Genomic DNA, 144179 nt, shown 5'->3' on the forward strand with positions numbered 1-144179 from the left:
AATGATCTACACATACTATCACTGAAGTTTGCTTAGTTAGCTTCTAATATGCATCACAGTCTTGTCAAAAATAAAAAAAAGGATTAAAGGATTCAGCCTTGCATGTGAAATGGATTTTTACAAATAATAAACTACATCTTCTCCAGCTTTCCTTTGTTATAAAAGTCATTTAAAATTTGTATCAGCAAACCTTTTTTCTGATGTCAGACATTTGTTTACGTATTGATTTAACAACTAATGCTATTTACACTAGTACCAGCAAATGATTATACAGACACCAATTTGATATTTTTCCATTTTAAAGGTTTACCTTTAGTGAAAAAAAGTACCAGAGTACATTTGCCTCCTGTATGTATTTTATTATATCTTTATTTTTTGCTAATTTGCATTACGAGAGCATGGACCAGAAATAGTTAATATTTACATCTTTTGCAGCATTTAAAAGGCATTGGGAACATCCTGATACTAGAAGCTGGCCAATCTTAGTGTTTGCTAGGAAAAGCCAGTGTAGACAGTGGAGACATAAACTGGAAAGCAGAACAGAGACTCAGCAGCACAAAAATGTTTGTTTTTTTATTGTTTCCTTCTATCTTTCTGGAGCTCAGCAACCCTGAGCCAAAATACTGTATATGTTGTAGATGTGCTGAGCTTTTCATTTCAGTACCGGCAAACATGGCAACAAAGTATTATTTAATGTTAAAGGATGAAATGCAAAATGCTGGAAGCAAAGCTGCCAAAGAAAGGGAAAATTCCTGACTTGTGTTTAACAGTTTGTTATGCTTTCAAGATCTGGTCCACAGAGAGAAGTACATAGCAAGAAAAGGGGAAGCAGAGACAGAAGTGAAAATCACTCAGTCATCCGTGCAAAGGCTAGACGTTCATAGATAAGAGCTTGTGGACTTTTTTTCAGGAGAACAGCTTGTTTTGCTAGAGGATGTGAGAGAGATGTCAATGAGATCACTGAGGGAAATGGAAACATTAGCGCAGCACATAAAGGTCTGTTCAAGTATGACTCCCCTCCCCCCATGGAATAAGTACATCTCATGGATGGGCAATGCCCGTGCACATAACTCATTTATAACAGGACCTGTTCATGGGTTTGTACGAGGATAGCTGCCCTTCTGGGCCATTTGAAGCCAAACTAATTTCCCTCAAAGCTGAGCATCAAACCCTTTACCTTGTGTCTGTGAGGTAAACAACCTTACCATTCTGCCAACCCCCAACCCTGTCACATGGAATCTGGGCTTAGCAACTTACTAAAACATTGCATGTCTACCACTGTGGTACATAATGTCACTACAACTGTTTTCCCATTGTGTGGGTGAACACTCTATATTAAAACATCACACTATGTTGCCTGTACCTGAATACAGGCTTGCTGAAACTGTCAGAGGAGGTCAGGAATTGCATAAATGTTCACACAGGTGTATTGCAGAACAATTTTCCTATTTTTTATAGTTTCTAATGTACAGAATGAGGAACCGTATAGTTTAACAGTGCAGAAATCAAAAATAATAGTGTGCTTATGTAGTTTTAGTATGAAAACTGTCAGTGTTATCCCTAACAACCAGCAAAAAATAAGTAATAAAAAGAAACAGGGAAAACACCAGCACAGGATTCCCAAACACTTCCAAAGCCACAGCAGTCCACTCGATGTATATTGAAAAAACAAACTGGCTTTTATTCACATCCAAAACGCCATAAGATTTAGCACTTTCGTCTACTGCACTATAGACTTCATCAGAATAAATAAAAAAAAAAAACATTTACCACTGATATTTATACCATTTTCAAGCCAATGAGTTCATTAATTAACAGCAACTACTTCATTAGCTTAAAGCAACAGTAACAATCTGGCATGTGAGTTCCAGTTTAAATTTAAAAAACCTGCATATATAAAACACTAAAACTTATAAATAAATAATATGAATAACCATTGTTGTTCATAAAAAAAGTTAAAAATATTAAAAATATTGAGTATTAAAAACCTAATAGCAATGAACATGTTTTTATGCTGTAAACTTGTGTTCTTGTAATAAATACAATATAAGACGTTCTAATGACAAGATGAAGCTTAACCTATATACAATATATGCATAATAGTGTGACATATTTATAACAATGACACACTCATACTTATTGTTATATCTACTATTGTCTCAATTCCAGCAAAGGTGTAATATTAATGTTATCATTAATACCAGGGGCACAAGTTGCATTTAACAACTGCCATCTCACCTCTCTCTCTTTCAGAATAGCTTTTATATTCCCCCCTGGGCTGTGATATAACTATTTCCACAATTCCAAACCTGAAGGCAGCACAGGTAGGATTAGCTACTATATGTCTATATAGAGCACCATTTTTGTCCTTTCTTCTTATATTACAAAGATGTTCGTATATCCTGTTTTTAAGGTTTTCCCTATATAGATTGCAGCACAGGTGTTACACTTAGCTAAGTATATCACCTGCTTAGTATTACAGTTCCATTTCTTAAAATATATCTTTGTTTTATTAACATTCTCTAGAATAATATAGTTGTCTTCTATGATAGCAAAGCACTGGTTGCACCCATCACATGTCCTAGTACCTTCATTAGTTCTTCCTTTTGCTTGTATTATACCTCTATTATATTCAAATTTATTTTCAAGTTTGGGGCAGTTTTGTACATGAAGTTAGGCTTGTGCCCCAAGATTCTACAAACCTCAGTGTCACCTTTTAGGTGAGCCCAATTTCGTGCAACTATATATTTTTTTACTATTTCTGCTGTTGGATTATATTCTAATATTAATGCTCTACTATAACTATTATTTCCCTCTGTGTTTCTATTATTTACCAATACTGCTCCTAATAATGGTTTATATTTTTTGCCCCATTCTCTTATGACATATTGAGAAACATCATTAATCATAGAAAGAGGGTATCCTCTGTCCTTAAACATTTAGCCAATATTGACAATCTCACTTCTAATTTCCTCAAAGTCAGAGGTTATCCGAGCGGCTCTTATACACCACCCTTTCAGTATACTCTTTTTTGTTTCAAGGATCACAATTACTAAATTCTAAATAAGAATTACTAAAGGTGCTTTTCCTGTATATTCTAGATTTAAACCATCTGTCAGTGTGAGATATAAAAGTATCCAAGTAAGCTGTCCCTTGAATATTTAATTAAGTACTAGTATGATTCAGATATCCTACAAATTCCTCAATTTCTTCAATATTACCTCTCCATAGAACAAAAATATCGTCCAGGAAACATACACATCTAATAATCTTATCTGTGTACTGGCTCTTATTCATCCTCCCAGTCTAATAGAACCAAGTTAGCATATATGGGGCCACATGCTGCCCCCATAGCTACTCCCTTAGTCTGTTTATATAATTCTCCTTCAAAATATATAATATTGTTCTCCAAAACAATAGTCATAAATTCTACCAATAGCTTAATCCTATCCCATTCCAAGCCTGAATATTTTCTCATGCTGTTACTATAGCTTACTAACCCTCCATCTTTAGTAATGCATGAAAACAAGTGTACTACATCTATGATTAAAAAGATTAGATCCTTGTCCCGGATTTCAGCTTTCAGTCTGCTTAGAAAGTCCCATGAATCTTTGACCAGATGCTGGACTTTATCATAAACATGTTTTAAGGAACTCTCTATCACCACTCCAAATGGAAAGGTCTTAGCCTTGCTTCCTGATATAATGGGACAGAATGGGGGTTCTACTATGTTCTTATGTATTTTAGGAACCCCTACTATGGTAGCTAAAGTGGGGTACTCCACTCTCAAGAAGTTGTAGGTATCCTGTGATACTCGATCATCTAACATAAATTCTAAGTATAGATCAATACGTCTATGAGCCATATTTGCCTCATTAATAGATATAACCATATAGGTACCTGTGTATTAAGAATATCATATACTTTATTTACATATTCACTTTGATCATATAATACCACTCCGCCACCTTTATCAGGTTTCATAACTCGAACATTATGGTCATTACATATAGTTCTTAGCACTTCCCATTCTTTAATACTTAAATTAGTCCTAAATTTTCTGTTTTATTATTTCCTTGTAAGGTGTACAACTCTTCTCTAATGACCTTTTCAAAAGTGACCAAAGTGGGGTGCAATGGTGCATTAAATTTACTTGGTCTCCTCAAACTATTAGCCTGCTTACTAGTGCTGCTGTCCCTAAAAACCAGAACAGGGACAAGGACAAAGGGAAGTATACAGACAGCGAAAGATTAAATTAATATAGATGAAAACCAGATTACACATTCCTTAGATAATTTTCATATATATAATTATGAGTCTACTTTCATAGACCGACGCGCCACTTTACCGACACCCGGAAGACCGAGACAGAACGACCGAACAGGTAGGTTACCGAAAACGCGATATCCCGATGGCTGAGAGACCGACAACGGCAGCGTGTGAGCGCGATACGGTAAGTGTGCGAAAGTGACAGATGTAGTATTGGGGAGCGGACAGGTAAGTGTACGATACTGAGGGATTTTAGGATAGTGTGTGGAAATGTGAGTGTGCGGTGGTGTCGGACTAAGGGTTCCGGTGAGGTAAGTGTGTGGAAGTGACGTAGAGCTGTGTAGGGTAGTGTTAAGTGTGTTAGGGTTAGAATGCGGGTGGAGTGAGTGTGCGATAGTAATGGGCTGAATGTTTTAGGGTGTGTTAAGTGAGTTAGGGTTAGAGTGCAGGTAGGGTGAGTGTGCGATAGTGACGGTGTTGAGATTTAGGGGTGTGTTAAGTGAGTTAGGGTTAGGGTGCGGGTTGGGTAAGTGTGCGGTAGTGTCGGACGTTAGGGTTAGGGTTTAGGTTAAGGTTAGTGGATATGTTGTTGTGTGCAATGTGTATTTGGCGTTTTTTGTGTCGGTGTTTTGGTGTTCGGTATGTTGAGTTGTCGGTGTGGTGTGTTGTCGGTTGTTTGGGGTGGGGAAAATGTGTGTCGGTGATTCGTACGTTCGGTCTATGAAAGTAGACCCATAATTATACATCTTGGAATATTGACAAAGAACATATTAGGTTATTTTCCAAGGGTATGAAGTATGTCTACTACTAGGTTCAATTTGATTGACACACTTATAGAGCTGAAGTTATATATAAGGAAATTATACCTTGCCATCTATTTTAAGGAGCTATCTTTCTTGGGGAGATTAAATGCCTGGGGTGCAAAGATAACTGGCTCCTCCTGGAGACAATGGTTTTATAAAGTTGTGTGCATAACCATCTGGTGGTATTGCATACTTGCATCTACCAGCCATAAAAGGAAAATGCATCTTAGTTTAGCTATGTGAACAGTCCCAACCCCCACGTGCTATAGTTCTTGGCAAAAATTACATTGTTATCTCTTATTACAGTATCATAGGATCACAGGAAATACAAGGCAATTTGGGTCTTGCAACTGCTTATGTCTGCCGATACCCACCCTCAGACTGAGCCTCCTGTCCTGAGTTTATATAATATTCATTCAGTGGTCCATTTCCGATATGAAGGAAATTAATGTAACACACTGCTTAATTTGCAGTGAGAGTCTTCCACATGTGGGGAAGGTGCTGTGCAATGAGCCTGTCTCTTCACCTTGTTACCTGTCAGTGCACATTAGATGCCTTCTTCTAGTATTTGTGGGACTATTCAATTTGCGAAGATGCAAAAGGTCCTTGATCACTGGGTCCTTAATAGCTTAGAAGACGAGGCACAACTCTCCCTTCAGGAGTCTATAGGATCCTGAATTAAAGGAAAGTACCTCAAGTCTTTTCTGGTAGCTTAGTGGTTTTAAGCCAATGATATTCTTAGTTAAGAAACACTGTGGCCTTTCTAGTTTTTGATACATCGAGTGAAGTACATACCAAAGGGGAGGCATTGTACTCAATAACTGGCCTGATTAATGCTGAATATAATGGGGAATAACCCCTGGAAGATATCAGCTTGCTAGAGGGGCTTCCTAATTACTGTTGTTACGTGATGATAAAAGGAGAGGAAATTATCAACCCAATTATCAAGCCAAATGCCAAGGTCTCTTATCCGCATTGTCATTTTGGAGTGGGGAATTGCCTGTGTCATATGCTGGGAAGAGGGATGTTTTAGCAAATATTTAAGAATGTTGTTAGTACACCAGGCGTTTACAATTGTAAGTTCTTGTTGCAGGTGTTGGGTGTCAGAGGGTAAGTTGGCAATGATTCCTAATTTGCAGTCATCTGCAAACTTGGTTATCAGATGTCTTGATTTAGAGTACAGAGGTCAGCAAAGTAAATGTAATGCCAAACAAAAAGGGTCCCAGCTCAAGCCATACAGAATACCACTGGTTACCTACATATCTGCTACCCACACGGTAGGGGTACTGTCCCCTAGCCAGTTTGTTATCCATCTTACCACTTAGGGGGTTATTTGCAATACATTTAACTTACTAAATGTGCTAGCATGGGGTAGAGATCCAAGGCCTTGCCCAGGATGAGGTATACAGTGTGTATAGCATGGCCACTGTCAATAGCCTGAGTTAATCTTTCAAGGAAGGTAACCAGATTCTTTAGACATGATCTACTCCTAACAAAGCCAAAGTGCTGCATGAGTAGTCTGATAAGATTTTTAATGTCATTGTTAATCACGTCAGTTATAATTTGCTCCATGGCTTTGCATATGACACCCGTCCAGCTGATGGGTCTGTAATTCCCTAGGTCACTTGTGGGCCAGTGATGAAACAAGTGGCTAAACTCAGGTTAAATAGTTTAAGGAATGTCCTCCAGGGCTTGCTTGGTCCTGTTTATTAAACAGTCAGGTATATTATCAGACCCGATGGAGGAAGTACTTTTAGTCCTTGACAGCACCTTTAATTACATGATCTTTGGTGATGACTAGGTGGACTGAGGGCTTCAAAGATAAATGGGTTTGAATTACCATTTCTGTGGTGAAGCTGGCATTGCATTTATCAGTTAGTATGTTGGCAATGTCCAGCTGGACAGAGTAGATGGTGCCATCTTGAATAAGTTCTGAGTAATGTGTGTTATTTGTAAGTTTCTTAATACACCTCTAGAAATATTTGTAGTTGTACTTAACTTCAGAAACTAACTTCAGTTCAAGGGCTACCTAAATAGTTTTATTTCCTTTAATTGTTGTTGTTGTTGTCTTTCGGCTTTTCCCGGTTAGGGGTCACCACAGCGGAACTCCGGTCCGCTAATGATTGGCAGTAGATTTTCACAAATGCCGAGGTGCCAGCTCGACGTTAAACTTTCAGAGAAGGCACGCCCATTTACGCATGTCTTTTGAACTCCCACCAAACCACGGGGAGGACATGCAGACTCCACACAGAAGGCACTCCCCGCACTCCAGCCGAGACTCGAACGGGAGAACCTCTTGCTGTGAGGCAACAATGCTACCACTGCACCACTTTAATTGTAGAGTTTATTTATGTTGGCTGTGGACCACCAGGACAGTTTGCTTTTAAGGATCCTATTACATTCAGATTTAGTAAGTACTGTCAATTTTATACATTTATGTAAGTGGGTATATAACTCTTTTGTGCAACTTCCTGCTGAGGCAATGTCTGGGGTTATGTTGAAATAAATTAATCTTAAAACTTCAATATAGAAGTTAATGAGATTTGTGTGTGTGAAATTCCTTAATTCTGTTATATTAGTATCTTCCAGTTCAGAGGTCCTAGTAGTGAAGGTTGCTAGTTTATAATTCAACTTAACTGGAGAAAGAGATATCAGGGAGAAGGGTACACAAATAAGCTATATTGATAAGGAAGAGATCAGCAACATTATATCCCCTAGTGGGTTTACTAACAATCTGTTCCAGGGAGCTTTTGTTCAGGAAATCTAATTACTTTTGGGTGCAGAGCTTTTGTTCAGGAAATCTAACAACTTGTGGGTGTATCCTACCTTTAAATACAGGTGTTCCAGTTTATTGACCGGTAGTTAAAGCCTGCTAAAATAATTTAGTTTTTGTTTATAGAGAGTTCATCAATTACAGAGGCATGTCTTGTAACAGGCTATAAACTCGTAGATGGCATTTAGTTCTTGTTTACGTACTATTGGCTTAATACTTTGTCTCTTTATGCATCTACTATTTATAGATCCCCCTATGAGTAGTCAATGCACAACCTGCCAACAGCCAACTGGATGAGCCAAATTCATCAAACAATTCACTTATCTAAATTGCAGGTGACATAAACTAAAACATGTTTTGTTTTTTTTTTGTAGAGGGCATGCTTCCCGTGCATGAGGATTTCACCTCCGCCACATACCCACCTGCCTTGCTTGTATATCTTAACTCTATAGTCACACAACCATGGAGAAAAGAAAAAAAACATGGTAAAAGAGCTTAGTCAATCCAATATCACAATATAATAATGTGATATAAAATCATTTTAAAAAATACATTTTCAAGATGTTGAAAATCAGGATAGCATGATTCCTGGAGTTATATATTTCACTGAAAGGTAGAACTCACACTAATTTCTATAGGTTCATATGTTCATAGGTAAGTATTAGGCTAGCTGCTGCTGCGGACAGTTTAAGCCTAGCTAGTTTTCCTTTTTGTGCCTGAATTAACTTATCCCATTTGATTAGATATTGGCCTTACCCATCCCGTGGTCAACAACTATGTATTACCCCTAATGAGAGAAAATGGGACCATATGCTTTAGCATTTAGGAGCTGCATCTGTCCATTAGTAGTTCAGGTGGCAGTCCTGGAGTAAATTTCCTTCTTTCCCTATCCAGATATCTAAATTGTGCTTGCATATGGACAGTCCTGAAGTTTGCTCTCTGTGGATGGAGAGTCTGCTCCAGAGCAGTGGTATGCTCTTTGGGTTATATCTGTCCCTGCAAACCATTCTGTTGATGTTGCAGAAGAGGTTTAGATCCCTAGACCAAGTATTTCTGATGCCATTTGACTTGCTGTTGTGCAGTAAATCCATCAGTATTGGGTCAGAGGATGCCTTGTATTCCAGACAAAGGTCACATCTTAGAAGTTTATAGGATACCAAGTATAGTGCAGGGGTTTCAGTCAACCCATGTAGGACATGTTGTTTAGCCTTTTAGTAAGGTATCTTTCTGCAGGTTCAAGTTGTTGCAGGACAGAAACATGCTAAAGGGGGCATTATATTCAATGACTGGCCTAATGAGAGATTAGTAAAGGGGACAATGACCTTTCTTATTTGCAATGGTGATGGACAGGTTGACAGACGAGATCAGACAGGAGTCCCCGTGAACTATGATGTTTGCAGATGACATTGTGATCTGTAGTGAGAGTAGAGAACAGGTGGAGGAGACCCTGGAGAGATGGAGATATGCTCTAGAGAGAAGAGGAATGAAGGTCAGCAGGACTAAGACAAAATATATGTGTGTGAATGAGAGGGAGGATAGAGGAAAGGTGAGGATGCAAGGAGTAGAGGTGGCGAAGGTGGATGAGTTTAAATACTTGGGGTCAATAGTTCAGAGTAACGGTGAGTGTGGAAGAGAGGTGAAGAGAGTACAGGCAGGATGGAGTGGGTGGAGAAGAGTGTCAGGAGTGATTTGTGACAGACGAGTACCTGTAAGAATGAAAGGGAAGGTCTACAAGAGGGTAGTGAGACCAGCTATGTTATACGGGTTGGAAACCGTGGCATTGACAAAAAGGCAGGAGTTTGAGCTGGATGTGGCAGAATTAAAGATGTTAAGATTTGCACTGGGTGTGACGAGGGTGGACAGGATTAGGAGTAAGTATATTAGAGGGTCAGCCCAGGTTGGAAGGTTTGGAGACAAAGCCAGAGAGGCACGATTACGTTGGTTTGGACATGTGCTGAGGAGGGATGCTGAGTATATTGGGAAAAAGATGCTAAGGATGAAGCTACCAGGTAACAGGAAAAGAGGAAGGCCTAAGATAAGGTTTATGGATGTGGTGAGAGAGGACATGCAGGTGGTTGGTGTGACACAGCAAGATGCAGATGACAGGAAGAAATGGAAACAGGTGATCTGCTGTTGCGACCCCTAACGGGAACAGCCGAAAGAAGATGATGATGAGCAAAGGGGACAATGACATCATTAGATCTAAACACAATCCCCTTGTTTATAAGTTGTGCAGTATAGAAGGACTTTCTTACATCAATGGACATATGTTGGTCAAGGTTAGATCACTGTCCACATAAGCTGCCAAATCCCGAACAATTGCATCAACTCTTAGAGGCATATTGTTAATGTGCTGAGTAAATTTTTAGGTTGGGGATTTTTTTTAATAACTTTTATATCGTCAGCGTTTCTCTAAGTATGTGTGCAATAAATGGATTCCTGATCAAGAAAGAAAAATAAATATTTAACTAACGAAATGTTATAACATGGAATCATTTGCCTCTTCCCTTATTAAAGAATAGAAATTGTACACGTTTTAGAGTTCATGTTAAAATACTAAACAAATATGTCTCTGAGATATCTGTTTGATAAAAATGACCATTTGCAAATGTAAATGCAATGATATCAAAGTTGTAGATCAAAGGTTATCATGGATACATTATCTAGAAGGCATATGAAGCAGGAACATGTGTTTCAGCCAATTAATTTTTGTCTGACTGACAACAACATGTCTGACTGACAACACAATGACAACTTTGTCACAGAAAGCCAATTTCGACCAATGGGAGATGTTGCGCATTCCCCACTGTTGTGTGAGCGTGGAGTTGATAAATGTAAGTTAGGAGCCCTCCTGCAAAAAAAGCTTAAAGTCCTTCAGAGATTTTCTTTCCCTGTTTTGTCTAGCTGACAAATAGTGATCGATAAGTAATTATGAATTCTATTAAAAAATCTTATTTCCATTATGTAATGGGAAATATAATAATAGCCCATTGTATTCATAGGTTAAAAAATAGGTTAAAGAAGGCTGTTAGAACAGTGCTGACATTTGATAAGCATTTTAATTTGGTAGCAAAGTGTCGCATGCCCCACATGTAAGTGGGGTATTGACCAATATGTGTCATCAAAACCTGTACAGAAATATCTAGTAGGGTGGTTGTTACAACTGTTGCAAATGATGAGGTACATTCTTCATACCTCTCAGCTGTCACTAACTTTTAAGAAATGTGATTTTGTGTCACACTTTTACAATTTCTTGTAAACTGTCAAAAAAGTGAGCTGTACATTCATCAAATCATTGCAGAAATTATGGCTGCAGACTTCTTATTCTTCAGAAAATGTATATTAATACAAACCCTCAGTACTTGCGTATTATCGCAACCACATTCTGAATGTGTCATAATTCTTGCCATTATGGACAAACGAGTGTTTGTGTTTTGGCAGGGGTGGATAATGCAATGACCAGCTGTCTGTGACATTGGGTATCACCAGGGAACATTACTAAGACCCAAATTCCTCTTCCAGCAGGATGTCCGTCGACGACATTTTTTTAAAATGAAACCGTCGCCACAACCGTGCAAACAAAACACAGCAAAACCATGTAAACGGAGTATTTACTCCAAATCACAATTACAGAACTACCTCTGCATATGTACGCACAGTTGAAAATATGTACTTCGGGAATGACTACAACTGTGTTTCTGTCAGCCGTGTACCCAAAAGTCCAGCCAGAAAATACATAGACGTACTCCTTTCAAGCAATGACATTTTCTGAACGGCCTTCCCCAGAAATGTTGTAAAGGTTGAGGGTCCTGACACCAGCCAAAAAAAAGGGTAAAAGGTAACATCTGCAGACATGAAACTTTTAGCAGTAAACACACAAAACACGGGATGACACTCCCGGGGGCCAGCATGGTATGTACAGGATGGAAATGGAAAGCTGATGGAGTGAATTTCTTGGTTTTCTCAACCGAGTCCCAGAAGTAGCCAGTTCATTTTCTTCACATACCACTGGACTCGTCTCAACTCCGATTTCCAGAACAGTAAATATCGCATGCAGGTTACTAAACTGTCAGAAATCATGACATTAAGGACAGTAACTTGTTTGTCCATAATGTCAAGATTTATGTCAGATTTCTAACCTGGCTGCGAGACAATCAGAATGTGGTTGCTATAATACATAAGTACCAAACCCTCTTATTCTTTCAGCTAATTGAATATTGGCAATATAAGTGTTCCTGATTTGAGACCTTTGTTCAGAATTATTTTTGACTTTATCTTTGACTGCAGAGATAAAAGATTGAGAATTACAGTACCACAAATATACATTCCAAATGTCCGTGGGTGTTGTGAGACACAAGTCCAAATGTATCACAAGTCTGCATGTACAGTATTATCTGTTCAGTACACAACATAGAAAATGGTATTGCACTTATGAAATAGCATGCTTTTTTATACAATCATTTTATGAGCAGACTTATTTTATGTGTGCATTGAATCCATTATACTCAGTAGTGTTATCCTATCAGCTAGTGCACTTTTTTGATACTATTTTGCAAATATTGTTAATGTGTTCCACAGTTTCTGGTAGCAGAAATGTTTTCAATTTCATTAATACTAGCATATCTTGTTAATATTTCATCCTCCACATGGTTTCACAGAACTTACATGTAGTGACATCTGTACACTGTGTGTGTGTGTGTGTGTGTGTGTGTGTGTGTGTGTGTGTGTGTGTGTGTGTGTGTGTGCACGTGTGTGTGTGTGTGTGTGTGTGTGTGTGTGTGTGTGTGTGTGTGTGTGTGTGCGTGTGCGCGCATGTTTGTGTCTATGTCTGTATATATACTCATGGAACAACACATTAGAGAAGATATTCTCTGTTCTGTAGAATTCTGCAGTGAGAATTCCTGCCTTTGTAACTTAACACATTTGCTAACAGCAGAAAGTGGGGTCCCATATCTAAATATCAGCAATGCCTGAAATGCTTTGTGGAAGACAGATGCAATGCTCTTTTAGTTTAAAATTATATTTGTGAACTTCTCAGTTTATTTTAAAATAAATATTATTCGTCTAGATGAGCATAATTTGTTCTAGTGCCATGGACGACTATGCCCCCTACATACCCCTACATTATATTGTCATAGTTCACTCTCTGTGTTTACCCTTAGTAAATCATCCATTTTGAGATAAATCAGGAGTTATAGTAAATCAAATGTCAACTGAGAATACAATGATTTTCATCACTTTTAGAATATTTATCCAGAGCTGGGGTTAAAGATTGCTGGTTTATAAGGTTTCAAAGCCATTTTCCAGTATTAATCTGTTATTCTGTTTAGGACTCAACACAGCCAACGCTATCTTATCTGTTGTAACTATATCTATGTGTCACATTTGTTCATTGGGATGAAACACAAATAAGTCTCACAAACAAGGAAGAATTAAGTTTTCATTCTATATCTTCCATTTATGGAGTTAGAACATATATGGCATGGCAGCCTCCTTCAGCAGAACACTGCTTCAGTAATGATTTCATATACTTGTCATGGTGCGTTGTTTCTGGCAGTGAATTTGCTAGAAATGTGACTAATGCCTCAGTCAGTACCATATAATGATATGAGGTTGTGATGAAGGAAGCTGTAATGGTACTTTCCCATTGTAAGTTATACCATGATGTATACAATATACAGCAATAGCATCAGCTCTGTTTCCAAATGGTGGGATTCAGTTGATAAGTTAAAGGGATACCTAAATAAAGGTGAGCATCTTTTGATTATTTTTCTAAGATGTTGAACATGTAACATAATCAGTTAAAGTCACAGTCAACTTCTTAACAAAAGATGGAAATTGTAATTAATGATTCAAATGGTGGCATAGATGCATCATGATGTAGGATTTTACTTCAGGTGTAACTAAAAATATATTATCCATCTGCCTATTGCAAGCATCTCTCACTAAAAAGAAACATTTACAATAAAGAAACGTTATAGTGACCTTTTATTATTTTTTTATTTTGACATTTACCAAGGAAGACAAATCATGGATTTAATGTCAATTCATAATTACTTCCTGAGGAAGCAAAAAGCACAAAACAAAACTGTAAAATTTACATAACTGCAGGCAATGTGCAATGCTTCACAACAGTCAATGCAAAAAACACAACCGCGCATAGGCAAATACAACATCAAAAAAACACACAATTCAAAAATATTTTACACGTTCCTTTGCTCAATGGATGCATTCATATTTCTGCTGCTTCTTTGTGTCTAGGGATCACACTGATATTTCTTGTAAAAGATCATTTACATGGGTTAGAGGTCAAAAATGTTTCCGCTCTCTTAATAATGATTTGCCTTTGAAACAAAATAGCAAGTAAAATATTGTAAGAACTGTGCTAATGTAATAATATTTACTGACAGCTATAGGAAAATGAAGAAACACTGTACACAGAGAAAGTGCTCATAATATTTGTTTCCTCTGGTTATCTCTTTTCTTCTGGCTTGATTTTTATCAAGACAGTCTGAAAATATATTAGGAACTTCACCATGTTAATCTGTTTTAAAATGCCTCAGTAGCAATGACAAATGTGCAAAATAGTTTAAAAACCACATAGCTAAGAATGCACTAATAATGCTTTGAACCCTGTAGCACTTATACCTTCATGGGAAGAGGAGAGATCTCTGTTTATGACGGTCACATTCATACACACAGACGTATTATCACAAATGAACTTAATGGTAAACACTAACACAAAAACGAATAAGTAGAAATTCTAAAGATGTCATAACATTTTCATATTATTAGCAAGAACGTAGACACCTGTACTGCAGCACAGTAAACTATGACTGTTGCTTTCCAAATGGTGGCTTTAACTTCAGGAATTGTATAATGGACTACAAGGAAAGTAGATAAATTATATATGTTTACAAATTACTGGCCCTGATGTCATTCCAGTGTACAGAATACAAAGTACAGCACAATGTCTAACACCACAAATGCACTTGTCTAGTGTCCCATAGATATATTTGTTTTCTAGAAGCACTTTATTAAAATATTCTCACATTTCTTTGTTATTATTTTGTAACAAATATAGTCTGAAAAAAACTATTGCATGAAGTATTGACTTCTTTATAATCTTTTCCTGATTTACCAGTTCAGAACACTGGATAAACTGATCCAGGTGACTGAATTTATTTTAGTTAATGTATATTATTGCTCAAGTAAATAATTGCTAAATGTGGCCTTTTGCATTATTAAAGACAAAATCTGTGGTGAATACATCTATTTCTTTTATAACTCACAGTAAATTATGTTAGTGGAAAATGAGAATAAGTTGAGGGCCGTATAGATAAAAGTGATAGTAAAAAGTACAAAACATGGTTTTCTGTTGGAATATCAGGAAAATCAAAATTATGTAATTTTGCCACTCAATTACTTGTTAACAGATGAGGAAGAAGTGGTGGGGGTGGCAGATTTCATTTTCTTGGGTACAAAAATTGGATTTGTGTAAAGTCAGACAGGGTAATTTCAGCAAATGGAAAAGAAAATGAAAAACATATATATATATATATATATATATATATATATATATATATACCGACTCCAAGGCTGCACAACAGTGGAGAAAAAAAGCAAACATTTGTCAAAACTAGCTTCAACAAACAACTCAACAATTTTGTTTTTGTATGGTGCTAACCCCTCCCGTAACACCCCACACTCTCATATATATATATATATATATATATATATATATATATATATATATATATATATATATATATATATATATATATATATACCGACTCCGAGATTGCACAACAGTGGAGAAAAAAAGCAAACTCCACTGTCGGCGAAAACAATTTTGGCAAACACTCATGCTTTTTGCATTCACCGAAATTACATCTGATGATATGGCAGCTCCACAAAAATCTCTGCAGATGTTGATCTCAGCTACAAAATTAAAATACACTTATTTTTTGAAAGGAATGCTATAGCAAATCTGGGTAAGATTTTAAAAAGGCATCAAATTGTTGCAAAGTTTTGAACAGTCAAAATTAGGTACTTATGTATTATCGCAACCACATTCCGTCTAATGCAACGACATTCCGAGCAGGACAAGTGGCTCTTTTCCAAGCGATCAGTTCTGAGATCGTACTCGCCTTATTTTTCTGCTTGACAATTGGATGGACCACAAATTTGGAGAGGACAATGTTACCATCCATGTCACTAGCACATAATTTCAGGGTTTGATCGACGAGACGATCATAATTTTGTGTACTGCGCTGGGCTTTATGTGCGCCATGTAGTTGCACTGACCAGAAAATATCAACATTTCTGTCGGCTTTTAAAGACGCAAACAGTTACCGGACAGTGTCAGCAGGGCAGTAAACAGTGGGAGGTTTGCAGTGAAGTCAGTAAATAGCATTTTACAATGTCAGAGTTCATATCCTTCAGGAAACACATGCGAAAGCAACTCCTGTTACTGTCACAAGTTTGTACATGTTTTACAGCAGCTTAAGGAGTCCTTACCGGATGTAAGAATTATAAACCATTTTTTTTTTAATTTTTCTGGTGTCAGTTGCTGTTTACAGCATGCAGATTTTGTCTAATGTGGGACACAAACATAACTTTCCTATGGGGTGCTTAACATGTGCGGAATTCTAACAGTTAATTCGCCTAATGGTATTCTTTGTAGTTTCAATCAGAACTTATGTGGTTGCGATAATACGTAAGTACCCAAAATTATTATTTTCCTGGTAATAACATGGGCTTTGCACTTAAAAATTGATATTTTTGAACTGTGGCGTTGGAGAAAATTTTGAGAATTCCATGGACTGTAAGAAGTTAGAGTCAGTAAATTCTTAATGAGATAAACCTAGACTCTTCACAAGAAGGTATGATAGCAAAATTAAAACTCAGTTACTTTGGCCATATGAAGCAAAGACAGAATTCCTAAAGAAGATACTGATGCTGGAAAAGATTGAAGGTAAAAGAAGAAAAGGCAGCAAAGGCTAAGATGAAGTAATGGATATGAATTTGCAAAAAGTAAAAAAAACAGTTGTTAACAGATTGTCCTAATGTCTACGACTTGTTGAAGAGTTGGACTTAACTAAAAGACCAAACAATTAGAAGAAATGCAAACACAGTACTTTTGTTTTATTTTGTTGTTGTTGCCTAAAGCTGAACAACATGTATGGACTAAACTTTGTAAGTGTAAGAACTTGTTTTCTACATACTCTGACTTGACTGCTTAACATATTCTGAGTCTATAGTGGGTCATGCATTTTAGCCTCAAATATCATGCCAGTGCTAAAAATACCCCTTACTATCAACTTCCTCAATCTGTACTGGTATCGTTATAAACCACTGAGCTAAACATTGCTGAATGACATTTAGCCAAATAAAAATCTTTGAGAAACAAATCATTAAGAGGGGGTAACTGATTTATTTTACTCCAGGGCCTAGTGTGATCTAGAGGTATTATTATTATTATTATTATTATTATTATTATTATTATTGTGTGTGTGTGTGTGTGTGTGTGTGTGTGTGTGTGTGTGTGTGTGTGTGTGTGTGTGTGTGTGTGTGTGTGTGTGTGAGAGTGTGTGTGTGACTGTGTGTGTGTGTGTGTGTACTCAGCAGTGGTTCTTGACTTGTATGTGTTACTTGCCAAGATAGCCTCTGACCACCGCAGTCGTGAACTGGCTACAGCAAATACAGTACTTCATCTTTGAGATGTCACACCAAAACACCTCCCCAACATTCTGACCATCTACATGTGAGGTAGTTTTACATTTTTTTAAGGTTCCTACTTGTGCTTCTCATTCAAATATATGTGTGTGTATATATATATATATATATATATATATATATATATATATATATATATATATATTTAAAAATAAGGTATCTGAATTATACTCCTTATTTCATCCTTTTTTGTCAGATGTTTTGGTTCCCCCAATGATGGACAACTGCACCCAGGTCCTATCCTCATCCCCTGTATTTCCAAGACCCAGCGTAACCTCTCCTGTGCTACCCCTGAGCCATGTCCAGAGCCTGGGAGGATTAAGGCTCTTAGAACAGTATCACACTGCTGCAAGAGAGTGTTTTTCCTTAATTTTTGCAATGCTTACATGCACCCATCACATGTTAGGATCGGCAGATAGTAGACTCTGTGCATCTCGACTACACCTTTGCATACACCTCAGCCACAGCCCTGGCACACCAGCAGACAACACTTCATGCAAGTCCCTAGCCTCTGCCAGGGGATCTGCATGATGGTACATCCAATAGACATGCGCATCTTCCCTGGTTCTGTTGCATTATCTCTTTTCAGAGAAGTAACTTTATTTGCAACACTTTCCTCCATAAATATCTTTCTGAGCAGTTTCTCCTTTCATTTCTGCTGCTCTTTCATGTTTAGCTGACTTCTCCCTGAAATAATTGCTACTCAGAGAGTATCAAGATTCTGAAATTCTTCTGTACGTACAGATTATCTGTCTCATCATTCATATTCTCTGCAGGCTTTCTCAATTCAGCTAATAGATAGCACTACCTTTAGTACCTTCCATCAGCCATTTTCTCCATTCTAACCTACGCTGTATTTCTTTTTCTGTTTTTTTGCCTTAATTTTACTTAAAAAAGAACAAAATGTGCATGAGTAAAAGAGTGAAATGAAATGATAATAAGAAAGCAAATGTATTGGGGTCTGATGAGTAAACAGACAGCAGGATCATTTCCCAAAAAGAGGAAATGTAAACATATCAATAATCCATCCACCCACATGGCAACTGCTAGTTGAAAAATACATATGAGTAGGCACGGACATTTTCATTTCCAATCTTTCCTTACTTAAGTGTGTCAAGTCTGTTGTTATAATGCACTTATATTAGAAGGTGATCTCTCCTAGCTCTAAGATGACTACCCATCTGACATATCCCACACAACACTGCATGTACGCTCAACAGCAGAATGGAAACCCCTGCTGGGATGTGACATGTCACTGTTATTCAACCAGTGTCCCTCGCAGCTGCTGTGATTTAGACATACAGCTATGGGTTCTGCTCTCAGCTTCAGCAATGCTTTTTCTAGATTCAGTGACTTTCTTCATAAAGTTAGAGATGTTTAAGGATATGTACACCATTAAACATCTTCAGGTAAGCCAATTAAGCCTTTTCAAACACTCCTCATCACAAGATATATAAAATACCATTTTTTCTGATAAAAATAAGAAAGTGCTCCTCTTTTGGACCTTCTGTTGTGATTTATAGACTAGTGCCATAATTTTGAAGGGTCTAAGGCTGATAAGGATGGCAATCAGCCATCCATAGCTAATGTTTTCATTCTTCAGATCAAAATCTCATATGTCAAAACTCATAATGGGCCATTATGCATAGCAAACTTACAATGATATACTGATTACCGTATCAGAAACTGGTTCATTAATAAATGTAACAGTATTTACTATGATGGATTTGTTGTGTCCCCTTTTAGATGAGGCTCTGTTTTTTTGTTTTTTTTTTTTTCTTGCATTTCCAAAATGTTGTATATTAGTTTTTTTTCCCCCACAGTATCAGTAGTCTCCAAGGTCACTCTGTCAGACTGATAGCATGAAGCAACAGTCCAGAGTAAGTTGCTGCATAAGGCTGACTTCAAAAAGTGAATAACATGGAAGTACTGATTTCTAGAACCTTCTGAGTATTCTTCCACATGACACAGTTCCTACATTCCTTTAACCATTTAACATACCCTGATAATGAGCATTTTACACCTGAGAAATAGCATTCTGGAGTGATACCTGGATATGAATCCATATTGTGCTGTATTCGGAACACTATAACATTCCTTTGCTGTGCTCCTACTATTATAGCTTTCACTTTTTCTGAATCTGTAACAATATGAAGTGAGTTATGCACCTACAATATTGTGTCATGCATAGTAATAATGTACATGTTTCAATGATAAAAAAACTAGAAGACTCATTAGGAAAACAGCCAACCTTTCTCAACACTTAAATAGTGCACACATTGTTATAATGGGCTTTATTTTTGAAAAAAAATAACCACTTTTTAACAGGGATTACCTTCTGCATATGCCTTTTTGGTGAACCCATTACCACTTTGGAATTTATTTCATCGGCAAGACCATATGCATACATCTTTTTGGTGAACTCATTGCCAATACATTGTCCATCCAGTGGCACAAGTGAAAAAACTAAGTGTATTAAATATCCATCCTAGGCAAAACCAGAAACATTATCAACTGCATGGCCTGTGGCTATTACCAGTGGCCATCAACAGTTAGCACATAGCCTGGGAGAGTTATCAAGTTCAGAAATGGACCCTAACGACAGTTTCCTTTACTAGTCCTCGTTGTGTCGTTATGGATGCTACATTTGAATAACCCATTTAAGTGTGTTGTCACATATTTAGTCTAGAAACTTTAAAATGTAACTGTTTGTAATGTTCAAAACAAAGTAAGGAGTGGTCTGCATCCAGCCCTTTTTTGTTTCTCTTTTGTTTTTTTTTTTTATGTTTTTTTTTAAATTCAAGTTTGGTGTCCTGGTTTTTATCTCCCAGTTTCATTTTTTAGAAAAAGAGAGTAAAATGAATACAAATGACTGTAATTTTCAGTCTTTCTCTAGCACTAGCTCTCTAGGATGAACATGTCCCAATGTTCTTGACCATGGCAGCTGCCTCTGGAATCTGGCGGAAGAGGTTGCGTAGCGTCTCCAACTCTTGGGTCAACTGCTCAATTTTGTTGCGGAGCCTTTCATTCTCAGCCATGTATTCTAATGCCTTTTGCTGTGTCTCCAGATTTCGCCTCTTTGCTTTGTCTCGACTCTTCCTTACTGCAATGTTGTTTCGTTCTCTGCGCAGGCGGTATTCTATGCTATCTTTGTTCATTACCTTTTTAGATTTCGAGTGCTGCATAGAATTGGCAGAATCTTTTAAAAGGGGATTGCAAGAAGGACTCCCAGATGACAGCGGACCCTGAAAATGAATCAAAAAAATGTTTTGTTAGTTTATTCCTGCTGCACATACATACTGAATTACCCACCTTGATATACTATGCACCATTATTATTTTTCTAACATCACAGTCTGCCAAAAATAGCAAAAACTTTAACAGAAAATAATTAATTAATGACTTCAAAGCCTCACTATCATGACAGGCTAAGTGGCATCTTTTTGTCTTAGATAAAAAATCAGGCTGGTAAAGATGCCAGTCAACAAATTATTAAAAAAGTGAATCTGCCAGTATAAAAATTTTGTATGAAAAAAGGATTCTGTGAGGGCCTGGTGTATTTTAATATTAGATGTTACAGTTTATAATTATGCTGCATTATATTTTCATATGGTGGAGAGACCATGGACTACTTTCTCAGGAGGCAGAGTCATACATAAACATATTAATACTTATTTATTATTTAACATTTGTTAAGTGGGAAAGTCCGACTTGGAACAAAGCCAATTTTCAGAGGAGGCCCTGCGAGAAACAGTCCAGATGCATGTCTTTGTAACATGGGAGGAAACCAGAGCACCTGGAAGAAACCCACATGAAGACATGGAGGACATGCATGATGCACACTTCACACAGAAGGCACCCCAGCTGAGAACCGAAGTGGAGAACCACTTGCTGTGAGGCGATAATGCTACCGCTGCACCACTGCACCATCCAGTTTATTATTTAAAAATCTGCCATTTTATTATTTATGCACTTGAATTTATAAAACTCTAATGTCTGTAATCTGTGATTGTGAAAAGCTTTGCATTGTGGTTAACTACTAAACTGCTTCTCTTCCTCAGACTGTCTTTGTCATTCATCCCTTTGCCTTTTTTTTCTCTCTGTGATTCATATACAGGTCTTAAGATTGATCTGTGCCGTGAAAAATCATATCCTGAATAAATTGCTTGGCCTATTTGTACTCAAGTGGACTAGAAATGACCTAACATGTGCTTTTAATGAATCCAAGAGTTCAATATTATGGTCTTTCAGCATTTTGATCCTTGGATATGATGGCTTCTGAATTATGATTTTCCTGTGGAGGTCCAGTTCAGCTTATATTGTATTTTCAATCATTTTATTTTGTACTGTCAAAATAAACAAAGTTTATTAATCAGATAAATTTGTTTTATCATCTTTGTGGTTAAATATCAGTGATCTGCCTTCTTGATAAAACATGTGATTTCATCTACTATTGCCATTGTCAATTGTGTAAACTATTGAAGTACTTTTCCCATCCGTTGTTTTCCACAGATCCATAATGTTGAGTGTCCACCAAGCTAACTAGTATTGCTCTTGAGTAAACCTCCCTTCCTCCATATTGTCTCTTGATCATTTTCCCAGCCTTCCCATTGGCTTGGCATCCTCAAAGCACTCTGAGAGGGTCCTGAATTAATTGTGCTCCATCATTGTCAGATACAAGTTTATTTTATTGTTTTCTAATTCAGTTAACTGTATTAGAGTGTTACTGCTTCATTTTTGCATTATTTGTTGATTTTGCACTTTAAATTATTTAAACGTCCCTTATATTGTACTTTTTGTGGATTGTTGAGATCTGCACTTTTGAGAAACTTTCCGGGCAGAGTTGTTGTGTAATTTTCTACTTTGTATTTGTTGCTGGTACTTAATTGTTGTTGCATTTATACACTTTTGGCCCAGCAAGACTACCCTTTTACTCGGTTGCGTGGCATGAAACTAGTTTTCATAAGGATAAGCAGCACACCAGGTGCTTAGGGGTAAATACTCTGTTACTACTCATCAGTCCTGCAACAACTTACTGACCATCTAAATAGGGTCAGAAACTATGGACATTAACTTTCCTGCTATTTTTGCAGCCAGCTTGTTGGATATGGGTGTTCCGAGGCAATGCAGGCAATTGCCTTATCTTTACTGACAACTAGATTATTCATAAACACACTGATAATGTATGTGGGAGAGGTACTTATGCAATGTCACTGGAGGCAAAGCTCTTACTCACAAATACACACAATGCCAAGCAAGTTGTCAGAAATGCACAAATCACACCTACGTCACACAGTATGGATTAGACACACAGATCCACATATTCTGAGGCTCTTCAAAGGTAATCTTTCTAACCCCAGAGACTCCCAAGATATGGCAAATACACCTCACTCACCTACACTACTCCAAACCAACACATACCACAACAGATACAACCACACCATATGCAGACTCAGCTTCAAAGCATATGAGGCAAGTGACCACACGACCCAATGTTTTAGTCATAATAGACTCCACTATGAGACACACATATGCCCCACTCACCCGGCTGAATCAGGAGAAAGTCATGATCAGTTGTCCATCAGGGGCCAGGATCCTTACCAGATCACTCATACACTCAAGTGCCAGTATGATTCTATCATAGTCCATGTGGGTTCAAATGACCTGAGGCATACCTCACTGGACTATATGAAAAGAGACATTATGGAGCTCTCTGAATATGTGCCACAGACAGGTACATGCCTTGCACTGAGCAGCATTTTACATTCAACAAGGATGATGCCACAATATGAACAGAAGATTATCTTTAATGATCGGCTTAGCTTCCAAGTCGTTTGTCAGCATGGGACAATATGGTCGACCACATTGCTTTGCAAAGGATGGTCTGCACCTGTCCCCTTTAGGATTTTGAATATTGGCTAATATATTTCCTCACCACAGTACCTTCAAAACCAACCCAAAGGAATCTAATGGCATTACTGCTCAATGTCAGTAATTCCACTCCCTCCAAGCTCTTCTCACCCTGGAGAATGCAGACATATGTGCTGTTAGCGACACATGGTTTAAAACTGGGGAGAGAAATCCAGCAGTACAATGCTACAATGTCTTCCACACATTTAGGCCAGCTACTGCACAGACAGGGACTAAAAGTGGAGGTGTCTCAATCTACATCAATAACACCGTCACCTCAAGGCTGGTCAAACAGGACAATGAGCTTGAGCTTCTCCATGTCCAGATTACCATAGGCAAAGTCCCATACCATGCCATATCCTTGCTTGCTATAGGTCCCTCTCTATGACCCAAGAAACCCATAACTCATACTTAAACTTACTGGAGACATTCACATTTCAATGAAATACCATGTTCAAGGGTGACTTTAACTACCCCAATTCAAATTGGGAATCATACATGGCCCCAAACCTGCAGGCCCAAAGATTCCTGAATTTTATATAAACTAAAACCCTTGACCAGATAGTCCACATGCCCGGAGGAAACACACTGGACCTGGTCATCATTAACATGGGAGAATGATGTAGCCCCCTAGTGTAATGTCCTCTCCGGTAAAGTTAACCAAAAATCTGTCTCCTTTGAAATAAAAATAAAACCTGTGACCCCAGGTAATCCTGTAACATTTAGAAACTATTTGAAGGCAAACTTCGTATTATTAAGTGACAACCTGTCAAAATTTCAAGCCCCCCCCCCCAAACCCTGAGAATACAGTTGTCTCTGCATAATTGTCCAGAGATATTCTATACAATCAAGTTAACAAATGCATAGATAGCTGTACCTATGAGAAAAAAGCTCAGAATAAACTCAAAAAACAAGCCACGATTGTGGAAGTCAGACATCAACAGGCTGTGTAACAGAAGGATAAAGGACATAGTAAAAGTCAGGAAATACAATGCCCAGCAGAATAAAAACTCTCTCATCAATCTAAGGAAGTAACTCAATGTGTAGATCAGGTCTACCAAAGCCAATTTTGAGAAAATAGCCTCCCAGGCCAAGGACAACCACAAGGCATTTGTTAGTTATCTCTGTAACCTCAAAGGCTGCACACAACTCTGTGCAGGCTAATTGTGAATGAAACCACCTAGATGGAGCCAAAGATGTAGCAAATCTACTGGCAGACAAATTCAGTTCCAATCTTACCCTGCAAGTCAACCCTCAAGAAATACCATCAAACATAACCCTCTGACCCATCACTATGGAACAGGTCCTAACTGCACTCTCCATGGCCAAGAACACTGCATAAACAGGCACAGATAATATCCCAGGATACCTCCTAAATAGCATGAAACATAACCTATCAGGCCCACAGGAGTCACCATTTATCCCTAGCCACCAGTCATCCATCATGCATGCAAATGGAGAACTGCAACAGTCATTCATACAGACCCCAGAAACTATAAATTTATTAGTCTGACTAATCTGGAAAACTTCTGGAGCATTTCTCCCCGGGCCTCCACTGAAAACAGGATCTGTGGAACCTAGTTGGACTTTCCCGGTCAACAAATGTTAAATAAATAAATAATCTCATATGCAAAGCCATGGAAACATTTTTATGAAAGTGATTAATAATACATTGGAAATCTCCAGACACTGGATCCATCCCAGTTCTGTTTTGTCAAGGGAATATCATGCCTACTGAATCTGGTAGACTTCTTTGAGAAGTTTACCAGGGTAATGCATAACAGCAAAGTGATGCATACTGCCTACCTTGACCAAGACAAGGCATTTAACACAATACCTCACTTGTGCATTTTAAACAAACTCACAGTATTAGGCATAAACCCCTATGCTACAGACTAAACTGTCAGTTGGCTCTCTTATAGGACCCAGGAAGTTAAGATAGGGGAGTCTACCTCCTCAAACAGACCTGTCACTAGTGGAATCCTTTGGGGCTCAGTGCTGTGTCCTCTGCTTTTTGGCATCTACTTCTTGGAAGTCAAGACCAACATCAAGGGCCCCTGGTTACTCAAGGGTGCAGATGATTGCAGTAATAGCATCCCCCACAGCAATTATATTCTCCAGGAAGGGCTAATACAGACAAATAACTGATGTCACAGACGCAGTATAAAACTCAGTGCCAAGAAATAAATAATAGTACCCTTTGGGAAAGTGGCTACCCCAGGAAACTACCTCATTGATAACACAGTCCTAAGATTAGACACAGTAATTAGGCATTTGGGAACATATGTAGGCAATAATCTGTCTTTTGACCAAGATGTGTCTAAGTTAGTAAGGGAATCATTCTATGTTGCTCAATTTATAAGCAATGGTATGGTGTCTAGGTCCAAGGATATCATCATTCCACTGTACTCAGCCTTTCTCTGACCCATCACTGAGTACAATACCCACTTCTATATGTATTTGACCAGACATATTCAACAAATAGAATGTCCACAGAGGTTCATCACAAAAAGAATACAGGGAGTTAATATGACTTATGCAAATCACTTCAAAGCCCTATCCCTATACTCTCTCTCTTTCAAACTGCTAAGGGGTGATTTACGCCTGGCATACAAAGCATCCTGGGATCCAGCTCTGATGGACCACTTGCATATCCATAAAACAAACAGCATTAGAGCTATCCAATCAAAGGGCTTAGACCTTGCTTGTAACATAAGTTGGACATGTTGGAGGGACAGGTATGTGTCTCAGAGAATACCCCTTCTCTGGAACAGCCTCTCCATACCCTGTTCAAGTATAACCTAGACCTTGACCAGTGGATGAGAAATTGGAAATTCACCCCCAAGTCTGTCAGCTATGTCTCTAATGGATAGAGACAATCTGTAGATGTTTGACCATACATATCCTAGCTTAAACATGCCTCTAGAGCTCAAAACTTGTTGGATACATTTGGGATGCATTTTAATTTGTTAGGTGCTAACAAAAGATACAGAACATCAGGTGCCTCCCTTATATTTAATATGCAGAAATAAAATAAAAATTACATTTAGTATAATGATATTTTTCCTTAGAAATCCAGAATCTAGTCATTAGTATTTATTTCTTCATTTTTTTCTACAGTGATGCACTGGAAAGTGAAAAACATAGGTACTGAATAATGACTCGGTACATAAAAAAGTGTGTGATAGTGAAAATACTTTTGGAATAAAGCAGCTTATAGCAAGGCATTAGACCTCCTCATAATCTCATGATAAAAACAGACAATCTCTCTCCCGTGACAGAACATCAGGAAGTTTTGATTAAGAAAAAAATGAAAAAAAGAAAAAACATTCTCATCTAAAGGCACTACAAACAAATGTTACATTCTCAAGCGTTACCTATGACAACAGCCCACACAACAAACATGGAGAAGATTAGGGTAGGTGATGATTACCTTGGGTAGGGAACACTGAACAAAAGGAAGGAAGTGTTAGGAGGATGGAGAGAGCCCTAGAAGGAACATCAAATTTATGCCAGGGACAAGATCCATCTTAGAAGAGACAGTGGTGCTTTGAAATGGGTTGGAGAAGTACAGCTTAATGACTGTACCTTTAAACTAAGATGGAAGGGAAAGTTCATTTCACAGATACATAAGAGGAGGAGGGAGTCAGGCAGGACAAAGAAGATAAAAGGAAAAACTCAGCACAGCAGATGCAGAAAATGAATAACACAAATCATGGCTGAGAAATTTTCCCATGTAATATAAGGATTTGTGATACAGATATGGAGGCAATGATTCCATGGAGGATAGATATTATTGATATCACTAAAACACGGGCTAGTTACAAAGGGAAGTGACACTGATGTGTCCAGGTACAGGTTGTTCAGCAGTTACAGAGAAAAGAGAAATGGAGTAACAATTGACAAAATGGATGACATAATTTACAAAATGGATGACATCAGAGGTTTGTGAACAATTTTATTGAACAACAGTGCAAAACAAACTTTTTCCCATAGCATCACTTGAACATGAAAAATACAGAAAACAAGTCACAGCAACAAGTTAATCATTAGCTATGTATATTTCTGTATATTGATATCTATATGTATATGTGTATCCAGGTCTACTTTAGAACAACGAAATGCTACTTACCTGAAACCCATATCACCGAGACGAAAAAAAAACAGCACCAACACACCGACTTTCCAGAACACTGACTAACCACTCCAATAAGTAACCGCTCTGCTATCCAACACAAACACATAAATAGAAGAAAACCAAACCCACCCATGTGGGAGGCTGCGCCCCCAACACCCCCTCTAACTAAATATATCAACTCCAAGATCGCACTACTGTGGGGGTAAGGGACAAAGTTCACCAGGATGGCCAAGTGGTTACTTACCTGGAGTGGTTAGTAGGTGTTCTGGGATGTTGGTATGTTGGTGCTGTCGGTGTTTTGATCTTGGTGATATGGGTTTCAGGTAAGCGGCATTTTGTTGTTGTAAAGTAGACCCATATAGCCATATCTATATAATCATTTATTGTATCTCTATCTATAATTATTGTTAGGCAAAATCCCCTGTGCTCTTCTGCTCATGTGTGCTAACTGTACCCCTGGTCCTACATTGCCTTGCTAAAATCCCTCTCCCTAAAAGTACCATTATACAGGTAACATGTATCTACAAGCTAGTGACTGTTTACTGCTTTCTTTTGCTTTTCTTAATTTAACCAATCACAAAACACAATTTTTTCTATATCCTAACAATAGTAACATCTTAATTAGACTATTTCAAATACAATGCATGGCTAAAAGTGCTATTATGAATAAAAGATATCTCAACAAAACAAAAACATGGACCAAAAATCATCAAGATGTCATAGTACTTTGGCACTCTTCTATAGAAATGTGTTCCTTCAAATGTCTTCCTGTAACAATGCACATCTTTGGAAATGTTAGCAAGAACATTGCTCAAATATTGAAACATCAGCACTGTGAGAGTGTTTGAAAAAGAATAACTAGTACAATGCCACAGCATTCAAATTATGTTTCTTACTATAATTACCCAGAGTCAAGAATTTTATAAGTAAGGGGGGAAATAACAGATCTAACTGCCCAGCTTGCGGCCCAGTGTATTCTGTTCCACAGCCTATGACTGTCTGGATATTTTCAAAAGATGTCAAAGCAATCTACTTCAGATAGTCAATACCTCCACCAGCTGTCTGATCCCCTGCCCTTCTTACCACACACAATTAGGGAAAGTCGCCAAAAATGTTGCCAAAATGCAATTTCTTGAAATGTGTAAGAGTCAGGGTAGGTGCTGATTTTAGCTACCAAATAAAAACTCATGTATTAATCCAGTCTTTTCAGTAATACCTGAGTGAAGAACTTGTTCCCATTTTATAAGATAATTACTGAAGATCTTAGATCCTAAGTTATCAGTAGCCCTATAAATGGCAGTGTATGTCTAGGAGCAGGATTACAGTTTGGGGGAGTTTAAGCAAGTAGATACATTGTCTGCAGCATGGTGGATGCACTTAATACTCAGAAGGTGGAGAATTATTTGCAATTCTGTTCTGCAGTGTATTACATACTCTGAAAAGGAGTGAAGTATATCCTAGAAATACAAAAAAATCTTCCCAATAAAAGATCTATTTTTCTGTCCATCAGAGACCAAAAATAATTTTTTGTCCACTTTATATAGTCATTTATCCTAGATTCTAACCCTTAAATAGGGTCTAGTGTTTAATATCTTAGAAATCTGAGCTTTTTGAAAAGCTTTGCCTCATGTCCCTCAGAATCCCAAATGTTACTATTCTTCATGCTGATACTGGTTAATGCGTATGGAATTTTTTTGGTTTGCAATGTAGAAAAAAAAAAGTTCCACCCTTCCAAGTAGGTGCCAGTAGAAGGATAAGGAATGAACAAGTATCAGTTTAAGCAAAACTTAATCTGGATGAGGGATGCAATGGGCATGGATAATATGGACCCCCTTTTTTTAGAGGCTCCAAGAGTGTAGCCATCCCAGACTAAGTTGAAAATAATGGTCTGAAGCTTAGACACAATCTTGTTCCATTGTAAGGAGTGGATCTGTTTGGTGAGGAAGAGGAATTTAGGTGACATGTACTTCTTAATAACCAATCTTTTGGCAAGAAAAAGTAATGAAGTCACTCTGATTATTTGTTTCATTTCTGAAATAATGTAATAGATGGTTGATTTATGCAATCAGGGAGTTAAAAAAGGAACCAATCAATATTTACAAGTATTAAGGGTGGCTGTCGCAGTTTATTCCAAAGCCTTGATAACTGTGATTTTGAAGAAGGACAACTAACATTAAAGTGGAAAAACACTGTTATAATCCAATTCACCTTCAGGCTAGAAAGTTAGTTTAAATGAATTAAATACCTTTAGTACTCTTTGGAGAGTAGAAGTAAGAGAGCCACAAGAAATAGTCACCCACATACCATATGTTAACCACTACCTTACTGTCCAGGAACGTAAACCTCCAATCTGAGTTGTGCTGTTTGATAAAAAGGCTTAGAGATTCAACTGAAAAAAATAAATTAATAAACATAGACACAGTGACAACCTTTACATGTATTGCTTCTAAGTCGGAATTGATTGCAATGTCAGCTCTTTATAAGAATTTGTGATAAATGTTGTGGATACAGAAACTAACTGGTCTATAGCAAAACTTTGAAGAAGTAAAACGTTGAACATTAAAACATTGAACCCACAACATCGAATGATGAAAATAGCAAAGCCCCGGAACATCAAAATCTTACCTAGAGCAAGATTTCGGTGGGCCGTTCTGTGGCTTCACTATTTCCTCCACTGTGGTGCGAGAGTTACGGACCTTAGGGTTAGGGTGCCGGTTAAGGTAAGTTAGTAATGTATGTATGGTGTAGTGTAGGGTTGGGTTTCATTTTGGAATTTCAGATATATGATATAGACCTGAAACTAATACCATGTGATCACATAGGATGGGAGAGTAAGGATAAACCATAGAAAATCCTGTTATACATTGAAAAAAGACTAACTGAAGTCAATGAAAAAAGCTGCTGCAAGATGATGTTGAGTTTAACAAATTTGCCGGATGTTTTTACGAGACTTAACAGATTTTCATAAAACTTTGCTGAGAAACCTTCACAAGATTATGGATACAACCCTCAAGCCTATCATCCAGGATCCTAGCAAAGATCCGGGTTTCAATCAGAAGGAGGGAAATGTTCTATATTTACCTGAGTATGTATTACCCTGTTTGGGGAGCAGGCCAGCCAGGAGGAATGGGGTAATGCACCTGGCCTCACAGTCATCATATAATTTCAGGAGGAATCATACTAACTCCTTTCCAACATGTTTATAGAAATAAGTTAAGATGCAGTGTGGCCTAGGATCTTTCCCTGACCTTAATGAACTCACAGTCTGTCAGAACTCTCCTTTAGTAATCAGTTTATTGAGACTGGTCATTGTTTCCCAGTTAAATGTTGGACATACTACACTGGTAAAGACAGTATAGCCCTCATCTGTTCTCTTCCACAGTGACGTAAATAAAGGTTTGTGGAGAAAAAGGTCATAACCCTATTGATGTCTTCAGCAGAATATTTAGCAACTTCCTGAGTGCCACAGAGATAACTAACATTTTCCAAAGATCATCCTTCATTTTAATGATGTATGAGACATTTGCGGGATTTGAGATGGTGAACTTAAAACAACCTCTCACAGTTTTCATGGCTAGATGCTTGGTACGTTTTTAGTTGATTATATATGTAAACCAAGTTGCTTTTTATGTGCATATTCTAATTTTAGCATCCCTAAGTCCCTGATTTTAGGTTGAGTAACACTTTGCCTGACTTTTTCTTTCTCTCCCAAAGGATGTTGCCCTTACTATGTGTTTCAATGCCTCCAATTTGGCCATCATGGCCATTTCCATAGTCTTTTGCCCTCCCAAAAATTGAGAAATTCAGGTTCTTAAAGATTATCCGCTACTCTCTTCAGCAACAGTAATTGGATGAGTTTCCTTCCAATCTCATCCAATTTTTGGAAGTTTAGAGTCATTGTAATGTGATCCAAAAGGACAGTGGAACATACATCTATCACATCAAAATAATCATGTAAACATGAGCTTACCAAGTAAAGGTCTGTACAACTGACCAACGTTGTCGCTGAGGCATAAAAAAGCAAACTCTGTTTCATATTGGTTGCTGAACTTTCTGGGAGTTCACCAAGGTGAACTAAATTCAGATTGGCCTAGTGTTTATTCAGAAATTCCCTTTCTGATGAAATTTTATATAAAGATGTTTTTGAAACTATGTTAAAATCTCCCTCAGGTATCACTGGATAATGTCTGCCTTCCTTCCCCTCCAAGGAATCAAATATAGGAGGATAATCTATATTTCAGGCATATGCATTCCCAAGCGCTGTTACTCCATTTCAAGTAGATACATTAGCAAAGTACAGTCTATCTGATCAGTCTGGAGTTTCTTTCAGTTTGGTCCAATTTAACAATGCATGAAATAATTTTATTTTTCTACCTTTAGTCAAAGTAGCAGATGAATGCAGTCACATCCCCTTTCAGTAATAGATATAGTTTGTAGTTAAAACCTTTTTTTGTAAAAAAACTATTTTAATGTTCACAATCCATTATTTATTATAAGTATTTGTTTAATATGGGCATTCAAGTCTCTAACAATCCCATGTCATCATTTTAATCTGACAATGATAAGATTTCTGTACATTACAAATTGGGCTAATGAAGATGAAGTTCTGGAAAATATTTGTAAGTGAACTAAAATCAGAAAAACTGTGTGGAAGTTTAAAGCTTAGGGCCCTCTGAAGTACACCTATAGTGGTGGGCAGGAAAGCCTGTAGACAATGCACAAACAGCAGTCACAAATCCATCCATCCACAACCCCTTTTTTCCCATTTTTACACATGGGGCTGGGGTGTCACTTAAACAGTGGCAATCATCTAGAGCCAAAGTTTACACCACCAGGTGGCTAGCCCTGCCATGATATTTCATCCATGCCACACACACACACGCTCACACCTATGGCCAGTTTAAAGTGCCCAAGCCACCTACTGCATCTCTTTGGAATGTGGGAGGAAACTAGAGCACCTGGAGGAAACCCACACGAGCACAGGGAGAACATGCAGATTATACAGAAGGCACCCCAGCAAAGAATCGAACCAGGGAACCAGGGAGGAAAACATTTGAGGACAAGAACCTTCTATCTAATGTTGTTGTGCACAGATGCATACTACACAATGGGAGTCATAAAATTTAAGAAAATGTCATTAAAAATCTTTAATATCTCAAAAACATGCTTTCTTACACCCACCAAACCAACCATTGTGTCTTAAGTAGATGAGTTAGGTAAACAGCTAGAAACCAAAACTGCACTAGCCAAATTTGATAACTAATAGTGTTTCTTAAAAAAAATTGCAATAAAAGTGATATTCTGCCTTTATTACTTTGCAGTACTGTGGTCGTTGTTAATCTTGTAGGCAGACTCAGTCAGTACTGAGAACACTATGTAACTTGCCCTCTTAGGTGACATCACTGGACAATGGTGCCCCAATTAACTGAAAATGTAGGGTCAAGCAAAGGCTGAATATCAAAATACTTTATTCTGGTAAAAGCAACAAAATCACAAAGCTTTTGGGAATAACCCTTCCTCAGTGTGTAATACAAAATTTCAGAGCACTCATTTAAATCTCTGACCCTAATTTCAAAGCACTCATTTAAATCTCTGACCCTAATCACATGACACAGCCCAATTAAACAATTAAAAATAAAATAAGATTTCATTCATAAAATAATATAGAAATTCTTACATATTCTAGATAAAAAGTAATGTTACATATAAAAAATCATAAGACGAATGTGTGTGTGTGTGTGTGTGTGTGTATATGGGTTCCATACACTAGATCAAATTTTCACTAATTCGAAATAGTGCATGGAATGCTCACTGCAGCAAAAGTGCACTTAATCGAAAGTGCACTTACGCAAGGTTCAGTACAACGAACGAATGTTGTACTGAACTTCTGTGCAGTACTCACGGACCTTAGGGTTAGGGCACGGGTCATAGTGAGAGGATAGCCCGTAGGGCTATCCCCTTACCATGACCCATGCCCTAACCCTAAGGTCCGTGACGACTGCAGAGCAGTGAAGGACATAGCAATGTCCTCCACTATGGTGCGATAGTCACGAACTTTAGGTTAGGGCATGGGTTAGGGTAAGGGGAAAGCTTTACTTACTACCCCCTTACACTAACCCGTGCCCTAACCCTAAGGTCCATGACTATCGCACCATAGTGGAGGACATAGCTTGTTTTTTATGTCCTCCACTGTGCTGCGATGTTTTCGGTAAGTGCACTTACGTAAAAGTTCACTTTCATTAAAGTGAACTTTTGCAGAAGTGAGTCTTCCTATTACAAGTTCAAAGTAGTGAACTTTCGTTCTTGTAATAGGAATCCATATATATATATATATATATATATATATATATATATATATATATATATATATATATATATATATATATACACACACACACATACTGTACATAATCTCACTTTAAAAATATTTGTCTCTTCTTTAAAATAGGTTTCACACTAACCGCTACGTTTGGACCTGGTGGACAGTCTGCTTCTAAAAGAGTTATCCATGAATATTCACCTACTTCCAAATCATTGTTTAAATCACCACCTCTTTGACCTTTATATTTTACATCTATTAGTCTAAAACTAAACTTGTGGTTATCCCCCCTTTTCTCTCATGTGTCTACCTAAAGCATTACTGTTCACTTCTCTACATATCTCTGATTTATTCTCAGTAACCCTAGCTTTCAAACTCCTTGTACATTTTCCTATATAAAAAGCCTTACATGCCACAAGCATGCCATATATACAATGGCAGTCGTATTGCAGGTAGCAAAGGGAACTTCCATTCTGAATTGAATCGAATGACGGCAGAGTTCAAACAAGGTGGGTATAATGGGATGTTACAACAAATAACACAGGAAGTTGTAAGTAAGAGAAATAGAGAGGTGTTGTTTGTTAATTTCGCCTAAAACACAATTTTTCTAGCATTTTTGTGTTCTAAAAAGCTTATTTTTTGCTGCAAATTGTACTTAATTTTCTGATTGCACTTGTTAAAGTTATTTTAGTCATTTTTGTGTTCAAATCATCTGTTTAACTGTTGTAGGCTACACACTCAAGTGCGCTACCCTTTTCTGAGCATTTAAAGTGGTTTACAGTAAAAGTTACTGTATTTTTGTGGGAAAAAAAAATATTCTTGTTTCCCGCCTTTTCTAAGTTGTCTAGTCCAGTTTTCAGGTTCTGCTGAATTCAGGGCTGTGGTACAAGTTCCTGTGTTGCCCATACCTTACTTGGATAGAAAGAAGTTTCTCTGTTCACCAGTGAGAGTGAGGAGCTTTGAGCAGCCTATCTGTCCCTGGAGGAGTGGTCTCAGCCCAGCAACTAGTAGTTTATTGGCCATTTTGTGCTAATTTCTATCTCTTTCATCTCTCAGCTATAAAACCCGCATTTGCACAGTTTTGCACTTGTATACAGCTCAGCAAGCTCCTCGTGGTGTCCTGCAGAGTCCTACAGCAGCAGAGTGACAAAAGAGAGACTTTGGATTGATTAAGTATCATTTATCTGCATTTTTTTGCTGTTGTTTGCTAATTTCACCTAAAATGCGATTTTTCTAGTGTTTTTGTGTTCTAAAAAGCTTATTTTTTGCTGCAAATTGTACTTAATTTTCTGATTGCACTTGTTAAAGTCGTTTTTTGTTGTTTTTGTGTTCAAATCATCTGTTTAACTGTTGTAGGCTACACACTCAAGTGTGCTAGCCTTTTCTGAGCATTTAAAGTGGTTTAGAGTAAAAGTGACTGTATTTTTGTGAAAAAAAAACAAAAAAAATATTCTTCTTTCCCACCTTTTCTAAGCTAGTCTAGTCCAGTTTTCAGGTTCTACTGAATTCAGGGCTGTGGTACAAGTTCCTGTGCTGCCCATACCTTATTTGGATTGAAGGAAGTTTCTCTGTTCACCAGTGAGAGTGGGGAGCTTTGAGCAGCCTATCTGTCCCTGGAGGAGTGGTCTCAGCCCAGCAGCTAGTAGTTTATTGGCCATTTTGGGCTAATTTCTATCTCTTTCATCTCCCTACTATAAAACCCGCATTTGCGCGGTTTTGTGCGGTTCGCGCCGGGCAGCACCGGTTAGGTAGTGTTAAACTATTCCCGGCTCCACAAAGTCTGATCTTCAATTTTTCCCTTGGAACTAGTCAAACTCTCAACTTAAGCACTCAAACCATTCCTTTTACAGTCCAGAACTTGCTCAAATCTCTTAATAAGCACTAATAAAAGCTAGCACTCCACCCCATATACTATACTATACAGAAGTACAAGGCTCTCTATTCGTCCCTACCGGACAATCAGTAAAACAGTTCACTTTATCTGTTCAGGCATGTCCAAAGGACAGTTTCAGCTGTACTCTCCAGTCCAGCTGGTGAATCTGGGCATCTTGAGGCAATGTTACAATGCCCTCATGTACACAGACAACCCTCTCCTCCTTCCAACAAACACAAATGTATACGAGAGATGCAACTATACAGCCAAACTGGAGGCCAAGCTCTCTCAACCCAAGACTGGAACAGTCAGTCATGAGGAGAAGGGAAACACTTGCACCACACCACCAGTTTCACACAGGCCAGTCATATCTGCACCAACAAACAACACACATAAATACACAAAAACATACTTGGAGGCTCTAAATAAAAATCTGCCAAAGCAGCAGAGACCTCCAAAGCAAAGATCCAAGCAACCTCCACCCCCCAACAACAACCACGTATCACATACTTTACAAAGTCAGTGTGCCACGCAATCACAGCCCTTAAGGCTAAATAACACACCCAATACACTAGTAATAGGTGACTCTATTGTCAGGTACACTGACGTCCCACTCACTAGACTGAACAAGGAGAAGGGTATTGTAAGCTGCCTGTCGGGTGCCAGGATCTGCCACATAACACAAGCACTCAGGTCACTCCAGAACAGGTACAAATATGACTCTATCATTGTCCATGTTGGTGTGAACGACCTGAGATGTACCTCCCTGGACTACATGAAAAGAGGCATAGAGGAGCTCTCTGGTTATGTAGCCCAGGCCGGTATGACCCTGGCCCTGAGTAGCATCTTGCCCTCACCAAGAATGATACCACAGTATAAAGATAAAATGATCAATTTTAACAAATGGCTAAGCTTTTGCTGTCGTTCAAAGGGGATCCAGTGTTTGTCAGCCTGGGATGACATGCTCAACAAGCCACATTGCTTTGCCAGAGACGGCTTGCACCTGTCGCCCTTAGGCTTTTGAATACTGGCCAAGGCTCTTGCCACCCCCGTAGTGCCTTTTTTAGGCAAGTCTCAAAAGATAAACCCACCTCCGTAAACATCACAAGAAACCAAAAACTGAGGGTAATGCTACTCAATGCCAGAAGTCTAAACCTCAAAATGCACGCACTCGAGGCACTCCTCAGTATGGAGAGAATCGATATCTGTGCAGTAACAGAAACCTGGTTCAAGGCTCCAGAGAGCACCCCAACACTACCAGGCTATAACTCATACCATACCTTTTGGCCCCAGAACCCGGACTGAAATACAAAAGGTGGGGATGTATCCATTTTCATCAAGGATACCCACACCTCCAGGTTAGTGGCACAGCACATGGCCTTGGACACCATCCATGTGAAACTAACAGTGGGCAAAGCTGCTTTTCAGATTGTAGCTTGCTACAGATCACCCACCTTGTCTCAGGACCCCCACTCAGCATTTCTGAGAACATTGGAAAATATGAAGGTCCTACCTAACACCATGATATTGGGTGATTTCAACTACCCAAACACTGACTGGGAAAACTATTCAAGTACTAACTCCTTTGCCCAACATTTTCTAGAGTTTATAAACTTAAATGCCCTGGAACAACTGGTTGCCACTCCCACAAGAAGTGACAACATATTGGACCTGATCATCACCAACATGGGGGATCAATGTTCCACACCAGAGGTAAACCCGTCACTGGTAAGATCAGACCATAAACTAATCACACTGGACATCCACATCCCGACCCCACCCCCAGTCAAGGAAACCATTGTGAAAAACTTTTCAAAAGCAAACTTCACACTTCTCAAGACCGAGGTGGAAAGTTTCAAAGCCCCCTTGCTAAAGGATAATGCTGCCCAAACTGCAGAATCCTTTACAAATGCATTCTATGAGCACCTACAGGAATGCATGGATCGAGCCATCCCAAGTAAAACCAAGACTCCCTCCTCAAAAAAGAGGAAACCAGTCTGGTGGACCCCGGCCATAAATAAACTATACAACAGAAGGAGGAAACTATTACATGATAGAGCAAAATCCCAAAAAGGGAAGGCATCCCTGATCAGTATTAGCAAGAAACTATGATCCCTCATAAAATCATCAAAGGCCAGCTTCAAAAGAAAAACTGCCAAAGACTCTAAAGATAATCACAAAGCCTTCTTTAGCTATGTCAAGAATCTAGGTGGCAACTCTCAGATCTGCTCTGAGCTAGTGCAAAATGGTAAAAAAATACATTGAACCAACTGACATTGCCAACATCCTGACTGACAGGTTCAGTGCAAACTTTACCCCCCCTCATCCCCAAAAGGGCCCGTGTCCATCCCAGAAGAATGTAGAACCCCAGACATCACAGACACACAGGTGAAAACAGCCCTCACCAAAGCCAAAAACACAGCATCAATGGGACCGGATGGTATCCCAGGCTGCGTCTTACACGCGCTCCAAAATGAACTAACCCCTCACCTAAATTCACTGTTCAAACTCAGCCTTACCACAGGCTATGTACCCAAAGAATGGCATACAGCTACAGTTATCCTGCTCCACAAAGGTGGTGCCACAATGGATCCTGGGAACTACCGCCCTATAAGCCTGACTAGCCTGGTCTGCAAAGCTATGGAGTGCATCATCATGGAACTCATTAACAGAGACATTGGGAACCTCCAGACACTGGACTCTTCCCAATTTGGCTTTGTTAAAGGCAGATCTTGCCTCCAAAACCTAGTTGACTTCTTTGAAACAGTTACCAAGGCCATAGATGAGGGGAAGGTATTCTACACAGCCTACCTGGACCTCGCAAAGGCATTGGACACCATCCCCCACTCTGGCATTATATATAAGCTTACCAGCTTGAACATTAACCCCTATGTCATGAAATGGGTTGCCAACTGGATCATGGATAGAACACACATAGTCAGAGTTGCGGGTGCCATGTCCGACTCTAAACCGGTTACAAGTGGTGTCCCACAGGGCTCATTCCTAGGACCCCTCCTGTTCAGTATATACTTCTCTGAGGTACAGGCAAGCACGGGAGGACTATGGCTGACCAAGTTCACAGATGATTGCAAACTGGGGGCCATAATCGACTCTCCGGCTGACACAGACATCCTCCAGAAGGGTCTCACGGAGACTAATACCTGGTGTCAGAACCATGGCCTCAAGCTAAATGCCAAAAAGTGCATAGTTATCCCTTTTGGGAAAAACAAAGTGCCCACGAACTACCACATAGGTGGTAATCCACTAAGTACGGAAGATGTAATTAGGGATCTGGGGACTCAAGTAGATAGCAACCTCTCCTTTGATAATCACATTGCCAAAGTGGTTAGAAAATCCTTCTATGTAGCCCACCTAATCATGAAAGGGTTCACATCTAGATCAAGAGAGGTTATTGTGCCCCTCTACTCATCGCTCATCAGGCCCATAATAGAGTACAATGCCCCATTTGGGATGTACCTTACTCGACACCTGCAACAGCTGGAAAGGCCACAGAAGTACCTCACCAAGAGGATCGCGGGCCTCAAACAAATGCCCTATGCAGCTCGACTAAAGAAACTCCAGCTCTACTTGGTTGCTTACTGCCTACTCAGTGGTGATCTCTGCCTGACGTACAAGGCCATGTCTAACCCGAAATTAATGGACATGCTCCACCTCAAGAAAACCAAATCTCTTAGAGCCACACACTCTAGGGATTTAAACCTCAGCACAACAATAAATAGGATATGCTTGAGGGATAGATTCCTGTCCCAGAGACTTCCCTCACTCTGGAATAGAGTCCCAATCTATGTTAACTAAAGCCCCTCACTGACTCTCTTGAAGAGAAATCTTGACGAGTGGATGGGAAATCGTAAATTTACCCCTGGGATTACTTCAGTGGCCCTGCTGGACAGAGGCTCAGGAAACTAATACAAAAGGGAGGTAAAAGCCAACACATTCTGGCTAGGCTTATAAATGCCTTTGGGCAGATAGCCTAGTACCCACCTATGAACCTATGGACCTATGAAAAGACACAGAAACCCCACTTCCCTGAATGTTATCTGGGACATAATGATAGCAACAGGAATGATAAGAATATGTATAGATGCATGCGGTATGTTACTACATATAAGAGAAGATCAAGAGGCATTACAAATATAATTATGAATAACTGTGGGATTCTTAAAAACCATGCCTGAGGCCTTAAAGATAGTGGGTGATAATCCATCTTTCTCATATCACACATGCCCTAATCTTAAATGAAGATTATGCTACAAAGATTTTGTTAAACAGAGATCTGAAATAAGTAAGAAACATGGAACAATTCCCTGCTATAGTTGTAAATGTTGTGATGACACTGAAACCAGTAATGAATTCATTCATCCTTGTACAGGTAGGAAATATTTGTTTAAATGTTTTGCTACCTGCAACACGATTGCCAGTGTATATATGGCATGCTGTGTGGCATGTACAGCTTTTTATATAGGAAAATGTACAAGGAGATTGAAAGATAGGATTACTGAGCATAAATCGGAGCTATGTAGACAAGTGAACAGTAATGCTTTAGGTAAACACATGAGAGAAAAGGGGGATAAGCAGAAGTTTAGTTTTAGAGTAATAGATATAAAATATAAAGGTAGAAGAGGTGGTGATTTAAACAATGATTTGGAAGTATGTGAATATTCGTGGATAACTCTTTTGGAAGTAGACCGTCCACCAGGTCTAAACATAGCGGTAAGTGTGAAACCTATCTTAAAGAAGAGACAAATGTTTTTAAAGTGAGATTATGTATGTATGTGTGTGTGTGTGTGTGTGTGTGTGTGTGTGTGTGTGTGTGTGTGTGTGTGTGTGTGTGTATATATATATATAGATATATAGATATATATAGATATATATATATATACACACACACACACACACACACACACACACACACACACACACATTCATCTTATGATTTTTTATATGTAACATTGCTTTTTATCTAGAATATGTAAGAATGTCTATATAGTTTTATGCATGAAATCTTATTTTATTTTTAATTGTTTAATTGGGCTGTGTCATGTGATTAGGGTCAGGGATTTAAATGAGTGCTTTGAAATGTTGTATTACACACTGAGGAAGGGTTATTCCTGAAAGCTTTGTGATTTTGTTGCTTTTACCAGAATAACATATTTGATATTCAACCTGCCTTTTGCTTGACCCTATATTTCCAAATTTTGGATTTTTATTTTTGTTTTCTGGAACTGCCACTATCCAATCTGTTTCACCTAAGTGCTGGACTTGTGGTTTGTAGTTTGTCCCCAATTAACTCCCATCAGTGGGTCACACAGCATGAGTCAGACAGTGTCCATCATGGTAGTAGTGGGCTAAACTAAACTTGTGCAACCTTCACACTAGTGAAAGAGGAAACATTAGATAATCGGAAACATTACAAAAAAAATAAACATTAGATAACTGGAAACATTACAAAAAAACTAAACAGCAATGTAACACATTATATTTACAATGTATTTGGAGTCATATATAAAGCACTAACAAGACGGTTCTCATTAAATGGAAGATGTAAGAGCTAAGTAGCTTTGATTCCAAAGACTGGTCCTCCACAAGAGAGGAAGAGGCCAAGCACTATCTGATCATCTAAGACTAAAGTAGATAAAAAGCACAACTTGAATAACCAGCCTTAACAAGAATATTATTAGCAATTTTGAAAAGCATGCTGTTGACTATTATGTAACAACTAGAATGTTACATGTTACAAAAAGTATCTAAAGAAGTACAAAAACACTCATGAATAACATTTTATAGAGGAAAGAGCATTGCCCTAAGGGTATAAGGCCACAAAAAGCATGCCATCCAAGGACTTCAACCCAAACACACAACGCATAAAGCAAGTGTAGCAGGTAATGGGTCTGCTTACCAAATAAGATTAATTGTATGATAAGTATAAGAAACAGTTTTTTGTCACTCTAGAATAGAAGCTGTTGTTAAAAAGGGGATAATTAGTGGGGCGTATAAAGTATTGCATGATAATTATAAGGACCAAACAGATGAAGAAACTGGAAAAGCAATTTACAAGGGAATAATAGAAGAACATATGTATGGCTCTCAAGTATGCAACAAATTCCAGAAGGTTTATGATTTTTGCTTGGAAGCGTTTGCACAGATATTTTTATACCCCAAGCAAACTTTCCTCAGATAGGCAGCAAATGCTGGAGGTGTGATGGGGAAGAAAGAGATAATTGGGAACTTGTGTTTTGGGAGTGTAATGGGTTGACAGACTTTAAAAATTCACTACATAGTACCCTGTCAGAATTATTGGGTGAGCAAAATTATCCTTTTGAGCTGGGACAGAAGATCTGAATTGCCTAGACACAGTAAGTCTTTATTAAGTATAATTCTGCTGACTACCAAAAAAATTTCTAGAAAATAGAAATCAAAGTCTAAACCAACTGGATTTGATGTACTGAATATTATAAAACAGTAAACAAATTGGAAGAAGGATATATTAGCAGAGGTCTTTATTTCTATCAGACCTACTGACTGTGGATGGTCTTAAGTAAAGCAATTAAAAAATATTACTATCCACAGACAAATGGTTTTGTGGGAGGTTATACTGTACCCTCATAACCACAATCATCATCATCAACCCTCTTTTTCATATTTTGTACAATGCGTCAGGATGCCGTGTCAACTGTTGCCATCTATTTCTGTTCAATGTCACTGCCCTACCATCTTCAGCACTCATTCCTGACTGTCACAGGCCTTCTCTTACACACACTGCCGACCCCTCTTTGCTGGATGTCCTCATTTCCTCTTCCCTTCTTCCTGTCTGTCCAAATCTCCTGCCCCACATTGTCTTCTGCTTTCCTGCACATGCGCCCAACCACCGTAATCTGATCTCTTTGAACTTTTCTGCAGCTGGAGTTGTTGACTTCTGCTTTTATGCCCACATGTCTTCATCTGTCCCACAGTGTGCATCCTACCACCAGTTTCAGGCAGTTCATCTCCATCACCTCTATCTTCCTCAACTGCTCTGCCTTCACTGCCCAGGTTTCTGTACCCTACAGTAGTACTGGTCGCACCACTGTCTTGCACACCTTATTTTTCAGCTTCTTTGGCATTCGTCTGTCATACACTACCCCTGACACTCTGTGCCATTTGGCTGCAGCCCCTCTGATTCTAGCTTTGACCTCCTCATTTAGACTTCCCTTCTCCTCAACCACCCCTCCCAGATACTTGAAGCTGTTAACCTTTTCCACTATTTTCCCTTCTGTCTCAGTTCTCAGCTTATTCTGATTTTTTCCCATTTGTTGCCATTAGAACGATCTCATCAGTACTCAGTTTAATCCCATGTGCCTTCAGTTTTGCATTCCATTTCCCAACCCTTTGCTGAAGTTCTTGCTCAGAGTCTGTTTGTAATTCCACATCATCTGCATATGTGATTTTGTTGATCCAACCCTTCCAATCTATTTACTAATGTAGTCCATGACCAGGATGAACAGCAATGTGCTGAGAGTTGAACTCTGATGCATACCCACTCCCACTGGGAACCCTTATGTAAGGCCAGACACTGTTCATACTTGACTCACTGGATCCTTGAACATGGCCTAAACTAATTGTACCAATGTCCCTAGAACTTTGAACAGCTGTGGGACTGCCCACATCAGCTTTCTTAGGACCTTGTTATATGCTTTCGCCAAGTCTAGGAATGCCCAGTTAGGCTCTTTCCTCATTTCTGGCTTCTTCTCAAATATCTGTCTCATTGCAAACATTTGGTCAGTTGTCCTCCATCCTGATCTAAATCCAAACCACTTATCTCCCATCTTACTTTCTACTACTCTCATTGTTTGTTTATCAATCACACCCCTCCAGAACTTATATGGAGTACGACAGGAGTTTGATAACTCTATGCTGCTCACAGTTGTGAAGGCCCCCTTGTTTCTGAACATTGGCAGTTGTATACTCATTATCCAATCATCTGGGATGCATGCTTCTATCCATACTGATATAAGCACCCTCAGGAGCAATTTCATCCCTGTCTCACCCAACATATTTATCATATCTGCTGTGACTTCATCAGAGCCTACTTTTTCCCCTGACTTCATTTTCCTTAATGCAGTTCTTACTTATTCTATGGTGGGCTCCTGCTCTTCTTTCATCGTAGGCCATGTCTGGGGCGGTACAGTTTTTGTGGTATTTTCTTCATTCAGAAGCTGCTGGAAGCACACGTTCTAGCTGCCTTTGATATCCTGTGGACTGGTTAGCAGGTTGCTGCTAGGATTCCTTGTGAAGGGTGTCTATTTATCTTTCTGTCTTTGCCTTGCAACTTGATATAATTTCTTTGTGCCACATTAGTTTTTTTGTTAGCCAACCAGCATTCCTTCCTAGCCTGTTCCATATTTTCTATTTCCCACTTTTTCTGCACTCCTTCCTGGATTTCTCCATTCCACTACCAGCTTTCCTTATGTAGCTTATTTCCATACCTGACTTGGCTGCATGTCTGTTCTGTAGTACTCATACATGCTGTTCTGAGGTGCTACCATTCTTCTTCAACCCCACCTTATTTCTCTTCTTAAGGTGCTAGAGCCCTGAGTAATTCCTTGAAGTGTTATGTTTTCTCTCCAGTCAACTTCCAGGTCTTCAGCCTGGTCTCTGTTGACCTTAGAGCCTTTTCTGACCAATACTTGCAGCTGATAGCTGCAACCAGTGGTTTATGCTGTGGTCCTACTGTTTCACTGGGAATGACTCATTCTCTGGTGAAGAAGATTTGGGACAGACAGGAATAATCACTGATTCTACCCCACTGTCCTTTCCTTACTTGGAAGAAGTCTACCTGAGTTGCATGTTGGCCACTCTTGCATGTGATCTTGTGAATGTCTCTCTTACTGAACCATGTTGGTCATTATCAAGCCATTTGCCAGACAGTAATCTAGAATGGTCTCTCCTTCTTTACTGCTGATGCCCCTCCCATATGGACCCAGGCAGTCCTCATATCTTGTTTTGTCTGAACTGATATATGTATGGAGTTTACCTATTAGCAATGCCAATTCATGTTGCCCTGCTTTATCTAGTTGGTCCTGTAGCTGTTGTCTGAATGCACTCTTTTCCTCACTATCACAACCCTGCTGTGAGGATTAGGCTATTATAAATACTGCCCTATCATTAGACTGGAGTCTAATTGCCATAAGTCTGTCACTAAGTCTGAATACGTCTGTCACTGCCTTCTGAAGCCTCTCCCTAACAAGAATTCCCACACCATTTCTAATCTGCCCCCCCCCCCCGCCGAGTAGTAGACTTTGAATCCCATGAGAAATGGTTTTGCTGCACTGACCTTCCAGCTTGCCTCCTGAATACATAGGATGTCCAGCCTCCTCCTTATCATCATATCATCCACTTCCAAGCTCCTTCCTGTCAGTGAGCCTTCATTGATTTTTGCGATTCATAGTTCATGTTTGACAGGTTGATTGGTTTTACATCTGGGCAACTGGACACCTGCCAGCCAGTATATTATTGGCTAGGGTGGGCACACACTGACCAGTAAATGTATATACATCCCTACCACCATTAGCATGGGTCCCTGGTGTAGGCCAGGTCCTCATCCCACCTATCACCAGCAAATACCCATGCCAATATGGCAACATTAGTCAACATGACGGAATCACCTGCAGCCATATTTTACACTGTCAGTTGACTAGCCCTGCAAAGGCATGCAGTCTGTGAAGTGCATTCTCCTATCTTGAGGATACTGTGTACCACAGTAGATGCAGTTGATCTTTATAACTCTTCCCCATATAGGGCACCATCTAGAGTCTGTGCTGCTGCTTACATCTCCATTCTTGGTTACATTTGAGATGGTAACACTCAGCATGTTTTTGGGAAGTGGGAAGAACCCCATAGAAACAAAAGGAGAGCATGCAAACTCCATACAGGCATTGGTAAGAGGTCAGGATCAAACCTTGTACCTTATGCACATGATACAAAGTCTGCCACCGTTATGCAAGCTGGTCTCGCAATTATGTTAAATGCATTTGCAGACCAGTTCAAAGTAGACTAAGCAAGTATCTGCCCCATCTCCTCTTTGCCTGTCTAGAGGAACTCATAAGATCCACAGGTTTTTCACCATTTCATTTTCTACTTGGTCACAGGGTGAGGGAATCCCTTAATTAGTCTGTGACAAATGGTAGGGCTAGTGTGATTCCCAGTGTTTTTTGTAGTCTTAAATTTAAGAACTAAGTTTATGGAGTTCATGCGATTCACAGAATAGCAACTAGAATAGGTAGAGCAGCATCAAAAAGGTTTGCATGGCAGGGCTGTGAGTACCAGAGAATATACATTCAGACAGAAGGTAATGGTACTTATTCCTCATCAACAAAATAAGTTGCAGACAGCAGTGTGAAATCTAAGTAATGCCCATGACAAGGTGGAATTCTCTGGCATGTGGCAAAAACACAAGCTCTAGCATGTCAGTATGATAAATCCCTACCATAACAGACGTTATAAGTGTTTACTATCTGCAGTGGGTCATAAAATGAATCCGAGAGGATCTAGTAGTAAATATTCTCATTGAGATGAAGACCTATGCCTCATTAAGTACTGCTTCAATAGTTATCTCCTCCACAAGGTCATGAACTCCAAGTATTACTACATGAGGTGGGGGTCATGATTGCTGCTAATCCAAGGTGAAACTAGCTTTTACAGCACCATAAAAACACAGAAGCCCAGCAAGCAATCAAATAGGCTGTTTACAGGGTGCCCAAAAATTCATGCAAACCATGAGGATGAAACTGCAGGAAATGTTAAGTGTGAGAGTAATTCAAGAACCCAGCAGTCCTTGGGACTCGCCAATGGTGTTGGTGCCAAAAAACAAAGATGACAATACCAGATTGTCTGCATACAAAAGACAACCAAATGCTCCCGCTGAAGCAGATCCATGCTCTAAACCCAGATTACATGAAGTTTTAGACAACTGGGTGGAGCAAAGTCTGCCCTCATCAGTGACCAAGAGTCACTAATAGGTATCCTTGACACCCAGATCAGGAAGATGTCATCATTTGACATGCTGTTTTGGCTGTGTGAATTCACTTGAGATGTCTATTTGTCAAATGTGTAGCTATGTTATCTGGTGCTCTGTGCAACCCCCCTCAAAAACAACTCTCCTGAAACAGTCAAAAAAACACAGAATACAAAGCACTTCATTGCTTCAGCCATAACCACAAATTCAGTAGCTGCATTCATTTCTGAAAGCTGGTAGTGTGCTGCAGCACCATTGGCATCTGCTGATGGCATCATTAACATCTTACTCTCAAAGTATTTAAATCCTTTTACCCCACCTTGGATACACCTCAGCTGTTTAGGATGAATACTGTCGCAGCATCTTTCCAGAGGTGGACTTATAGTGTCTTGGTGACTATGCCCTGGCATGAATACTGTCTCAGCAACTTTCCAAAGGTGGACAGATAGTGTTTTGGTGACTATGCCCTGGCCTAAATAGATGATAGTGCCATTTTCAGGCTGATTAAATATGGCTGGGTTACTACTAAGGGAAATAAATGTCAGATAGCAAAATTCAGCCAGAGTGTGCCAGAAAAGGTTATCCAAGCATGGTCTACCCAGGTACCAAAAACAGAGGCAAAGGTTTCTTTGGAATAGTGGAGTATTACAGGACATTTCACTACCAACTATAACATATCCATTCCACTCACAGATCTTACTTGAAAAAACAACCCAGATAAAGTTATTTGGATACCAGGAATTTCAAAAGCTTAAAGAGGCCTTTACTGAATCCCTTCTGCTAGCCAGTCCTAATCATAACCTGGAAATTTCTGAGGAAAATTATATTCCATACCACAAGTTAGGGAATGTATTTAGCCATGTTTCTCCAAAGGGAGAACGGTATCCAGTTTTAATCCTGAATCAGGTAACAGAAGAATTGTGTATAGCCATAGAAAAGGAATGTTTGACAATACTGCTGTCTCTCCAAGTGCTCTGAGTCTAGCTGTAGGACAGGAAGTTCACATTATTAACAGATCATAACCCAGTAGAGAGCTAGCTGGCAAAATAGAAAGCTTTGTGTGTGGAGTTTTGAACTGCAGTCCTACAACTTGACCATCCAACAGAGAAGTAATGACAATGGGAAAGTGTTGGTCAATAGATTTAGGGGCTTTCAGTGAGTGCTGAGCAATCCAGGAAATTTGGGTGAAGCAACTTTCACCATCAGTGGAGTTGTCTTTTTGACCCACAGCTGTAAGACTTTGGAGTAGGTATATTTAAGTTTGGGCTTCAGGTGGGGTTATAGCCCCCCCCCCACACACACACACACAAGCCCCCCTTCAAAAAAAAAAGTACCACATAGTTTCACCTGAAGTTGTTTCATCCATTTTTTTCAATCGATCTGCATTCAATGGTAGAGTTGTCAATCAATCAACATGAATCCTTGACAATAATGCAACTGCAGATGGCCTTTCTAAGCAAGGAGTGGAGGAGTGTGGCGTCAAATGTAAATTTATTTATTGCTTCATTCCTCAAAAGTTTCTTAGCAAAACTCACCTTAGTCTAGGAAGGAGGAAGTTGCGTAAGAAAAACTGTTTTAAACACAAAAATGTTACTGTTCCTTCAAAAATGAACGGAAAGTGAGTTCAACAGTATTACTACTCTATCAGATGACAAAATGTAAATAGTGTTTAAAAGATGAAAGTTAAAAATGCATTTTACTTGTCTTTTTGAGAAATTGTACTATGAGAAAGAAAATTTGCAAAATGATATGTAATTGCATTTGCCGATGTGAAAGTATATTACAAGTCGAAAGAAGATAGTACTTGTTTCTCAGATATATACATGGTTAAAAGGTTAATGCTTCTTAGAGATGCTAAGTTAGTTTGAAGGTTATTTCTTTATGTAGACTCTGGATTGGTAAATCTTTTTTTTTTATAATATAATCATAATTTTCATTGTTGTCATCAAAAAGATATAGTCAGTGAATTGAAATTGCATAATACAGCAATGATATTAAAAGTATGGCACGTACTATTGAAATATGAATTGTTGATAAAATATGATAAAAAAACAAAGAACAAATATACACATTGCCCTAGAACAAATAGTGCATTATCATTATACTAAAGCTATATGCAGTGCAAAAAGGTACCATATAACTACAGTAATAAGGTATTGCAAGCAGCCCTGCCTCATTGCATCTACGATATGTTGCCAAGACTCAGTGAACATACAGATTCATTGAAGAAGGAGAGCATTCAGAAAGCATAATGTTAAATCTTATAAAGGATATGAGGGCCATATTGTTTATTGGCAATACAATGCAAAAAAAACACAAAAACTATATGATTCTTTTCTACAACATATTTAGTTGAGAATGGACCAAAACAGAGGGAATAATTCAATATCTCAATTTTTTAGAGTATTTCCAACAAGAAAGTTGTGTTTAGATAAACACGTGACAGGGTAACAACAATTTATTTCCTGCTCAAGCAGTTTATTGTAGCAAAAATGTAATCCAAACTCAAACACCTGCTAAAATTCAGAAAAAGGCTCCCCATTTGTGCTAATTGTCCAATGCAAGTAAACCAGTTAACAGAATGCTGACAAAATGTGGTTCACAGACAGTTATAGCTGAAATGAGAAAGATCTCATTACTTAATCATATACTAGCACTGTCAGTCTTTGGAACAGAGTGTTCTCCCCAGCAGCCCATGCACTGTAATCACAAAGGCAGCTCCTACACTCACATGCACACATGCACGCGTGCACACGCACACACACACACATACACACACACACACACACACACACACACACACACATACACAAACACACACTCACACACATTCATGCAATTGTTTTCATGCTTCTACAGAAACACACATTCACATGTCCACAGACTCACACACACACAGATGCACACCTCACTCCCACATTTTCACTGAATTTACCTGCACCTCAAGTACTCCTGTATTAATGAATAGTTGATTGTGGTGTTTGTATGGCAATCACTTTTTCCCCTAGAGTAATTTTTCACTTGGCTGTGAAATTCTCTGAATCACTCAGCCAAACAAACTGAGAACTGTGGATACTTCCTGAGGAGAGAATAAAGCTAATGCATGACCATGGCGCTCTGCCGATGATTTTCCTCTAAAGAATAAAACTGAACAGGGTTATTGAGTAAACACAAACTATTTCCTGCTATGCTTGCCACTAATACAAGAAAAAGTTACCAAGTTATTAAGTATGAAATTCTATAAAGGCTTAATAGTATCCCAAAACCAGAAAATATGCAACAAGACTACTGCTATGAATATAAAACAAAAAGGACTGTCACAAAAAGTTAACAAAATAAGCGAAGACCCAGATGGTAAAATCCAATGTGCTTAGAAAAATACGGACACCAAAGTTAGTGCTTTCATTCACTTTATTCCACGTGAACTTTTTCAGAAACCTTTCTGAAGAAGTTCACGTGGAATAAAGTGAATGAAAGCGCTAACTTTGGTGTCCGTATTTTTCTAAGTACATTGGATTTTACCATCTAAGTCTATGTCTTTACTACAGACTTAATATTCAGGAGATGAACTTTTATTCATAGCTTCTAGCATATGATGAACCAGGCATGCATTATGATTTATCATGACTAAATGATGAATACATTTCATGTATGGTAGGAACTAATATGCATTTTCCCCTATTTCATCCTAGTCCAAATTGATATTGGTTTCTCTGAAATGATGAGACCAATTAATGCAAGGAATTCAGAGTAATATATTGAACTGAGACTTGAATTATATAGAAAAGGCAAGAAGTATTACTTTTCAGAGTAGGTTAGCAAAGAAGAAGCTGTTTTTTTTCAGTATTAAAACAAAAAGATTCACTGATAAAAAAATGAATAACACTTCAGATACTGCAGTGCAAATCAAATATAATTGCAGGACTGAATTACTAGGGAAATTCCAATGCTCCTTTAAACAGTGGTTTCAGTTCTCCATGATATGGCACTAAATTTGCTCAAAAGTTTGTCCAAGAAAGGAATTGTTTTGTGAGACATACCAGTTTGGTGAATTAAGTCATTAGATAAGGAAAAGGTCTTTTCTGACAGGACTGCAAGCCTGCATAACTACAAGCACTGCTGATAATTCCCTGCTGGGTGAGGAAAGTAAGCCTATATTTTTTGTCTGTGAGTTGCTTAAACTGATAGAGCGGTTTTCTGTTTTACCTGCTCCATTTTGTTTTCTGTTTTAAGAAATCTGCTTGGTCTGGTGTCGCCAAGCTTAGGGAGCCTATAACAAGGAAGATAACAACAGGCCCTATAGTGGTACTAGAAATAATTGGAAATTTTATGAAGGTTTGTATAAAACAGAGAAATATGAAAACCAAGAGAAGGTACAGATGGAAATGTTTATGGAAGAATTAAGTATGCCAAGGTTAGAGACAGATTAGGCTCAATTACTAACAGTTAGGATAGGAGACGATGAGATAAAAATGGTGATATATAACCAATCCACAAGAAAGTCCCCAGGAATAGATGGTATTCCTGTGGAAGTCTGCAAGCTAGGAGGGAAAATTTGATAAAGATCTGGAAGGTTTTAGCAGTATTTTAAGAGGAGAAGCACCAACATCCTGAAGAAAGTGGTGGTGGCTGTAATACCCAAACAGGGTAAAGACTCATCACATCCAGCTTCACACAGACTCATTTCAATCCTAAACCATGATTATAAAGTGTTTATGTCTATAATGGCTAAAAGAATGGCAAAGGTGATGCCAAAATTGATAGATATGGATTAATGTGATGGGGGGGGGCAAACATTATCAGAACATTGATGATCCAGAGGGAAGCAGAATGGGTGATACTGGATAATAATCTTACATTCGACCTACATAAACAATACTGCATAAGAAGAACGCATCAAAAACTAGGGATGCCTTACAAAGCCAAAGACTTCCTCACTGACACAACTAAAGCTGCACTTGCCACTACGTATCTCCTCCCTGCACTTCCTTATGGTGCTCCCATCCTTACTAACCTCCAGGCATCACAAAAATTAAAACTTGAACTACACTATAACAAAGTTGCTAAATTTGCAGCACATATACCCTTCAGAACCTACCAGTGTATAGCACTGAAAAGCCTAAATTAGTTAGAACTATCCAATTAACTAATTTATACACAGGTCCTTACCACCTATAAAATTATCCAGAATCCATATGCCTGTCCAGCACTAAAAAACATTCTACACAACTATGTCCCCAATTCGTCATTGCAATCCAGTGAGCAAAAACTCCTGTCTGTCTCAAACCTAGCAAATCTGTTGGACATTGCCTGTACTTGTACAAGGTTGCTAAGGCCTGGAACTCCTTACTTGCAATCATCACATCTATACCCTCCTTCTCATCTTTCAAAACCACTCTGAAAGGCTTCCTATCTAAAATCTGGCATTGCTCTTGTTCAAAACCAGGATAAACGATATTGCTAAAGGAGAACAAGTTCCTCTTCATTCCTTATACCCAGTTACTCTTTCTTCACTTACTTCCTTACTTCTATCAAATTCTCTTCCATGGCTTTCTCTCTCAATATACCATAAGCCTGATTTTTCCATCACGCCATATTGCAATTCCTATTTGTATTGGACTGACTTACCTTTAATTTCTCTGCAAACTGCCCAAAACTTCTCTAAGTATTAAATGGTCTTCATATACCTTGCATCGATTTTTAAATAAGGTTTTTATATTATGTCTAATTTGTTATAATTATTTACACTGCAGATGTTTTTTTTGTTTTTGTTTTTCAAGATTGTAAAATTACTCTTCTTAAAATGTTTTGTAACAATTTGGACTTTTTCTCCCTGGGCCTCCACTGAAAATGTGTTTCTACTCAGTCAGACTTTTTCCCATAAACAAATGTTAATAAATAAATAAATAAATACATAAATGTCAGAAAACACCACTGTTGTTGGTTAGTTGTGGTGCAGAGACAGAATTTGACAGAGTAAAATGGGAGTTTATGACCAGGGCAATAGAAGCAATTACATTCCCTGTTAAAATTATAAGGTTGATTAGGAGGATATATGAGGGATCGGAGGCGAAAATTAAAGTGAGTGGGTTCCTCTCTGATAATTTTTGCTTGAGCAGAGCAGCCTCTTTCCACTTTATTTATATTATATTTAGAACCACTGGCAGAGAAAATAAGGGACTCAGAAATTCAGAGAAGAAAGTTTCCTTTATTTGCAGATTATATTATTTTACACCTGATAAAACCAGAAAAGGACATTTCAGTCATGCAGAACATTTTAAGACAGTTTCAAATATTTTCAGGATACAAAATTAATGAAGCTAAAACAAAGGCAGTAGCTGTAAATTATGTATCCACACACTAATTGGTTCAGCAATATCCATATTTATGGAGACATGAAAAAATGAAGTACTTAGTAGTATGGGCTAAAAAGGATTCTGGTGTGGCAGCTAGGGATATGTGGGATGAGACTAAGCAAAAGAAAATACAAACACTGAAAAATTGGAAACTCTGTTATATGGATATGGATAGCAAGATACACACAGTTAAAATGTCAGTTTTACAGATCAAGCATATTTTTATCAACCAGAGGAGAAGTTGTAAATAGCAATTAATAAAGAGTTGAAGGATTTTATCTGAGAGGGGAAGACAGCAAGAGTCAAGTGGGATAAGCTGATTCTTCCAATAGAACAAGGTGGTTTGGGATTACCTGATTTGAACTACACAGTTAGGGATCCTATACATAACACAACAGAAAGCTATAATTCAAAGTGGAAAGGGATGATAATGAATCAAGGGGATGTTTAAGAAACAAGCAGAGACTGGGATTTTGGATGCAGATCCTTTAGGAGAATAACAATAATCATACAGAATATTATATTCATAAAGTAGCAGAAAGTATTTTAAGAACTAAGCCAACATGGGAATGGAGAGAGGAGATTCTGTCAATAAGGATGACTGCAATTAGGGATACAGATAATAGGTAAGAGGGGGCTGGAATATATTGGAGAAAACTGGCAAAAGAACTAAGGTATTCAGAGTAAATAATTAGAGAGGGAAAGGTAATAGAATGGGAAGAGGCCAAGAATTCATTTGGACTGCAGGCCAGAGATTGCCTTTCCTATCAAGGATTGATATCAGAGTATAGGCAAAGAGAAAGAAATAGGGGGAACCTAAGTGAAAAAAAAAACAGTACTGGTAAAGTTTTTAGTAGAATCTAGAACAGAAGCTGCAGTCAAAAAAAGGAATAATTATTATAGCATATAAAATATTGCATGATAACTACAAGAATTAATCAGAATACCTATGGTCACCCCCTCGTTAGTCAGGTCTGACCATAAGCTAATCACCCTTAACATCCACATCCCACCCCCACCCCCCAGTAAAGAAACCACCATAAAAAACTTCTCTAAAGCCAACTTCATGCTTCTCAAGTCAGAAGTGACAAACTTCATGACACCCATGCAGACGGGAACTGAAAGTTCAACTGCTGAATCCTACACTACGGCACTGTACGAGCACATCCACTCATGCATGAATCATGCCATCCCAAACAGAACCAAAATGCTCTCATCCAAAAAAAGGAAGCCAATCTGGTGGTCCCCTGCCATAAACAAACTTTACAACAAAAGGAAGAAACTTTTGCAGAAAAGAGGAAAATCCCGGGATGCAAAAAACTCCCTTACTAGCCTCAGTAAGAAACTGAGATGCCTCATAAAATCCTCCAAAGCTAGTTACGAAAATAAAATTGCCAAAGATTCCAAAGACAACCACAAAGCATTCTATAATTATGTCAAGAATCTAAATGGCAATGCTCAGATCTGCTCTGAGCTAAAACAGAATGGCATTAAATATACTGATCCGAAGGATATTGCCAATATCCTGGCAGATCGATTCAGTGCCAACTTCACCCCACTCTCACCCCCTAAATGGCCCATCTCAATACCGGAAGATTGCCAAATTCCAGTAATAAAGGGCCACACAGGTACAAAACGCACTCTCTAAAGCCAAGAATACAGCATCCATGGGACCAGATGACATCCTGGGCTGTGTACTACATGAACTACAATATGAACTGGCACCTCACCTAAGTGTCATGTTTAATCATAGCCTCACCTCAGGTTTCGTGCCCACTGAGTGGCGCAGAGCTATAGTTATCCCAATCCACAAGGGGGGATCCACCTTGGATCCCGGAAACTACCGTCCCATCAGTCTGACAAGCCTTATCAGCAAGGCCATGGAGCGTATTATCATGGAACTTATAAACAAAGACATTGGCAACCTTCAAACACTGGACCCCACCCAGTTTGGGTTTGTGAAGGGCCGATCTTGTCTCCTGAACCTGATTGACTTCTTTGAATCAGTCTCCAGAGCCATGGACAAGGGTAAGGTGGTCCACACAGCCTATCTAGACCTTGCCAAGGCCTTTGACACCATCCCCACTCTGGAATCATAGATAAACTTACTAAGTTGGGCATTAATCCCTATGTCACCCAATGGGTTGCTAAATGGCTTACTGATAGAACCCACACTGTAAAAGTAGCCGACTCCAAATCCAGCTCCAGACAAGTGACAAGTGGAGTACCTCAGGGTTCAGTCCTGGGGCCGCTCTTGTTTGGCATCTACTTCTCTGAAGTACAGGTCAACACTAAGGGACTCTGGCTAACAAAGTTTGCAGATGACTGCAAACTGGGAGCCATTATTGAATCCCCAAATGATGTGGATACTCTACAAAAGGGCCTTACAGAAACAGATGCTTGGTGCCAGAGCCATGGGTTCAAGCTCAATGCCAAGAAATGTATTGTTATCCCCTTTGGGAAAAAAACATGTATCCATAAATTACCATATAAGTGGCAGTACACTAAACACAGAAAGTGTGATAAGAGACTTAGGGACACAGGTGGACAGTGGTCTCACCTTCGATAACCACATCACCACAACAGTCAGGAAATCCTTCTATGTGGCACACCTCATCACGAAGGGCTTTTCATCCAGAAAAAAGGAGGTCATTGTCCCACTGTACTCATCCCTCATTAGACCCATTATAGAATACAATGCCCCATTTGGTATGTACCTCTCAAGACATCTGCAACAACTGGAAAGGCCTCAGAAATACCTCACTAAAAGAATCACAGGCCTAAAGCAGATGCCCTATGCTGACCGCCTTAAAAAACTCCAGCTATACTCTGTCACATATCGTCTACTCAGAGGCGATCTCTGCTTAACATACAAGGCCATGTCAAACCCAGAGCTGTTGGACATGCTACACTTAAAGAAATCCCAATCCCTCAGAGCTACACGCTCCAGGGATCTAAACCTTGTCATCACAATAAACAAAACATGTTGGAGGGATAGGTTCCTGACCCAGAGACTCCCCAGACTCTGGAATAGATTGCCCATAAATGTCAAGCAGAGTGCCTCTTTGGACCTCTTCAAGAGGAACCTTGACGATTGGATGGGAGAAAGGAAATTCACCCCAGGGATCACGTCAGTCGCCCTGCTAGACAGGGGTCCAGGAAAGTAAATAATGTGGGAAGAAATATTCAGGGAATTGTTATGGCTAGGCTTGTATAGGCCCTAGGGCTGATAGCCTAGTACTAACCTATGAACCTATGAACCTAAGGAGATTAGAGAGGATTGAGAAGAGAGATTGGATAAGCAATTCACAAAGAAACAATGGGAGATATATGCATGTCTCCCAAATATGCAGCAAGGTTAGAGATGTGATGGAGAAGAAATGGGTAATTGGAACATACTTTCTGGAAGTGTAATGAGTTGGCAGACTTTAAAGATTCCCTGCAGACTACTCTGTCAGAGAAACCAGAGGAGCAAATTGGTGTAACTAAGGAAATAATTTTTTTCAGCTATGTTACAGAATTGGAATTGCCTAGACATAGTATGGCGTTGCTGAGTCTAATTATGATAGCTGCCAAAAAAGCAATTACTACAAAATAATAGAAGTCAAAGTCTAAACCAACTGTAGTAGAAGTAGTGAATATAGTAACAGAGATAAAACAAGAGGGTAGGAGCAAATTACATAGAAAACAATGGGAATTGTGGGAACAATACATACAGAGGTGGAATAAGGAAGAAGGCAGGATTTGAATGATTTTTGTAGTGTTTAATGGACAATGACCGGATTTATTTATATGTGATGTATAATGTTTGCAACTAAAATTATGTCAATATGGTTTGTGATGTATAATGTTTGCAACTAAGATTATGTTAATATGGTTTATTTTCATTTATATAAATGTATGATTGCTTGTGCCATACATGATAATTTAATAAAGATGTTTCTTGCTAAAAGACTGTAAGCCTGTATAACTACAAGCATTGCTGGTGATTTCCTGCTGAGTAAGGAACGTAAACATATTAATTTGGCTGTGAGTTACTTAAACTGATAGAGCTGTTTTCTGTTTTACTTGCTCCATTTTGTTTTCTGTTTTAAGAAATCTGCTATGCCTGGTGTTTTTGTTCTATGTGAGAGATAGACACTTAAATTATCTAGGCTGCACATTTCATGTTCATTTCATTGGTTAAATTGTTTCTTGAGTGATACTTAAATACACAGTGAATTTCTAGGTCTTTGTCTTTTCTGACAAGAATTCAAGCCTGAAAACTACAAGCACTGCTGGTGATTCCCTGCTAGTTATTTTTCCTACCCACCCTCCAAGTCGTTCATCTGCTTTTTAAACATGGTGATATTAAGCTGCTTACCCTTACTGCAAATTGATCTTTAGAAGCTCCTGCCTTTCTACACTGTTGTTGATATCTTGAATTATTTATTTATTTGCTTTTCCTTGTGTTTATTTTGAAAAAAATACATTCTGCCTCTTATTGCCTGTTCTACTAATTTTTTTTCCTCTGAATTAATTATCTAGCTAGCTTCTGGATAAAGTAGTTTATTTTTACACTCTAGCAAGAACATTTCTGTGTTTTTACATCAAGAGGTCAGTGGAATTTCCATCTAGTGGCACTGGGTGGTAGCCTGGTCTGTTTTCTGCATGTAGTTTTATTGGCTGGAGGGTTATTAATCAGCTTATCTTGATTTTAGTGCTTTTATAAATTTTGTACAAGTGAGGGGGTCTTGGCTCATTTCCACAAAGCATAGCACTTTTATTAAATAATCACACTTTTATAAGCTGCTTAAAGTACACTGCTATATCCATACCTTTAAGTTTGTTTGTCGTGGCATTTCACTCCGGACACTCCTTTACTGTGCTTTTACATTAGAAGGACTGTGATTATTCATCTAGTGGCAGTAGGTGTTTACCTGTTCTATCTGAGCTGGGGAGCACACAGAAGGGCTCTAAGTGCAGTCATCATATTGGCCAGAGGGCTGACTCAGTTTTCTATATTTCCATTGCTGGTATAAGTCTGGCATATTTACATGGAGCTCTTCACTCTGCCAGTGCCCTCTGCAGGCACAAATATCTGGAAACATTAAATATTTTCATTACCGTGAAGGTTTACTGCGCTAGTTACTTTATTATAGCACCCATGACTATTGTTGCTCAGACAGCATCTGATTTAGCGTTGGGCAGCAGCATCACTGGTTAGGTTAGTTGCAGATTACACCATGTAAGCGCACTTCCCTCATCCGATTACAAACACCCTCCATTTCTATTCTTTCAAGTATACATTAGGACCTGCAGCCATGGCTGGGCACTTTCCTGTTATCCCTGCATACAGATTGGTGCACATGGGTATCCTGAGGCAATGTAACAAATACAGTATGTGAGAGATATAGTCACACATTGACAATGGAGTCTATACTCTCACATACAGACGCAAATAGGAACAAATAGGTTGTCAGCAACTCACACACATCACTCACCACACCCACAAAGAACAACACTCATAGACCCACATATGTGGAGGTGCTTATATGTAACTTATCTAAACCTCAATGGTCTCTCAGGCACAGTCCTCAGAAACTCTGCATGTACTCAAATAAGACAATTCCCATCACAACACATAAAACCACATCTCATTGTGCCTCAGCAACCAAGCCCATAAGGTGAAACATTCCATGACCCAATATTCTGGTCATAGAATACACCACAAGGCACAGTTATATTCCTCTTACCATGCTAGATAAGGGGAAGGTTACAGTAAGTTGTCTGTCAGGGACCAGGATTTACCAGATCACACAAGCAGTCAGGTTACTTAACGCTAAGCACCAGTATGACTCAGTCATAGTCCATCTGGGCATGAATGACCTGAGATGTACCTGCTTGGACTATATAAAGAGAGACATGATTGAGCTCTCAGAATATGTGTCACAGGCAGGTATGAGCCCAGCATTGAGTAGCATTCAACCATCTCTAAGGATGATGCCACAATACCAGCAGAAAATTATTGACTTTAACAATTGGCTTAGCTACGGGTGGCATTCCAAAGGGGTTCAATACTTGTCAGCCTGGAAGGACATGGTTGATAGGCCACACTACTTTGCCAGGGTTGGTCTTCACATGTCACCTCTAGGCTTTTGGATACTGGCAAAAACATTATCCACCTCTGTAATGCCTTTTATAGGCATTGCCAAACAAATAAACCTTCCAATATAACAAAAGCTACTCAGGACAAGTTAAAGGTGTTATTGCTCAATGCTAGGAGCTTCAACAAGAAACTGCACTCCCTGGAAGCTCTCCTCACCATGGAGAATGCTGACATCTGTGGAATTACCAAAACATGGTTAAAAGCCACAGGAAGTTCTCCAGTAGTGCATGGTTATAATGCCTTCCATACATTCCAACCACCCACTGAACATGAAATATCTAAAGGTGGAGGTGTATCTATCTACATAAAGGATAAGTATATCTCAAGGCTAGTCAGACAATATGACATGCTTGTGCTATTCCATGTCCAACTAACCATGGGGAAAAATTCATTACCATATTCTTGCTAGCTATAAGTCCCCCACTATGAACCAGGAATCCCACACATCATACTGAAGTTACTAGAACCACTCACCATCCAGCCACATACCATAATCATGGGTCATTTTAACTACTCCTCCATTAATTGGGAGGCATACACAGCCACTAACATGCAGACCCAAAGATTTCTTAACTTTGTAAATTCAAAATGCTCTGGAGCAGCTAGTCTGTACTTACACCTGGGTAACAAATATCCTAGATCTGGTACTCACAAATGTGGGAGAGTGAGACACGCCACCCCACCCCACCCCCATGTTATGTTCTCACTAATAAGATCAGATCACAAAGTGGTCTCCCTTGAAATAAAGCTAAAACTAGCACCTAACTCCAAAAACTTTAAGAACTTCTCTAAAGTAAATTATCCCCTATTAAGGGATGGCATAACTAGTTTTCTAGCTTTCCCAAATCCAGTAAATAAAGAAACCTATGCAGAGGCATACACAAAAGCCCTGTGTAAACATATAAACAACTGTATACAAATCAGTACCAGACCAAAATAAACCCAGGTCAAACTGCAAAAACAAGCTACTCTGGTGGACCCTTAGTTTTAACAGGATGCACCACAAATGAAAGAAAATCCTATTGAGAAGTAAGAGGGAATGTGCACAACAGAGAAATAAGTTCCTCGTTAGTCTAAACAAGTTAATCAAGGTACAGACTTTGAGGTAGAAATAGCCTCCAAAGCTAAGGATAACCATAAATGTGTTTCTCTGTTATGTCCACAATCTTAAGGTCAACACCCAACAATGTGCGGAATTAGTTTATTTATTTATTTATTTACATTTGTTGACCGGGAGTGCTCCGACTGGAAGTATGTCCATTTTCAGAGGAGGCCCGGAGAGAAAAGCTCCACAGTTAAAAAATACAGACAGTAGTTACATTGGATTTAAATAGCAATTAACAATTTGATCAACATAGCAATTAAAAATTACAAACATAGTTACAGATGAAGAACATAGTACATCAGTTGGCAACTAGAATCTTTATCATCAGTGAAGTACATAACAGACATTAACAACTGTGACAATAAGAAGTTCCTGCTGTATAATAACTAGTTCTAAGTAGTTATAGATAGCATCACCTATATTCAGCCAGAACACATAGCAAATCTGCTGGCTGACAAATTCATCTCAAATTTCACCTCCATATCACCCCCAGTTCTCTCCAAACCCCCCAAAAAAACCTGCACCACCCTACCACAATTTATAACCAAAGAACAGGTTGCCACTGAGCTCTCTAAAGCTAAAAACATTGTTTTAGTGGGACCTGATGATATACCAGGTTGCTTCTAAAACAACTTAAATCAGGACTTATCAGGCCCATTAGGATCTCTATTTAACCACAGCCTCCAGACTGGCTTTGTCTTGACAGAGTGGAGGACAGCAACAGTCATCCCTCTGCATAAAGGGGGACTATCTACTGACCCTGGAAATTACAGATCCAAACGTTTGACTAGTCTTTTATGTAAGGCCATGGAAAAAAAATAATTATGGAGCAGATACATTTCTATGAAATTTTGTAACTTCTTGATGTAATATCTGTAAATAATTTTCACGTACTTGTTTTCTTTTAATGTTTTGTAATTTCTGTAAATAATTTTCATGTAATTGTCTTTATTACTTTGTGGAGCTTTTCTCCCGGGCCTCCACTGAAAATGGGATTCCTTGGCCCAAATGCCAATAAATAAATAATGACACAGGAGACCTCCAAACATTGGACCCAACCCAATTCTGCTTTGTCAAGGGCAAGTCATGCCTACTGAATCTGGTGGATTTCTGTGAGAAAGTCACGAAGGCCATGGATGAGGGTAAAACAGTACATAGTGCCTATCTCAAGGCATTTGACACAATTCCCCACTCAGGTATTGTAAATAAACTCACAAAACTGGGCATAACTCCCTATGTCACCAGATGGATAGCCAACTGGTTCGTGGACGGGACAAATGTGGTTAAAGTGGGTGAATCCAGATCCAGCAAGAGGCCAGTTACTAGTGGTGTGATACAGGGCTCAGTACTGGGAACACTCCTGTTTGGAATATACTTTTCTAAAGTCAAGGCAAATATGGAAGGCCTCTGGGTGACAAAGTGTGCTGATGACTGCAAGCTGGGGGCAATCACTGAATCACTGAATCACCCAATGATGTAGATATCATCAAGGAGGGTCTAGATCAGACAAATGATTGGTGCCCAAACTATGGCCTAAAACTAAATGCAAAAAATGCAATATCATACCCTTTGGGAAGTCAAATACCCATGAAAATTACAACATCAATAGCATTCCCCTTAGAGTGGACTCAGAGGTGAGAGATCTAGGTACACAGATAGATAGTAGCCTGAACTTTGAACACCATGTGTCCACAGTGGTGAGGAAATCCTTTTTTTGTGGCACAACCTTTAAGTAAAGGTATGGCATCTAAACAAAGGATATTATAGTCCCACTGTACTCAGCCCTCATTACACCAATAACCGAGTACAATGTGCCATTTGGCATGTACTTGATTAGGCACTTACAGCAGCTAAAGCAACATCAGAGTTTCCTCACAAAGAAAATACAGGGTGTAAACAACATGAGCTACGTGGCTAGACTAAAAGCTCTATCCCTTTGCTTTGTCTCCTACTGATTAATAAAGGGTGACCTGTATCTGCCCTACAGGGCACTCACAAATTCAGCCCTGATGGAACTGCTACACATCAGCAACTCAAACAGCAAGAGGGTCACCTGATCTAGGGATCTAAACTTAGCAACACAAACAAAACATGCTGTTGAGACAGATATGTGTCTCAGAGATTGCCACTTCTTTCGAACAGGCTTCCTATTCACATTAACCAGAGCCCTTCCCCTGGCTCTCTTCAAATGTAGTTTGGGTCAATGGATGGGGAATCACAAATTCACATCTAGGGCAGTGCCTATGTCCCTTATAGACAGGGGCAATCTGTAAGATACTCAGTGCACAGTCACATATCCATGCCATCCTCTTGCACCATATATTGGATAAAATTGGGTTATACTGGCTAGGCTTGTAAGGGGCCATTAGCCTATTAATCTTCTATGAGCCTATGAACCCATAAACCCCAAAGCAGTATTGACAAGAGATGCTGAAATGACCCAAGCCTGTAAAAAGTTTAACCATTATGAATACAGTAAAAAAAATTAGAATAGGTATTTTGACATAATCTTTGAATGAATATGTTCATAGGTTCATAGGTAAGTATTAGGCTAATGGCCCTGGAGCCAACACAAGCTTAGCCCAAGAATATTCCCAGTCATCCTATTGCTGGACGTTAGTTCCTTGTGCCCCTATCAAGCAAGGATGTCGAAGTGATCCCCAAGGTGAATTTCCTGTCACCCATCCACTCATCAAGATTTTTCTTAAAGAGGGCTAGTGAAGTAATATTAATTAAGCAAATCTTAGGATGTACATTATTCCAGATAACTCTAGCAATGGCATTTTTAACAGTTTTCAAGAAATGTAAAGGAACACAATAAATTATATTATTATTATTATTATTATTATTATTTACAGTTATATTGTTAAAAAAACAATGAAACTCCAGTTAGAAGATTAAAACTGGGTTTCTCCCAATTATTTAATTTGGATTTAATCCTGCTTTTTACGACAGAACCAAAGTGGGTAATGATACAGGAGCAAGTATCAGATTTATATTTTACACCTAAATATATAGCTTACTTAATGTAACATTTAAAGTCATAGTAACAGAGGGCAGAATCATGATTCATGAGCAGGAAACTGGGAATAGCATAGATTTTTTTTCTGAATTAATATTATAGTTGTAGGTATTACTGTATTCATTGATTATTTTAATAGTTCTGAAATATCTTTTTTGATATTTGGGAAACAGGAATGTCACTGACAAAGGAACTAATGTTACTATAACAGCAGATGAATTTAATCCCTTCACTTCTCATGTCTTGGAAAATTCTAAAAAGCAATAGTTCCACAGAAAGATTAGACATGTGAGGCCTTCTGCCTTTTAAAATTTTAACTGAAACCAAAAGGTGACCATTAATTGATTGTTACATTTAAGTTGAATTAGATAAATATTTAATGGCATGTGTAAATATCGTAGGCATAGAACATTTTGTTAGCAGTACAAAGAGGAATGCTACTTGAATTCAATCAGTTGCTTTACAAGCATAATGAGAAAAAATTGTATATTTATCAGCAAGTTTGTTGTTGTGGAGAACAACCACCTCCATCATCAAGTTATTATCTTGTGTCTGTCTCGAGACCTTAAAAACCAGATGGGAATTTGAAAACAACTGAATCTGCAACTAGATGAAATCTTTTGTCTAAACTAGAAACATCATTTCTTTTCTATCTAAATTAATGAAGATCTGAGTTAATTTTGAGAAAGAAAATATTTGTTTAAATGATTGAGATAATTATCCATAATAGTGTGCAAATTAATGTAGTTACATAACAGGAGCAGAATAGGACCAAGATGCAATTTGAATATTTTATAAAAAAAAAATCTTCAAAGTTCTCAGGCCACAGAGCAAGTCATTCTTTTAAATTTGATATAGCTTCTAACACTTCTTCAAGAGTAATATAGCACTAAAAATATTCAGATTTTCCTCTGAAATCTGACTGCGGTTAAACTTAATGAAAAAACAAATAGTATTATTTGGATCTATGTGGACATCATTAGAAGCATATGTATCAAACATGCTGATGATATACCTTTCAGTTATACTAGTCATTTACCACTGTTCGTTATTGAGGAAAGGTTATTAGAACCATGGTTCAATTTCAACAAACTAGACAGCAGCTTTGAAGGAATGGCTGCTCATTCTGCACCATCAGCTCCAATTCTGGCTTCAGAAATAGATTATTTTCATGTATGCAAAGACTCCAATCTATCTTCAGCTAATATATTTGCCTAATGATGAGATTTGTTTCTGTAGAGATGAACGTTTTTTTTTTTTCAAGAATAATGCTTTATTAATGAACATGTCTCTTAGAAGAGTCTAAATGCAGTCCATCTAACAACAAGTGGTATTACTGTCATTTTGGTCTAAACGTGAAACTGAACTGAGGAGAGAATTTAGGTAGAAGCTACTTCTTCTTGCATTCATACTCATTTTTTGTGAATGCTGACCAAGTATAGAGCTTTTATTTGGATCCAATTTGGAATGAATGAGATCTTAAGATCTGCTAATGAAAGATAAGATAAGGCTGTGAGCTCTGACTTATATTCATGCCTAAAGTTGTAAAGAGATTTTTGAAATTTAGAAGACAATTCTCAACCGAGATCTATGTGAGGGTGAAAAATGCATTAAAATCATGTTTCCAAGGAATTAGAGCCTGGTAAGGATCAAATAAATTATATGTTTTGGTAAGACCTGCATTACTTGAGTATCTCTGTTTGAATGTATTGCATGAAAACCATGTTTTTTTTTCCAATAAACATCTTTATTAAATTATAACATATGACATAGGCAACCTTACATTTATATAGATTAAAAACAAACAAGATTGACATCACTTTAGTTGCAAACATTATACATCACAGACACCATTAAAACAACTGTAGCTGTAGACATTATACATCACTTATAATCTATCTAGTCATTCTCAGTTAAGCATCACATGGCTCATTCAAATCCTACCTTTTAAACTTCACTCCTTCTTTGCATATATTGTTCCCACAATTCCCATTTTTCCTATGTAGTTTGCTTCTTCCCTTTTCTAAAGATCCCAATTCCATTTGTTTTATTTTTGTTACTATATTCACTAATGTAATAAAGTTGGTCTAGACTTTGATTTCCATTTTCTAGTAATTGCCTTTTTGGCAATCACCATAATTAGACTCAGCAAGGCTTTACTATGTCTAGGCAATTCTGGTTCTGTGTCATAGCTCAAAAAAATCATCTCCCCAGTCAATCCACTCTGCTCACCCAGCATTTCCGACACAGCTGTCTGCAGGTAATCCCCAAAGTCGGCCAGCTCACTACACTCCCAAAAAATATGTTCACAGCCACCTTTTTCCTGCCCATCACACCTCCAACATTTGTTATCCACCTGAGAAAAAAATCTTTGGAGTCTACTTGGGGTATAAAAATATCTATGTAAACACTTACAGGCAAAGATCCTAAATCTTCTAGACTTTGTTATCCCCCCATTGTCTCACATGAAAACCATGTTTGTTAAAAACTGTGCCCAAAGTTAATTCCACTCACTTCCTAGAAACCATATGATGGTTATTGAAGGCAGGGATATTCCTAAATAGATACTGAAAGAAAATTGGTGTATTTGTAAAAGGAGTCTAAAAAGATGCTAACACAATTCGTCTGGTTAGTACTGGACTAACAAATTCTACAAAAATAAATTTACCCTCAGCATCTTCTTTTACTCGTGTTACATTGATGGGAATGTTTCTCTTTATTGAAATTGCTACACCTGAACTATTAGATGAATTGTATGCAACAAAGAGAAATGGTACCTACCTTCTTTTAAAAGAATCAAATTGTAAACTATACCCACAAGTCGCTTGGATAAAACAAATATTGGTATTCATATTGTTAAAAACAAATCAGAAAAGTTTATTCATAGCTAGTATTTGGGAGCCATGTACATTATGTGATATAATTAACTCCAATGTTCATAGTTAAAGAAGGTCATATGCAGTAGGCAATAAATCTTAAACCAGAATAAATTATATAGCCACCTAACTCCTTTCATGTACATGGTAATTAGTCTCCTGATTATAACAGAAGGTCAAAGCTGCTTGTGAAACACTGATAGAATACATGCTATATTATATGCATTTGAAACTGAAAAGAATGGACAGCAATGAACTTTAAATAGTACAAATAACTAGGTTCTCTACATTGGGATTTAATCCCAATCCTATTTGTTAAGGTTAGCAGATAACAGAACACAAGTTAACAAACAAAACACCCTTCCCTACCTTCAACAGTTTCTTAAGCAAAAATAAAGTTTTACAGTAATACAACTGCGATTGACAAGAAATGTCATTGTAACACATATCCCATGTATGGTTGCTCCACTCTACACCCATTACGTATTATATTAGTGTTACCAATTTGATTGCATAGGGATTAACAATAATAATACAATCTTGATTGAAGAATTTTGTACATAATCTATCAAAAGTATGGGAATATATGCTATTCACTACATGTAAATAATTGTAAGGGACAGCTAGTACTCCAGCTCAACTACCTTGAGCATTAGATTGCAACCTAATGTTTAAGAAAAGACAGAATCATATTCACTGATGAAAGCAACCAGTAAATTCCTGTAGTAGTAGATAAAATAGAACTTTTAAAAGCTATACAGGTTTTTGAAGTGTGTTCTGCCCTCTAAATTGGAGTCAGAAATCAATTTTAGGAACTTACTAAACATACAACCAAGAAGACCATCATGAAGCTCAGTCATATCACCTAGTATTGAAGGGAGACTGACAATGTCCTCCATTAAGTAGAATTTCTGTACATATTCCAGGTGAAAATTTGCAATCACCCAATCAATTGGTTTTAAAGGTTACTAAGGAAGTACTCTGCCTGTAAGGGCAGCCTTTTCCACAAATGCGGACTCTGTTGGGTTTAGTACCTGTCATTTCTTTTGCTGTTATTGATGTAGTAGTATACCATTGGTTATGTTTAGGTGAAGGAGTTCAAAGAGTGATGTGTGTGAAAGTTAAGCAGAGCTCACAAATCAGGATCTATATGAAAATCGGTCAAGGGACACAGCTATTTATCTATCACAGATTGCATTAGAGACTTGACATCTTAGGGACCAAAGCATGCTGGACTCCATGGTGACAGGCAGTTTTTTTTCAGACCAATTAGCATTGCATATAGCAGTTAATACAATGCATGCATAAAATAGGTCTAAAATCAGTGTAAAGCAGTGATGTTGAGGACATGTAATGTATAACCAGCTTAGGTACAATAGAAGAGGGGTCATTTCTGAGTGAGATTTTCTTCTCAGGATATTTGATTACACATATCGTTATCTGTGACTCCTCATTATTTTAGGTGTATGGAACACAAACGGAGGGCAAATTAAGTACTTTAAGGTGTGTGGCTTTTAAAATGCTTGCTAACAAGAGCCAATGAAAATAGGGGATTGTGGTCAGATTAACATAATGGGCAAATAACTACAGGACAGGACAGGAACAGGGCTGAGGGTGAAAAAATTGCTTAATTCCTGTGATTTAAAAACAAACACAGCTTTGTTTCACTCCTAATCAGAAATTTAAATATGTAATGAAAAGGGGCTTTAATGTACTGCAGTAAAAAACACAGAATATACAAAATACAAGAAAACAATATAAGGAATATAAACCAAGACATTTGCCTTTCCTGCATATACATCTATGACAGAGTCTGTCTCAGTGAGGTTTTTCTATAATGCCTTGAAATGCTTTCAAGGTAAATAACATTTAGAAGAAGGTAGCTTATCCATAACCAGAAAGTAAAATAGAATTAAACCGTGAAAAGAGAGAGCGTACCTTTCACTTTAGTCTATGCAAAACTTGAAGTATAGTTTTAAACTCTCTTCTTAATGATAAAAAAGAGTACCTATAGGAACATGGTCCACATTATTTATAAAATAAATTCCTCTAAGATTCAGCAATTTTACACTGATTCATAAACAGCATTAAAATTATGAGGCAAAGCGCTCAACACCAAAAATAAGTACAAGGTATACTTAGCATAACCCGAAGGATCCAAACAGCATAACCAAACCCTAGCATTAAAAGACAGCCAAATTACTTTACCTTCTTTGAAAAGTAAAACTATCATTAGTAATAATCACTCTCCCTAGAGAGGAACCATGATATCCCAACATACACAAGAGCACTTTCTTCTTAGTTATATAAGCGAGTGCGCGCGCACACACACTCACACACACACACACACACACACACACACACACACACACACACACACACACACACACACAGAAACCAATAACCTAGTTCAAGTCAGTGCTGGGTAATTACTTCCCTCAGATCCATAACTGCTTCTGCAATTAAAACTCCACAGCATGTCCTGTTAAATATGATACTTGTTAATGTTACATAATTTGAGGTAAAGGGAAAAGGGGTTGATGGATGGATGAAAAAACATGACTGATAAAATAATTCTTGAAACAATTATAAAGCTGAAACACAGATTTGAATTAAGAAATTTATTAACAGATTCAAAAAATTGAATAAGCACAGTTTATATTTCCACACTAGCTCTTGAGTGATGTAACAGTCATTGCATGTAGACTGTAACAAATTTGTGATACATGTCAACCCATCAACAACAATTTAATCAAGTGCTGTCCAATCAATTTTCACTCCCGCACCCACAAATTTAAATACACCTTCTCTGAGGTCACACAACAGTGGAGAAAAAAGAAAACTCCATTGTTAGTGAAACTCGTTTCACTCTTTTCGATCATACAGCATGAGAAAGCTGTTGTCGATGGATGAACAAGATCCTGAAATTTATTTGGGTAGCTCAACCATTGGAACAATTCTGTAGTATCAGCTCATACTCTAACATTTTTCATGGAAACAATACAAAGGAAATGATGTTTGTTTGGATGAATTGTATATTTAACAATAAAAGAGACATTAGAAATCATTTTCATTGGGGGGATCTAATTAGAGTATAGAAGGACCAGTTTCTCAGTAGCCCACAATATATAAGCAAGCCCTGATAAAAATACTCATACTTTTGCCCTGTCCCTTATATTTTTTCTAGTAAATCTCTGAGAATTATAGTCAGTGAATAATGCCAAACATCAGAGGTTTGTAGTACGTATTCTTAAAAATAAACACTTATCGATGGAAATCCAATTAACTTGCTAAGAGAATAAGAGTAAATATTTACAAATCATCCCTGATTTGGGGCCTTTTTCTCCTCATTTTTTGGCTTTGTCCAGAATTCTTGAGCAAAGAATTTGAGAGTTATACCCACCCGTATATCTCCATTATGTGTAGCAAACTCAAACAAGGTTTTGTTTGTACTTGTGATGAGATGTTGATCCTGAGCTATTTGATAACGTGTGCCAGATCAGTATTTAGTCCAGTTTCTGACTACAGTTTAAGATTTGGTCGGGCCTACTTCAGCACACCAAAATTTTACTTACCCGAAATTCATATCACCGAGACGGAAAGGCCAACGACTGCACAACACCGACGTCCTGGAACACTGACTTCCCACTTCAGGTAAGTAACCACTTGACCATCTTGAAAAAAAGTAAAACTGAAGGAAAGCAAACCCACCAATGTGGGGGGCTTCACCCCCCACACACCTCTATCTGGAGGGATGCACCTCCCACACCCCTCCTAACTAAATATACCAACTCAGAGATTGCACTACCACTGGGATAAGAGGCAAAGTTCAACAGGGTGGGTGCATTTAGCCAGTGCATACATTTCCAGTGAGCATATCTTATGTGCTTTGGTAGAATTAGGTGAAAAAGGGAGGGAGTTTAACTTTTTGGGTTTGCCAAAGTCATCTAGAATCACACATTGCTCTTGCCTGCACTAACATCAAGAATGTCATCAATAGATTTCATAACGACCAATGTGCCTCGGGGTAAGATTAGTCAACATTGTATCTGTAAATGCTAGCCATTTAGTTCTGTGCTCAAATACTTCCCTCTCATGATTTCACTTGGACTGTATTTTCTGGAAGCAGCATTCAATGAGGTGATATAAAAACGATCTCTACTCTGAGCCAAGAGTCTGTGATGCATCATTTGTGTGATATGTATGGTTTATAGGGTTCTGGGTGTGTTGTAATGTCCATCAATGTATTTGCTATGCCCCGAGCACTGGGTAATGCTATGCTCACATCATAGTGCTTAAATAAGCTGGCTATTGATTCTTGCTGGGATTGGTTTTGCTTGGATTAAGTTAGTTGAGTTAGTTTAATACTGCCCTGATTTTTTTTTCTATTTTCTAACAAAGTATGCTATTGTTTATATCGGGTCTATGTTAAATATTCGAACTTCCAACATGTTGAATACCATATGCTCGAGAACATATGGTCGATATTTGGAAGTTCGAATATTTAATAAAAAAAAAAAAAAAGATAAACATACCTTAACAGTGTGACCCCCTGCACCCCCTACACACCCCCTACTTAAATATACCAACTCCGAGAAAGGGAAATTCTCCCATTCTGCGCCGTACTGCACCTTTAAAAGTCAATCTGTGAACACTTGAAATGTTGATCATATGGTCTCGACCATATGACGTTCGACATTTCAAGCATTCGTTTAATTGACATAGACCCTTTATATCAGTTTTCTGCAGATTATATTTTTGCTTAGGCTGTACTTCTAATACTAGACATAAGGTAGTCAGATAAGAATTAAAATATTTTGCATATGCATTGACTGGTCATTCTGAACTAATGAAGTGAGTTACATGGAGAGATACACATTATTTAATGGAAAGTGAAATCATACAAATCCCACTGGCTTAAAACACATTTTACAATAAGTAAATTCCTTACTTAAGCAAAGTAACAACAACAGAAACCACAGTAAATAAGAATCAATGTCTCTTAGTGAAGAAAAATAGACAAATGATCTCCATTTACATTTCTTCACTAATCAGTACTCTCATCCAGTCATTACGCTGAACTTTATCACTTGTGTGCAGCAATGTAATGGCACTCCAAGAAATAAAATTAATAAAAAAAGCCTTCAGGTTGCTTTCACACACATGGCATGCCATGACACTATAAGCACAGTTACTTTTGCCATAAATTCTGCTGTACAAGTGACTGTCTTGCCATCTGAATAACACATGTGTACATGTGACATGGTGATGTTCTATGCACATTGGTGCTGTAATGGGGAATCACTAAGTGGCATGACAAAATTACACAGAGCAGAAAGGAACAGCTACATAGTAGGTAATCTGTGTGTATCAGTTATACCTTCCTGTGTATGTCAGTTATACTTTACTGTATATGTCAGTTATACCTTACTGTGTATGTAAGTTATTCCTTATTATGTATCTACCTTTCTGTATATGTCAGCTATACCTACCTTACTGCATTTATCAGTTATACCTTTTTGCATATGTCAGTTACACCTTACAGTGTAAGTCAGATGTACCGTACTGCATATGTCAGATATACCATATTATGTATGCCAGCTATACCTTATTGTATATGTCAGTATACCTTATTGTGTATGTCAGATATACATTACTGTGTATGCCAGATATGCCTTATTGTATATATCAGTATACCTTACTGTGTATGTCAGATATACATTACTGTGTATGTCAGATATAACTTACCGCATATGTCAGTTATGCCTTCCTGTGTATGTCAGATATACCTTACAAAGTATGTCAGTTACATCTTACTGCATATATCAGTTATAACTTACTGTGTATTTCAGATCTACCATATTGTGTATGTTAGTTATACCTTACCGCATATGTCAGTTGTACATTACTGTGTATGTCAGTTATACCTTACTGCACTGGGCAGGGACATATGTCATTGCCACAGGGTGGATTTTCCTACCATGCAAAGTATTTTTTTTTTCTTTAATTAATGTTGCTGCTTGGCTCTGTTTGTTGAGCAACATACCAACACAGAAGGGGAATGGTCTGGTTAAATGCACTACACCAACTATCAGTACACAGTTCTAGTCCCAAGAGTTATGCTGTTGGGATCATCAAACATACTGCAGGCAGTTGGTGTAGTTTTCCTGAATCCTTTCTAGTCCTTGGAGGTCATCTGCATGTGTGCCCACAGCACTGTGGCTATACAATGGAGCAAGACTGAGGACAAGATCTTATACTGTGGGATGGTCTTTTTGAATTGCAAAAGACTTTAATACACAGTTCTAATGCATACCAGCCCTACTACAGAGGGCACAATGTTCATGAATTCTCCCATCTTTTTTATCTCCCAGCTGTGTTTCTTGAAAAGGAATAAGATCTTTAGAAAACAAGTGAAATAACTTCATGTAAGCATCTGTGTGCCTGTGGTGTCTGTATTTGTTTGCATGTATCTGCGAGTGCATGTCAATGTGTGTCTGTCTGTGTCTACATGTGCACGTGTGTGTGTGTGTGTGTGTGGGTGTGTGTGTGTGTGTGTGTGTGTGTGTGTGTGTGTGTGTGTGTGTGTGTCTGTGTGTGTGTGTCTGTGTGTTTGTGTCTGTGTTCACAGGCATCTGAGTGTGTGTATCCATGTATGTTTGTGTGTGTGTATCTCCAGCAAGTAAATTTATCTTGGCTGTGAATGTAACTGTAGACCTGTTAAAGGGCTCTGTAGTCCTCAGATACACAGCATAGGGATTCCTTGATTTAGCTTTTTTTTTAATCAATGCAGATTATTAGCCCATTGGCTTCCATCCCCACACACTACTTACTCATTCATTCCCTCTGTGTTTGTCTTCTTGCCTAGATGAGATTCCCATTCCAATTCATTTCTTTGCCAGATTAAAAGACAGATCAGCCCATTTGTCCTTCTTAGTCATGAGAGTTAGGTAGTAGGGCAATTTACCAATCATGTGATCCACCTCACTAACTGGCCTAACCTTGCCCCTGGTAGCTGTGGCACTCGAACTGTTGCTACATGGGGAAAGTGCACAGTGGACTCACAGATGTGGCCAGTGCTAGCTGACTTAAGAATATCATGATCTCACCTCGAATTATACGATGCCAACTCACCTCAAGACTCCTGTTAGAGTGTGACAGCAGGTTGAACAACATCCCCACCCCACCTCCCGCATATGTCAGATGACAAAAGCTACCCACTCCTGCACCCTGTCTATCTCTTCCAGATTTTTGTACTGCTACAGATCTGTCTGGACTTTATATCTCTATGCTACAAAACTAATTCTGATTTAGTTATTGTTATTTATTTCAATGTTATTGCTTATTTATTTCTTTAGAATGAATAGGTAAGTAAACTATTTTATTATACAAGCAAATAAATAAATCAATATTATAATGCAACCTGAACCAGTGGGATAGAGAGACTATAGCTCAAGTGACCCAAAATTCAATTAGTGGCTCAGATACTTGACGGTGCAGCTAATTAGGATGGGTGTGCCCATCCTATGGTGGAAAGGTATGGTGGTTCCTGGTTGGTTCACACCACTGCTCTAATGACAGACCCACAACTGGAATGCAGAGCTACATCAAGATATCAGAGAGATGTGAGAGAGATGGCCCAAGAATGATGTGGACATGATTGCTAAAGCTGGTGATGGTGCCATTTGTTGGCAATTGTAGTAGAAGTATGCATGCACAGATGGTCAGGCATAAACAATCCTTGCAGTAGCATAAGTGGTCATGCTGCCACCAGAGGAGTGAGGTAAGTATGCGAAGGGCATGAACTCCCTGATACGTCCCTATATGATGGCTCCTCCAGACTGGACTCACCCCAGCAGATCTGGTGGGCCCCATCACTGCAAAACAAGTATGCTCATGTCCAGTAGGAGGTGACATACTGTTCAACATTACAGATGGGGAAAAAGCATAAAAAAATACAAATAAGCCAACAAAGCACTAGGTATGGTATAATATAAATATACTGGACAAAAGTGGGGGTTATGCACTGGTTTACTCACAAAAACACAATATTATTCATGTTAACCAACTACAAGATCATTATGACAATCAAGTACATTGCAGGCTACATTAAAGCCTAGGCAAGGGATTGAACCGAATGGTTTAATAACTCCATGCAATATCTTCTTAGTTATTCCCTTTCCAAAACAGCTATTTGTTTCCAGTAGACCCTGATAATAGGTCATTATTTTTCAGGCTGAGAATTTCTTTTTTTTTATTTATTTTTACTTTTGGTAATGGCACAAGTGCACAGATCTAGGGACCCTTTTTAGTGACATGCCAGGCCATTGTGGCTAGTGCATTCAGAGTCAGATTATAAGCATTCTTGGCTGTGAATGAAAGTTGCAAAATATTCTACAAACAGATCAATAATACAAACAGATGACTGTAAAGTGAGTGATTGCTTAATAATGTCATTATAGTAAATTAATTAAACAATAATACAAAACTGAATAATAGGATAGCACATGGATTATACACATATAACGTACAGAATCATGAAATTTAGATTAAACATTATGCATGGTATTCACAGAGAGGTGATGACTGGTTTTGTAATAATAGAAAAAAGAGCTTACAAGTCTCAGCGACAGTGAGTATGTCAATTTTAAAGGCAGACCAATACATGGCATGATTAGGTTTGCAAAAAGAGCATTCATCATATTGTACATGTAGAGGAAGGCAATTAAATCAAAAGTTATATACATATTTTCAACATTCAGAATAATAACTGATTTACCATTATCAATATACTGTGTATTAATACAGATGAAACAGAAAAATAATTTTGTTTTGTAGTAGTCACTACCCTACTTTTTCAAAGCACAAGCATTTACCTTGTTTAGCCAAGTATATCTGAGCACGTTCTGGAACATGGCTATGATCCCGTTACTAGAAGCACTCTTGTATTGGATCTCTGATAATATCAACAAGAAAACCATTATCATAGGTGACATTAATATAGACTACCTACTTATCATCTGTGACTCTCCCAAACTCTTCATCAATCTCTTATGTTTTCATCAATGGACTCCAGATTTCAAATTAGAAACTTAATCTCTCCTCCTTTCCGTCTGTCTCTGTTGGTGCACCTCAGGGATCTATTCTAGGCCCTTTACTATTCAACATATTCACTGATAATCGGCACCAAGTCATACTCCTTTTCCCCAAGAGGATGCAGGACTCCTTTCTCTTAATTGAGGCCTGGTTAGATGACTACCAACTACTTTTAAATGCTAAGAAAACAAAAACAAATGAATGCTGTTTTTATCCAAATCTCTGTCAGCATAGAAACTGTCCTCCAACATCACATCAGCAAATAATATCTCAGTTGAAACAGTTTCTAATGCAGAGCTTCTACAAATCATCAAGAAAACTGGCCAAAAGTTGGGCTTCCTCTACAGAAACAAACCCTTTCTCACTGACTACCCTAGGAATTCTTTAGCAACATCTTATCTTCTCTCTTCACTTCTCTGTGCAGCACCCATCCTGACTAACTTTCACTCCACCTTAAAAAATAAACTAGAGTTTTGCTACAATAAAATAGATAAGTCTGCATCCAACTTACCAACCCGTTTACACCACTGCCTGGCATTGAAGCAGGTACGCTGGCTCGAACCACCTAATTGCCTCACCTATTCCCAACTACTTAGTGCCCACAAAATAATACACAAACCCGACATCTGCACAACAATACCAATCATTATCCAACATAATTTCCCTCCTAGGAATCTCTGTTCACAAAACAAATATCTCCTGACCAGGACCAAGTCTCTTAACAATGCAGACAACTCATTTTACTCAAAATGATGTTAGCACTGGACCTTCTTCCCACCCACTGTAAAACAAAATAATGTTACCACACATTTCAAACACGACATAAAACAATGCCTAACTTTCTCATGGCTATGCTCATGCTCCCATTCGGACTAAACCCACCTTTCTTTCTGTTTCTCTTCCATTGCTAATCTCTCTAAGAATCGCCCTGTCTCATTCGCCCTTCTTATCCCCATCTCTTTCTTTCATCCCTAGTACTGCTCCTCCAAATAACCTATATCGGTAGTTCTCTCCTAATAAACCCCACCTCCTTACCCACCTCATCATCTTACCTGTCTACTGTTATCTCAACCTCTCCACTATCAGAACGTTTTCTACTTATGTTCTTCTTAATTATTTCTGTTTATACCCTTCCTCTTCCTGTGTTTTCTGTTCCTGCTGTAGTGACATCCTACATCATTAATGTCAGTATACATTATACCGAACCTGTGTGTATTATCATTTCTGTTGTATATCCAGCTATTACATGTTAACATGTCTTTGACTTATGTAAAATAATATTCCTTCTAAAGTCTATGATAAACATCTTCACTATTTGTCAAAATACTACCTGCAAAGTAATACTTAAAATGTTTAATTTTTATTGTTGTTCATTGTAAATATGTATTTTAGGTGAAACTTTTCTCCCCGAGCCCCCACTGCAAATGGGGCTTTTGCCCAGCTGGACTTTCCCCAGTATACAAAAGACAATAAATAAATGCCAAGTTGTCATATTTTTGCAAGTTTATTCAATGCAGTAGGGGCAATTTTTGTGATTCTTTTTGGGTTTTTTTTGACAATGGCAGTGTGAACGGCGACCAGTGAAATAAGTAACTCTCTTGGATCCTTAAAGTACAAGTGCTGCAACTAAATCATAATTTAATGATAGAGTAGTTGTCATTTATAAGTTCATAGGTAAGGACATTTCAAAGTAATGATACTCCTGATGTTATGGGCAGACAGATGGTTTTATTTAATGCAGTACAGGAGTGTTTGTTGTGTTAGCTCAGCCTGATTACTCTTATTATCTGTTTCTCAGCCTTTTGAAGGATTGTTGTGTTCTGTGGGATTATAGTGAGACAACTGACATGCATATTCTAGCCTATGTAATAACTCATCAATGGCCATAGCCTGCCTTGCTTCTTTTTAAAGAAGGAAGATCTTATACACTACCTATAGCTGCATTGGCATTTTATGTGCTTGTAATTCCACTTGCATGAAAGATTTTTGGTCTAAGGCTATACCTAGCTGCTTTTGCTGATTGTCCAAATGGAGATTACAGATAAATAGATGTACCTTTTTTAGTGGTTGGATCCAGGATGGTATGTGAGGGAGGAGCAAAAAAAAATAATTGTCGATTTATGAGTTTAAGCCCAATTTGCTTTTCTGTAAACAGTTTGAGAGACATGCTATGTCTTTTTTGCATGGATGCATTTAATTATAGTGTGGCAGTACAAACTCTGATGAGGACTATGTCACCTACATACAATATGCAGTTTAGACCTTGGAACTCCTACCGTCATTTATAAAGAGATGGGAAGTAGATTGCAGTTACCACCCTTGGCTTCCCGAATAACAGTGATAGTTAAGTACAAATCAACAGATCCAAAAGGATCATTTCTTACTCCAAATCAGAAAGCACAACCTGTTTCTCTACCTTACTACCTTCACACCAAATCACCCTCATTTTTCAGTGAGTTTCCTCAAGTTTCAGTCCAGAACAACAGAATTACCTGATGTGCTAAAGGGTCACATATGAGGAACAGTGGAGGTCACAAGAAGCTGGTAACTGCACACCAGCAGAAATGTTTCAGAAAATTGAAGGTCTCATATGAAACTTCCCCAAATGTAGAAAGGATTCAAAAAGTTGAGGATCTCATTTGTAAATTTTGATAATCCTGTGACTGCTGTTAGAATCATTGTTAGAATAGATGTACACAGAAAGGAAAGCCTTACCATTAATGTTTTCTTGAATGGTTTCAAGACAGCCCCATTATGTTGTACCTAACAAATATTCTATATGCCAGACTCTTTTGCTGGAAGAGTCACTGCCATCCTGATATAAATAACTGCAGCTCTATATTTGTTTTCTTAGTCAAAATGTGCCCTCCGATCAGTCTGCCCTGCTAATCTCTGTGTGAGGGAATATATATATATATATATATATATATATACACACACACACACACACACACACATACATACATACAACTCTCTCCCTCTCTCCCTATATATAGACCTTTTTGTATAGGACCACTACATTACAAGTCCTCCTTAACGGATACCCAGTAGATAAATTACTGCCAAAAAGCCCCTGCCCCAACATCAGGGAGTGATTAGCTCAAACCTCATAAATCCTACCTTCCCATCCCTCTACATACCCACGTGATGGCTGTGCACATTTAAATAGTCAGTCCAATAAGTTCTACAACATCACAAATCAACTCCAATCACAGTAGTGTATATACTATTTCAAAATGAACATCTATGCCACCAAAGATCCATCTGTCCATCCACAGCCCCTTTTCCCATTTTTACACATGGGGCCAGGGTGTCACTTCAACCTTGGCAATCATATAAAGTCAAGATTCATAACACCGAGTGGCTAGCCCTGCCATGCACTCACACACACTCTCATACCTATTTCCAATTTAGTGTGTCAAATCTGCCTACCGCATGCCTGTGGAATGTGTGAAGATACCAAAGACATCAGCAATATAAATAACCATATAACTGAGTGCAGAAGACATAAGTAAACTACTCATAAATCAGTACAAACATATACACACAGAGAAAAAGTACTGACTCCTTCACTATCCAGCCACAATAATCAAGTCTTGATGGAATGTACGACTGCTGTTACTAAATATGATTGCATATCACAGCAAGCATACATTAATCCACAACTGCATGAGTCACACCAATGATTCATTGTTCCCAATAACAAATATAATCTAAATAGTAAGATGAGTGTCATTAAAATGCTACAGCTAACACAGTGTAATATTCGGGTTCCTATTACCTGATTGAAAGTTCAGGTTAGCGAATACCTAAACGTCGATCTGGTAATAGCGAAAGCAAAAAAAAAGCGAATGGCTGATTTAATGCAGGGAAAGAATTTCCTTGGCCATTATGTGGATTTTGCCCCTTTCCCCACTGTAAAGCAATCTCGGAGTTGGTATATTTAGTTGGGGGGAGTGTGGAAGGCGAAGGCCCCCACTTCATTTGGTTTCAATTTTTTTTTTTTTGGCGGCCGAGGGAATTAATTCCCTACGTTAAATCGGCTGTTCGCTGTTTTAATTTTTCAATATTACCAGTTCGACGTTTAGGTATTTGCTAACCTAAACATTTGATTGGGTAATATAGACGCTAATATCCTAACTGCAAAATAGAACAACTTAACAGAAAAGGAAAACTCTGACCCTTGTCTGGGGATTGAAATGATGCAGTAGAAAAGTGCATCATAATAAACTGGAAAGCACCATTACAGTTAGTGAAATTTACACATATTAAACTATAAAATATAAGAATATCATATTTGGGTGTTTTTGTGCAGAAATGTATTTCTGTTTGGTGTGGCCTGGTCACAAGGGTGACTAAGGACAGGCCTAAGAATACACATTAAAGTGGTCTACTGAGCTGTTGTGTCGAGCCATAACATGAGAACAGAGCAGAAATCAAGAACTAGAAATGTGGCTCCATCAGGAACTCTCATAAATAAAAAGCAGGGGCATACAGTAGTCTGAAAACCAAGAACCATAAAATCAAAAGCACTGTGGAACTCGACAGGAGACAGCTGTATAGTAATAAGCCTCTCATAAAATATTAACACTGTGAACTTTATAATCAAAATAAATTAAATTTGGTTTGATAATAAAGTTCACATTGTTACTATTTTATGAGAGGCTTATTGGTGTGCAACTGTCTCCTGTTGAACTCTCATAAATAATTAATTAAATGGTTTGGTACACCTGCACTGAGCTGAATAAAGGTCTCAGCATTATAATGCAATGTTTTCTTAATAGATGCCCCCTCAGACAAAGTATATTCTTCTCTGAGCCTTGGTGCAATAGAAATGCAGGTATAATACATAAGGCAGGAACAGTGATAAGAAGTTAACATCTGAGAGTTGTGATATGATCACATACCATTCTAGAACGTTCTTCATGAAGGAATGCACTGCACCCATTGCTTCAGCTGCAAAACTGGGTTCTACATAGAGCTCAGCATTACACACTCCATTTCCTGAATTGTATATATTAGCTCCTCTCTTCACTATGCACAGAGAGCTTGCATTAAATCACAAACTGTTTGCATTTAACACCTGCCATTTTTTTGTTCTTGGCTTGCTTCCTTGGCTTTTAGCTGCAGATACAGGCACGTGCATATACATTTTTCTGCCGTTGTGTCAAAGGCCATGGTGAGGAAGAGGTTCTTGAAGATCAGCAGATAGCATGTAAACCTTAGATGAATGAAAGGTGTGTTGTTAAGTTCATTTCCCTACCTTCTATATAACTTTTGTAGGCATTGCAGCCATGTGGCATGTTATGCATTGCTCTAGTTATCTTGTATACCAATCACATTCCCATTGCAACAAACAACTGATGCACAGTTGGTGAAAATACATAATGTACCTTTACAAAACTGCTCCACTCCTGTGCAGTGGTCAGTCACAGTGCATGACAGCACTCCAAGGGTAGTAGGAAACGGAATCATGTTGACAGATTGAGAACTATTCAGTGAGTGCCAACCCTATGAATCAAATATGGTTAAAGTCACTGTTAATGAACATCAAAATATTTTTTTTGCAGGGGCAAGCCCTCCATCAACAGTGGAGTAAAGAGTAAAATTCATTAGCCCTGAAAGGTGGATTTCGGTGTGTTTGGCTTTTAGGCTTGTCACTCATTAAAACTGTCTTCTGTCTATTGACACACTGTCCTGTGAAATACACAGTGATGAAGTATTTCAGGAAGCTTGAAAAGTAAGGTATCCAGAAATTGTAGGAGAATTTTACATCTGGAAAGTATGCGTGGGAGTTGGAATAAAATTCTCAGGGAATCATTGTCCTATTTGGAATGTTATTTAGTAGCTTGATTACAAAGATTTTAGTTGGTGCTTTTCACCATATCTAAGATATGTTATGGATGGTAACTTATGCCGGTACAGCTGTTTAATAGATGATGAGTCACTGATACTGGATGTTGGATTGTTACAAGGGTTGATGCACACTGTTTATATAGAAGGGCATTATTGCCCATGCTTTAAATATTTGTATGTATGCCTGTCAGTATGTATATGCATTTGATGTGGTATTGTCCCAAGGTAAAAAAAAAAAGTGGGGTACACCATGGAAGCAATGGAGTAGACACTCATGCTGGCTGCACACAATGCATATTATTACAAATGTTAGATATTTGGGACCCTTGGTAGAATAACCCCATGGGCAGGATGGAAACAGCCTGGATATGATCAGTAACAGCTACTTTTTTTGCGTGTTTTTTTCAACATTGGAAGGCCCAAAGATTAGACTAGGACTCCGCTCAACTAAGTTACAATTTCAGACCCTGGTGAAGAAATTTGTTAGACATGAAAAAAATTGAAGGAATATTGGTGCATTTACTCATTCAGATTATACACTTATTGATTGTTTTGTTTAATACATCAATCATATAGTTATGTTTTTATCTGTCTCAATGACTTGTTGATCCATTTGAAAGTAGCAAAACTGTTATATTTTCCCTGTTTGTAATAATATAATAAAAGAATATCTAAATTCTTACAATTACAAGGACTTGTAGGAAAGCTGATTTAGTTTGTTTAATAGAAATGGATTATAAATTACAGTATCATCTTTCAGTTCATTTACAGACTCTTATAGTATGTGGTCATATGCTTTGTGGGCATTATTGTACTATTGTTATTCATAGATGAATGTTTAATAAAAGCTAGTTCTCATTAATATAATAAATTGTAAGAGAGTTTAAATATTGCCTATATCTTTAAAAAGGTTCACCAGAAAAGTGCATCATAGCAAATTGTAGAGCATATTATACTCTGTGAAATTTAGCAGAATTAATGAAACAGCAGCTGATGTTTGATGATAAAGAAGTGTTTTTAATGATGATGTATGTAACATGATTCGTAGGCTGCATTAAGTGTACAAGAATAGTATAACAGTGGTACAGTCAATCTTTTTTATTTTCTTACAGTGGCAAACAATGCTAGGTTTAAAAATAAATTCCTAAACCATTTTATAACAAGACATTATAGTAGGGTGTAAGAGTAAAAAAACATATAAAACATAAAAACAGAGGAGACATGTTCAGGTTGAGCATATGTCGTAAAACATAATTCTCAATTTCCTGAAATTAGGGATGAAGCCCAGAATGGTCTGACATCAGTGACAGATTTTAAATATTATTATAAATTTTGAAACATTGATATAATAAAAGGTTTTGCATTAGCTTGCATTTTCTGAAGGATATTAAGTCTTAAGCCAAATGCCTGTCATTGTTTAAAGTCACAATCCTCAATGATTGCCAGAAAACTCAAAAGCTACCAGCAGTGGGTCATAAAGCATCCCTCTACTGCATATTGTTTGAACTATTCTATAGCATTCATTAATTAAATGCAGCTGGAGAAAGGGACACTTCTTGATTAAATATATATCTCCTAAATGCAGTTCTAAAAGTCTTTTAAGTATTCAATTCAACCACATATTGGAATAAGTTTGCTTGCTCTGCTTGCAATATGGACAGTTATGTCTTTTAGGTTTGTGAGCAAAAATTTACTTAGACCTATAAGATTTTAGTCAGCTTGTATCCCTTTCTGGCTGCTTGATTTTGAAGAACAATTTGGATTGGTTCATGATCATTCACTGGATATCAGACTGATAGTTCAATATTTTCAGAATATTACAAAGGAACACAAAACATATTCCTATAAAACACAGAGAGGTGTGCTTCATTTTTGATTGGTGAGTGATTTTTTCATTGAACCAGTATGATTCTTTCCATTTTCAAATTTTGATTGCCTCCCTGAGAACAGAGAATGATTAGGACTGGTTTGCATTTATCCACCTGATGAATCAACAGTATGATCATGCATACTTGGCTTACACAATATTGTTCATTTATGAATTTATATAGCAAGGAAGTGAGGCACCTCTCATGACATTATCAGAACATAACATCCATCTATTGCATTATAGTTCATATGCTGAACCATTTTTTAATATTTATCCATTAAATGCAGCAGGAGAAAGGGGCAAACTGTTTGAATTCATTTTGGTCAACTATAAGTCTTCTAAATGCAGTTTTAAAAGATATTTAAGTATTCAATTCAATCATGCATTGGAATATGTTCACTTACTTTTGTTTATAATATGGACGGATAAGTCTTTTCAACTGGTGAGCAAAAATCTATTTTGACTAGCAAGATTTCAGTTAGTTCATATCCCTTATTGGCTATTGGATTTTGGAGAATGATTTGGATTGGCTTACGATCATCTACTGAACAGCAGACTGATAGCTCAACACTTTCAGAGTATTACAAAGGAAAATGGACTGATTTTGATCACGACTGGTTATTTGCTGATCATTTCTCATTCTTCATTGGTCTTGCTCCATTTTATCATGAATATTTACACTTCTCATATGCAATACCCCTAATTGGTTACTACATGACAGAGATTGTTTTCTGATTGGTTTTTAACATTTTAATCAACCAATGGCATTATAGGCTACATCTTATGTTCAATGTTTTTAGAATGGTTTTAATGAATTATTTTCATTGATTGGTTTGTTTTTTTATTTAAATGTGATGGAGTGTTTTACATTTTTTTCAATAGATCTAAAAAAGGGCTTTTCAACCCAAAAGCGGTCATCTTTATTGTGCTTCATTTTTTTGTTTTATAAAGTATATGCTTTGGACTGTGGTAGTCAAACTGACTTTTGTATTGATTGTTACTGGCTTTGTTCAAGTCTGACATTTGGTGGCTGCTGCTGTATTTCTTTGTTTGTCTTTGTTAAATCTATAATATCTTGTCTAATCCAAGTCTGAGCAGGCTTATAAAACTTTATTTGTCCTAATTTTTCATAGCACTTCTACAAACGTTTGTATAGTTCTTACATACAGGTGACCAAGTATGGACAGTAGTTCCCATTGACAATATCTAAAGACTCTGGACAACTGTCTGGATAAAAAAGGGTAAAATATTACTTCTTGGGGATTTTAACTACCCCAGAATTGATTGGCATATACTAAGTGATATCTCATATCTTCACAAGGAATTTATTAACATTTTTCATTATCATGGGATCATTCAACTAGTTAGGTTTCACACTAGATGAACTAGTACACTGAATCTTATTATCACTAATGTACCTCAAAAGGTATCTTCCTTAAAGTTACTTTCTCTGCTGGGTACAGTAGTCTATGATTTTCTATCTTTTGTATATAGACACAAGTAACCCATTCCATATTACTGTCACTGAAATATGAATGTGATTAAGGTGCCTTACAAAACTTACCTTTGTAGTTAACAAAGACTGATTGGTCAGCCCAGGCACAGAGTTTAGACAGTTGTTATGGATATCAAATTACTGAATAATATCTGCAGGCTTGTGTTTATTCCTCAGTGGGAAGACAGAATAACAAGTCATCATTTCCTTCTTGGTGGAATAAGTCCTTAATAAAACAATTTAATAAAAAAGAGAGAAGCTATAAAACATTTAGGAAATTTCCAAGTGACATAAATAAGAAGATACGTCACAAGAATAGTATGATTGTAATAAATAAAATTAACGATGTCAAGGCATGTTATAAAAGTATGTTGATCTGTAATTGCAAGAACAAGAAAGAATTTTATAAAGGCAGAAATAACTCAGGCAAGAAAACAGTTCAATATTTGCACTATTAATTGATAATGATGCCTCTAGATATAGTAGTAGGATAGCTAATGAATTTAATGTGTTTACACTTATATTGACTTGACTATCATGGGTGAATGGAAATGCAATTTAGTGACAGATTATTGTCCAAATATATCTAAATCACTCATACTAGCTGCCTTTTCAAAGTTAAAAAATACAACATCCATGAACCTGGACCTGATTCCAGCCAGTCTGTTACTTACCATGAAGAATATACTTACACCTAGATTAACTTTAATATTTAATAAACTATTGGAACTAGGTAAGGTCCCTGAATCATGGAAACTATCATGTGCATCTCATATTTATATGAAAGGAAAGAGAGACCAGTTGCAAAACTATAGGCCAATTAGTTTAATTTCACTAACTGGAATGGTTTTGAGAGATGTTTATTGCACCTTATGACTAATTCTGAGAATAGCATAGATACGTTAAATATTGATCGGCATGGTTTCACAAAGGGAGAATCAACACTGAGCAACTTATTTAATTTTTTATGACTATATAACAGAAGCTCTTGATCTGGGTTTGTCTTTGATCGGCATGGTTTCACAAAGGGAGAATCAACACTGAGCAACTTATTTAATTTTTTATGACTATATAACAGAAGCTCTTGATCTGGGTTTGTCTCCTGGTACAATTTTTTTTACTCATCCAAGACTTTTGATAGCCTACCACATGTGGTTACTAAAAGGTGTTTAAGTGATTATAAAATAAACAGATACATTACAAGGTTGATTAGAAACTGGTTGCTGGATAGAAAACAGTGTTAAGATTCAAAGTGTTCACTCTAATTATCTAGATGTAAAGGCTGGTGTTCCTCAGGCATCTGTGTTAGGCCCTGCCTTGTTCAATCTGGTGTTATCAACATTTCTTAAGAACAAAAAAATACTGCGTATCAAAGTACCATGATTATTTTAAAACTGGATTTGCACTACAAAAACCTTCTGACATAGATGAGATCAATGAATATCTAAACTTAGAGAGTAGGCAAAGTTCATATGATTATCATTTAGTATAGGCAAGTGTAAAGTTATGCATTTTTCAAATACAATTATTAAAAAAACTGTTTACTTGATGGCTTCTCAACTGGAGGAAGTTAAAAAATATAAAGATTTAGGAATGCTGATTACTTAAATTTTTTCTTTTAGATCTCATTTTGAGCACATAGTAACCAGAACTACTAAACATATGGAGTATTTATTAAGAAAACTATCAATGAGAGATGAAATTGTATTAATAATAGCATTTAATACTTATATCAGACATCTCCTGGAATATAATAATTCCTTCTGTGCCTATACAAGAGGACTGCTGAGAAGGATGGAGAAAGTTCGGAGGAAATTTACAAAAAAAAGTATGAAGCTGAACAACATGGGATATGGATTACAATCTGAGACATTAAAATGATTTAATGTCTGTTGTAGGTATATTAGGGCTAAATTAATCTTAACATACAATTTTTTTTTATGATCCTGTTCTGCAAATCATGTTCAACTGCGAGATTAATACCTATGTTGAAACGTATAAGCATAACAGTATGCAATTTATAATGAAAATTGGCAATTCTGCAATGAGGTCTTAGTATATTTCTGTTAGAATTACAAAAATATGGAATGACATCCCATTTACTCTTAAACAATCTAAGAGCTCGGAAACTTTTAAGAAAAATGTAGATACATGGGTGGGTAGAGAAGTCTACATACCATATTTGGGGGAATCAGCATTTCTTGACAGCTGATAGGCCTGAAACTTATCAATTAAGAAAAAGTTTGCAAGTTTATGCATTTATGAGCTTATTCTTAAAATGGAAAATGATATGCATATTCTAAGCATCATGAACATTGAAGGGTATTGTTAAATATTGGGGTCAACCTAAGACTTCTTTTTATTGTGACAAATCAGACCATTTAGTCAGTGACTGCACAAAGAAAATATGTTATATTTGTGGAGAATTAGGGCATTAAGCAAATAAATGTGATTTGAAATTTTATAAATGTAATAAAACAGGACATCTGAGAATGGACTGTAAGGAGAGTAATAATAAAATAGATGAGGAAGCAACTAATATTCAAGATGAGCAAGAAGTAACACTAAAAGAAATAGTCCAAGAAGGGATGAAATAGTTCAAAATATACAAGTTAATAGCAGTAAACAAAAGGATGAAAACATAAATAAGGAAAAGGATGTAGAGGAAGGATCAGAAATAAGTGATGAAGATGTTCACTGGAATATAGTTCTCAGTCTGGAAGAGGGTAAGAGAAAGGAAAAGAAAATTTATAGAGTTTAATATGAAAGAAAAAAGACAAGGAAAGGATAAATGGCATTATTGGATCTTATTACAGGAACACCCAAGAAAAAGGAGCAGGGTAATTGTAGAGTAGTAGTCATAAATGTAAAAGTAGCTTAAAAAGTTTACCTAGAGAGATAGGTATCATAGAATGTGTAAAAATCTTAACACAGACATAATAGTGCTAGGGTCTATATTAGAACATCAAAGTTTTAAAACTTTGAATGTTCTAATATCAACCCTAAAACAGCGAATGCTAAAAATAGCGGAGCTGCAGAACACCGAATGTTTTCCTAGGGAAATAATTCAGTTGGCCGTTTCTGTGGCTTCACTATTTTCAGCACTGTGGTGGAAAGTTATGGGTTGGGTTCAGGTAAGTGTGCGATTATGCAGACATTAAGGTTAGGGCGTGGGTTAGGTGAGTTAGGGTGCGGGTAAGGTGAGTGTGCGATAGTGACAGACATTAGGGTTAGGGCAGGGTAGGTGAGTTAGGGTTAGGGCACAGGTCAGGTGAGTGTACAATAGTGACGGACCTTAAAGTTAGGGTTTGGGTTAAGGTAAGCGGACAGATAGTAGTGTATGTAAAGTTTAGTGTAGGGTAGATGAAGGATTTTAAGTGTATGTATGTGGATTGCTTTTTTTTGGTGTGCTTGTGTTGTGCGTGTGTTTCTCGGAACAGCAAATTTTTTCCCAGTTCCGGGTGTTTGAGAATTTAAGCTTTCACTTAAAAGGGGTCAATGAATTAGCGTTGGCTTTTCTAAGCATTTGCTAACTTAATATAGACCATAGTGCTAGTAGATGTATGATTTTTGACTAATAAGAACATATTACAGACTGAAATATTATGGGGGAATAAGATTGTTTGGTCTTTTGGAAAGGAAACATGATCAGAATAGGAATGTTATGTAAAAAAATTGTTAAAATATTAGATGTGACCTTGCTTATAATGGGTAGGATTATGATAATAGACATAAAATTGACAGAAGATGTATACAGAATAATTGCTGTTTATGCATACACTACAGTAAAAAAAGTATAGTATGTTACAATAAATACAGATATTATAGCTGTGGGAGACTTTAACTGTGATTTAAGAAAAAAAAAGAAGAAAGGCAATGATGTGAAAAGATGTTATAGATAGGAGTGGAAAATTAGATATTTGGAAAACAAATAGCTAGACTTATAGAAGAGGAGAGAATAAAATAGAAATAGATTTCTGACATCCTTAAGTACAGAAATTGTTAAAGAAGGAGTAATAGAAACATTTTTTTCAGATCATTTGACTATCTGGATAGAGATAAAGAAAAATAAGGATATTTAATGACAGAAAAAGGGAATAAAAAGATGGGTATATAATGACAGGAAAAAGGAATACAAAGATTAAATGAAAATAAATGGGATGAAATGGGAAAGTCTATAGTAGTGGAGTTTTGGAAAGATTATATTAGTATGAGTGATTTTACAGAGACTGGTCATAATGGTGGAGAATGTTTAAAGAAATGTGTAAGATGTATTATATGGAATATCAAATAAATAGGAAAGATATTTTATATATATATATATATATATATATATATATATATATATACACATACATACAAACATACACACACATGTGTGTGTGTGTGTGTGTGTGTGTGTGTGTGTGTGTGTGTGTGTGTGTGTGTGTGTGTGTGTGTTTGTGAATATAAGTAAGGAGGAATTTCAAAATTTGGAAAGAAATGATAGGGAATATTTTGATAAAGAGTTAAAGAAAAAGAACTATATGATCTAAATCAAGAAAAAAAATGTTTATTGTACAACCAGAGATATTTTCTTCAAGGTAAGAAAGGAAAGTTTCCCCTTATCTAAGTAAACTCGTTAAATAGGATAATAGCATAATGAAAGAAATAAAAGATGAAAAAGGTGTAATACAGGACAACCAATAGAAAATTATGGTGGTAGTAGTGGACTATATAAAAAAGATGTTTAATAATATAATGATTAAAGAAAAGAAGGTATGGAAGGTGAGGAAGTTTTCAGAAAGGGATAATAGAAATTTGGACAAATTAACAGGTTTATAAGAATGGATAGAATATTATCACTACTTACTGTAGATTCTGCAGCAGGGTCTGATGGAATAGAGTATCAAATGTACAAAGATATGTCAGAATGGCAAAAAGATGCTTATTAAATGTGCTAAGTGAATGGCTAAATGAAGGTTTCAAGCACAGAAAATTATGTTATAGCATATTAAAATTTATATGTAAAAAAGGGGAAATGTACAGAATTTGAAACCAATAGTTTAAATAATACAGATTATAATTTTTTTTTATGAAAATCATACAGAAGAGAATGGAAATGAAAATAAATAATATCATAAATGAAATACCATACATAATTTAATTTTTCATTTTCTTTTGCCTCTTTCATTTTTCTTTTGCATTTTACATCTATTCTTCACGATTGTCTCTGCAGCATCCTTTTGCATTTTCTCTATAATGTTTCTCCAAGAAACATTGAAAAAGGAGATTTCTTTACATGAGCTAGATACAGTATTAGGACAAGTAAATATAGATTTGGCTACATGACTAGATGGAATATGGTATGAAATGTATAAAATTTAAGGGATTGTCAAAAATATTTTTTATGATTTTGACTGAATGGTTAAATGAAGGTTTGATGTATAGAGAATTATGCAGTAGAACACCAACACTACCTCCTCCTCCATATTCCCTCTACTATCACACCTCCTCAACTAACATGTACAAGCATACCTTTCCTTTGCTCACTGCATGCACTCTCCTTGCATATCTTACATCCTACCAAAGCTCCATCATTCCTCCACTCAACCACTACCACTGTACTACTACTCACACCACCACTCATGTCTCACCCACACTCAGCTCCCCTCCCACCAACTCAAGAACTATCCCTATGCACCCCCCACATATTCTACCAACTATATTATTCAAATGTAAAGCATCCCTACAACTTAACATAGTAACCCTCCCACCATACCTATTACCCAAAGAGCACAATCATAACGTTTCCCTTATAAACAAACACATTCAAAAACTGAGAAAACTAATAATCTCATGCATATCAAAACTAGCCCTAAGTGGAGACATCCACCCCAACCCTGGCCCTACCATCTCCAACCCCAATCTTCATAATCAGACTAGAAACCACAACTTCTCCCATATTACAGCCAATAGAAAGCCAAGTGACTTCCTTCTACTAAGCCTAAATATTAGAAGTATATCCAACAAAGTCCATGAACTCCATGCCACCATAGACTTGTACTCCCCAGATATAGTCATCCTGACAGAAACCTGGCTAAAACCTCACATTACCAGTGAGCAAATACTCCCTACAGGTTACGGCATACTAAGAGTAGACTGGCTAAACAAAAAAGGAGGTGTTGTAGCTATAATATTTAAACAGCATCTAAACATCCAGACCTTAAAATCATCAGCTCCACAAATAGGCAATGAAGAAATAATATATACCAACCTCAAAATTAACCAAAACAAAACCATCAACATAATTGGATGCTACTTCCCACCTGGACAAAACATCCCTCCACTAGAAAACCTCCTCAGCTGGTCTACCCACCATCTCCCCCAAGAAACTATCATCTTAGGTGATTTCAATATTGACTGGCAATCCTGTTCTGGCAACAATCCAACCCATCATGTACACCTTCATGGCTTCACCCAACTAGTCCAGTCACCAACAAGGATAAATAAAAACTCCAGCAAGCACACTACCCTGGATTGGATACTAGTCAGTAAGAACCTCCAGTCATATATAACAGGCTGCTTATCAGATAGCCTCAGTGATCACTCCCCAACATTCCTACTCAAAAAATACCTGTACCAAGCTAAACCTGTTATCTATCGTCAAATATGTAAAAAAATAAACTTTAACCCACTCACATTCATCTCATCCCTCAAAGAATGTAACTGGCATGCTCTAAAGTACCTCAGTCTAGAAGACGTAGTTGAATTTTTTAATACTACCTTCCTGAACATCCTTAATTACCATGCCCCCATAAGATTTTCCAGAACCAAAGCACAACCCTCCCCATGGCTACAGAAAACCACTAAGTCAGAAATGAAAAACAGGGATAAAGCCTGGGAGCACTGGCGCAAAACCAAAACCCCCTCAGCTAGACAGAAATTCCTAGAACTACGCAATAGAGTCAAAAAGCTAATAAAACAGGACAAATTCCAATACTACCAGTCTGTCCTAGACTCCTCACAACACAGCCCCAAACAATTCTGGTCCTCCATAAACTCCATCCTCCACCCAGGTAAAGTCAGTATCCCTCCTCCTAACATCCCTCACTCCTCAGAAAATATTGCTACCTCATTCAACACACACTTCACCCAAACCATACTATCACTAGCTAAACAACACAACCCCCCTCCCCTCCAACCCACACCTTCAACTAGTAATCTCCCCACTGCCTTCTCTTTTGTCCTGTAGCTACCTGCAACATAAAAAACTCTTAACTAAACTTAAACCCACCAAATTAGCAGCAGACAACCTCCCAAGTGAATACCTACAAATCGCAGCTGATGCTCTGGCCTACCCAGTATCCATCTTGATTAACCGATCTCTGTCAGAAAGTTACATTCCCACATTGTGGAAAGTCTCACATATAATTCCCCTCCACAAAGGCGGACCCTCTGCAGAACTAACCAATTACCACCCCATAGCTATTCTCTCTCCACTCTCCAAAATACTAGAGAGATGCATACACTCTCAGGTCTCAGACTACCTCCTTACTAACAACCTCCTTTCCAGTACTCAGCATGGTTTCCGGCCAAACCATAGCACCACCACTGCCTTACTCTCCTTTACTAACACTATCCTTCAGCATAAAAACAATGGCTATCTCTCCTCTGCTACTTTCCTAGACCTATCTAAAGCATTTGACATGGTCCTACACAAACAACTTATCTCTGTCCTCATTAACCTATCCTTCTCACAATCAGCCACCAACTGGTTTCAGAGTTACCTGTCTGACCGCCAACAATCCATTGTATGGCAGAATGATATATCTCCCCAATTACCTGTCTCCATAGGGGTTCCCCAAGGATCCATCCTTGGACCCCTACTCTTCTCTGTTTACACCAATAATCTAGCCTCTGCAACCAAACATGGCACACTGATCCAATACGCAGATGACTCGACCATCATCTGCTCAGCCCAGTCCCTACCCAAACTGCAAAAAGTTACACAGGAAGCCTTTTCCTCTGTTGAAACATGGTTATCCGATGCCCAATTAATACTCAACGCAAACAAAACTAAACCACTCATCTTCCAACCCACCAAACATACTCAAAACAACTCTCACTTTAACATCACAGCAAAAGACAACACCACTATATACCCAACTGAACACACCAAATTGCTAGGAGTGGAAATAGACAATAAACAAAAATTTGACATTTACATATAAGTCCACAAAAAACTAGGAGCATTATACAGAAATAAGCAATTTCTCACCAAAGCAGCAAAGATTTCAATAGCAAATTCCCACCTTATCTCCACCCTACTTTATGCCTCTCCAGTATATACCAACCTAAGGCAATGTGATCTAAACAAGCTAGAGACCTGCTACAACAAAATTGCCAAATTCGCCACAGGGGCATCCTACCATAGTCACCACTGTCTCTCACTTGCTGAACTGGGCTGGCTTGAACTCCCTCACCTCCTTCAGTGGTATCAACTCTCACTCGCCCACAAACTAGTAAACCATCCACTAAATGTCCCATCCCTCCAGAATCTACTCTAACCCTATCGCACCACCAGACCACTAAGATCCAGCAACAAAAATCACTTGCAGATCACTAAAGCCAATAACTCTGCTGGTGAAGCACTATTCTCTTGCGTCATAGCCAAATTATGGAACTCACTCCCACCCACAATTACCTCCATACCATCATGCACCAACTTCAAAACTTTATTAAAAGCGCACCTAAAAACATGCTGACTGTGCCCTTGCAACTCCCACTCTAATATCATCCACCCATCCAACTACTACCTTTCTTTCCACTCCACTAACTACCTTGATTATAGCAAGCTCAGATGCTCATAAGCCTAGTACTTGCTATACAGCAGGAACTTCTCATTGTTACATTTGTTAATGCCTGTTATGTACTTCACAGATAAAGATTCTAGTTGTCTACTGATGTACTATGTTCTTCATCTGTAAATATGTTGTAAGTAATTGCTATGTTAAATTGTTAATCGCTATGTAATCCAATGTAACTACTGTCTGTTTATTTTAACTGTGGAGCTTTTCTCCCCGGGCCTCCACTGAAAATGGACCCACGTCCAGTCGGACACTCCCGGTCAACAAATTTAAATAAGTAAATAAATAAATAAGAATGTTTTATATGGAAGAAGGAAGAAAGAGTGCAATTTAAAAATAGAGACCAATAGTATTGTATAATAATGATTATAAGATATTTATGAAAATAATACAAAAGAGATTTGAAACTAAATAAAAAATATTATGGAAGATATATATAGTATAAAGGGGAAGGATTTTCAAGAATTATTAATGATATAGAAATTAAAGATGATATTATGAATAGAAAAGAAGAAGCAAAAATTATGATAGGAGATCTTAATAAGGCCTTTGATACAATTGGACATGAAATCTTATGGTGAACAATGAAAGAACATAACATAAGTGAGAAAGTTAAGAAATTACGTATGTCAGCATTTAGTAATAAAGTAAAAACACTTAAAAGGGCTGGTTAAGCAAAGAGTTGCATATGAAGAGTGGTGTAAGACAGGGATGCAACATGAGCTGTGTGCTCTTTGCATTAGTTATGAATGTGATAGTATGTGAAAATAAATATACTAATTGCAAAAAACAAAATGTGTATAAAAGAGATAATAATTTACACAAATGTGTGTCTAGAGGTAATAAGGATGGCTTTAAATAAAAAGAAAAGTAAAGATGTAAGTGATGTAATAAAATAGGTGGTGTGCATTTTACAATGAATTAAATTTCTGTGTTAGGTATAACATTTGGGAATAAAGATGAAAGTAGACTCCAATGGGAAAAAACAACAGAAGAAATAAAACAAACCTGTCTTTTCTGGAAAACATATAAATTATAATTCAGAAAAAAACTTGTTTGATAAATTCAGTAGTGATGGAAAACACAGCATACTTAGCCAGTGTATTTTGGTTGGCAGCAGTATTTGGAAATTAATTATTGCGGATAATTTTTTCATTTATATGGGGTTCTAGAATAAACACAGGAAAAAAGGAGTTTTGTATATAAATAAAGAGGAAGGGAGTTCAGGGTTAATTAATCCAGTGGTATATGCTGCTTCATTAAATTTGTACAAAGTGTTGAAGTGGATAAATGAAAAAAGATAAGAGATTAGTAGCAAAACCGTATAAATATAAGTATGATAAATTTTGGGGAATTGTAAAAAAGAGTAAAAAGAGAAAAACAGTGTATAAATGAAAAAAAATAAAATGTTACCAAGAAAAAAATATTTTGTGGAAAATGAAAACTGATGATATAGGAAAGAAAGAAAAGTATGGTATAAGAATGCAATGTTAAAACATTACTATGTAAAACCACGGGAAAATCTAACAGATGGAAATAATTAAAGGTATAAAAATATGAAGCAATTGGTGTAATCAGAAAGTAGAATGTCATTTTTTTTGTGAAGACTGGAAATAGATAAATTACCAGTAAAAGGAAATATGCCATCTAAAAAGAATATGGTTACAATGTCAAGAAGAACAACCTACTGAACATGTTTTTTTTAATGTAATTGTAAAAGAATTAAAATTTTACTGGAAAAACTATGTAAAGATTTCTTGAGGATATAAAAGGAGTGGATAAAATAAATGTGAATATGATTAAATATGGATATTACAAGAATAGCAGTAAAGAATATGTTAAAATAATAGATAAAAGTATTATGTCATATGGGATATATGGAATGAAAGAGTAAATGAAATTATATTTAACGGTAAATGGATTTTAGCAACAATATTAAGTAAAATCATATGGTGGCTATGTAAAAAGGAGTGGGGGTCTAATAGAGATGAAAATTTAGTATAACAAAATGACCAAACGAACAATTCCAAAAGCACAAATTTAATAAACACTCAGTCTCTAGTGCCTCGGCATACAAGCCTTCCAGGAGACAATACTAACAAAAACATACACTCCATATATAGCAATCAATCAATTATTCAATAAAACTACATCAATTTTAAAACTTTTTCATTACAGAAGAAACTTCCAGTTGCGTTCCAGATTCAAACCGGCAGGTGTCACCATGTCATATTTTAAAATAAAAACAGTTTCTTTATGCAACAACTTATTTTTCAAGCAAATAACATTCTCAGCTTTTATATTTTCTAAAACACAGCAATGAGGATTTCTTTTCTTTTATTTTTGATGTCTCTTATATGTTCCTGCAACCTAATTTTAAAAGATTTTATACTTTCTCCAATATAAAATAGGCTGCAGGAACATTTCAGTGCATAAACCACACCTGTTGTATTGCAAGTATACTCTGCCACTGGATCAAACCTTCGACCATTAATCTTCTCAAAGGATTTACTAACATAAGGGCAAATCATTTAAGAGGGGACGTAATTTAAAAGATGTATTAGTACATGAAAAATTTTGTTTACCAAAAGAAATTATAATAATGGTAAAAGTAGATTAGGAACATGGGCATGTGGGCCTTGTTCCATTTGCTATCTAAATTTAATATTTTTAATAATCTGATCTGTGAAAAAATACTATGAGATTGTCTGTAAGATATTCATAATGAATGAAATAATTGTATCAGTGTATCCTTTGTAGCTTATCTCATGTTTTATTTTATTTGTAAATGACTTGATAGAAGCTATTTAGGATTATTATTGAAAAGTGATTTATGAAACATTCAGGTGAATTTGAATCAGTTCCATTACAAATAAAGTAAAAAAAAATCACATGAAAAATTAAGAAAGGGAAGGGCTATAATGGTGTTCATGTAATTCATTATATTATGTATACATTGGTTTGTGTATGTGGATAAATGGTCGGCCTTTCAAACGTTCACTCATATGCTGTTGGCCATATGAGTTTCGAACATTTGAAAGTTTGAACAAATAAAGGGCTCCCATATATATATATATATATATATATATATATATATATATATATATATATATATATATAGATATTGATATATGTTGATTATCTTCATTGTCCGGTACCTATTACAAGATTTGAGCTTGATTTTTATTTGAATGTGCATGGCATATGCATCATGTTTTCAATTCCCTACACATTTTGGGTTTATCTTTGTAAGCTAAGACTAAATGACACATAATGGAACTAACGACCACCACCCATGATCAAGTCCGAATCCCCAATCAGTACTATTTAATTGTTTGCTAATTGAGCTGGGCACTGTGTAGGCTACAACTCACTGTTTGCCTTCCTGAGCTTACGACCACCTGATGTACCTTTACATAGTACGTAGGTGATTCTGTGCTCCATTCAAGAATTTTTTTTTTTTTTTTATTTACATGGGTTAACCAGGAATGCCCAGTCACATTTTCAGTGGAGTCCTGGTCAGATTACTCCAAGACAATGAGCAAAAACAAGAAAACAGTTGTAATAAAAAGTACGCATTTAGCAATACACAGGACAATTCAGTCAATGTACTGAACATAGCTCTAAAGTCAGTCACATAAGAAACTAAAGTATGTGTTTATATGTGTAACCGTGAAGTAAATTTTCCAAAGGGAATATTAATACAAATTAGTAACAATTCTAACAAGTACAGGAACTCATTAACCTCAGTTAATTGGTTCAACAATTACACAGAAGGAGATTATATAGCAAGAGTTATGTGCAGGTGATCTTGTACCAGGATGAATCAAACAAATGATATCAAAGCTGCAGAACCAAATAGTAATGAGTTGAGAGGTCAGAATGGATTTGAATATCTATTTCTTTTTGGTAGCTTGTATCTTAGAAGGGAGCTTACTCCAAATTCTACCAAAGGAGGTAGAAAACATTGAGTTACTGAATTTGTTGAAGGACAGGGGGAATATGGACAAACTGAAGACTGGACTATCTCCAGTAAGAACAAAGGATAATATGGACAAACTGGTGACTGGACTGTCTCTAGCTCTGATAATAGGCCCTCCAATTAATAATTTACATATAAATTAAATGACATTTAAATTTTGATCTGAACCATTAAAGTTTTCTTCCCTTGCCTCACAATGTTAATATATCACATCAGCAAGACTTTATTTTCAATATACTTTATAACTCATGACACATCCTTTATTGATCCTTGCAGCATGTATATTACTTTATTTTAACTTTTTTGTGCAACGTTTTTAATAGTTTATGCAATCCCTAACTCTGTCACTAATATGTCAACTACTTCTCTAACATGACCATAGAACAACATGTTTTAAATAACAAAAATAAAAACAACTAGTCACAGACAAGACAGCAAATTTAATAATACACTTAGAGCTTCAGCTTGGAAACCGGAAAGCTGTTTCTAAGCCAAAGTGCTAAGTGTATTATTAAATTTGCTGTCTCGTCCATGACTACTTGTTTTTTTATTATTCTTATTTATTGGTACTATGTTTTAAACAACATATGTTGAGTCTATATTAAATTAGCGAACGCTTAGAAAAGCGAACGCTAATTCATCGACCCCTTTTAAGCGAAAGCTTAAAATCTCGAACACTGGAAAACTGAAGTTAATATTGTGTTCATTACACAAAATGGCTAGGGTTGTAATATTTAAATGTGGTTAACTGTACATATAAGTATCCTCAACACCATTAAAACATAGTGTTATTTTCGTTTTGATATTTTTTTTCAAGTGACTTGAAATTTGCTAAGGAGAGCAAAACATACACTAATATTAATCTTTCTTATATTCTGGACAAGGTCTCCAATAATGTCTCAGAAGGAGGTAGTACAACAGCTTGTGAAATACTTTTACTTAGAATATTAACATTAGTACTACCCATTAGACTAATTTGTTAATATAAGTACTGCCCATTAGAATAATTTGTGGTGGGAAGGTACATTGTGCCATGTAGCTGAATTGATGGTGGGATGTTATATAAATATTAAACGTATCACAAACTGATTATGAAATGCAGACTTACATTTGCTTATATAGAATGATTTAACCAGAATGCTGTAACTTTTTTAATATTTCCAGAAACCTGTGCAGACACAAAAAGACGTGTACAGACCCACATATTATCTCTTAGGTGCATGTTATTTTAAAACTGGACAGTAAAATTATTTTCATGAGTGCAGTTCAAAAAACCATTTTTCTAATGCTCCACTTGGCTTGTTGATAAGGGAAGAAGTCTGGTATTTCACAATAAATTAACAGACGATGTTATATGACCCTTTACTTCTAAGTGATGTGTGTAGGTCTATACAATAGAAAAACATTGTTATAATGATGAGGGAAATCTGTCTACATGGCAAGACAGCTGATAGCATTGCAATTACCGCTCTCTTTTCCCATTCTGTTCTGCTGAGCATCACAGTAGGTTTAAATATTTTCAGTCTCACTTTACATAGAAGCATTTATGGCTTAACCTCAGTACCACTGAACCATTTTTTTGATATCTTGACAGCATATATCAAATTGTGCTACAACACTTGAAATTATTTTATTTCATAACTAGGCCAAAAAATTAAAAGCATTGAATAGTATCACTGAGCATTTAAAGCATTAAACATCATCACTGAGCATTTAAAGCATTAAACAGTATCATTGAGCATTTAAAGCATTAAACATCATCACTGAGCATTTAAAGCATTAAACAGTATCATTGAGCATTTAAAGCATTAAACATCATCACTGAAAATTTAAAGCATTAAACATCATCACTGAGCATTTAAACCATTAAACAGTTTCACTGGGCATTTAAAGCATTAAACAGTATCACTGAGCATTTAAAGCATTAAACATCATCACTAAGCATTTAAAGCATTAAACCGTATCATTGAGCATTTAAAGCATTAAACATCATCACTGAGCATTTAAAGCATTAAACAGTATCATTGAGCATTTAAAGCATTAAAGATCATCACTGAGCATTTAAAGCATTAAACAGTATCATTGAGCATTTAAAGCATTAAAGATCATCACTGAGCATTTAAAGCATTAAACAGTTTCACTGGGCATTTAAAGCATTAAACAGTATCACTGAGCAGTGTAAATGATTTATGCCGAACATTACAGTGCCTTAGTGGAGAATATCTCTCATTCTCTCTTTTTAATTTGTCCAGATGTTTTGATCTTTTAATACCATAACAAGAATGGACATCGTACCTAACTGAGGGTACAGTTAGTATTCTTGAAATTAGTATCGCTTCACTCTTTGCATGGATATTAGCCAGGAGTGCTCTTCTCGACACCACCAATGTGCCCAGTCTCCTTCTGCAGTTCATAGGGTTACAGATATTGGTAGCATGTTTAAATATGATTGTAGATTCTTTTTTATTACTACTGTTACTCCTACTACTACTGGAACTGTCTAGGTATCTTTCTTTCATAGTCTTCTTCTTTCTGTATGTGTCTCTCTGTATTTAAGACACTATAATCGCTGGGTGTATTAATTTCTATGATTAATGCTACTTTTATATATTTTTGGGGATTAATGTAACTGTTTTTCTTGCATCTCTTTTTGTATCTCTTTCTTTCAGTGTGAGGGTCATTTTCTATGTGGAGGTTAAATGTTTTTCCTGCAAGTAGATGAGTTTTCACTTAGTACATCAGTTTCCTCCTACACCCCAAAATGTATTGTTTTGTTTGTTACTCAAAACTGTTTATGTGCATTGTATTTACCCTTGCCTACATGGCCCAAGCCATGGTTGGAAACAGCCTGTGGGCTAGCTCATTTACCTATCTAACAAATTATTAAAAAATCAATTAGTGGAATTTGTTGATATAAATTCCTTTTTACAGCATGTACCTCTTTAAAAAATGTATTATAGAACTATAGATTATATAAACAGATGTATAAAGTCTAGGAAATCAGAAATGATGAAGTCATTGTTTATTAGTTACATTAGACATTAGGCCCTAATTGGAGTATGGAATAACAATGTGGAAACTTTACAAGAAAACAAGCTTGAGTAAACTGGAAAGAGTACAGCAGAAATATACCAAGGGCATCGATGGATGTGAAAATTTAAGTTATTATGAAAAACTAAAATATCTGAACTTGTACGGTGTCTCTTATAGATATCTAAGAGATGGTTTATAGGGCATTTAGAGACAACTACTTCTGGGAATGTTTAGGATTATGAAAAAGTAGCAGAGAATCATCAGATAACCTATGTAGAAGATTCTCTAGGAATTAGAAGTGTACTAACTGGTTCTCTGACAAAGTAGCCAATGCATGGAACAGACTACCAAATTATATTAAAGCAAATACTAGTTTAGATATTTTTAAGAACAGCCTGGTCATTTATTGTGGGAATAAGTGTTTTGGTATATTGGCAAGCTAGAAAGGTGTTAATACCCGTGCTTGAAATATTTGTATGCATGCATGTATTTCATTTTAAAATGTTGTTGCTGTTTCAGACAGACTATATAAAGGCCCTACTTAGTCTTCAGTGATAACCCAAAATACTATGCAGTAAAAACTGTGGGCTGCTAAATATGTCTGAGTGATAATTTCACAGTGAAGTTCTATATGCACATTGTCTAGATCAAAAATAGTTGGCTGTTGCATTTTCTAATAAGAAACACATTAACAAAGCAGATTAGCATACCCGTATGGCACACAGTTTACATAAAGCATCTACATGAAGTTATTTCTGGATTCAGGTAGTGATTGTATACTTCTTTTCCTGGCATGTTTATATTTTCATTTTGATTAACATAAAACTATGCATTGGTACTAGTATGTTGTTGGGATGCTCTCAGTTCTGAGGTACATGTACAGCTTTTTCTAGTCAAGCTGAGAAAGAAATATATCCACTTATCAAGTGTGTAAACCCTGAATATGTAGGTTGCTTCTTGGTGTTTTGGGAGCATTGATGTTTCTCTTGATTTAGTTAGCAGGTATGTTTTTTCCCTCTCTATTTGTTGCAGCCACACTTGTCCTTTCATATTCTTACACGTTAATTAATGTTACAGAAAGGAAGGAGGGTATATGGATGACGTTATTGATGTTTTTCTTTTTTTTCCCTTGCCTTCTTTTTTAACACCTTTATTGAATTATAGTTTGTGACATAGACACATTTACATTTATATCAAACTGTATTAACGAGTTAAAATTAGATGTGACTGATGTTTGAGAAAAAATATGTGTGTATGATAAAGGCATTCTCAGTCTGTAACCTGTATCACTATGAGTAAATAAATTCCTGGTAGGGAACATATTAATGAGTCACGAGTGCCTCATATATGGGGCAAAAACAAAATCAAGAAAGCAACAGAGAATATTTCTCATTGGTATGTCTCTATTTTGCCAAATATTTACAGCTTTGCCAAAGTAGTAAGTTCCATCTTATTTAGAAAAGTGTGACTATATAATGAAAAGTAAACAAATATTGTAAAGACATCTTAGAATTTGCTAGAAGGTATATAGGTTAAGGGAGTTTTATTTTACCCTGAGTAGGAGACGTGGCATTAAGCATAATCAATTTAATGGGTTGAAAGCTTTTCACTTTTTCAGTTCTGTATTGTATAGTCAATGTTTTTTTTTTTGTATCTTGTTTGGGTGAGTCATGTTTCACTTGTCCATGTCATGTACTAGAGACCACACTTTAAAAATCTCATTCATGAACCCTCCCGACCCCCAGCACAATAGTTAAACAGAAAATAGGGTGCATTCTGACAGATTATTTTCCATAGCGCATTTCATTTACTACTTGCGTTGTTGAATAAGTGTTAGCTTATTTTGTAGGTGTACTTATTTTGGCAAAAAAGAAAGAAAGCACTTGTATAAATCTTTATTTCTATTGATGTATAATAGTCCCAGAGAGAAGTTGCACTGTGGCAGCACTTATTTGGATGTAAGCTACATGCTGCATAGACTAGTACCACAGGCCAGCTAAAAGCAAGTGTTTAGGTAGATTGGCAAATTAACATGTTGCTTGAATCTTAAAGATGATTCTTTCCATAGTCCAATGAAAACACTAAGGTGGTACCAGAGACTGTGCTCGGCCACCCCTCACTCTGGCCCATTTATGATGAAGGGCTTCTATTAGACTGAAATCTTATGTAATTGTAGAAGCCATATTGGATCAATAAAATGTGCCATATCATCCTTGTGTTCTATTGTTTTATGTTAGTAGACCAGCATGGCATTATTTTTTATGTCCAGTCGGTCCCCTGAGCTATTATGCTGATACTCTCCTGCCTCTCGCCTTTTTTTTCTTTTATATTCCCAATTCATACAACCATACAATACTAGTGTTTAACTTATGTTTGCTCATTTTTTCCCATTTGGTTGTCAGTTTCCAATATTTACATGTGTGTGTGTGTGTGTGTGTGTGTTTCTAAATATATATATATATATATATATATATATATATATATATATATATATATATATACTGGCATGTGCCACAGTTTTCAAAGTATCATTTCTAAATTTCTCTTATGACCAATTTCATATCTTCTGATCTTGTAACATTAATAAGTGAATCTGATGAAATGTCTCCAAACTACCTAATAAATTTCAATGGCAGTGGTTAAACAATGGTTAGGAGTCTGTCTTCAATGCCTGCTAAACTGCATTCTCTTAGTTATTTTCTTCATGCCATTTCAGGACTTATTCCTGTCTTATGTACATACATGCTGTATTACTTCTATTGTAGCTGGTGAATATTCTATCATTATTATAAGCTATAGTTCCATAGTGCATCACAGTTATTTAATGACAACTTATCCTGCATATGAATGGCCAAAATGTACATTGTCCTTTTTGTATAGTCTTTATCTTAATTTAATATTTTTCTAATTCTAGGTTGCAACTTCATGAAAGATAAGCAATTTCTATAGTAGCTGTTCAGATGTGCACTAGTCACTTTATATATTCCTAAAATTAATGCAAGTCGAAGCAAAAAATGCCATACTGTCAGATATATAGTGAACTTAATTGCAATATTTTAACTGTTTTGAACATTTTATATTCAGTTTTATTTTGAAATATATATTTTACAACTTTGATTAAAAATGTTCTTAGAAGCTGTTTTCTAGTTATGGCTTAATAGAAAATGATCAGCTTTAAGGTTATTTGTGCTCTACCTAGGCTGCATCAGAAGTAGACAGAAGTCTATAACATGGCATTTCACCCTCTCCAATATGTGTTCATTTCTTACCATACATGGTAAAAACCTAGCTTTTGACAGGCTGACGGAAGAAATAACGTTTGCTTAAATGCAGATACAAGTCAAGCCAAGCCAGTCTGATAATTTTCAATGACAATAACATGGATTTCTAGGATGTAATTTCCCTTGAAATTAATGCTTTTTTGCATTCAGCATTATGCCAAATAAATAGTTTACCTGGGAACAAGAGCTAAGATAGCAAACATACAATGAAAATACACTAATATTGTTCGGTTAATTGAATGTTTCATTGAATATTGTTTTAATTAAACATAACAGAAATTCTGGGTCTAGTTAATAAAAATTAATAGCTACCAGAAAATAACAGTGCCAAAAAGAAATCACAAAAACAAATAAAACATCAACATTCTAAGTGTGACGTTTTTCTGCATTCATGCAGTGACTATACTAGATATGTATGCATGGCATAAAACAAAATGGAATGATCCCTCCACTCTGCACAAAAATTACTGCTTGAATTCAATAAATCATGAATTTTAACTAATTATAACTATTTACTATTTACACAATGGCCCTGCAAATGCCACGTTCACTAAAATGCATCTAAGTAAACTATATTTGCAGAAGTGTATTATTGCTGTAAAGGACAGCTGTTTTGAAAATAGAAACTGTATTTTATAACCACAATAGCCCTGACAAATGAATGAGCCCTGGGCTAAAACAATAGCATTCAACCTCAGAGGTAATTCATTAGAGCATTAAGCATTATATATCTTAAATGGCTAAAACAATAGCATTCAACCTTAGAGGTAATTCATTAGAGCATTAAGCATTATATATCTTAAATTAGCTTTGCTGATGAGAAATGATAATGATAATTCGGACCTTTAGACTTAGAGCTGTTGGTTAGAAAGAAGAGTTTTGTACTGTTAACAGAGTTATATTTTATATTTCTGTAAGTAGTATCTCATATACAGCTCACAAAATGATTTTAGATTTTATGTGTGGAGTTTATTCATTCATGTAATAAATTATGTGCCCCAACGGCCCATAATTAGTTCCAACTTAATTGAGACCTTTCAGTATATCAGTACAGAGGTTCTGCTGGTAAAAATGATACTTATGATCCAAATCATAGCAGCTGCGAGGTGTACTAACAGATCCAATAAGGAATGTAGGCTCACAGCAATTCTAACTATATCTCCAGAAGATTCAGGTGGTGTTCTGATAGATTAACCCTGTAATTTTCTATTGTGCTACCTTTATCTTCTTAAAAGACTACTGTAAAATGTAGAAGAAAGCATTGATCTGTAAAACAAATTATCTAATTGCTTCCCAGACATCTGTCACTGGTTCTTTGTGGCCATATACGCACAACCATCTTAAGCAAGATGAATCTGGGAAAGCACATTTTTTTTTTCTTTTAGTCTTAGTTAAGTAATGAAAGAAAGACAGAATGACAGCTACATCTGCATAGATTGGAAGATCATAAATTGCATTTGAATTATTTAAATTTTTGTTTCATATATTCTTGAATTTTAATTGTGTAAAGTCTACACACACAAGCAAAACGAAAACTCATTATGCAATGATTGTACTGTGTTACAATTTTTTCATTGTCCCCAGTTACTAAATCAATAATTGTAGTGAATTTTCTACTCAGAAAATGGTTGCTCAAATATGCTCATGTCTGTCAGGATCCGAAAACAATCTTTATGAAGGAAAATGTCTCTGTATTAAGCATCCTACCAGATAATGAAACAGGCCTGAGTGTGTAGGAAGGTAATTTAGTAGCTGCAGCTGCATGATACATCAGAATGTCTACCTGCATGTCAACGAATGTTATTAACGTGACTGAAAGTCATTGTGGAGTACTCAGTGGATTAGCCAATGCTTCTTTTTTGGAAATTCTTTTGTTATTTTTGTGGTTTATTTATACTTTGTCAAGGCATGCCTACTGAGCCTTGATCATTTTCAAAGGAGGCTCAAGAAGGAATACTTTGAGGACTGGTACATTGGCCAGAAAACTTATTATGTACATTTTCAGAAAGTGATCAATAAAACAAGTATATTCAGGTGGCAATGACAGTGGACGGGAACACACAGATATGGCATCACAGCACTTGTTTTCTGACCAGAATGGAGCTTCTACTCTGTACATCTTTTACAAGACTGATGGAGTTCGTCTGTTTCTTCCCACTGGCATTTGAAATTTAATTTTTGTCAGCCTAAAAATTTATAACAGCTTTACTTGCTGCACCATATGATTAGATGGTCTGACCTCAGATTGCAACTTGTATTTATGCTGTTTCGCTTGAAATAGCTGTAGATATGCAATGATTTAGTAATTTCTTAGACATAGGTTGTTTTTCTGTTATCTGTTTTCTTCTGTTTGCTTAGGTCAGAGTTTCCTGTTCTACAAAGGTATATTTTGCAATATTATGTAGAGAAAGAAAAAGTAATCACACAATAAAAACAGATTGTAATAAGATGCTAGGGTATTATATTGTTGCAAATGTTAGATTTTCTGTATCGCAATGCTTATTTCTGTAATTTGATTCCCTGGTGGCATGCCTTCTGTGTTGAATTTGTATATTTCCACTTTGTCCATGTGGATTTTCAATGCATGTTTGGTTTTCTCTTTCCACATTACAAAGATAAATCAGTAGTTGAACTGGTAAACATCTAAATTATTCATAGGTTTGCTTATGGTGAGTGACGTCCTATGTTGGAGTGGGATATTGTCCAGGACTGCTTTTCTGATATAAAACCACTGATGTCTGGAAAAATGCTCAGCAATGCTGGAGAGGTGAAATTTGAGATGAGAGAATGAATAAATAAAATGTTTTGTACTTCTTTACTGGACGCAGTTAAGTATGACAAAGATAGGAATTGAGCCAGGTTGAGAGGATACAGAAAACATGTTCCTTGCGCCAAAGTACTGAGTACTGACATTCCGTCATATATTACTGTTTATCGGATTATATTAGGTTGTATTACAGCTGCCATTAATAAATTTTTTCATACAGTTTTTTTTTTCATTTGTCACACGCACCACTTTTTGCAATGATATGAAATTCAAGCTCATGTAGGGAAGGCCCATCCCTGCTTTTCCCATATCACAGCTTTTAGCAGTTCAGATGAACAGAACGATTTGTTTTGATTTTGTGACCACATCATAAGCTTGAGACACATCAGGGGAAATGTAAGACCATGCTTCACCTTTATGCAATAGCTGCGTATAGTCTCCTGCAATGTGTTCTTTTTTTAGACACAGTTAATTGTCAATTCCTTTTGGACCCTCAATGGTCTCCCATGGTGTGGGAATTTAATATCAATTTCACATTCAAAGCTACCTGGGATGTCAGATTCCAAACATAGTGCTGAGAAAGTAGTGCACCCAGAAGCAACAAAATTCATTTTTATTGCTGGAATGCCATGTAGGGACTTCAACCTTCTGATTTTCTTGCACTAGAATTAAGAGCACAAGATGGGAAACCACTTTGATAAGTATTGTCATGCTCTTCTGTCTTCCTTGTTAGTATAAAGGTGCACCCCATATCGATTATGTGGGTGATCAGGCTTTAGTTCCGTAACAGAGAATAGCTATGCCTTTTCTGTCTGGCAGTTAGTGCAGAGGACTAAAGCTCTGACTTGGTAATGAGGGCACAGGGTTTGAAACGTTCCATCTTCAATTGGCTACTGTGTAACCTCGAGCAAATCATTTAACCAGACAGTGCTTTCAGGCAGCTGGGGATGTACGCTAGCCTCCTAGGCTGCATGCCTAGTAACTATCTATGAGTCTAAAAAGTGCAAACTGTGCCATGCTGTGAAATTTTACATATTCCATCTCATCTATAATATGCTAGGTCTTATGAATATTTCTAGTGTTAACAGTCATTTTCACATCATTGTCATACTGGTAAAAATCATTCTGATTTGTTCATTTTGAACTAGCTTCTGCGAATGAATACAAGACAATCGTTTGTTATCCTGGTATATTTTTTTTCAGATATCTCACATGCAGCATGCACTAAACGTAGAAGGGAAATTGATGGATTTTAGGTATTCACTACAGATGTTAGCTGCCTTTTTTTTTTTACCTGAATTAAGTAAATCACCTTGTGGATGGTTGGGGTAGAATTCAGACCTGCAATTATGCTATATCATACCTGGTGATTTAAGTAGATAAAGGGAATTTATTTATTTATTTGTCTTTGTTGACTGTGAAGTCCGACTGGGCAGACCCATTTTCATCCCAGACCCAGGAAGAAAAGTCCCATCACAGTATATTTATAATAACAAGTGAATTTCAGACAGTTCTCAGAAAAACAACAGTTAGATTTCTCATGAAATAATAAAAATAATTACTAGATATGTACATACAGTAAAGTATTTACAGCAACAATTATAAGTCTATACAGTTATTTCAGTTGTCACACATCTGTCTCTGTCCTGTACTGTGTTTTATTAATTTCATGTATATACTTCGTAATTGGGGCACTATAACTTCTTGTATGAAGAATTACTTAACGTATATAAACAAAAAGTTCATTATATTAAATATAAGTTCTACTGCAATGTAGCTGTCTTTATGTCCAGTATTATATATGATGAGTTATGTCAGTAATTTTAGACCTCAAAAATTCTCTGTAGTACAGGGAGATGACAATTTTTACACTGAATGAAGAAATTTAGAAACATAATTTTATAGTAATTTATAACGATCTTTAGCCTGCAATCTCAAAACCCAGTGTTACACTTGATTTCATTGGGTTGTCTACTTCAGTTTTCAAGTTTGATCAAGTGTCACACATCTTTTGACATGCCAGCCTGTGTATCATCCATTTTGGTTAAGAAATTTGAAATATATAAGTCAGATATGTAAAAAAATGTAAGGATTCGGATAGGCTTTAATCCAATCATCCTAACAATAAATTCATCAGGGTGCAGAGAGGTCTTCCCTATACAGCCCCTGCCCTGCACCTGGCCCTCTGTGCAGCATGGCGGTAAAGCAGTGTTATTATTTTTTTAATCAACAAAAAAGTGTCCCTGCATCATAAGAATATACTAAAGTAATAACCACTAGGGCCTATATAAGCCTAGCCAAGCAAACCAAATGTATCCCGCAAGTTAATGTGCCTTACAGGTTATTTTAAGGGTTATATGTAAACTAGTGAAAGATTTACAGGCTGCCTCTGTCCATTAGAGACATAAGTGCTAGACCCGGGGTTAAATTCCAATTTCTTATCCAGTGGTGCAAGTTTCTCTTGAATAAGGTTAGGGAAGACCTCTGCTTCACATGGATGGGAGACCTGTGACAGGGAAGGGGAATTCTCTGACACACATACCTATCCCTCCACCATGTCCTATTATGTCATAAGGAAAGTTTAAATCCTTAGATTGAGAAATTCTGTTGCTATTAATTTTTGCAGATATGCAAAGAGTCCATCAGACTGGGATCCAAGGATGCCTTGTATGCCAGGCACAGATTGCCTCTCAACAGTCTGTATGAAGCAGAGCATAGAGATAGGGCCTTGAAGTGATCTGCATAGGATATGCTGTTTATGTCCTGTAATTTTTTTGTGAGGAACTTCTGTGGACATTCCAGTCAGTGATGGCAGTTGAGTCTGTAGCCACCATGTACTACCCATGTTCCTGTAAAAAAACAAAAACTAAAACTCTGAATTAAGTTACCACTGCCTCTGTTTTCCCTGTATGTAGCATTTCCTGCAGGTCAGTATCTTGTACTTGTACTGCACAGACTTACCACCTGCCACAACTACAGCATTTCCAGGGTGTGTGTGTGTGTGTGTGTGTGTGTGTGTGTGTCTGGTCCCTTGCCTTACCTCACTGTGAAATCTGCTTCACAGTTAGGAATACATTGCTAATGCTATATGTATAATTCTGCAGGGATAAATATCAAACTGCCATCAATAATAAAAGCTTAATTGTGACTACTTATTTCCTGTCAGTTTCATGACTTCTACAGCCCAGATTTATTTGTGCATCCTAAACTCATTTGCAAGATACATGAGGCTGTGTCTGTCATAACTCATTGTGCTGAAAGGGGAAAGAATGGGTAAAGTTTAGCCAAAAAATAACTTGCTAAGAAGCATCAGTTTCCAAAATAATTGCCATGAATTTATGGAAAAAAACAGTGCAAACCTGTGAGGTGGATTATCACATAAAAAAGTAAAAATATGACTTGCCTTTAGTATCCGCAGTGGTTGGGGTACAGCTGCTAGTGTCGGCTGCAGGTGCATTGCGGTCTGTCCACAGTGTGCCACCTGGTACTGCAGAGGGTTATAGGCTGCTCGTATTCCATTGCGGGCATCCTCTCCCCTCGGTTCTTCTTTAACAATAACTGACCTGGGGTCAAAACCTTGCTCATATCCACTTGGGCCAGTTTTTCGCTCTGCATTATACTGATGCCCGTAACCATACACATTGGTTCCCATACCAGTGTGTCCTTCTGTCGGCAGGTAGTGGTAGGTATTCTTTAGTCTCTCATGCTTCAGGGTAAAGAGGTCAGTCAGGAACTCCTCATTTGAGTCAATATAGGCAGAGATGTCGATGGAATTTTCACTCTCACAGATGCCACTGAGGTCAGTTCCTGCTGCCACACTTCTAGCTGGATACAGTGGGTTCTGTCCACCTCGCCTGTCACACTCGTAATAATTATTTTGTGACATTGCAGGGATTTGATTACTTTCAGAATAACATTTCACAGACAGATGAAATTCAGATGAAGGCACTTAGAAATATTTATACAAATGTATAATTCCATATGCAAAGAAATTAAGAATTATCCATGACAATATGCACTAGAAAAGAGAGCAATTTCATCACTGTTAATTCTGCATCATGAAACGAGATACTTCTAGAAAAAGCGGTTTAATTTTAGTGTCAGTGAAACTCCTGGTTGAGTAGGTTAAGTTTTTCTTCAGCTTCCTTCTGTTCCTTCATCCAGTTGACAGACATAAGACATCAGAAGCTATTGCAGCAAATCAGATGGGAGAAAATGTTTGAAAAATTTCTTGTTCATAACTTCTTTAAGAACAGACCATGCCAAAAAAAAGTGCTTTCAGTCTCACAGTCACAGGCAGGAAGTGTGTGGATTTTTTTTTCTTAAACAGCACCAATAAAAAAAGTTGATAGCAGTTGTGCAACTCTGAACGAATAATGCAAAGAGCTCTCTCTTTCTGTGTGTGTCTCTCTCTCTCTCTCTCTCTCTCTCTCTCTCTCTATCTCGCTTTCTCTCTTCCCCACCTAGTAGAGTTCAGCTGTTTGCAGACTTGGTCCAAAGTTTACTAAACTGCTCTGAGAAGTAAAGGTTAGTATTTAAGCTTTTCTGCCCCTCCCTTTGCTCCTCCTATGGTTACCACTTTTTTTAAATGCAGAGGAACATTTCTTTTCTATCCTGAAGGTGGTATCCATACCCTAATTTCATAGCACTAAATAATTTAATTTATGAATCCCTTTTTTTCAGTTGACAAGAAACTATATGAAGACAAAGGGATTTAATTCTGGTGCTAAGGAACTTTTTGTTGTATGTTTTAAACAAAGGAAATGTCTTCTCCCTTTCTCTTTCACTCCCTCTCACCATCAATGAAAAGCAGTTTGGGTTAGTTGCTACAGCACTTAAGAGAAATGAGTTTGAATCCTGTGCTAGCCAATAGATAGTTCAAGGCCATGAGCTTTACCTACAAACACCACCCAGTAGGTGATGAGCTTTGAGGAATCCATGATGGCTGTACCTTTAAATTCCCCCAAATAGTGTGAGCAGAAAATTCACTAGACTTTCTTGCAGTCTGTAGGCATAGGCCAACTAGGCGGCCGCCTAGGGCGCCACTCTAGCACATGCACTTTTCCAGTATTTATTAGTTTATTTTTTGTAGTAAAAAAATGATTCCATTAAAATGCGCAGAATGAGTACAAAAAAAAAAAAACTGAAGAGTAAGACAAACTGTGAGAAAAAGGAGGGAAAAAGTAATCTGGATGGTGTAGGTGGACCAGGATGAGGAAGGGGTATTGTGGAGCCCTTTTGCCTAGGGCACCAGTTGACTTTGCACTCTAGAATATAGCACTATCAGCAGTAAACTGCATATTATGTTGTACTGTTGTGGAAACTTGCTGATATGTCAGTTCATCATCATCATCATCATCATCATCCCACTTTTTCCCCATCTTCTACATGGGGTTGGGGTGGCATGTCAACTTTCTCTTTCTCTCTCTATCTTGATTCATTGCCACTCTCCTGCCTTCTTCAACACTCATGCCTGACTGTCACAGATCTTCTATCACACAGTCCATCCGTTTCTTCGCTGGATGCCATAATTTCTTCTTGCCTTCTCCCTTTCTCTCCCAAATCTTCTTCAGCAGATTGTCTTCTGCTTTTCTGCAAAGATGCCTAAACCACCGTAATCTGTTCTCGTTGACCTTGTCTGCAATTGGTGCTACTTTGGCTTTTGTTCTTATACTCTCATTTTTCACTTGTCCCACAGTGTGCATCCTACCACTAGTTTCAGGCATTTTGTCTCCATCACCTCCAGCTTCCTCAACTGGTCTGCCTTTACTGCCGAGGTTTCTGTGCCATACATTAGTACTGGTCACACCACTGTTTTGTACACCTTACTTTTCATCTTCTTTGGCATTCTTCTGTCATACACAACCCCTGAGACTCTGTGACATTTGGCTGCAGCCCCTATGATACTAGCTCTGACCTCCTCATTCAGACTTTCCTTTTCCTCAACCACCCCGCCCACCCAGAAACTTGAAGCTGTAACCTGTTCCACTATGTTCCCTTCTATCTCAGTTCTCAGCTTCTTTGTAATTGCCCCATTTGCTCCCATTACAACTGTGTTATCTGTACTCAGTTTCATCCCATGTGCCACCAGTTTTGCATTCCATTCCCCTATCCTTTGCTGAAGTCCTACCTCAGAGTCTGCCTGTAATGCCACATCATCTGCATACAGAAACTTTGTTGATCTCTCCCCTCTGACCTGATTACTAATGTTGTCCATCACCAGTGTGAACAGCAGTGTGCTCAGAGCTGAATCCTTGTGCACACCCACTCCCACTGGGAACCCCTCTGTGAGACCAGACACTGTTCGTACTTGCATCATTGGGTTTTTGTACATAGCCTGGAGTACCAATGCTTCTGGGACTTTAAACCACAGCAGTACTGCCCAGATCAGCTTTCTTTGGACCTTGTCATATGCTTTCTCCAAGTCTAGGAATGCCCAGTTTAACTCTTTCCTCATCTCTAGCTTCTTCTCAACTATCTGTCAGGTATGCTGGTTGTTTCCATGATTTTTTTTAAATTCCAGTAGCTGGTTTCTACCACACTTTACAGCCTAGCAAGGTCCAACTGGGCATCACCTAAGCCCTTTTCATTAGAGTCCTAGAGAGAATAGCTCAAATTCAAGAATAAAGAAGTAAAAGTTACACTATTTATATATATATATATATATATATTTTTTTTTTTTTTTTTTTTTTTTTTTTTTTGCTTATTTGGCCGACACTGGCACTTGCATGTGTGCAAGGAAACGTCTGCACATAACCTATGGGATATTTGTTCTTCCGTATCTGTATTTAGGAAGTGGTGCTACCTGTCACTTGCCATGGTCTTGTCTTTCAAGTGGCAGATAGGCATTCTGGGGTTGCCACATTGATTTTCCCTCTCACAACATCAAGCAAGACATGGAGGTGGGTACATTGCAGACCTTTCCTCTGTTTCGTCACAACCTATTTTCCTCTGTTTGTTTTTTGGTGAGGTAGACAGGTACGATATAAAGTTAACATACTCACCTACATCCTTTATCATCATCAACTTGTGCATTCACCCATGTTGTCATATGTGACACTGCTGAAAAGAATGGGGCAAGCCTTCACTGGACAATTCTGTCTGCATTATCCCACACTTTGACTTCTCATACTAGAGCTACCATGAAGGCTTTGCCTGCAACCTTTCTCATGTTCTTTGAATTCTTTGGGTGCATTATGCTCATTCAAATGTAGATTACTCATGCTGAAGACTGAAATACAGCCATCTTGCCAATGAAATGGTCATTTTTTTCCTTTTTTTTCATGTTGTTTTAGCAAAAACTTTTTATTGAAAGTCATAACTTCCTGATCAATATGCATGTACCTTTTTGGAAATCATTTCTGGTGCTATAATGTATAATGCAGCAATTATTACATGCTTTGTGATTTTGTATACTGTTGTTAAATGGTTGAGTTAATATACCTGTTATAGAAATCATGGGCACACCAAAAGTGATTAATGCTTCATGTATGTCTGCATTGTTCGATGCTTTTTTTAGTTAGTTTAGGTTAATGTTGTATCAGAGTTTTGGCAGGCATGATGAATGGAGTTTTGATAATGTGTGTTACATACGGTGAATATTGACCATATGTACTTTACATAGCATTGTACAGAACTATATCATTGTATCCAAGCATTAACATTCTAGTAATCTATCTCACATCATCAAATTTTAAAAACATTACATTCTGTTAGCATCAGCACAAACACAATCAGTGTAAAACATGCTAGAAATACATGAGTAATTCAATGTTCATTTCTTCAGTCTAAAACAATTCAGAGCACTTAAGTATTCCAACATGACAATAAATCAGTCCCCAAAAATATGTTCACTAATGGCACACAATGACATAACAACTAAACTCATGCACAAATCTATATTACGAAATACCACTGAAATAAACAGTAAATTTTATCACTGAAATATTGGCCCGTCTTTTTCCTTCTTACATACCTCAATTCTGCTAAGTCTTGTACTTATCAAACAAGCTGAACAAAGCATCCCGTGCCAATTCGGAATGCACGCACACCTACTGCTTATGACTGGTTACCTCCCTTGTTGTTGGTCCTGCTGCACCTATCACAAAGGGAATATTAATAAATCACTGCCTTTTCTGATTGGGAGTAACATAAACCTACCCCTAATAATTGCACATGCATACTTAAATGAAAAAAGGTTTCATAGTATTGCTCAGCACTATATTTAATTTTTCACTGCAGTATAAACTACAAAGAAATGCATATTATATATCATACAGAATGTAACCTCATTAAATGTAAAACTTAAGAAAGTGTTTTATGTTTGGGACAAATGTGATCTGCAATGGGAGGGGGGGCTTTACCACAATACCCCAAAACGTATATATATATATATACTAACTCCATCCATGCCCCCTAACTTGTATATAATAACGACACGATTCCACGGCTGCGAATAATGGAAATACACCATTACAATGCTATAATCAGCTATGCATGATCATCATCGTCTTCCTTCGGCTTTTCCCATTAGGGGTCACCACAGCAGATCAACTGTTTCCATTTCTTCCTGTCCTCTGCATCTTGCTCTGTCACACCAACCACCTGGATGTCCTCTCTCACCACATCCATAAACCTTATCTTAGGCCTTCCTCTTTTCCCGTTACCTTGTAGCTTCATCCTTAGCATCTTTTTCCCAATATACTCAGCATCCCTCCTCAGCACATGTCCAAACCAATGTAATCATGCCTCTCTGGCTTTGTCTCCAAACCTTCCAACCTGGGCTGACCATCTAATATACTTATTCCTAATCCTGTCCACCCTCGTCACACCCAGTGCAAATCTTAACATCTTTAATTCTGCCACATCCAGCTCAAACTCCTGCCTTTTTGTCAGTGCCACTGTCTCCAACCCATATAACATAGCTGGTCTCACTACCCTCTTGTAGACATTCCCTTTCACTCTTACAGGTACTCGTCTGTCACAAATCACTCCTGACACTCTTCTCCACCCACTCAATCCTGCCTGTACTCTCTGTACTCTCTTCTTCACCTCTCTTCCATACTCACCGTTACTCTGAACTATTGACCCCAAGTATTTAAACTCATCCACCTTTGCCACCTCTACTCCTTGCATCCTCACCATTCCTCTATCCTCCCTCTCAATCACACACATATATTCTGTCTTAGTCCTGCTGGCCTTCATTCCTCTTCTCTCTAGAGCATATCTCCATCTCTCCAGGGTCTCCTCCACCGTTCCCTACTCTCACTACAGATCACAATGTCATCTGCAAACATCATAGTCCACGGGGGCTCCTGTCTGATCTCGTCTGTCAACCTGTCCATCACCATTGCAAATAAGAAAGGGCTCAGAGCTGATCCTTGATGTAACCCCACCTCCACCTTAAACGCATCTGTCACTCCCACCGCAGACCTCATCGCTGTCACACTACCCTTGTACATATCCTGTACCACTCTTACATACTTTTCTGACACTCCTGACTTCCTCATACAATACCACAACTCCTCTCTAGGCACCCTGTCATATGCTTTCTCTAAGTCTACAAAAACACAATGCAACTCCTTCTGACATTCTCTGTACTTCTCCATCAACACTCTCAGAGCAAAGATCGCATCTGTAGTGCTCGTTCCCGGCATGAAACCATACTGCTGATCACTAATCATCACGTCCCTTCTTAACCTTGCTTCCACTACTCTTTCCCATAACTTCATGCTGTGACTGATCAATTTAATCCCTCTGTAGTTACTACAGCTCTGCACATCACCCTTATTCTTAAAAATCCGTACCAAAACACTTCTTCTCCATTCCTCAGGCATCCTCTCACTTTCCAAGATTTCACTAAACAATCTGGTTAAAAACTCCACTGCCATTTCACCTAAACTCCTCCATGCTTCCACAGGTATGTCATCTGGACCAACAGCCTTTCCATTCTTCATCCTCTTCATAGCTGTCCTTACTTCCTCCTTGCTAATCCACTGCACTTCATGATTCACTATCCACACATCATACAACCTTCTCTCCCTTTCATTCTCTTCATTCATCAGCCCCTCAAAGTACTCTTTCCCTCTCCTCAACACACTCTCCTCGCTTGCGAGTATGTTTCCCTCATTATCCTTTATCACCTTTACCTGCTGCACATCTTTCCGAGCTTGGTCCCTCTGTCTAGCCAATCGGTACAGGTCCTTTTCCCCCTCCTTAACTATCAACTACACATGATATTTGACTATAATGCAATTCAGGGTATTATAACTTGGCATGTGTTGATGCTGTCTGTACATATATGTGTGTTTTTGTGTATGTGCCCATGCATGCATGTGTGTGTGTGTGTGTGTGTGTGTGTGTGTGTGTGTGTGTGTGTGTGTGTGTGTGTGTGTGTGTGTTGTAGACCTAGCAGGTTGCTGCTGAGTGTGTAGTACTTATAACACATTTTATTGCCACTGCTTGGGGTTTTCAGTGGAAATCCATAACTTCCATAAGCCATGTGAATGTTTATAATCTAAGACACTGTAGTTCTGCTTCTTGTCATAGCTTTTTTGGGTGCACTTCCATAATTTTAAAGGCCAGTAAATGCTACGAACAAGACCAACTGCAGAGAAACAAATATCGGATGCCAAACAGTCTCGCACACCAAAAAATTCTCGCTCACCAAAAGTTCCTTAACGCAATTTTATTTGTCAAGTAAGTTAGCGTTTTCGCTTCTCTCAGGTGAAGCTGGACTACAAAAATAAACTTTACCAGCACCTGACAGAAAGTTCTTAAACTGGTAATTGAATTGATTGTGATTAATTATGTGCAGTTAAGTCAACACTAGATTAATCTAAACTAAAATTTCTAAATCCTCACGAAGATGCAGTTTCAAAACAGTGACATTCTTGAGGGCACACATCATTCAAAGACATTTGTTTGTGTAGGGGGGGCATGCCCTCCTGCATTATCAATGTGAGGGAAGCTCCATATCCTCCTGACCACTAAATATACCTACCCCAAGGTATCACAGACTTGAAGAAGCTGGAGAAGGTGATAAGCAGAAATTCAGCTTCACCCTCTTTTCTGACTCCACAAATAGCCAATGCAGTGAAAAATCTATTAGTTTGTGTCAGTCCTCTAAGACTCACTGTTTCAAGCAGCAATGGAATACAGATGTCCACTTTTATTTTCTTAAAACTGAAGTTTCTTCATTTTAATTCTTGCTTCCATAAATCTGAATTTTAATTTATTTTCTCTTACCATGTTATTTTACTGTAATTATTAAATTTGTAGTGTTAGTCAGTTAGTAACTTGGTTGTAGTTGTGGGGTTATTTGTGTTAGCATAAATGTGAAAATAAGTACATCTTCGCTCACTTTATTACTTCATGTTAATGTTTTCATCTTTATTTTTAGGCCGTGCTATTTTAATTGCCATTTTCTTCCATTATCTAGTTAAACATTTGTATTCCATTTACTTTTGTTTTTCCGTGGTTCTTATATATTTTGCTGTGGTTTCCTTATGTTTATATAATTTTGTTCTTCTCTTACATGGTTTATTGAGTCACACTTTTCTTAGGTTGTTTTAGTTTGTATTTTATTATTATATTTTGCCTTTATTTGTTATTACTTCATTCTTTAGATTGCTTGTAAGCATTTCTCATTTAGTTTTCATTTACTGTCTAATATAGGAAAGAATAGCTGTTATACTTTGCCTCTAGCCTAGGCAGCAGCTGAAATGGACACTACAGTACATAGTTTTTAAGAAATCAATTCTTAAGAAATCAATAAACCAAAATTCTTAAAAAAATAAAAAAAAAAATCAATAAACTAAAATAAATAATGTCAGTGAGTTTGCAATGTACTTTTAAAACAATGGTAGTGTCATTGTATTATTTTCTCTCCATGAAAGTGCCTGAACAGTTACATGTCGATAGTGTCAACCTACCTGAAACTTGGCCTTGGGGAGATCAACTGTACTGACAAAAAGATACAGGATTGCTAGGAGCATGAGGTTTAAAAAGTTAAACAGCAGCAAACTGCTACAAACATACACACAGACAAAGACAGACTTACATGTATATATCTATATCTATATATATATATATATATATATCGATAAAGGTAAGAATACTCTTTAGAAAGTGAAATTATCTGAACAAGAATACACCTGTTACCAGTGTAATGTTTCAGCATTGATTTCATTATTTAATCATTATATTATGAAAGTCTCAGGGGAAACTCTCTATTATCTGAAATCTATCTGATTTAGATAAGTGCCCCATTGGGGAACCTTCTTTGTTTTTTTTAATATCCTTGCTGTTTACTATTCTATTAGATGTTAGCTAGAAGGGGAACGTGTGATTGCAGTAGACACATTTCCTACAAGGATCTCCACTCCCAGTGCTTTTTTTTCATTTATGACTTGGCATAACGGTTAAAGTGTTTATCTCCCCACCAGAGGTACATGGTTTGATTCTTCCCAAGAGAAATTGGCCAGAAAGACAGATAGTCTAGTATTTACTTATGAACGTATAAAACAATCCTAGTGAGCAGTGATTCATTTGTGTCACCTTTCATTTTTTAAACAAATAGGCTGGAATACAGTCTCTAATTTTAATATGAAGTACATCTATCTACCTATAGATACAGATATAGATATACATGTGTTTGTGTGTCTATATAGATATATATATATATAGAGAGAGAGAGAGAGAGAGACATGCAGATATAAAATCTGCACACTCTACAATTTTCTACAAGTAATAGATTATGTATCTCTACCCCCAACACACACACACACACAAACAACAATCTGTGTTCATTTTTCACTTGTTGCATGGCTTACAGGCAGAAAAACCATCCAACAACTTGGTCCTATATACTGCATTACAGTGTTAAAGTGACATTGTTAGTGTTTAGTTCTGTAGAGAACTTCTTGGAAGAAATATCTTCTGTGCAGAATCTGCATTTCCTCACTGTCTACATGGGTTTTACCAGGGTTTCCAACTTCCTGCAACATCCCAGATATGTCTGTAGGTGAACTGGAAATGCTTTAAATTCTTTACAGGTATGTTGAATGTGTGTGTGTGTGTGTGTGTGTGTGTGTGTGTGTGTGTGTGTGTGTGTGTGTGTGTGTGTGTGTGTGTGTGTGTCAGAGTTCTGAAGCATCCTGCCCAAGACCGAATCTCTGCCTTACATCCCATAGCTTGACAAGAAAAGATCTGTCTTCCCCATTGCCTAGAATGGGATCAAAATGGATACATTTGAATGTTACTACTGAAGGGAAAAACACATTAGGCTTAAAATATAACATTCTTTACGAGTAGAAATATGCTGACCAAAAAGAAAAAAAAACTCTGTGGCTACTTGGTTAAGAGCAGGTATTGCATACATTGTATTAAAGAAGCTCATTTTATTTGATATGTATAAGCTAAAAATACAGAGACAAGAAAAGAGGAAAATACAACTGCTAATTCGCAACCAAAGTACATACTTTATCACTGAAATACCTCCTGATGTAAAAAAGTAAAACAAATGTTTTTGAGTTAACCCATATTTTCTTGACTGTTGACTTCCCTTTAAAATATCACCAGTAAATACTCTGCATGTTGTTTAATTATAATTTTGCAATAATCTTTGTAAATATGCCCCAACATAGAATGATTAGTCCCTTCTGTGATAGTTTAACTGACTTTAACATTAATTAATGAGATGTTACACTATATGTAACATATATGTAACTCATATGTGAGTTCTTCCCTTGTAGTACACTCCTTAATTATGTAATACCTAAGTGGACAGCATGCCTAAAACTATGATATATGTGGTTAAGGTATCAGTGGCTTTAATGCTGAGAATGTATGATGAATCTGAATTAGACATATTATGTAAATTATAGAGCAATATTCCCATAATTTCATAGTTGCCTGTAACAGTCTCAATAATTTGAAGAAAACTGTTTATTTTCTTCTTCTCAGCTCTCAGGAATGTAGCAGTGAAGTTCTTTAAAATGTAGAAATGTCTTCTGATTTATAATATCAATACAAACTACTAAATGTTTATGTTCTCCCAAAGCTAACCAGCCTTCTGTCATCTCATTTACAAAACAAGTTCAGGTTACCAGCATTACAAACAGGGGCTTTTCTGGACACCTGTAGACCAGCACGCCTTTCTTTGCTCTTTCAGACCATCTTATTTTTGCTCCTGTGTGAGCTATACCCCATGGGCTGATAACTGATACTAACATTATATGTATATCAAAACCAGCTAACTTCCCATCTAAAACCTCATGGGAAAACTTTAGGACCTTAGCGATAAAGCACATCTTGGCCCACAAATACATATTAAATAAACAAAACAAAAAGCCCTACAACTTGAAAACATGGGAACAAATATTTAATATTATACTGGCATAAAACATAGAACCTGAACTACCTCTTCAATATACACAATACAAAACATAACAATATTTGAAACTACACTTTTACAAGATACTAACCATGGAGAAAATAACATTTTTTTTTTTTTTTTTTTTTTTTTACTTTTAAGAGAGAGTATGGAAGCATTCGTGTAAATAATGTAAATATGTTGTAAGAATATTGTTAGAATTTCTGTTAGAGCATCAGTGGTATACCTTTTGAACAAATGTTCTGTAATGGATAAAAAAAGAAAAACAATAAAAAATATTACTGAAAAAAAAAACAGCTAACTTCATAAGGGAAAACCAGCTATGGGGCTAGTGTACCTACCCAATTAAGAAGGGCAGACAACTCTTCAGACAAATAATTTAATAATGAAAAACAAACATGTTTTAATTATCTTTACTATACTCTGCAGCTGTTATAAAAAAGAAAACATTTCTAATTTTTTTATAAAGATGTCTACATTTTGTAACTGTCTAAACTCTTCCAGACTTTCAGCAGAATATTCTATTATCAGGTTAAAAACTATTAGAAGTGTATGTGTGCTTATTTAAATTACCTGCCTGAGAATTCTGCACTATATACAGCTCATATTGCAATAATTATATTTTTACACATTGAGAGAGTTGAGCTTTTATTATAATTACTGTTTATTCTTCATAAAGTACTCTCTTCTCTTTACTGTGCAATAACATACCTCGGCATCTTTGTATAACTCTTTTGTCTGTGTATGCATCCTTATATAGTAAATAAAAATAAAATAAAAATTAGCAATATTTTGTTGTGTTCATCAGTAAAACGTTTTATATTTTTCCATCGCTTTGTGCTACACAATAATGTTTTCCCATCCAAGGCAATACTAGGAAAAAAAATTACAACCATACAATGTATCATTATATAATTAATTATTATTTTAGTTTATTACTAAGTAATCATAGGCAATATTAATATAAACAGATATCTAATTAATTAATTTATTATTATTAATTTGGTTTGTAGACTAGTTCACAGACCACTTTCAGTTTTTTTTTTTTTTTTACATGAGCCACAGGGCACAATCAATTTGCAATGTGTACTATTAATCTGTACAGTAATTTACAAAAATATACAGATCTGCACATGTACAGTTAATGCATACAGTGTTTCAAAAGTAATTAAAGATTAATGACTGCAAAACAGTTATTTCTAGTTTATAAAATGCAGAACCTGGAGAGGATAAAGACGCAGAGTATACTATAAACACCAGTAAGTACATTACAGAACTATAGAACATAGTTGCATTACTCAATCAGCAGACAACTAGAAAGCTCAGTACAAATTCAGGTTTCTGTGCTTAATGAATCAGCAGAAACAGGACAGTCAGCCAATGTCCCTGAAACAGTGACAATTGTAATTAGATGATCAACATGCTTATCCTTACTTTCAACACAATTCTGCATTTATTTCTCAAAAAAAGCATTTATAGCAGGCAAAAAATATACAGATGTGACGTCTGCATATTTACAATACAAAGATAAATTATAAAAGCATTTATGTATATGCAGTTGGATTGATGTGTCATAGCATGCATTTTTGGATTACTCTCACTATTAAGATTAGGTTTGCCTACATACATCAGAATTGTTTGCGGTGAAAAGATGCTGATGTAGAAGGAGTAAGCTGCAATGCTCATAAGGAACTCAAACATTATTAGAAGCTAAGCTGGCTGTAATACCCTGTTTGGAAATGCACAAATATGTCTGACAATCTCAATTTATGTAGATAAACATGATTGCAAGACATATTTATTGTCAGTGGTAAAGAAGATGGCTGTAAACTGAAAATAGTTCAGGTGCTATTTTCAAGAGTGGTGTGAGAAATAGTTGTTTAGCCATTGAGATTGTTGACTATGGAATTAGCTGGGGAGAACGCAGCAGCAAAAGGCTGGCAAATTTCTTAAGTGTTAAGGCAATTCAGAGGCAAAGTTTGGCTTAGCAATGGTGAGATAGGAAACTTAACAAGTGACATCACCCAAACTCTAACTCTTGTCCAGAACAGTAGGAATGCAGAGAGAGAGAGAGAGAGACAAAGAGAGAGAGAGAGAAGTCTTCACAAAAACAGAGTAAAATCTGAAGTGAGTCTCTTACATAAAGTGAAATACTGCAGATCAAATCTATAGTATGTTTCTAGACTGCCCCCTGCTGGCATAATCAAGTAAATGAAAATTGCTGCATTCCAAAAGATCTCTGTACCATCTGCTGCCCATTTTGATCACTATTGGAATTTGCAGAGCTTTGACACCATCACATCACTTTATTATTTAGGACAATTTTACCTAAATGGTGTCATACTCTTAGCCAGGTTAATATTTTTATTAACAAAAATTAACTACAGTCGGTGGGAAATGTAAAACTAGACCTGTGGTTACCCAGGCAAATAAAGATGTCCTTTAACCCTGTTAGAAAGGCAAAAGGACAAGGTGGAAAGATGAGATAAAACTTAAAGGAGGAATTCTGGCACATTTTTTTCCAAATGGTGACCCCTTTGTGGTTAGAATTTCCTGTTTTGACACACATACGCATTGCATTAAGCATATCATATAGCCCTGTATTTACAGCATTACATGCGGTCTTTTCCTGTAATATTCTTCTTCCATTTCCTAATCATGTAACTCATCACACAACTACGTTTATCACACACAAGAAGTGCATACAATTTGTAGCTTTCATGAGTGAATAATGCAGCCACCAGAGAACAAATTTCTGTCTGAGGCATGATGAATTAAGTCGCATACAACACTAAGAAATGACGAATTAGCTCACATGCAACTCTACAAAAAGAATTAGCTCATATACAATGCTACAGATGAAGTCAGATCTTCTAGTTCACTTTGTAGACTGAACTAGAGGAGGTTTGGGTCACTCTATTGACAGATATAACAGACTATACAATTTCTGTGTTTTTGTAGTCTCCTCATCCCTAAAACTGTCGGGCAAATCCCTTGCAGACCCATTTGTGTTCCCACCCCCTAACATTTGCACGCTGGGGAGAAGTAAAAACAGAGGAGCTTGCAACTGTCACTCTTGTAGAAACAGAAGAACTTCATACACACCTTTTCCCCACTGCCATGTTGGTTTACAGGTGCGTACAATGCTCAGTATGCTGCATCGCCTAGCCAGACAAGCTGACCACTCCTGAGTAGATGTGCACCCCCATGAGTCCTTGTGGTCAGAAGCTGCAGCAGTTAATGTCCACCAGGTGGTGCTGTTGCAGTAGGACTGCCTCAACAACATCTCTCTGGGGTGACCATGCCAAAACTGACCTCTTACTTCCTTCTTGCCCAAGCCAGATCCTTCAGTATCCAGGATCACTAGTCGAACCGAACTCAAAAATAACAGTTAAGCTAAAAACATCTGCACAACAAAGCTAGCAAAAAACTATATTCTTTTTCTTTCAAAAGAGTATAAGTAATAGAATTTACAAAACCTTTTTTCAGCTTTGAAATAGATGACTGCCATTTTCATGACTACCACTTTGTAAATGCTTAACTTAAAAGCCACTTATTTAATTTTATTAGCCATGCGAGTCTTTTATTTTTTCAGGGGAGAAATAAGATGTTTTTAATGATTATGAAAAGGTTGGAGCAAATGCTAGCTAAACTGCATTACTCTTCAGTGACACATATCACAGAGTCCTTATCATTCACCAGAACTACCAGAAACTCATGAAAACAGAGCTTCAGACTTGCTGTCTGAGCCAAAGAGCTACATCCCCTACCTGCTATTGAAATAAAGGTCACAATCTTCTGATTTGTTTTGACATTAAAGGTAATCATGCAACCTGTGGCCCCACTTACACTGACTAATGGTTTGTTTTTTTGGGGCGGGTTTTGTGCACATACCCCCCATCCATATAGGTTCATGGGATGTTACTAGGCTACTGACTCGAGGGTCTTTACAAGCCTAACAGTTAAATCCAAATATAATACTATACAAGAGATATTGTCTAAGCCCAAGAATTTTCTAGCAAGCACTACCCATGTCCAGGACAGAACAAGGGTAATCCCCATCAGAAGTTTACAGTTTCCCATGCAGTCATCCAGGCTGCACTTAAACAGGGTCATGGAGGTGCCCTGCTTGATATGGATTGGAAGCCTATTCCAGAGGAGTGGCAACCTCTGAGAGATGTAGCTGTCTCTCCAGCAGGTCCTGTTTATGTCGCAGGCTAGACTGAGGTCCCTGGAATGGGTGAATCTAGTCCCATCTGACTTATGGATGTGCAGCATTTCCATTAGACTTGGGTCAGAGAAAGCCATATAAACCAAACATAAGTCACCTCTAAGTAGTCTATAAACTACTGAATATAGTGACAGGCACTTCAGTCTGTCCATATAAGACATGTCCTGGAGACCCTGAATTTTCTTAGTTAGAAATCTCTGAGGTCTCTTAAGTTGCTGCAGGTGTCTGGTATGGTACACACCAAAGGGAGCACTATAGTCAATAATAGGCCTATTGAGGGATGACTACGGGGGAGTTATAACTTGTTTTGCTCTTGAGGTGATGCCTTTGCTAATCAGGTGAGTGATGTAGAATGCCTTCCGCACCACAGTAGACACATGGTGGTCAAAGGTAAGGTCGCAGTCAACTTGTGTTCCCAGATCTCTCGATGCTGAATTGGTACATAGGATATTATTGTTTATTTTCTAATCAGCAGGGACATTGTTTTTACCAAAGGAAATGTTGATGCATTTTTTTAGCATTTAGTTTAAGACCATGGCTTTGGCTCCAATCATTGATCTGTGTAAACCTCTTTTGAAGTACGCTGGCATTGCTAGGGTTTTCAATGATAGCACCTAATTTGCAGTCATCCACAAACTTGATTAGACACAGCCTCTCCATTTTGGCCTGGACTTCTGAGAAGTATATGCCAAACAAGAGGGGACCCAGCAATGACCCTTGTGAGACCCCACTGGTGACAGATCTGCTGGTAGAAGTAAAATCTCCCACTTTGAGTGTTGTCGATCTGTGAGCCCATTTGCAACCTACCTGACAACACAGGGGTTGATATACAACTGAGCTAGTTTGTCAATGATGCCCAAATGTGGGATAGTGCCGAAGGCCTTGGCCAAGTCAAGATAGGCTGTATGTATGGCTTTGCCCTTGTCTATGCCTCTGGTCACATTCGCAAAGAAGTCCACTAGGTTTAGCATGCATGGCCTGCCCTTGGCAAAATTGAACTGGGACGGTCACCTATATCTTTATTTATGAGGTTCATGATGATACATTCCATTTTCTTACAGATGAGGCTAGTTAAACTATAGTTACCCAGGTCTGTTGCCAAGCCACCCTTGAGAAGGGGATAACAGTTGCTGTTTTCCATTCAGTTTGAACAAAGCCAGCACTTGAAAAGAGTGCCTAATGGAGTAGCTGGCTCTTGTTTTAGAACATTAAGAACCCAGCCCAGAATGTCATCTGGTCCCATGGAGGCTGTGTTCCTAGCCTTGGAGAAGGCACTGATATGGTTTGTAGTATGCTTGGGAGTATAAGGGGTGTGAAATTTTCACCAAACCTGTCTGCTAGCAGGTTTGCAATTTCTGCAGAGTCAGTGTAAGTGTGTGATGTCTTCCACAATTAGTTCAACACACATCTCAGTCCTACCTTTTAGGTTGCGAATGTAGCTAAAGAAAGCCTTATGGTTATCCTTGGCTATGGTTACTAAATTTTTCTCATAGTTGCTCTTTGAAGATTTTATGAGTTCTCTTATTTGCTTGTTTAGGCTGAGGAGGGTGCTCTTCCAGTTCTGGGATCTCACATTTAATTTATTAATGCCAGATGTCCACCAGGATGGTTTGTTTTTTTCTTGAGGACCTTCCTTTAATCCTATCCATGGCTGTGTCTATACATTTGTGTAGATATTTATACAGGGCATCAGTGTATACCTTAGTATAGCTGTCAATGCCATCTGTGGAAACTGGAGCTTGGAAGTCTTTTATACCTTTCCTTAGGAGGGTGTAGTTAGCATTGGTGATGTTTTTTAGCCTGACTTCCCCTTTGGGGAGTTCTGGTGCTATTGCTACTTCAAACATGACTGGTTTATGGTCATATTTAACCAGTGTGGGCCCTACATTTGAGATGTTACATCAGTCACTCATACTGGTGAGGACCAGGACTAGAGTATTGGAGCCCCTTGTGGGGTGGTGCACTATTTGTTCCAGAGCATTTGAGTTAACAAAATCCAGAAACTTTTGTGCAAGTGAGTTTGGGCTCATATAAGTTTCCCAACTAATAGAAGGATAGTTCAAGTCCCCCATGACTAGGGTGTTAGGTTATACCGTAATTGTCCAAAGTTGGTGTAAATAAGTTGTGTGGGCATCTTGATCCATGGAAGGGGACCTGTAACTGATGATGTCCTGAAGGGGGGGGGTCTTACCCATGGTCATTTGGACATGGAGTAGCTCCATAGAGTGTTTTTGTCTAACCAGTCTAGAGATGTAGTTATCTTTAATGAAGATAGATACTTCACTTCCTTTGGTTCTCACGCCTTCAGTTTGTGGTCTGAAGGTGTGGAAGACATTGTAGCCATGCAAGGCCAGGGCACTTTCTGTGACTGCACAGACATTAACATATTCCAGGGAGAGGAGTGCTTCCAGAGAGTGTAGTTTCTGATTTAAACTCCTAGCATTTAACAATGTGAGTCTAAGTTTCTTTGTGGTTCATATTTTCATGTTGGGAATTTTGTTGTTAGGACCTTGCCTAAAAAAGGAATTATGGGGGAGGCAAGTGCCCTAGCCAGAACTGAAAGCCTAGATGTGCCAAGTGAAGACCATCTCTTGCAAAGCAGCATGGTTTATGAATTGAATACCCTTAGAAACTAAGCCAATTATTGAAGTCAATCATTTTCTGTTTATATTGTATCATCATCCTAGGAGAAGGTAATATGCTGCTCAAAGTTAGGGACAAATACACCTGAGAACCATATTTAAAGAGCTCAATCATGTCTCTCTTCATGTAGTCCAGAGAAGTACATCTCAAGTCGTTCACAGCAACATGAACTATGACAGAGTCATAATGGTACTTGTTGGGAGACTTGAGTGCATGTGTGATCTGGTGAATCCTTGCACCAGACAGACAGCTGACTGTAAACTTTACCTTGTTCAACCTGGTAAGTGGAGCATCTGTATGTTGCACTATAGTGTCACCTATAACTAAAACATTTGGAATAGTCGTGCATTGTCTTAAGGGCTTATTTGTTAAGACACAGGTGCTAGTGTTTTTATGTGTATTGGGTACTTTGGGTGTTGTGTTAGGTGTAGCATGTTTGTGTTTTGCAGGCCTCTGGTGTTTAGGTAGGTTTCTAGAGAGTACCTCTGCATATGAAGGTACATGTGTTGGGTGCATATTATGAACAGGACTCATGGTGTGTGACCTGACGACCTGTTTAGTTTTGCTGTTCTGTGTGCGAGAGAGCAGTGATTCCATACTCTTAGTGTAGGAGCATCTTTTACAAATTGTTCTTGAGTGATTTTGGAGTAACAGGTTGTCAGTGTACATGAGGCAGTTGCTACACTGCCTCAAATAAAACATGTCCACCAGGCTGGCAGGAAAAACAGAGGGAAACTGACAGTCCATAATGCAAGGTTTGAACCTAGTATTTCAGCAGATATGGATAAAAAGATGTTTCTCAATATCGTGACTGTTTTTTGTATGCTTAATGTCCCTTACTTGTACTTTCATTGTTAACAGAGTAATCTGGGCCAAAACATGTTTACGATCCTTTCTTCAAAGTAAGAAGATTCCTTCAGCTACAATCCCCCCACCAACACCACCTCTAAATGCAGGTCCACATACAGCACTTGCAATAGGATTCATATCATCATTCATGAGTTCCAGTGCTTAGCTTGGGGTACTATCTGATGAGTTTCAGGGTCAATTGGGTCAGCTCCAGGAACAATCACTGCAGTCAACGGTGCAGTGAAATCAGAAGATTGTTTTGTGAAGGGATCCTTTCCAGGCTTGTGAACCTCAGCACATTGCCAAGGAGTGGATGTCTCCAGGACTGGAAAAGCAAAGGAGATGTGAACAAAGTGTATACTAATGTGATACTTAGTGTAAGACCCAAAGGTGCAGCTTGGAAGAAAGAGAACCAAAATGGAACCAGGCAGTTGATGGCATGGACAATAAAATATCAACATTTCCTGTTTCATCATCACAGTGAGATTATGGTATGTTTATTAGTGTCCCTTTTATGCAAACCCTTTAGAATTGTTTTCTGGTGGGGAGCAAGCTGTCTATAATCCCATGTTAGAACTTTACTCCCATAGCTCTTCCATAATATAGTCAATTCCGAGGTCATACAACCTTGGGGTAGGTTATATATTGAGTAGGTTTAAGCCTGCTTCCTGTATCATGCTTGATAAACATATTTCACATCACATGGATACAAGCAAATTGATAAATACCTGTGAGAGACCATAGGGCTGATCACAGGTTTTGTATTTGTCAGCAGCAATGGATATAACAGGTGCAGAAAGAATTGAGATGATTCTTAGAGTCTCTAGTAGTCATTCCCAGACATCTATTCACTGACAAGTTAAGTTATCAGGCAGCAGGCATCCTCAAGTTGGCAGGACTGAGGTGAATTCTATTGGCTGTTGACATTTTACATGAGTGGTCTTATTGGCTCTGTGATCAAGGATCACAGACCTCAGTACAGACTGACGAAAAATCAACCACATTGTGGAGCTGTTTGCATTGCAATGACAGCCAACAGTACCTGAAGCCAAACACTTATGAGTCTCTTTCTGCATTTTCTAGAAGGCTGTCATTGGGTCTCTACCCTCACTGTTGCAAAAAGGCAAGAATATGATAATACATTGTGTAAACTGCTTAAAGGCGGGAAAGTATGTCTCTCCATAAGGGTGCTTATTGGAAACATTACCTGCAACTTCATATGGATGCCTCTTAAACAGAACTCAAAGAAATTTTGCAGAAAATGTGGCTTATTCCATGCTAATTGTCAGCACAATATGCGGACAGCTAATGTGTTCACTTCTGCAACTTTCTTGTTTGTAAGTATTTTCTCTTTCTTCCCCAAATTGTTGTAAAACTAAAAGAAAGCCATTACATTAATAAGTAAATGCAGAAAAAAAAATCTATCAGGATTGAAAACAAAAATAATCTGCTTTTTTTTAGTCTGCACATGTCCAAGCAACATACTGGTCTAACAGCCAGGATCCTGAAAAGACATCTGTGGTGTCCTACTGTTAAGTGTGCATTTCACTAGCTGCATGATTAGTAATGAGCTCAGCCTTAGCTGACTAATATATGGTATATACAGTCTCACTGACTAATATATGGTATATACAGTATCACTGACTAATATGTGGTATATACAGTCTCACTGACTAATATATGGTATATACAGTCTCACTGACAAATATATGGTATATACAGTCTCACTGACTAATATATGGTATATACAGTCTCACTGACTAATATATGGTATATACAGTCTCACTGACTAATATATGGTATATACAGTCTCACTGACTAATATATGGTATATACAGTTTCACTGACTAATATATGGTATATGCAGTCTCACTGACTAATATATGGTATATCCAGTCTCACTGACTAATATATGGTATATCCAGTCTCACTGACTAATATATGGTATATACAGTCTCACTGACTAATATATGGTATATACAGTCTCATTGACTAATATATGGTATATACAGTCTCACTGACTAATATATGATATATACAGTCTCACTGACTAATATATGGTATATACAGTCTCACTGACTAATATGTGGTATATACAGTCTCACTGACTAATATATGGTATATACAGTCTCACTGACTAATATATGGTATATACAGTCTCACTGACTAATATATGGTATATACAGTCTCATTGACTAATATATGGTATATACAGTCTCACTGACTAATATATGGTATATGCAGTCTCACTGACTAATATATGGTATATGCAGTCTCACTGACTAATATACGGTATATACAGTCTCACTGACTAATATATGGTATATACAGTCTCACTGACTAATATATGGTATATACAGTCTCACTGACTAATATATGGTATATACAGTCTCACTGACTAATATATGGTATATACAGTCTCACTGACTAATATATGGTATATACAGTCTCACTGACAAATATATGGTATATACAGTCTCATTGACTAATCGGCTGGAGTGTGGGGAGTGCCTTCTGTGTGGAGTCTGCATGTCCTCCCCGCGGTTGGGTGGGCATTTGAAAGACATGCGTAAATGGGCGTGCCTTTGTTGAAGGTTGAATGTCGAGCGGGCACCTTGGCATTCATGAAAATCTACTGCCAATCATTAGTGGACCGGAGTTCCGCTGTGGCGACCCCTAACCGGGAAAAGCCGAAGACAACAACAACAGTCACACTGACTAATATATGGTATATACAGTCTCACTGACTAATATATGGTATATACAGTCTCACTGACTAATATATGGTATATACAGTCTTAATGACTAATAACTAACTGTGGGATATCGCTGACGAAAAGAGCCAGGGGGCATTGTTTAAGTAACTGCCCAATGCACAGAAGTAATGTTCTACACTTGGTACTACTACATTGAAAATAATGTTACCTTTTATCAGCGCATATGTGTGTCTTAATTAGGCAACTGTTATGCTGCACGAAATGTTCTCAGCAGAGACCCATATAACCTTCTCCAACCTGCATTGTCTGGTAATCCAATATCGCAGTTTGCTGCAGGTTTTTGTTCTGTAGTGCTAAACTAAATAGTTCCACAAAAAAAAAAAAATTCATAGGGGCAAAAAGGTATAAAAAAGTGGGCTATCACTTTTATGATGAACATCAGATAGTTAAAAGTTATTCTGAAGATAAAGTTATTAAGAAAATTCAGCTTTAAACAGAGCCTGATTACACATTGTCTTATATCATAAGATCAAGAAGAGGTCACCTCTAAATAACCCCCAAGAAACAGAATATAATTGCTGTTCCTGAAGTCTTTCAAAACAGTTTTAAGCTTTACAACCCTATGATTTTTCTAGAAAATAATCTTTTTGTCTTTTCATGTTCATCAGCAGCCATACTATATCTAGTATACTAACTTATGGTACAAAACAAACTCATCTTTTGCTAAAATAGAAGTTGAAAACTGTACAATGGTTGGGTACATTTTGTGGTTAATCTACACTGAGAGTTATGAAACGCTGTGAAGTACAAACAATGTGCCGTCTCCTTTATATTACAATTAACTGGTTAAGTATACTCATCCTAGGAACCCTTTCAGGTATGACCCATATCCCAGGGCAAACATAAAATAAAAAACATGTACAGTTGTAAACAGAATTTTAAGAAGTAAATTTATATCATACAAAATTCAGCAGTAATAATTCAGTCAGTTTTATCTAAAAAATAGTAATATTATGGAAGCCATTCAGTGAGTTACCAGCAAATACACAGTAGGAAAATGTAGCAATTACTATACCCTAAATGAAAAAGTGAGCACAAAACAGAATGAAGGCAAAAAAACGCATCAAAGGAATGAAACATGGGAAACTTAAATGTAGATGCTTCTTTTACAAAACACAAGTACTCAAATCAGATAGAAGTGAGTACTGCACATTGAAAATAACACCTTTTGCAGAATTCACCTAAGAAAGAAAAAAGTTAAAAACTTGAATTTCCTTACAGAAACCAAACATTTGCATTGCGCCTTAATAGTGGTGCTCTTGCAGGTTATAATCATGAGAACAAGAGTGTGCAGAACATAACTGGTCACTCATGAGATATAAACATGTTGCTCTCCCATCTACATAAATGCTAGTTTCAGACAAACCACTCACAATGTTCTTAATCACAAGTTTGGGCATTCTAGGCAGAATGTTTGATATTCGTTGGAGACACATTTAACTCACATCAAAAAAGGTCCCTGCACGTAGGCAATTGTACAGCTCCAAATGACAAAGCTGAAGGAAAAAATGAGCCAGCAAACTGTGTGCTGTAAAATATATCAAACTATACTTATTGTGTTACAAAAAAGAACAAAAAAAGAACAGACCGGTTTCGGCTAAAATATTTCCATAGCCTTCATCAGTGTTAAAGACAAAACCATTCATTTGTTCCTTTTATACAGTAATATAAATTTATTACATACCGTGATTGGTTACCTCATAAATATTCATTTAATCCAGGTGGAAAAAGTCCACCCAGTTTAACGATCCATTTGTTCTCTTTAGTATCCAAGATAGAGTGCCATCCCGCTTTGTTAGATCTGTTGCCCATGAGCCTATCAATAATCATAAAGTTGAATGAAGCTGTGGGGTGTTTAATAGTGTGCTTGTATAAAGCATTACTAATTCTATTGTTTTTGATGTCACTTAAATGCTCAGAGATCCACAATCTAAGTGGCCTTTATGTCTGTCCTACATAAAATGCACAGCAACTACATGAGGCCAGATAAACTACCCAATCGCTACTGCAATTTGCAAAAAAAAACAATGTCAAAGACCACACCACAATTCCTGCTCGAAAAGTGTTTGGACTTGGTAATCCTGTTACAGTGGCTACAATGACCGCAAGGCATGCATCCAATCAATCAATCCCCTGAAAGTGTGGTTTGAGTATTAACTATAGAGACGGACCTGTTTGGCCATTTATAATGGCTCAAATATGAACCCAAGTTCTTTCCCTTATGAAACAAAAAATGACATGTATCCCCAAGAAATTGTGATAGGGTGTTATCAGCCAATAATATATTCCAGTGTCTCCGTATACTTTCCATCAATGTGTCGGTGTTCCTGCCATATGTGGTTGTAAATCGTAAGACCGAACCAGGTCACTGATGCTTGTCCTTATATTTGAGTAAATCCTCCCTGTTAAGGGTGGCAGCGTAGTTGCTAGCTCCTATGACATAACCCATTTTATAGTCCCTATCACAAAACTTGTTGACAAGATCCTTCCAAAAGGCTTCAAATGAGGGGTCCTGTGAACAGATATGCCTCATCCTGATAAACTAGGATTTAGGAATGTTTCCGGTAATATGGGGAGGATGAAAGCTGGATGCATGGAGTAAGGAATTATACTGTGGGTATTTATGGAAAACCTCTGTTCGTAGTGCATGATCTTCATTCCTACTGACCAGAACATCTAAATAAGTAATGTGTTCTGTGTGGTAATTGACCATAAATTGAAGACCCCATTTGTTGTCATTCAAATAGCCCAAAAATTCCATTAGATAGTCCACATCTGACCTCCACACCATCCAGCAATCATCCAGATACCTACTGCATATGTCCATTTCATCCAAATAGATGTTGTGTGTCACATCATAAATGATGTGCTCCACAACATATGCCATGAAAAGGTCTGCATAAATGGGAGCAAAAGATGCCCCCATAGTTGTTCCCTGCACCTGCCAATAGCATTGATTTTGATAGAAAAAGACATTTTTAGTTAGCACATGTTGGGTTAAACAGATTATGAAGGTGTTAAAACCAGGTTCGTACAGATTGGATTTGTATAACCAATATTCTATCGCATCAAGGCCTGCCCAATGTGGAATGCTTGTATAGAGTGCACATACATCCAATGTGCAAAGGAGCCAACCCTTCTCAAGTTGCATCCCAGAAGCAATATCCAAAAACTGTAGTATCCTGAATCCTAGATTTGGCCCATTTCAACAGAGGCTGAAGGTGCATCATAAGGAATTCGGATAAAGGCTCCGTAAGTGAGCCATTCCCAGAAACAATGGGTCTGCCATGTGGATTTAGGGGATCCTTGTGGATTTTAGGAAGAAAGTATATGTATTGGCTGCTGGGGTCTGAAACTGTAAGATGGGGTTTAGTTTTATCAGTGATGATGCCCTCCTGCAATGCTGACCCTAAAAACTCATCTATTTGTTTTTTAAACATAAATGTAGGGTCCAAAGGCATTTTTGTGTAATATCTACCATTTGTCAGCTGTTTTTTTGCTTCAGCATCATATTGCTGCCAATTCATGACTACCACAGCCCTTCCCTTGTCAGCAGAGAGAATCACCAATTCCTTATTGTCGATCAACTCCCATTAGCTTGCCATATCAGTCTTTGAGAGATTGTTTGCCTTAATGTTAGTTCCCCTGAAACTGAAATATAGATCTTTGAGCACACAGGATTGAAAGAGATGAACAATGTGATGCATCGGTTTTACAAAACTAGATTTATGATATGCAAATGAACTATCAGAGTCTACATTAGAGACATTGTCATGAAAATGCAACTTAAGATTCAATAATCTGCAGAATGCCATAACATCCTGTGCTAACACATCCTCAGAAACAAAAAAAACGGGGATAAAACTGAGACCTTTATTAAGTAAAGCAGTTTTTGTATCAGTCAAAACAACATTCAAAATGTTTAACACATTGGTGTTATTACATTCAGTCATTTTTTCGTAAGGAGTTCCAATAACCCCTCCATGCTGTTTATTTTTGTTGTGCTTCCACCCTGCTCTTTTGTAAGCACTAAAGGGGCTACAGTGTTATTCCTTTTAGGGGTGGGTGAGTCTGAGGTCTGCTGCATGTCCAGGTCTGTGCCTGATGAAGCGTCTGCCCTGGATGAATCTGTATACATCCCTCGTTTTTTTAAGTATAGATCTGGGGTGTTCACGTTTGAGGGTTTGACTAGTCTTACTGGTACCCCTCTCAAACCTCACATGTCTGTTATAACCAAAAGGATTGCCATTATCATAATCTGATTGATCACATTTAAATTTACGGACCTTTCAATCCCGTAATTGTTGTTCAAGGCCCAAAAGGTATGTGCTTAGTTTGTTCAGACATGCAGTATAGAAGGGCTGGCCCTCATAGACTTTGGTCTCCTCGCATAATTTGGTAATAATAACAATCTCCCTATCTATGACCCGTTTGTGATATCTGGCTAATGCTTCTACAAACCCCATAGAGAATTGTTGTTGTATACTTGACCATTCATTTGCTAATTTGGCATCTATGTCATTAATCAGAGGCTGTATCTTAATTCTTAGACCTCTTGGGGATATGCCCTTGGCCATATAGGCTTTAAAAAGTTTGTAATGCCAGACGTTAGATCTTAAGGATCTCATGCTCTTATTCAATTGCTGAAACAAGGCTTCACAATTATTCTCTGGGCTAAAAGTCATAGTGCTATTCTCAACATTAATGTCATTGCCCAGTCCGAATATACCCAAATCCTCCCTATCAGAGGATAGTCCTGCTAGAATCCTAGTTAGAGCCATATTCAAATGGCACACTATTGGTAATAGGAATAGCCAGTTGTGTAGGGTGCCACCTATTGTGGGAAAAAAATATTATTGATCAAACCAACAACCACAAAAACAAATAACAATTCTTCCAAAAAAAAAAAATAACAATAGTAATGTATAATTTGTATTGGTTGTGATCGATAATAGTCCTTGTCCAAATATCCCAACCAAAAGGTTTTCCAAAAAGGATTGACAACGCTATGTCCACAAAATAAATAATTATACAACCGGCCCGATAAGTATCGGAGATCTTAGCACCAGTATAAATATTGATGAAATGTTACTATAGATGCCCCAAAATGAGTTCCAACAATACAGTAAAAGATGCTGTTAATCACAAAAACATCTGTTCTCAATGCAATGCCACGTCCACACAAACATCAAAGTGATGTATATATTAATAATAACCAATTCTGGTCATCCAATGGAACATATAGTTAGCATGGACAATAATGGCCCTTGCATTCATTCACCATCCAGCTTCAGCTGCAAAAAAAAACATAAAAAAATAAACTAGAACTACCAACAGGAGCAGTTAAACCTGACAGAATGTATTAGTCCTTATTTGGGCAGTCCGACATCCACCATATAAAATCTTATTTGCAGATCGGGTTGATGATAGATGAATATATAATAATACAAAAACCACAACAGGGCATCCTTAATAAAAAACATATATAACTGTCCTAATAGATATAAAAGAACAACAAAAATTAACCCTAGTCCTCCTAACAGTGTGCCAAAGAATAGAATAACAATCTTTAATATAATAGAGCAAACACAAAACCCCAAAAAAACACAAACCATCCACTGATAGACACAAAACCCCAAAAAAACACAAACCATCCACTGATAGCAGGGAACGGGTATTATGGTATTATTGATCCTGGTTACAAGGAATGGTCCCAATATATCCCATAATATCAGTTAGTAGCATAGGGTGTTTTATAGATAAACAATAGTGCTTTATAAATGAGAGTCTAGATAAATAAACAAAAACAATCGCTTCCATACAGTTATAACTAGGAATAAGAGCAATTAGCCATCCTAAAACATATACTGTACAGATATACGAATAACAATTATAGCTGGTTCGTAGAACCTCAATAAAAAGCACTCTCAATCAGAACAAATGATGGCTTAATCCTAAAATTATGAAGAAATAATGTCAATTGCCAGTCCACAATCACTACTATAGTCCATTCTTTCGAATAAATGAAACCATTCGAAAACCTCAATGTCAAAAAATATAGCTGGAATCACAAGCCAGAAACCACGCTATAAATAAAAAATGAGACAGTCATAACCAATCCAAAATGGCGATAAGCCACAGCGCAATACTGTTGTTATAAGTATCCTGTAACCAATGTTGTCGCCTTGTAGAATAAGCCCCTTTTTTAAATAATATTTCCACTCGAACAGTCAAATGTGCAGAATAAAACATACACTGACCCAATGTTAGGAATGGTAACAATTCCCAATGTCCGTTAAGCTCCACAATAAACACACAAGCTCGTTGAATGACTGGTGCACCCAGAAAACGAAAGATGTTTGTGGAAGGCAAATCCGTGCTGGTTCAGGCCCTAAGCCATATAATAGTTTGATCAGACCCACAATGACTGAAAGGCAATCTCCTGCTGTTTTTATCAGTGGCACAAAATAACAGCAACCATATGATTAAACAAAAAGAAAGCCGGCCATAAATAGTGGGTAACCACACATAGCATAGATGTATTAAGTCCAGCCTCCAAAAGTAAACCACTTCCAACTAACACTACCAACCAATTGTGAAGATTAGTGCACACATAGATCCCAAAAGCGAAAAAGAGTTACTAATATCCCAAAGATTCCTCGATAGCATTCTAGTCCCTTAAATCACTGAAACACTGAAAATAGATGTATATTTACAGAAAGCAGGATACAAATTATGCTGGTACAGGCCTCTAACCATGGTATGCTGGAACAGACACTCAACGGCTCCGGAAATAGCGAAAATAGGACCCCTGCAGCTTACATCAATGAAGCAAGATGACCACAACTTGTTGCATAAACAAAAATAATGGACCAAAGTTGTAGATAACCATAGGTAACAAAATTATATTGAATCCAATCACAGTAGTTCAGGCTGGCATGACCTGAACATGCAGCAATCCACAGACCCACAGCAAGGAAGGAGATGTGTCACATCAAAAAAGGTCCCTGCACGTAGGCAATTGCACAGCTCCAAATGACAAAGCTGAAAGAAAAAAATGAGCCAGCAAACTGTGTGCTGTAAAAAATATCAAAATATATTTATTGTGTTACAAAAAAGAACAAAAAAAGAACAGACCGGTTTCGGCTAGAATATTTCCATAGCCTTCATCAGTGTTAAAGACAAAACCATTAATTTGATCCTTTTATACAGTAATATAAATTTATTACATACCATGATTGGTTACCTCATAAATATTCATTTAATCCAGGTTGAAAAAGTCCACCCAGTTTAACGATCCATTTTTTCTCTTTAGTATCCAAGATAGAGTGCCACCCCGCTTTGTTAGATCTGTTGCCCATGAACCTATCAATAATCATAAAGTTGAATGAAGCTGTGGGGTGTTTAATAGTGTGCTTGTATAAAGCATTACTAATTCTCTTGTTTTTGATGTCGCTTAAATGATCAGAGATCCACAATCTAAGTGGCCTTTATGTCTGTCCTACATAAAATGCAGAGCAACTACATGAGGCCAAATAAACTACCCAATCACTACTGCAATTTGCAAAAAAACAATGTCAAAGACCACACCACAATTCCTGCTCGAAAATTGTTTGGACTTGGTAACCCTATTACAGTGGTTACAATGACCGCAAGACATGCATCCAATCTATCTATCTCCTGAAAGTGTGGTTGAGTATTAACTATAGAGATGGACCTGTTTGGCCATTTATAATGGCTCAAATGTGAACCCAAGTTCTTTCCCTTATGAAACAAAAAAATGACATGTAACCCCAAGAAATTGTGATAGGGTGTTATCAGCCAATAATATATTCCAGTGTCTCCGTATACTTTCCATCAATGTGTCGGTGTTCCTGCCATATGTGTTTGTAAATCATAAGACCGAACCAGGTCCCTGATGCTTGTCCTTATATTTGAATAAATCCTCCCTGTTAAGGGTGGCAGCGTAGTTGCTAGCTCCTATGACATAACCCATTTTATAGTCCCTATCACAAAACCTGTTGACAAGATCCTTCCAAAAGGCTTCAAAGGAGGAGTCCTGTGAACTCCTGTTCTTTATTTTTGTTCTTTTATGTAACACACTAAATATATTTTGATATATTTTACAGCACACAGTTTGCTCTTTTCTTTCAGACACATTTACCTCTCAACAGCTTCTTGTAGAGGGGATTCAGGAAGAATTTTGTCTAACAATTTTGTGGACTTCTCTATTAATTCTGGTTGCATATAAATGCCCTGATTAGACATTTATTTTTATCATACTCCCACTGGCAAGTATGGATGTAACATACTACTGAGAGTTTATCAGCATGAAAGAGAACTAAATTCTGGAATGTGATTCTAATACCGAATGTGGAGAAATTAGAAGAGATTTGATCAGTATCTGCTCTGCTTTGCAAGGGTCTATTCAACTTGTGTAGGAAATGTTTCATTTAATTTATTTTTTACTGCGTAAGTGAGCTGGTCCTGAGACCCTTTCCAGGCCACAAGGACAAAGGTAAATTTCACACATATGGGCATTTTAGAGTTCCCATGGGAAATAGTTTAATCAGAATAGCAGCTTGTCATCTTTGTGATAAGAAGTCTGAAGTGTAAGTACAGGTGGTTAAAATATACTCCCTGAATGTCAACTGCCCAAAGTAAACAGCACAGAGAATTGCAGGGATCATTGCTGGTTTTCACAGGAAATTACTGCCTGTGCAATTTGTAACAATGTGCCAGAATTGATTCCTCTGTTTTGGGAGATTTGTCCCTTTTGTGAGTTGCTATGACCATGGAGTTTGAATATGTATGTTCGGGGGGGGGGGGGGGGTGCACATGCAGAAAAGTGTCTGCAGTACACTTTTTCACCCTTTTGAGTTTCGGTCCTTAGTTTTCAACATGCTGGTGGTTCAGCATTGTGATGTGTGGGGTTTCCTGCTAGCTTGTCTATTAAAACAATATTTAATTATTGCAAAACTGCTTTCAGGTACAAATAATGGCTCTATTTGTTTGAAGATACCTGATATTGTCTTTAGTACAATGATAGTACATCAACTGACTAATAAATAGGAACATTACTTCCATGATAATAAAACAAGTAAATAAACCTGAAAGTGAATTTTTATGTTGTAAAAGAACATAAAATGGAAATTAGTTTTATTCAAATAAGTGTAGTATAGACCTCTCTAAAAATAATTAAACATGCTCATAACGTCAAAAAATTCCAAAACTGTAACAGGAATTTTTCAAGTATTAGTACACTTACTAAATCATTTAAATGCATTCAGAAGAAAGGTTTTGTTATCCTCTGTATGTCATAATACCTCACAATCAAAACAAAACATTTTTAGCATCAGCACTTTTGGTAGTAAAAGTGAAGCAATGCTCTTTAATAATCAGCCAGAAGGCGATATACATTTTATTTTACAATGTTACATAGTTGCCACAGGGAGCATTTCTTTTGATCTGAACTAGAAGCTGTGCACAATGATGTGTTTTCCCAATGCTGACATTGCTGTAGTCTGTCATTTCTTGAAGTCTCACGTGCTTTCTAGAAATATTCTAGATATATTCTCCACTGTTTTCATCAGTAAAGATAGGACAGCTAGCCTGGGAAACAGCTTCCAGGAATGGACAGACAATTAACTCGTATACTTCTATGACAAAATAATGTTGCACTGCAAGCTAGTCAGCCTAAGGATAGTTCAGTTTACATTCTGATTTCATATGGGTAACCTTGAATGGTCATTTTAAACATAGCCAATAGTCTGAGGTTAGAATCAAATCCTTTATCTTGTGCCTTTGAGGTGATGACCTTAACAATTATACCAAACCCACCGCCTATAATCTCCAATTCTCTAAACATGTAAAGTCTCTCATCAGTATATAGTCTGCGAAAGGCAATATTAACTCATACATTCAGAAATAATTTTACAAGGTATTCCACATTCCAGTTCATTAAATTTAGATCAAGAAGCAGGTTTAATGCAAGCAAAACTCTTCTATCTAGGTTAACAATAAAAACCCATGTTTACACTGTAGAGCCCATTGTCTTACAGTATCTTGCCAGACACTCTGTCATTACCCAGACTACATTGCTGCCCCAATAATTTGAAAAGTATTTCATTTCTATATATTACAGTTTCTGCTGTACTGAAAAAAATATGTTCTTACTAGATAGCCTAAAAATGAGATCAGTTATCCATCCGTCTATCCATCCACAACCCATTTTTCCTATTTCTGCACATGGTGTCAGGGTGTCACTTCCAGAGTGACATTTCATCTAGAGCCAATGTCCATGCTGCTGAGTTATGTCACACAATAATAATGCTGCAAACAGACCTGTGACACTCACATGGTGGTGTTTCTGGTAGAAAGGCATTTAGATTAAGAATGCTGTTATTCTAGTTTCCTGGCAAGGATTTCTTCATGTTCCCATGAGAAACATTAGTTTGGTTTTACAGAGGAAATGTCTGGCTCACCTTGTCTGCCTATTTCCTTAACTGTTAGAAAAGTGAATTGGCCTATTTAACCAGCAGCTTCTTTGTTTTTGTTGTTTGCATCCCAGCCTCAGAATTAACTTGTATTTGCCCCATGCATTCTTGAATTCTTCTCCTCATTTTATTTGTACTACTACTACTACTTGCACAGATACATTGTTGCATTCATCCAGTGCCCTTTCGTAAAACAACTGCTTGTTTCCTCCACAAGCTTTCTGCAAAGTAACATCAAGCTGGAGGCATGCTGTAGCATACAATCAAGTTTAGAGTCCTTTTCTTGCTATGCAATTTTTCTCCTTGTTTTACTGCCACCTGTAAGTATTAAAAGTAGGCCTTGCCCCTTCTACATTGTCTTTCTCATGTGTGCTAACCCTAAACATAACCTTACCCCTACCCTTGTCCCTAACCCTAATCCGGCACATTATATTATTAAAAAACCTTTCCCTAACAGTACCAATGCACAAGACAAAAGGACACAGAACACACACAGCACAAAGCATGCACAACTTTCAATCTATTCTCTTGCCTAACCTTTAGTTTAACTCAAACCTGCAAACACTTGTCTATTCACAACAAATGCTATAACGCAGTCTTATACATCTTTATAACCAGTGGGGCAAGAGGGGCAACTGCCTTAGGTGCAAAGTGTTGGGGGGCATGGTCAGCCAATCCCAGTATATAATTCAATGCTGGTTGTCAAACCTGAGCTCTGTAGTGCTTCTTGTGTGATCTAACCTCTAGTAACTACTTGCTAGATTTTAAAAGTTAGAAAAAATAATCTTTTTTTTTTTATTTTAACTAAAATCAGAGCACTATAGCACTCCTTGCAGGCAAGGTATAAACTGTAGCAATGATTTGCTACATTTGCAGCAAGCAGTTTGCTACAATTTATAAGATTTTTTTAACTAAAACTTGGACACTAGTGCTCTGTGCAGGCAGGGTATAAACTGTAGTAACTGTTTGCTACGTTTATAGCAAGCAGTTTGCTACAAATTATAAGAAGTTTTTATTTATTTATTTATTTTTAATAAAAGTGAGAAAGGTTAGGGGCAGGGCACAGAAATGGGACCTGAATAGCTGGGCAGGGACATCATGTTGTGCTTCTGGCCACGTGGTTGGTGTGACAACAAAAGGAACACCTGTTTTCTGCCTTTTTTTTCATTGCTCTTCAATGGAAGAATCTGGGGGGGGGGGGTCTGTTATAAGCCATTCACTATTCACTGCTTAATACAGATACAGTAATGTGGGTTTTTTTTTTTTTTTTTATCTGCACCTGAACAGCTGGGGTGGCACTGGTTCAAGGTACCTGAGCTTCCATCCATATTAACAATTCCAGTTTGAACTGCCAGCTACTTTTCTTTTTATAACCACCACATTTTTATTCAAATATTAATTTTCCAGTACATTCCTGCTTACCTACACTATATAAAACTAACTTCAACCATATGTGATTCACACAATGAGCATTTACTCATTTGTGCATTATCTGTTTTTACACTCACAAAAACATTTCTACCAAATGTGTAGTCTACCTTTTGAGTTACACCTATATATGTGTGTGTCTGTGTGTGTGTGTGTGTGTCTGTGTCTGTGTCTGTGTCTGTGTCTGTGTGTGTGTCTGTGTGTGTGTGTGTGTGTGTGTGTGTGTGTGTGTGTGTGTGTGTGTGTGTGTGTGTGTGTGTGTGTGTGTGTGTGTGTGTAGGTCAATGGTACGTTTGAGCTTTTGACTGAAATGCTCAAACACCAAGAACTGCTTGGTTAACATGTTTTGGTCGACAAAAACAGATGGTCGAAAGGTGTGCGACATCAACAATCTTTGAGTAGTGTTTTATGCTCTTTTTTCCAGGGGACTGTGCAGTCTTGGAGTTAGTATATATAATTAGCAAGGGCAGGGAGGTTAGTTCTCAGAACAGGAGCAGTGGCCTGTTGATACGTTGCCTATGTTAATGCATTGATGATTCACATGACATTTTGTCGGTTTAAGTTTTTGTTTTTTACAACTGACTCTGCTACATGTAAAAATAACTTAAATGTCCACTTTTTCTTTTTAGATTAGGTGACATGCTCCTGTCAGTGTAGGCAAACTCAAAACTAAAAGCACATTTTATCAGGGGTATATAAGTTACTACAAGAGAGACACTATGCAACTCCCTATTTTATATATATATATATATATATATATATATATATATATATATATATATATATATACT

The 144179-nt window shown here is 37.3% G+C and overlaps 1 protein-coding gene across 1 annotated transcript; it reads right to left on the reverse strand.

Moving 5' to 3' along the window:
• Positions 1-19858: 19858 nt before the first annotated feature.
• CEBPE (CCAAT enhancer binding protein epsilon) lies at positions 19859-111052 on the reverse strand. The gene is made up of 2 exons (XM_044057875.1): positions 109973-111052; positions 19859-20828 (listed from the first exon to the last, which is right to left on the reverse strand). The coding sequence occupies exons 1-2, from the start codon at positions 110453-110455 to the stop codon at positions 20490-20492; spliced, it is 822 nt and encodes a 273-aa protein (XP_043913810.1). The 5' UTR covers positions 110456-111052; the 3' UTR covers positions 19859-20489.
• Positions 111053-144179: the final 33127 nt, after the last annotated feature.

Source organism: Protopterus annectens, chromosome 16.part0 (assembly GCF_019279795.1).
Source record: "Protopterus annectens isolate FY-2018-M chromosome 16.part0, PAN1.0, whole genome shotgun sequence".
NCBI lineage: Eukaryota > Metazoa > Chordata > Ceratodontiformes > Protopteridae > Protopterus > Protopterus annectens.

What these genes read in the sequence shown, in the direction of transcription:
- CEBPE (XM_044057875.1), bottom strand. Translation starts at nt 110,455, where the DNA reads ATGTCACAAAATAATTATTACGAGTGTGACAGGCGAGGTGGACAGAAC. An exon ending in AACCACTGCGGATACTAAAG is followed by an intron (nt 20,829 to 109,972) that starts GCAAGTCATATT and finishes ATTCATTTTCAG; the next exon opens with GGTCCGCTGTCATCTGGGAG.